The sequence below is a fragment of the Heteronotia binoei genome, chromosome 17, assembly GCF_032191835.1.
Source record: "Heteronotia binoei isolate CCM8104 ecotype False Entrance Well chromosome 17, APGP_CSIRO_Hbin_v1, whole genome shotgun sequence".
In the NCBI taxonomy this organism is placed as follows: Eukaryota; Metazoa; Chordata; class Lepidosauria; order Squamata; family Gekkonidae; genus Heteronotia; species Heteronotia binoei.
Window position 1 is genome coordinate 31,781,311 of NC_083239.1, and position 143,430 is coordinate 31,924,740.

A 143,430-nucleotide genomic window follows, 5' to 3' on the forward strand; every position below is an offset into this window, starting at 1 on the left:
AGTAGAGCAGCTCCTTTTTACAGGCTCTATGGAAGGGTAGCAAATTCCACAGGGCCCTGCTTTCTGGTGAGAAGAGGAGGAGGGGAGATTGGATTTAAACCCTGCCCTTCACTTGGAGTCTCAGAGTGTCTTACAATCTCCTTTCCTTCCTCTCCCCACAACAGACAGACACCCTGTGAGGTAGGTAAGGCTGAGAGAGCTCTGACAGAAACTGCTCTTCAGAGGAACAGCTCTGAGAAAACTGTGACTGACTCAAAGTCACTCAGCAGGTGCCTGTGGAGGAGTGGGGAATCAACCCCACCCCCAGTGGGGCTTACTCCCACTGGGGCAGTGGGGCTTACTCCCACTGGGGCAGTGGGGCTCACTCTTACGTAAGTGTTTTTAAAGGTTACACCAAAGCTGTTGCCTAGCAGAATTTGAGCCACATTCGCACACAAATTAGCAGAGCATTGTCTGCTTACTGCCTGGAACTTTGTGGCTAGCATAAAATGCTACATGATCAGAACGAACTGGTTCCCTTCTCATAGTCCCTCTTGCAGGTTACTACTTTTAGCATTCATCTGGAAGGGCAGAACCAAAATAAAATAAAATCCTACTCTGTTTCCACTTTGACAGTGAGTACCACCCTAGCAGTTAGGTCCTTAATGCCAGAATACATTCTCTCTGACGGCTCAGGGTTCTTCTCTTCTCCCTGAGGGGGGAAAACATGGCAAAATGAGCAGATTGCTACCCCATTGGCAAAATGCCGTCTTAGTACCTCATTAACACCCGTTGGATTGATACTCCCTAATGTTTTGTGGCAGGGCTGCTGCTGCTGCTGAAGCTCAGTACCAGCAGAAAGTTATCTGCAAATGTGTCACTGTATGTAGTGGAAGGTGGAGAGAAGCAAACCATTTTGGGCTCTCTCTACCAGCCAAAACTGTTACCAGGAGACTTGCCTTCTTGGTGGTGAAGCCACAGTAACCCTGGCAATAGCTTGGTGAGATCTGGGAACTGACAAGAATCTGCGGCTATCTGCATTAGAGCAAAGACTGATCTGCTTTTTTGTCAGTCTGTCTATGGGGTTACCTACATTAGAGCAAGGACTGATCTATCTACTTATCTCTGTCTGTCTGTCTGTCCATCCATGGGACTTATGTACATTAGAACAAAGACCTCTCTCTCTCTGTCTATGGGGCTATCTACATTAAAGCAAAGACTATAATCTATTTATCTATCCAGGCCTTGAATTCAGCAGGAGCTCACAGGAACACAGCTTCTGAACCTTTCTGAGCGTTCCCCCTCCTCCTCCTCCTCATCTACCCACCTTGTCCATTGAATAGTAGGTGGAGCTCCATAACAATCCCTAACCCCTCCCAAACCCCGCCCTCTCCTGGATCCACCCCCAAAGTCCCCAGGTATTTTCCAACACAGACCTGGCAACCCTAGCTCAAACCCAGCCATCCCCTGACCCTTCAAGCCAGTTGGGTGTAGTGGTTAAGTGCGTGGACTCTTATCTGGGAGAACCGGGTTTGATTCCCCACTCCTCCACTTGCACCTGCTGGAATGGCCTTGGGTCAGCCATAGCTCTGGCAGAGGTTGTCCTTGAAAGGGCAGCTGCTGTAAGAGCCCTCTCAACCCCACCCACCTCGCAGGGTGTCTGTTGTAGGGGGGGAGAAGATAAAGGAGATTGTGAGCCGCTCTGAGTCTCTGATTTAGAGAGAAGGGCGGGGTATAAATCTGCAATTCTTCTTCATCTGCAATTCTTAGGAGAGCAAGCAGCCAGTCAGCCACCAGGAGCTTTGCCACACCCCCAGCAGACCTCATTAACCCCTGGAGAAGCCCATGCCATCCTTTCTTCACTTCTTATGTGATTTTGGGTGGTGGGTGGCTTACTGGCCTTTTGACTGGGGGGCTGGGGTGGCCAAGGATAGCCCCAGGTGAGCAAGGTCTGCTTGGACTGGGCTGGATCTCTAGCCAGCCCAAGCAGGCCTCACTCACCCAGGGCTCTTTTTTCTTGCTTCGGGTTGCTTTTGGCTGGTAGGGGGTGGCATATACTAATGAGTTATGCTAATGAGCTCTGCCTCCCTGCCTGCCTGTCTATCTATCCCAGTATTGGTTGCAGGTAGCCTTGCTAGTCAGCCAGAAAAATCACAATCCCAAAGTCAAGAAATTACCCCCCCCCCCCCTTTTTTGGTAGGATTGAGCAAAACAAGTTATTTTGAGAGATTGTTGTTTTATGTTCACCGGGCTGTCCCTACGGAAAGGCATGGCATGGCTTTGGTTTTTAAGACAATATTGTTCATCATTCCAAGGCAGTTTGGTCTTGGAACGTGCCCGTTTGCAAGTTGCTTGCAATCCGTCATCTTCTCGTGATGGAATTTTCATCTGCTCGATGGCAAGACACGGTCTCCTTAGAGAATCAGAAACCGAATACCCATTCCTTTTACTCCATGGACCTGAGTGGGCGCAGCAGTATGTTTCTTCTCTTTAAAAAAAATACAAGCTCAGGCAAAACACTTATAAATTCTAGCTTGTTGGAGTAAATACCAGCCTCATTACAAACCATTAGTACTTCGAGGAGCTGAATGGGTTTTTATTACATGTGCTGAAAGTAACACAAGGTTTGAGAGAAGGAAAGTATCTTTTTAAAGCAAGTGCAGATATTTATAATTCATAATTTTAAAGGACTTCCCATCTGATCTCTCTCTCTCATATCTCTCTTTGTCTCTCATATCTATCTATCTTTCTATCATCTATCTAGCTAGCTATCATCTGTCCATCATCTGTCCATCATCTGTCCATCATCTGTCCATCTATCTATCTATCTATCTATCTATCTATCTATCTATCTATCTATCTATCTATCTATCTATCTATCTATCTATCTATCTATCTATCTATCTATCTATCTATCTATCTATCTATCTATCTATCCATCTATCTATCTATCTAATCATCACCATCATTTTCTTCTTCATCATCATCTTTCTATCATCTATCTATCTAGCTATCATCTGTCCATCATCTGTCTGTCTGTCCGTCCGTCCGTCCATCCATCCATCCGATCTTTGGCTCCCCCTGCCTCCCGGACCCCCCCCCCCCGCCCCCCCAGCCCGGTCCCTCCAAGTCTGGCAGTTGGTTTAATCTATAACCAAGTGTGGGGCCCTCCCCGCCGCTTTTGTGCCTCTCCGCTGAGGCGGGAGGGCGCTCTTTTCACCGCGCCGCTCCCCCCCTCCCCGCCCCCCCCACCGGGGTCGGGGACCCGCATTGTCCCCGGGTGTTTTGCTTCATTAAATCTTTATCGGAGTTCATTAAAAGTGTGGTTCGGACATTCCTGCATAGTCTATTAATCCTGCCTGACACCGTCCCCTCCCCCGCGCTCCCAGCAGCCCCTCCATTATCCCCCACCAAGGTCACAAAAGCACCATCTGTTTCTGCCGTGTTTACTCCCGCCTGACATGTTGGTTGGCGGGCGCGGGGCTGAGGGAGGGGGAAGGGCGATCCCAGCCACTGCCGCCCTCTCCCCCCTCCCTTTCTCCCCCCCCCCGCCCCCGTCCCTTGGTGGGAATGCGCCAACCTGAGGCGGGACGCGCCTACCTGCCCCACCTTGGCCCGTCATTTGTCTAATGGCTTGGGATGGATTTAGTGGCTCTGCCAGGATTCAGCAAAGCGGGGTTGGGTGTGTGTGTGTGTGGGGGAAGTTAGGCCCTGCTTGGCATGGGTGGAAGTGCTTCTGGCAAAGGCAGGGGGCAGCTTTGGGGGTTACAGAGAAGCCGGGTAGAATGATGGGGAGTGTGGTGCAACTTGGAAGACCGCAGGGTGACAGAAGGTGGCCCAGTTATGGAGGGTTGCCAGGTGTAGAGTACGGAATAGGGCTGCCAAGTCCTGCCAGATATTGATGAAGGATGGGGGGCGATATTCCTGTCCTCAGATCCAGGATGGGAAACTGCTGGAGATTTGGGGATGGAGTCTGGGGAGGACAGGGCCTTCAGTGGAGTACAATGCCATAGAGTCCACCCTCCGAAGCATCCCTTTTCTCCAGAGGCACTGAGCTCTGTAGTCTGGACATGAGCTGTAACTCTGGGGGATCCCCAGGTCCCACCAGGAAGGTGGCATCCCTATTTTGTTGTTGGACCTGGGAGGAGAGAGAGATTTGGGGTGGAGGGCAACCTCAGCAGGTTATAATGCCTCAGAGGCCGCCATCCAGACCAGCCATTTTTCTCCAGGGAAACTGAACTTGCTCGTCTAGAGACCAATTGTTGTAGTGGGAAATCTCCAGGGGCCACCTGGGTGTTGGCAGCCCTAGACCTCCAGGCAGTATTACAACCCCCAGTATTACAGTATTACCACTCACAGCATTACAAGTGACCTCCCAACTGCAGAGATCTGTTTGCTTGAAGGAAATGGCAGCTTTGGAGGGAGGGCTCCATGGCATCCTATCTCCGCTGAATTCTCTCTTTAGAGTCCGCTGTACCCAAGTCCTGCCCCCCTCCCCAATGGTCAGGAATTTCCAAAGCTGGAATTGGGGAAGCCCTATGTGTTGTTTTAGGAAGGGCCTTTTTTTGTAGCAGGAACTTCTTTGCATATGAGGCCACACCCCCCTAATGTAGCCAATCCTCCTGGAGCTTATAGTATTTTATTTTTTATTTATTTTATTTTATTCGATTTATATCCCGCCCTCCCCACCGAGGCGGGCTCAGGCCCTGTACAGTAGGCCCTGTACAAAGAGCCCTGTAAGCTCTTGGAGGATTGGCTACATAAGAGGGGTGTGGCCCATTGTGCAAAGGTGTTCCTGCTATAAAAAGAGTCCTGGTTTTAGTATTACTGCAGGTATCCCCTTTTACAAAGACGGATTCTGTTGCTCTGAATATTAACAGGATTCCAACAGGCATGCAAAGGGTATAAGAGAAATTCAGTGGTTTTTGTGGCCTGGTGTTAAAATGCTTGTTGGTTATTGATAAATCTATAAAATACTGTATGTGATAGTTCCTGCCTGGCTCATTGGCCCCTCTAGGACTAAGCTTGGGGACTGGGAACAATGGGAAGAAGAAGAAGAAGAAAAAGATGATATTGGATTTATATCCCGCCCTCCACTCCAAAGAGTCTCAGAGCGGCTCACAATCTCCTTTACCTTCCTCCCGCACAACAGACACCCTGTGAGGTGGGTGGGGCTGGAGAGGGCTCTCACAGCAACTGCCCTTTCAAGGACAACCTCTGCCAGAGCTATGGTGGACCCAAGGCCATACTAGCAGGTGCAAGTGGAGGAGTGGGGAATCAAACCCGGTTCTCCCAGATAAGAGTCCGCACACTTAACCACTACACCAAACTGGCTCTCCAGTGACGCAGACTGGCTCTCCAGTGAAGCAATGGGAAGCAGGATCTGAATCTCTGCTTCCCGGACCAGTCACCACCCCCTGCTGATTTAAACAACCCAACGGTGTCTCAGCAAGAGAACGTTGCTGTGTATATATGGGGCCTCGTTGGCCCAGTTCAATAGTCTTTAGTTAGCCATTACCATGCTGTTATATTAATAAAAGAGCTTTGATCACTGCAACCTCGCCTCTCCATGCATTGAACCTATTATTTAACATTTCCTTTCTTGCATCATGGTGCTCATGGCAGTATACATGGGGAGTCTGCCGTCTACGAACTGATCTGACCCATATCTGCTTCCTTCAACAGGGCTGACGCATCATGTGCCTTCATACTACACTGGGGGTGCCACTGCCGATCTTTTTGAGCCTGTGGGTGCTATTGAAATTCTGACAAAGGGCAGTAGGCATAGACACAAAATGGCTGCCCTGGGAGGCAGAGCCAACCACGGTTTGTCAGGGATTGAGCTTATATACAACTCTAATAGGAATTCTTCAACATTCCAGGCAGAAGCTCTGTTTAACACAGGGGTGGCCAAAATTGTTTAATGTTAAGAGCCACATAGAATAAACGTCGGATGTCTGAGAGCCGCAAGACATGAACAACAGATGTTTGAGAGCTGTAAGGCAAGAAGGGAGGCAGGCAGGCAAATAGATGGGTGGAGGCGGGAAGGCGGGAGAGGTGGGAAGAAAGGAACTAACTTGAAATGCATTCTCCAAGATGCCATTGGCTTGGCTTGGAGAAATGATTTAAAGAGAGAAATGCCTTCTCCAAGCTGGCCGATATGGCAGTGGGTGCTTCAATCAAGAGCCACACACTATGTGTGAAAGAGTCCCATGTGACTCCTGAGCCACAGTTTGGCCACCCCTGGTTTAATAGGATGCCTTTTAATCTGCATAACCAATCAGAAACTTGGGCTGGGAAAAAGCCCCACCTTGCCACACCTACTTTCTAAAAGCACTTGGTGGGTGCTCAGAAAGGCGCCGGGGTCACCATGGCGCCCGGAGGCGCCGTGTTGGGGACCCCTGCCCTACCCCCTGAGAGTCCAAAGGAAATCTTGGCAAGGTCCAGCACAGAGCCAGTCAAATGCTGCTGGACTGCAAATAACATTAGATATAACGTTATCTACAAATGTGTGAAAACAGAACTGTCTTTTCAAATTCCAGTGTGTTTGTGTGTGGTAGCCACTGAGGGTGGGGAAGGGGGGTGGTGGGATACATCAAACAATCCGATTGCAAAACAGGCCCAGCAGAAGATCAAACCTACAAATAGATTTAAGAACATTTGTTGTGATTCTCTTCTCCTGCTTAAATATTTCACAATCGCTACGACACCCTTACAACAGAATAGAGGAGAGAGCAGTCTTGTGGTCCTCTTTTAGATTTATTACGCTGTAAGCTTTCATAGATTTATTAATTTATGATGATGCCGTTATAAATCTGTTCGTCTTTCAGGTGCCACGAGAGTCCCCCCCCCCTTCCTTGCCGTAGCGGACTGTCATAGCTTCTTCCTTTGGAATTTACGACGGTGTTATCCGGGCGAGATGAAGAGTTACTCTGGTATGAAGCAAAGGGATTGGAGCCTGCAGAGGCAGAACTCGGCACAAAGGCCGGCTGAGCGGCTTTCGGCCATAATCACACTGCATGGAGCACGACCAATAAGATGGCCTGAAATTAGAGCAAACGAGAGAGACAGCTGAGGTGGCTTCACGGTTAGAATGCAGCTCTAGGACCGGGGGTGACCCAGGTTCAAGCTTGGGTTGCCAGGTCCCCCCTGGCCATGGGCAGGAAGGGGATGGTGTCTGGGTACGGTTGCCAGCTCCAGGGTAGGAAACTCGTGGAGATTTGGGGATGGAGCTTGGGGAGGACAGGGATCTCAGTGGGGCACGATACCATAGAGTCCGCCCTCCAAAGCATCCGTGTTCTCCAGGGGAACTAATCCCTGTGGTCTGGAGAGGAGCTGTAACTGTAGGGGGTCTCCAGGTTCCACCTGGAGGCTGGCATCCCTAGTTCAAACCCTTGCTTGGCTCATGAAATTCACTTGGGTGACCTTGGGACAGGCACTCTCCCTGTCTCTGCCTGGCCTACCTCACAGAGTTGTTGTGACTATGGAGGAGAGGAGAACTATGTGTTGTGACTGTGGAGGAGAGGAGAGCTATTCCTTGAAATGGAACAGATATACCTCCTTGGGGATTAATGGATATGGTCTGAAACATTGGGGAGAGCTCAACAATGCCCCCCCTCGTGAATTTGAGAAGGAAGGCCTACCTATGTAAGATCTAGAGGAACACCCACAGCATAGCTTAGTTGAGCTTATCCATGCTCTTCTTATTACTGAGAGCCAGTTTGATGAAGTGGTTAAATGTGCGGACTCTTATCTGGGAGAACCGGGTTTGATTCCCCACTCCTCCACTTGCACCTGCTGGAATGGCCTTGGGTCAGCCATAGCTCTGGCAGAGGTTGTCCTTGAAAGGGCAGCTGCTGTGAGAGCCCTCTCCAGCCCCACCCACCTCACAGGGTGTCTGTTGTGGGGGAGGAAGGTAAAGGAGATTGTGAGCTGCTCTGAGACTCTTTGGAGAGGAGGGCGGGATATAAATCCAATATCTTCTTCATCTTCATCTACTGTCACTAGTAAAAAGTGCATTAAGAAAAATCACACTGAGAGATATGGATAGTTTTCAGAGCTCTTTCACATAATACAAGGGGTTGGACTAAATAGGCTCTAAGGTCCCTTCCAACTCTTGGCACTTTATGTGATTTTATAACACACTTCAAGTTCAGCCTTGTTTCAGACTCCCCAGCTCAGGTAATGGAAGATTATTAAAAGAATTTGATTTTTTTTCATTTTGCAGGAAATGAACAGAGCAAGAGTTTCTGGTGTTGGAGAAATATTTGACCAACGGCTGTTGATACCAGCAAACCACCCTCTTAGCTAAGCATCATACAGACATTCTACGGGGTGACAGAGAAGTTGTAATACCATGGCCTATAATAACCGTGGTTTCCAACTTTTTCGATATGGCAACCCACGTCCAAATTGACATGTCACGGTGACCCATCCACGGCTGGCCTCAGGGAGTTTGGGGCCCGAGGCAAACTATGACCTTGGCATCCATCTTGTTCAGCATTCAATTTTCTACAGTGGCTAACCAGATGTTTTTGAGAAACCATTAAACATTTGCAAAGGGTGCGCTATGAACCCCAAGCAAGTGGCATTTTGAAGTACACAGCCTCTGCATACGGAGGTTACCTTCTAGCCTTTGATCAGCCTCCATTACACCCTCTAATCCCCCCTAAATTCTAAAAAAAAAATCACTCTAGGAAGAAGAGGAGGAGGAGGAAGAGATTGGATTTATGCCCCACCCTTCACTACCTGAAGGAGAATCAGATTAGTTTACAATCTCCTTTCCCTTCCCCTCCCCACAACAGACACCCTGAGGCAGGTGAGGCTGAGAGAGCTCTGACGGAAATTGCTCTTAAGAGGAACAAACTCTGTGAGAACGTGTGACTGACTCAAGGTCACAGCAGGTGCATGTGAAGGAGTGAGGAATCAAACCTGGTTCTCCCAGATAACATTCCGCGCACTTAACCACTACACCAAACTGACTAACCATCAGGACACAGTTTACTTGATCAACATGTATATAGAGCGAAGAAAACAATACCAACTAATGGATGACAGGGAAGATACTGTTTCCAGGGTCAGATCTTGGTTTCCAAAATACAAAAGAAAGCAATGGGAAAGGCAGGGCTGGCCTGCGATCCACATTTTCAGAGGGTTTGTGACCCACTTTTGGGTCCTGTGACCCTTACAGGTTGAGAAACACTGGCCTCAAAGATGTATCTTCCCCCTCTTTTGTTTGTAACATCTAGCCCGCTGAAGAGTTCTGGAGAGCTCAAAAGCTTGCACCCAACTTTGTGTCTGGTCAGTCGGTCTTAAATCATAATTATTATGTGACTTCTGTTTTTGGGTAATGCACACCAGCAGCTACAAATAAATGCTTGGATCCTAAATTGCCAGTCTGTTGGCGTAGCAGCGGTTCTGCTGATGCAAGAGCATTTCCTTTTGCGGAGAAGAGGAAAGCGATTTTTTGCCAATTCCCCCTCCTTTTGCTGAACCCCAAGTAGCCCCCTACGCTGTTCATCGTGGTCCATTGACCCACACGGTTGCAGGCTTGAAGTTTCCAAGTCCCCAGGGAATAAAGCTGGAATAAAACATCATTAGTCTTTAAAGTGACACAAAACTCCTGCTAGCTTTTTGCAGCGAGGGCTACCCCCTCCCCACTTTCAAACATGGAATGCTCCTTCTGGCTGCAGCTGGAGCAAATCTGGAAGAAGGATTAACACATTCGAAAGGGGGGGGGGGACATACGAACTAGGGTTGCCAGCTCCGGGTTGGGAAATACCTGGAGATTTTAGGGGTGGAGCCTGAAAAGGGTGTAGTTTGGGGAGGGACCCAGCATAGTATAATGCTGTGCAACCCACCCTCCAAAGCAGCCATGTTCTCCAGGGGAGCTGATCTTGGCTGTTTGGAAATCATTGGTAATAGTGGGGAATTGCTAGATGGTGCCTGGTGGGTGGCAACCGTAACACGGACACACATCAAGCTGCCTGTACTGAATCAGACCATTGCCCTGTCAAGGTGAGTCAGTACTGACTGTGCTGATATGCAGCAACTCTCCAGGGTCTCAGGCAGAGGTCTTTCACATCACCCAGTATCCAATCCCTTTAAACCAGGGGTGGTCAAACTGCAGCTTGGGAGCCACATATAGCTCTTTCATACATATGGTGTAACTCTCAACACCCCCAATGCCTGCTTGGTGAAGGTATTTCTCTCTATAAATCATTCCCAAGCCAAGCCAGGTGGTGGCTTGGATAATGCATTTAATGTTGCTTTCTTTCCACTGCTCCCTCCTTCCTTCCTTCCTTCCTTCCTTCCTTCCTTCCTTCCTTCCTTCCTTCCTTCCTTCCTTCCTTCCTTCCTTCCTTGTAGTTCTCAAACATCTGATGTTTATTCTATGTGGCTCTTACATTAAGCAAGTTTGGCCGCCCCTGTTTTAAACTGAGATGCTGGGGATTTGAACCTGGGACCTTCCGCATGCAAGGTAGACACCCTAGCACTGAGAGCCGTGGCTCTTCCCTTAACAAGAGCACGTGAAGCTGCCTTATACTGAATCAGATCCTTGGTCTTCTTGGACTGACAGCGGCTCTCCAGGGTCTCAGCTAAAGGTCTTTCACATCACCCGATGTCAGGGATTGAACCTGGGACCTTCCGCATGTCGAGCAGATGCTCTGCCACTAAGCCACGCAGCCTTCCCCTTCCCCAGGGAGGAAGTACTTCCTAGGCTATCAGTGCTGCGAAGGAAATTGATCTTCCCTTCCCCCAGAATGACCAGGATGGCTGCTGTGCAGGGAGACAGCAGGGGTGCCCAGGACCTCTTGCAGAGCCACACTTAGAAGCCCGTGTACCACCACAGGGCCGGCACTGTGGACAGGAGACAGCAGGGAAGTGCTTTAGATTTCTGCCACCATTCGCTGAGTGTCTGTGCCCTGGATTCAGGAAGTGTTTAATGCAGATGTTCAGGGAACGCTAATCCCCTGGAGTTGACGGAGGATAAAGGCAACTCACTTTATTGTCCATTAGACAAACCGGGCCTCTCTTTCGCTGGAGATGGAGTTGCAGTCCAGCGAGGGCCTCCTTGGGATGGTGAGGGAGGAGGCATTGCTTTGCAGGCTGCCGGCGGTATTTTGTGAGGATTCTCCCCTGGAGAGAGTGTGGGAGGAGCAGTTGGATTCCTGTTGCAATTTTGAGCTCACCTCTGGGACGTATTTTATCTAGAAGCTCAAGGCACAGGGAGGCATGCTGTGTTTCGCCCTCCCTTTTAGCCTGCCATAAGAATGTTTTTGAAGCATTATCATCGGCACTATTTTAGCTGAGATGAGAAAATGGGACAGCGGCTGCCTCTGCCTGGAGATGATTCTCCTTGTCACTTGCATTGCTGTTGCTTCACAGGCGTTAGCAGTGGCCACGGAGTATACATAATTGCAGCTCTGCTTGTGCTCGCATTGCCTCCCTATCTCCAGGGCTTTTCTTGGGGTTTGCGTTGTGTGTGTGTGTGGGGGGGGGAGTAATTGACAAATCTCTGTAAGTCAATAATGTTATAACATTCTACCACAACAATACAGTATCCCTCAGATTACATTTTTTATTTTTTAAAAAAGAGAGAATTGCTTGCTCTTTTCCTTGTGGAGTTATAAGGGAAAACATGCAGGCTGCACATTCCCTTATGATTTTGCAATGGAAGTTGCAGGGGAAAGGGGGATGGAGGAAAGTATGCATGGTACGCCTGTGTGGATGTTCTATCGCCAGTGCAAATGCCTCTGTTCCTGTTTTATTGTATTCCTATGCCATTAAAGGTATGTTTGACTGATTGATTGACATTCCTCTGCATTCATGGTGATGCAGAGAAATAGATAATTCTGGCTGTCTCTAGATACAGCCTGGGATACATTGTGTGGTGAGGAAAGGGAGATATTCTACCAGCAGTTTCTTCCAGTGGCTGCAACACCGAAATGGTAGCTGGAGAAAAGGTACCTCCAGGAAAGAGATACCAGGCAGTGCATGTGTTTATGTGTGGCGGAATTGTATTGTGCCACAAGTGCAGACCTTGGACTGTGTCACCCTCGGAGATCTTGCCAGCTTATTTCAGCCACCAGTGGTCAACGCGTGGAGGCAGAGGACCTGTGCCAAGTACATTGACATGCAAAACACTCCGTCTGTAAGCAGCAGAAATGGAAAAATCCCAGCCCTTGAGTCCGCTTGAAAGTAATACCCTGTCAAGTCTCCTGTCTTCTATCATCGGTGTTGTGTGCCAGGTCTCCTGAAGGAAAAGCAAGGCACCAGAGGATATCTGTCTGTGCAGACAGCTTTGAAGGGAGTCTGCAATTTAAACAGGGTTGCCAACCTCCAGGTGGGACAGGGGGATCAACGGCAGGAAGCTTCCGTGAAAGCCAGCCTCTCAAACGAAAACAAAATGGACAACAACAATAAGTACAGTATATTCTCAAAAAGACAACTCCGTCAGTCCTTAATACAAAGCAAGGGATGTGTTCACCGGAAACCAGTCCTATTTTCTTTCAGCAAAATAATGCCAAACAACATCAAGGAAATCCAGGTGAAGCAAAAGATGACGTCAAACTGTCCAATATTTCTTGATCTGTGCAGCCAGCAGTCCACGGAAGCTTCCTGCCGTTGATTCCCCTGTTCCTCTTTTGCTGCGATTCTCTGTTTTTGTTGCACAACCTCCAGGTGGGGGCTGGAGATTCCCAGGAATTTACGACTGAGCTCCAGATGACCCCGATCAGTCCCCCCCACCCGAGAAAGCGGCTGTTTTGGAGGGTGGACTCTATGGCATTATGCCCTGCTGATATCCCTCGCCTGCCTTTCTCCAGGCTCCTCCCTGAATCTCCAGGGATTCCTCAACCTGGAGTTGGCAGCACCACCTGCAAGTTTCTGTTTCCCCCCAGGCAGGCCTTTTTTTGTAGCAGGAATTCCTTTGCATATTAGGCCACACCTCCCTGATGCAGCCAATCCTCCAAGAGCTTATAGGGCTCTTCGTACAGGGCCCATTGTAAGCTCCAGGAGGACTGGCTACATAAGGAGTGTGTGGCTTAATATGCAAAGGAATTCCTGCTACAAAAAAGGCTCTGCCCCCAGGCCTACAAAAGAGCGGCATAATTTTTGCCTTGAGTTTGGTGGCATGGTTGTGGTTTCAAGACGTGTTGGAATTCTTAAGCAGTGCTGTCTCTTTGCTGGAAAAAGAAAGGAATAAGCCACCAGACTCTCCTGGGTGTTGGGTTATACAGCAGCACCGAGGAATGAAAACCAGGGAAAACTGCACACTCTGGACATGCTGAAATGCATTGCTGTTATCAGCTTGTGTGAATAGATCTAGGCTACAGGCGTGGCCTAAAGTGACACACCTGGGAGGGAAACAAAGGCTGTGGCAAAAGGAACAGTAATGTTTCTGAACAACCATCAATACCTCCTCTGAATTATATCAGTTCGGGTCTTGCACTGAGATCTGGGAGACCCAGGTTCGAAACCCTGCTCTGCCATGAACCTTGGGCTAGTCACACCCTCTCAGCCTAACCTACCTCACAGGGCTGTTGTGAAGATAGAAATGAAGATCGGAAGGCCATTTTGGGGAGAAAAGTAGGATCAAAATAGCTAAAATGATAAAGAAGAATTGCAGATTTATACTCCGCCCTTCTCTCTGAATCAGAGACTCAGAGCGGCTCACAATCTCCTTTACCTTCCTCCCTCACAACAGACACCCTGTGAGGTGGGTGGAGCTGAGAGGACTCTCACAGCAGCTGCCCTTTCAAGGACAACCTCTGCCAGAGCTATGGCTGACCCAAGGCCATTCCAGCAGGTGCAAGTGGAGGAGTGGGGAATCAAACCCGGTTCTCCCAGATAAGAGTCCATGCACTGAACCACTGCACTAAACTGGCTTGAAGGGTCAGGGGACGGTTGGGTTTGAGCTAGGGTTGCCAGGTCTGTGTTGGAAAATACCTGGGGACTTTGGGAGTGGATCCAGGAGAGGGCGGGGTTTGGGAGGGGAGGGGCCTCAGCATGGCACAATGCCATAGAGTCCACCCTTCAAAGTAGCCATTTTCTCCAGGGGAGCTGATCTGTGCCAGCTGGAGATCTGTTGGAAAAGCGAGAAGTCTCCAGGCCCCACCTGGAGGATGGCAACCCTAGTTGAGCAGTTGTCAAGCGTCCAAAGGGATGCAGCAAGAAGACAGATGTTTTCCTGTGATGTGAAGAATGATCAGTTTTTGATTTGGGAGAAGATGCAGAGAAAGGCAGGCGGGCAAGGCTGCGAATTGGTGGGAGCAGATTGAGGAGCCGAATCTCTGTCTCTCTGATCACGGGGGGGTGGATCAGCTGCCCTGTAGTTGACTTTTCTTTCTTTCCGTTTGTGTATTTCCAAGTAAAGCAAACCCTGATCTGAATGGCTCAGGCTGGCCTGACCTGTTTAGGTCTCCGAAGCTAAGCAGGGTCTGCCTTGGTTAGTGTTTGGATGGGAGACCCCCAAGGAAGACCAGGGTGGTGACGCAGAGGCGGGCAAGGGTCAAATGGCAAACCGCTTCAGAACGCCTCTTGCCTTGAAAGCCCTACAGAGCCACTATAGATTAACTGTGACTTGACAGCAAATAAAATAGTAAAACAAATGTTTCAAAAATACCAGAAATCTCCAGCGCTGTCTCCTTCAAATGAAGCTGGACCTCGCTGTGCTGTCCCTGAAAACACCTCACAGCTGAGAGCAAGTGGAAGACATGCATCGTTATTGCAGTCTCCTCTCTCAGGCTTGAACCCAGGCCTCAGATGCCAGCTCCAGGGTTAAATCTTCTCACTAAGGTTGCATCTCGGTTGACCCTCCTCCAGGGCTCCTTTGCATATTAGGCCACTCCCCCCGATGTAGCCAATCCTGGTGGAGCTTACAGTGGGCCCTGTACTAAGAGCCCTGTAAGTTCTTGGGGGATTGGCTACATCAAGGGCATGTGTCCTAATATGCAAAGGAGTTCCTGCTCCAAAAAACGGCCTGCGCCACGTCTTCCCTATCAGCCTCTAACTGAAGAGAAAGATGCTCTCTCCCTCCCACATCCTGCTGCTGTGGGATAAGGGGAACTGTCCACAGGGTGTCGTAACATTTGCTCAGCTAATCTCCTTTCTCCACCCCCCAGTTTGGCCATGATCCCACCAAAGTTTGGGGCTGGAGCCAGCTTTTTCAGGGACTCCTCCCTGCCCCCCTCGTCTTCTGTCTAATTTTGGCAGGTGTTTGCTGTTAGTTCAGTCTTTGCCAAGGGGGTGGGTGGACGGTGTTCCCCCAGCTAATCCTGTTATCTCATTAACAGGAGCTCTTTAATTGCCAAATAGCCCGACAGTTAATTAGAAAAAGAGAACGGCGGGGAAAGGGGGATGGGCAGGAGGGGGGGCATGGGATGTTGCATCAACACAGGATTGTTAGCCATGGGGGGAAAGACGGAGGGGCGGAAGAGCCAAAGTAATGGTGGGCAAGAATCAGGGCTTTTTATGTAGCAGGAACTCCTTTGCATATTAGGCCACACCCCCTGATGCAGCCAATCCTCCTGGAGCTTACAATAGGCCCTGTACTAAGAGCCCTGTAAGCTCTTGGAGGACTGGCTACATCAGGGGTGTGTGGCCTTAATATGCAAAGGAGTTCCTGCTACGAAAAAAGCCCTGGCAAGAATCAATTGGGGAGCAGAGTTCAGAGCTTGCATACCAGGGAGGGAGTAAGGTTGCCAACTCCAGGTTGGTGAATTCTTGAAGACGGGGGGGGGGGTGCAAGGTTTGGGCAGCAGAGAGCCCTCAGGAGGGTATAATGCTACAGAGTCTCCCATCCAAAGTAGCCGTTTTCTTCAGGAGAGCTCATCTCTGTGATCTGGAGTTCAGTTGTAATTCTGAGAGATCTCCAGGCCCTACCTGGAGTTTGGAAATCCTAGGCGAGATAAGTTTTTGATGTCTTCTTGCACGTGCGTGCATGCAGATGTGACAAATATACAAAAAAAAAAAGATTCACTCCCCCTGGAAGAAGGGACTAGGCAGAGGCTTTCCTTCACTCCAGAGATCTCGGAAATGGCATCTGTTTCTCTTCCCAGGCCGTGAGATGTTTTGCAGATGTGCTGGGGAAGCATCTGTGAAATCAGCCTTTCCCCGCTTTGGCCCTTGTCGCAAAACAGAGTGGGTCCCTGTGTCAGGTGGTGGCAGCCCCCGTAGCAGAGGGTGCGTGTGCTCCCACCGCCACCCCACTGGTGAGGGGTGTTGTTGCCTCCCGTGATCCCCCCCCACCCGTTTCCCATCTGTGACTGAAGTGGGATTTTCACACGGTCTGGAGGTTTAAACCAGCAAGGCTTTAAAACCTCTGCTGGCGGATTAGACCCTCCGCTGTTTGCAAGGGCATATGTCGCCCCATTATGTTCATCCGCGCATGCACGCTTGCACATGGCAATACAGGGGGGGCGCCACCACGGCCTGTTGCTACCCTCTGCCGGGTGGTGCTTGGCAGAGCGCAGCGTTTCTGTAGCAGCTTTCCAAAGGCTCCGTTGCGCTCCAGAGGAGGGTCCGTCCCTATGGCAGGTGACGTCGGGAGAACAGAACGTGGCCTGCCGGAAAGCCCTTCTCCTGAGTTGTTTGGAAAACGCACACCAGCTCATCAAATCTGTACGCGGTCCGTCAAAATGTAGGATGAATAAACAGTGAGAGGAAAGCAAAGAGACCAAAAGGCCTCTGAACTGAAGAGATTTCTGTCAACTGGGCCCTGCCAGTGACAATCCTGTCTAGAATGTTCGAAAGGATTTGCTTTGTGGCCTTTGCAAGCAGCACGGGGGCATCTGACAAGCCATCTCTCCTCCTGGTATGTCCCTGGAGGCTGACTGTAGTTCTTTGGTTGTTGGGTCACCAGTTCTGGGTTGGGAAATTCCTGGAGAATTTGGGGGCAGAGCCTGGGGAGGGCAGCATGTAGGGAAGGGAAGGGAAGAAGAAGACTAGATTTATACCCCGCCCTTCTCTCTGAAGCAGAGTCTCAGAGCAGCTTACAATCTCCTTTATCTTCTTCCCCTACAACAGACACCCTGTGACGTGGGTGGGTCTAAGAGAGGTCTCACAGAAGTTCTCCTTTCAAGGACAACTCTTGTGAGAGCTATGGCTGACCCAAGGCCATTCCAGCAGTTGCAAGTGGAGGAGTGGGGAATCAAACCTGGTTCTCCCAGATAAGAGTCCGCACATTTAATCACTACACCAAACTGGAAGAGGAGGAAGGGAGGGAGGGAGGGAGGGAGGGAGGAAGGAAGGAAGGAAGGAAGGAAGGAAGGAAGGAAGGAAGGAAGGAAGGAAGGAAGGAAGGAAGGAAGGAAGGAAGGAAGGAAGGAAGGAAGGAAGGAAGGAAGGAAGGAAGGAGAGTTGTATTTATTCTCGCCCTACACTCAGAGTCTCAGAGCCCCTTATAATTGCCTTCCCTTCCTCTCCCCACAACAGACATCCTGTGAGGTGGGTGGAGCTGAGAGAGCACTGAGAGAACTATGGCTGGCTCAAGGTCGTCTAGCAGGCTGCATGTGAAGAAGTGAGGAATCAAACCTGGTTCTTCAGATTAGAGTCCGCCACTCCAATCCACCAAACTCGGAGGGCTATAATGCTGCAGTCCACCTTCCAAAGCAGCCATTTTCTCCAAGGGAACCAGTCCCTGGAATCAGGAGCTAAGTTATAATTTCGGGAGATCTCCAGGCCCCACATGGAAGTTGGTGGGCCTATCTGGTTGCCCCCCCAGTCTAGTTGTCTCCCTGCTTACAGTGGCCAGTTTGGGACCTCCTGGAGCCCGTTCCTTCTCTACATTTGTTTCTGCTTTGTGGAACCCTGAGGAGATGAGGAGGGATGCTGTCCTTTGAAATTTATAAGAGATACTGTAAGGCTGATCTGTTTCCAAAGGCGTTTTATTGAGAGTTCAGCTGTTGTTTTAGGAAGGGGTTCTTCTGTATTTTGTACGCTTTTTGTTTTCCATATTGTAAGCAGCCTTGAGCCATAAGGAAAAGGTTTGATAGAAACAGTTTAATAAAACCAACCGACCAAGAAATAAATCAAGGCTTCCTGAGAATGTGTCTACTTGGCCAGTGAGGGGAAATGCACGGTTTTACACCAGAGCTGTTCGACCCCGATCTCGTGCTTGCCTTATACATACTCGCACCTCTTTGTGTGGTCTCAAGGAAACTGCGCCGTTTTTCAGCCTCGAGGGTTGTCCCGAGAACCGTTGAAATATGAGAGCTTTGCGCACCACAAAGTGGCGCAGAAATTAATAACAATCAATTAATCCCATAAAGAAACACCTGCTGTGGTATTAGTTCTGTTTCATTGCTTCAATCTGAGAGGGGGAAAATAAAACAGGATTTTTCCCAGAGGAAGCTTCTTTCCCAGTGACAACTGAGCTTTTCAAGAGGTTGCGCTCCCTAAAATAAAACATTCTGATTCAAAAGGCTTGCCCGATGATTGGTAACAGATTTAGAAGGGGCAAAAAAAGAGAGAAAAGTTCACACCATGCATCATGCCTGCATAATTATCTCTGCCATATAGGCGGCCAGGCAACCGGTGCTTGCATTGCTGAAAGATGCACGCCAGGATTTTATGTGCTGGTGAGATTATTCTCTAAGGTACCGTACAGATGGGCCTGTGGTCAGGCTTTTGAAAGTGGATCCCAAGAGGTAGCCGGAGAGTCAAAAGCAGTGTCTTTTACTAAGTGGCTTTTGCCAGCGCAATACTCTCAAGAGGAACCGTGCGATGCAAGACGACTGACTGGGTGCTGTGGTTGCCGCTTCCACAATCGGCTCTGATTGCAAATGCAATTGCAGCCGGGTGTGTTAGATCTGCAATGCAGATTGCATACATTGGTGGTGAATGGGGACACGTTGGGGGTTACAGCTGTAGTCGTGGGGAGCAGATTGGGGGGCTCTTGGTAGGTGTCCTCTGCATCAAACCCAGCCCAAGGACATGAGGGCAAACACGGCCAAAGGTCTTGTCAAGGAAAATGGGGAGGGATACTCCCCCTGTCTGTTGCTTTCGGCCATTTATTGGCTTGAAAGACGTATGCGGAACAAGCTTGCCCTTCTCTGGGACCTTGTACAGAGACCTTGAGTGTTTGACCTTCGGAAAAGAGCTCTTATCTGTTCTACTTTTTTGAACTTGGGTGGCCGCTAAAGACTTCAATACTGCTGACAAGTCGCCTGGTCGTTGAGCCTGTGTGATGCTGCTGCCCTCTGCTGGTAGGAGCTTGCCTGCCTTTGGGAGGGGCTTTATCAAAGGAGTATTAACAGACCAGGGAGAAAAAAAGGGGGTTTGTCTGCAACAAATGTGTGGGTCAGTCATGTGCCCCAAGACTCCTTTTTGTCATTGTGGCTGTTGTCGCATCTTCGCTATGAGGAAAGGTTGAAGAGTGTGAGGCTTTTCAATTTAGAAATACAATGACTAAAAGGGGGCAATGATAGATAAAACTACGCTCAGGGCGGAGAGTTGGCAAAGAGAATGTTTTCTCCCTTCCCCCAAATGATAGAACTCGAGGGCATCCAATGAAGCTGAGGAGCAGTACGTTCGGGACAGACAAAAGGAAATACTTCTTCATGCAGAGCGTGATTCAAATGTGGAATTTGCTGCCAAAGGATGTTGCGATGGCACAGGGATCGACAGCTTTAAAAGGCGATTAGATAGGTTCACGGAGGAGAGGCCTGTTGCTGGCTACTAGCCATGGGGACTGAGGGGAGCCTCCACTTTGAGAGGAGGTCGCTTTCTGGATCCCAGTGCCAGGAGGCAACATCCGGGGAAGGCCCCGGCCTCTACGTGTGGGGTGCCTCAAGACTCCTTTTCCAATTTAGAAAAGAGGCAACGTAGCGATGATCACCTTGGGAGTGCAGAGTAACGTACAGCTCAAAAGTCGCTTTGGGCCTGTAACTGATTGTGTAGCCAGTGTGTGTTCCCAGAAATTACCACCTCTGGCAGGGCCGGCCCTGCCACTAGGCAAATTAGGCAATTGCCTAGGGCGCCGGCCTTCTGGGGGTGCCGAATCGGGCACCCCATGTGACTTGGTGACATTATCAGTGCAGGGTGATGGTGGTGCTAGAAGTTAGCCTTGCCTAGGATGCCAGACAGTCTAGAGCTGGCCTCGCCTTCTGATGTGCTTCTGTATATGCTGTAGATGCTCATATGGGGGGGAGGGGAGTATAAAATTAGATTGGAGACTAAGAAAATATATATGTTTTATTCAGAGAACTGAAGGTGATTTGGAAGACAGCCTATGACATGTGCAGTCACCCTGTTTTTGCCTTCAGTAACCAGGTCTTGCCGGTTGCCGTGCTGTTTTGAAAACCTGCGCTACTTGTTTGACCAGAGGCGATAGGAGGATGCAAAAAGGTTGTGCAAGAAAGGAAACTCATTTTGCATCCGAACCATTTTTTGCCTCCCTTCAATGCCCCACGTTCCTGGGATTCTGCCTTCCCTAAATGAACGGGTCACAATTTCACACTGAATTCAACATGCTCAGCTGTGCGGTGTAGCAGCCCTAATCGCCCAGACTAGCCCAATCTCATCAAACCTTGGAAGCGAAGCAGGCTCAGTGCCTGGATGGAAGCCCAGCAGAAGGCAATGGCAAGTCACTGGTTATCTCTTCGAGAATCTCTTCCTTTGAGGTGGAAATTCATGGGATCCCCATGAGTGGGCTACAACACAGCAACACTCTTTAGCAGTGCAAGCCTAAGAACGCTTTCCCGGAGTAAGCTCTATCGGATACACTGAAGTAGGATCCCAACTAGAACTACTTAGGATTGCACCAGTTGTTGTTGTCATTCAGTCACACGGTCGAGTCCGACTCGCCGCAACCCCATGGACCACATCACACCAGGCCCTTCTGTCTTCCACCATCCTCCTACATTCGCTCAAATTCATGTTCATTGCATTGATAACACTGTCTAACAAGCTCATCCTTTGCCATCTCCTTCTTCTTTTACCTTCAATCTCCCCCAGCATCAAGGTCTTCTCCGGTGAGTGGTCCTTTCTCATTTGGTAGCCAAAGTATGTGAACTTCATTTTCAGGATCTGACCTTCCAGGGAACAGTCAGGGTTGATTTCCTTTAAGATTGACTGATTTGATCTCCTTGCCTTCCAAGGGACTCTCAAGAACAGGCCTCAGATTCAGCAGGAGCTCACAGGAGCACAGCTCTTGAACCTTTCTAAAGGCTTCCCCCTCTTCCTCCCCACTTACCTTGTCCATTGAATAGTAGGTGCAGCTGCATAACAATCCCTGGATTAGGAGAGCAGGCAGCCAGCCAGCCACCAGGGGCTTTGCCACGCCCCCAGCAGCCCTCATTAACCCCTGGAGAAACCCACACCACCCTTTCTCCACTTCATATGTGATTTTGGGTGGCGGGTGGCTTGCTGGCAAGCGAGGCCTGCTTGGGCTGGCAGGATCTCTAGCCAGCCCAATCAGGCCTCACTCACCAGGGGCTCTCCTTTCTTGTCTCGGGTTGCTTTTGGCTGGGGTGGGGGGCGCAGCATATGCTAAGGAGTCATGCTAATAAGGTCCACCACCTATTTTTCTACAAAATGACCCCTGCTCAAGAGTCTTCTCCATTGGAGAAGGAAGTGATTACGCACTTCAGTATCCTTGCCTTATGGACAGTAACAAAAGGACTGCACCATAAGTATGTTGAAATTCACACATTTGGGTGCATTTAACTCTGCTGGATTGAGACTAGGGAGTAACAGATAATGGATTGCGGTTCTGGTGGAATACCTCTCACGGGGATACCTCTACAAGAATACCTCTTGTGGGAACAATCTCTCTAAATGAATCCAAATAGACCTGGGTAACAGCGATCCTTGTGTCCTGAAGGAGGAGAGGGGAGGTGGGGAGGTATAAATCAAAACCTAGCAGAAAACCAGCATCTGGGAAATGGATTTGGGGGAGGGTAGCTTTACCGGCTTGGAACTCTCCTCTCCCGCAGTGGGTGGTGTGGGTCAACGGTGCTGTTTATTCGTGGGATGAGCAGGGATGAGAAGCGTGAGATTCTGCCGGAAGGACATGCGGAGGAGGGACAAGAGCTGGAATCTCAGCCATCTCACTGACTCGGCAGTCCCGCTTTGGGAGAGGCAGCCTGAAGAGTCCATCCAAACATCCCCGGCTGGGAACAAGGTAAGATTCTGGGAAGAGCAAAGGGTGCTTTCTGTAGGGGCATCGGTTGGTTTGTTAGCATCAACACAGGCCATGTATGGCAGCCGGTGTGGTGCAGTGATGAGAGAGCTGGACAAGTATCAGAGAAACCCAGGTTCAGATCCCCACTCTGCCAAGGAAGCTCACTGGATGACCTTGGGCCTATCACATGCTTTCAGCTTAACCTGCTTCCGAAGGTTGTTGCTAACGTTGCCAGGTTCTCCTTGGTAATATTCCCTCTAAGCTGCGGAGTCTTGTGAGCAAGAATTCTACTTTGTGAGCTACTGGCATCAAAGCTGTGAGCGGCTGCATAAATGAGTTTGCTCTGGGGCTATTTTTCCTGAGCTAAGACAAAAATGTGTGAGCCGGAGGCTAACTAGAGGGAACACTGCTCCCTGTGGCCAGTGGTGGGGGATTGGGGGCAGGGCTTTTTTTTTTTTTGCAACAGGAGCTCCTTTGCATATTAGGTCACACCCCTCTGATGTAGCCAATCCTTCAAGAGCTTACAGGGCTCTTCTTACAGGGCCTACTGTAAACTCTTGGAGGATTGGCTACACCAGGGGGTGTGGCCTAATATGCAAATGAATTCCTGCTGCAAAAAAAAGCCCTGATTGGGGGTATAGGGTTGCCAGATCCAGGTTGGGAAACTCCTGGAGATTTGGGGATGGAGCTTGGGGAGGACAGCCAGGGATCTCAGTAGGGTACAATGAAGCTGCCCTATACTGAATCAGAGTCTTGGTCCATCAGAGTCAGCATTGTCTACACAGACTGGCAAGTCCACCCTCCAAAGCAACCATTTCCTCTAGGGGAACTGATCTCTGTAGTCTGGAATTCCAGGGGATCCCCAGGTCCCACCTGGAGGCTGGCGAGGATAGAATGGAGGAAGGGGAGAATGATGTCAGGCGCTTTGTGTCCCCTCCTGGGGAGAAAGGTGGAGTATAAATGAAGGAAATGAGAGATACAGTTCTTTGTTGTTTTAGTGTTCTGAGTAAAGGAGGCAGCCTCAGCCTTTTGGGATCTGGCTTCTGAGCTAACTTCAACTTCCAGGCCCTCCCCTTGCAAAACAACTGCCTGATGACTGCGTCCCCGACATAAAATGCAAGGACAGAACATCAGTGAACACAGCCACGTTTCATCCTTTTCACGGTCACTGTTTGTGAATCTATAGCATCCTTTGAGCGACAAGCTATGTTTCACGGCCATTTCACACATTATGCAAAGGCAAACCCAAATTTTTCATCAAGCCTCCTCTCATAGCTCACTGTGTTCAGGGCTGGCTCGCCCACTAGGCAAACTAGGCAGTTGCCTAGGGCGCCGGCAGGGTGGGGGTGCCGAATTCGGACTTCCCCCCTAGACAACCGCCTAGTTTGCCCCCCGCACGCCTCCTCCTCCCTCCCTTCCCCACCCCAGGTTGATTTCAGTGTCCAGAGGGGCGATCAAGAGCTGCTCCCGGCTGTGTAAAGGCACCCCCCGCCAATCAGCTGATCAGCGGATAAAACTGTGCTGCTTGCTCACTTAGTGCCCCGGGCAGGCCAGCTCGAACAAACCACATCCAGAAAGGGCGCCACAGCTGCTCCCTCCTCTGCACTTCCATCCCATCAGAGAGAAGGATGGGGCATAAATCTACGGTGGTCTTCTTCTTCTTCTTCTTCTTCTTCTTCTTCTTCTTCTTCTTCTTCTTCTTCTTCTTCTTCTTCTTTCAGTGGTCCCTTTCTGAATCTTGACTTTCATGAGCCTGGTTTTTCAAGAAAAAAAACCAACTCATCGGAAACTCTGTTCGTGGGACTCCCACTTTTGGGTCTTAAGCAGGGTTGAAAAATCCCTGGAGATTTGGAGGCAGAGACTAGGGAGGGTAAAGTAGGAGAAGGGAGGGGCCTTAGTGGGGATATAATGTCACTCTAGGACTTCCGTTTCTCCTAGACTCTATGGTATACCATAGAATCTGCCCCTCTGAAGCTGCCATTTTCTTCAAGAGAACTGACCTCTGTTGAATCTGGAGATCAGTTTTGAGACCTCCAGATCCCAACTGGATGTCAGTAACCCTAGTCTTACGTAGAAACATTATCCACTGGATCACAGAGGAAAGAGCATGGCTGAGGCTATTTCTAGGGTTGCTAGTCTCCAGGTGGGGCCTGGAGATCTCCCACTTTTACAACTGATCTCCAGCTGGCAGGGATCAGCTCCCCTGGAGAAAATGGCTCCTTTGAAGGGTGGACTCTATGGCATTGGACCATGCTGAGGCCGCTCCCTTCCCCTCCCCCAACCCTGCCCTCTCCTGGCTCCACCCCCAAAGTCTCCAGGTATTTTCCAACACAGATCTGGCAACTTTATTTCCCACAGTCCTCTGATTACTTCTAGGTTTCCAGCATACCAAGAGTCTGATTCTTACCTCCGAAGCATCAGGGGAGTGAGGATGGTGCCCCGGGGCCTTGGAGCAATGCTCATCTGCCTTTTCCTGGGCCTGACAGAAGAAGGTGAGAACGTTCAGCCGAAGGGCAGCTCCTCAGAGAAAGCATTCGACTGGAACCGACGGGAGTGCGGTTTGATCTCCTTCTGCTTCAACGGTTCATAACTTCCCCAAATGAATCCCTTTAGGGATGTGAGCTCTGAAAGGGAGTATTTTGTACTGTGTAATGGCAATTTGGCCGTGCCAAAGGTCACCACAGCTTCTGCCCCCAAACAGTTTTCACACCCTAGTGGGATTTTTTTTGAGGATTCCTCTGATTTGCTGATAGGACTGTCAAATGTAACACTTCTTCTTCTTACCTCCTTAGACAGCCAGTGTGGTCTAGCAGTTAGAATATCAGATGTGGATTGGGAAGACCAAGGTTCAAATCTCCACTCTGTCAAAGAACCTCATTGGGTTCCAGTCTCAGAGCCAGTTTGGTTAAGTGTGCAGACTCTGATCTGGGAGAACCGAGTTTGATTCCCCACTCCTCCTTGAGTTAGTCACAAGTTCTCTCAGAGTCGTTCTCTCAAGAGCAGTTCTCTCAGAGGTCTCTCAGCCCCACCTACCTCACAGGTTGTCTGTTGTGGGGAGAGGAAGTGGATTGTAAACTGCTTTGAGACTCTGAGTGAAGGGCGAGGTATAAACCCAATCTCCTCCTCCTCCTCCTCTTCCCTTGGGCCCATCATTGTCTTTCTTCCTGGTGTGCCTCAGAGAGTGGTTGTTTGTATGAGAATAAAATGGAGGAGGGTAGAACAAAGTTGTAAGCTGCTTTGGGTTTCCACTGGGAGAAGAGTGGGATGTATACAGATAAGGCAGGGGGCTCTCAGATCTTTCAGGACACCCCCCCCCCCACACTCATAGTTTTGAATCACCGGTAGGAAACACGGCAGGTCTGGCCAAGCCATTTGAGGTCCAGAAAACAGCTTGAGAAAAAGGAAGAGTTAACCCTTCACAGCCCTGACTTGAGTCAGGTCAGAGGTCAGAATGGGCCAGTGTGGGGTAGAGGGTGAACTAGATTTTGAGAGGAGATGGTTTCAATTGCCCCCTCTGACAAAAGAGTTCACCAGATGACCTCCCACTGGTCACAAACCTGCCTCACAGGATTGTTGTGAGGCTCAAAGAGAGGACAATGACTTTTCCTGCTTCCAGTTTCCCCTTCGGTTTTGATCCAAATACAGAAAATCCAGTTTGATCGTTTGGTGTAGTGGTTAAGTGGCCAGTTTGGTGTAGTGGTTAAGTGTGCAGACTCTTATCTGGGAGAACCGGGTTTGATTCCCCACTCCTCCACTTGCACCTGCCGGCATGGCCTTGGGTCAGCCATAGCTCTGGCAGAGGTTGTCCTTGAAAGGGCAGCTGCTGTGAGAGCCCTCTCCAGCCCCGCCCACCTCACAGGGTGTCTGTTGTGGGGGAGGAAGGTGAAGGAGATTGTGAGCTGCTCTGAGACTCTTCGGAGTGGAGGGCGGGATATAAATCCAATATCATCTTCTTCTTCTTCTTATGTCCTTGGGGGCTTGGTGTTTTCCTCCTGATGGGGGCCTGGTTTCCCTTCCTGGTAACACAGAACTAGGAATTCTTAGGTATCATCAGCATGTAGGAAGGAGCCAATGGTTGAGCAAGAACAGCTGCCGGGTGTCACACGTGTTTCTTGTTTCCCTGGCTGCCAAGCAGAGAATCCTCAACAGGCTGTCCTCGCCCAGCCGGAGAACCTCGTTGTCTCTGAAGGGGAAACGTCTCTGCTCAAGTGTGAGGTGGAGAACGCGCCTGGCATTGTGCAGTGGGCAAAAGATGGGCTCCTGTTTGGTCCCAACCGCGACATCCCCAGGTTCCCCCGCTACACCATGGTGGGAGACCCTAGCAAAGGTGAGTGATCCCCTTCAGGGCTGTTGACATAAGTCTGTGAGGTCACTGGGCGGGGCGTGGGTCTAGCTCTGTTTTGCCACACTCTGGGGCAGACGGGAGTGTGAAAACGGCCCTGGAGTAAGTCAAGCTGAGTCAGCCCTGCTGTGCTGTAAATTGGTACTCAGATCAGTGAGGCAGCAGCTCACCCCCAAAACTGGAAGCGGTACAGTGCAGCTGGTGAGCTGCAGGGCTTTTTTTACAGCAGAAACTCCTTTGCATATTAGGCCACACACGCATGATGTAGCCAATCTTCCATGAGCTTACAGGGCTCTTTGTACAGGGCCTGCTATAAACTCCAGGAGGATTGGCTACATAAGAGGGGTGTGGCCTAATATGCAAAGGAGTTCCTGCTACAAAAAAAGCCTTGCTGATCCCAGGAACCACTGAGGTTTGGACAGAATTGCTGGGGTTTGGCTCTGCTTCCCCTGGCTGCCAGTGGCCCACCAGGAAATTTCCCTGAAAGTTAAATGGCCAGACTGCCCTTGGGCGCACCATGAATTTCATGGCAAACACACCTGAAAGTTCAGCTAACTGTGCTTCTCCGGTGGGGATTGCATAGGAGTCGTTTGCCAGGCTTGGTTGGCTCAGCTCTGAAGGACTCGAACGCTTGCCAGCTGCGGTGTAGTGGTTAAGAGTGGTAGACTCTAATCTGGATGAACCGGGTTTGATTTCTCCACTTCTCCACATGCAGCCAGCTGGGTGACCTTGGGTCAGTCACAGGTCTCTCAGAGCTTTCTCTCCCCACCTACTACCTCACAGGGTGCCTGTTGTGGGGGGAGGAAGGGAAGGTGATTTCAAGCTGCCCCGAGACTCCTTCAGGTAATGAAGAGCAGCGTATAAAGCCCACTCTTCTTCTTCTTGAATGGGTTTGCACAGTGATTTTGCAAAATGGTGCACGTCCAAAAACGCTGCCAATCCAGAGAGATTGGCAGCCATTAATGCCACTGGGGATTACTTAGACGAGGGAGGATTGTGTTCAATCCTAACATTTATTTTTGGCTAATTGATATGGCTTGTGACTGCTTGAACTGTTTAAAGAATTGCCTTCCGAGGAAAAGTAGGTATGCAGCAAGGATAGAGGGCAACCTCATCAGACTGTGTGAGAACATGCATGGTGCAGCCATTCATGCAGTACTGCCAGGAAAGAATAAATTGAAGCAGATTTTTTTGTTTTTAGCAGGAATGCAGTTCTGGCTGGCTTGGTATCAGGGGGTGAGTTCCTGCTGGCCCTTTTCTTTAAAAAAGCCCTGTGGGAAACAATGGTGGTGTCAGGGGGTGTGGCCTAATAGGCAAATGATTCCTGCTGGGCTTTTTCTACAAAAAAAAGCCCGACTCACAAGCTGAGTAAGCGACAGTTAAGGCCCTCAGATTATGAAGAACATCTGAATGCAAAACAAATTTATTACATTTTAGTGTTAGAATTTTTTGGGAGTAACGCTATGGAGCCTCATGGGAGGGAAGGCGGCATGGTATAGCCTGATCTCATCAGATCTCAGGAATGTTGGAAATATGTATCTGTTTTGTGTGTCCTTTGCAATGTTCTAAAGTTCCAGTCGTTATACAGTTAACACTGTGCCTGATTCCCTATTGCAGGGGTCCTCAAACTTTTTAAATAGGGGGCCAGTTCACTGTCCCTCAGACTGTTGGAGGGCCGGACTGCCGTTACTGTACAAGGCCGCGGGCCTTCAGTTCTCCGTCTTCTGCATCTCTCTCCCTTCCTCACACCACACACCCTGGCCTGGGAACTCACCTCACCTCGGTATCACCTCACACTCTGTCTCTGCCGGAAGTGTGCGTTGCTAACGCGAGTTTAGGTCGAACGTCACTTCCGGTCTGATTTTTGCCATAACCCGGCGGGCCGCGTAAACGTCCTCAGCGGGCCGCATCTGGCCCGCGGGCCGTAGTTTGAGGACCCCTGCCCTATTGTCTGCATGACCTGAGAAGAAGATGCTGACTGCTGTCAATCAAGATCTAGAAGTGGGAAAACCTGTTTGTTTGGTTGGTCAGTTAGTCAGGTGACTTCCTTTGTTCAGGCAGAGAGGTCAAGAAGAAGGAGGAAGTAGCCTCCATTAAGCACATGATCTTCTAGTGTCAGCATGTAGTTCTATAGTGTTTGTTATTTTCACCTCCCAGTACCCTTTCCCTGTGGAAATAAATATGCTTTTGCTTTTTCATGTTAAATGCCTCTCAATGATTATTTGATCCAGTGATCCATCGCGCTGTTTGAGATAAAGAAATAGATTTTCAAACAGAATTCCCTAACAAGGAGCTGGGGGGGGGGGTGTAGATGGGAGATCCCCAAGGAGGGCTCAGCAGAGGACAGCAATGGCAGACCCCATTGCTCACTTGCCTTGAAAGTCCCTCGCTGTGGTTACCATAAGTTGGTTGCAACTTGATGGCCGTTGGGAATGATGCCTCTTAAACTTGACAAAGTTTATGGCCTCAGCAGATCTTAATCTGGCCATGCTTGCAGATAACAACTTGATCTGCAGCTGTTAGCAGGGGATCTGTGCAGATCTCGCTGCTGTTCAAAGCACAAGAGCAAGCCATCGGCAACTGGGATGCAGAAGTGCAGAAAAGCATAAGCATTGGCATGTATTTGCATGGCTTATTTTTCTTTCAGGAATCTAGTTTTCAAATCAATTGGCAGAGAGGAGTGGAGAAGACAGAGCAGGATGATTCCACACATTGCTCAATGACGCTGAGGGCTAGAAACCTTTTTTTTTGTCTTCTAAGTTGAAAAAAAAGATGAGGTTCTTGTGTTGCACTAGAAACCAGGTTCTGCACCCAAACAGTAACCCCAGGGTCATGGAGAGTGCCCAGAGCTTAGCAGGCAGGCTGGGAAACAGGTTAGCAGGGCTCTGTTCATAGCTGGATGGGAGAAGCAACTTCTAGCATGATCTGTCATGCAACAAATCTAAAGCAAGATTTGAATACAGCCCGGTTTTTTTAAAATATGTGTGAAACAAATAGCAAGGACACATTGCTTAGGTTTGATCTTATCTTTGGGTGCTTCAGGTGAATATAATCTTCAAATAACAAGGAGCCGGCTGGAAGACGATGCCTTGTATGAGTGTCAGGTGGGACCCTCAGAGTCAAGCAGTGCCATCATCTCACACAGTGTGTTGCTCAGCGTGCTTGGTAAGGACCTGAGATAATCTTTTCCATTCCATTCCAGCCTAGCCTAGTTTGTTCTGTAGCCAAGGAGTGATCTCTGTGCAGACCAAAGAATCTACTATATAGGTCCATCCAGCCCTGGCTACAGTTTCCACTTCTGTACACCTGGGGAAAACTCCGGGTTTGCACAAGATGGTAGCAACCTCAAATGGCATCCAGTGGCAGCTGCAGCAGGAGAAAGAGGAGGATAATTGTTTGTGGAGGGAAGTTGAGCTGGTCTGGGGGGAATGCAGCCAGTGTGAGGGGCATAAGTGGGTACCAAATACTCATGGGTACCATATTCTAGTCATCTAGTCTATCAAGTCTAGTGTAGTCTGTGTACTAGCCCAGTTTAAGTAGCCATGTACCTCCAACCTTGCAGGCTTTTCTAAAGTTGTTCCACTATATTAAAAGAAAGTCCTCCTTGGGAAGTAGGCCCTGGGTTGCAACCTTTGTGGGTTCTTTGTATGAGTTTGGTGAATCAGTTTAATGGAATTGGCCTAAATTTGTTTATAGTGAAAGAATTTTTTTGGGGAAGAAATGCAAATACATGATGCGGGTGTGTGTCTTATCACTCACCACTTTCAGAGCACTTTTTTTTGGTGGAGAGGGATAAAAAAAAGAGGCATTCTTTCCAAGGTGAGTTGAAGTGAGGGAGGAATGCTTTTTTTGATGGTGTCTGCTCTCACCACCTCTATCACAGCTGATTTGAAGATCTATTGGCCAGTTAATTAGGGGCATCTTTTTAGTCAATCAACAGATTTTTTTCCCCATCAATCCATTTAGCCAATTAATTGACTGTTGTTTGCATTGACTTAGACCTGACTTGTAGAAACACTTGTGTTGGAATTGGAAAAGCAATTTGAACTTTCCATTGTCTACTTTGCTTCCTTGCTCACAGTGCCCCCTAAGATGCCGCTTCTTACAGAGTACCAGGCAAATAGCACAGTGACTTGGGTGACTGGTGTGGAGTACACAGTGAACTGCCAGGTGAAGGATGTTCGACCTGCTGCAGAGATTGTTTTCAGCAAGGGTGAGAGAGTTCCCATAATCCTGTTAAGAACATAAGAGAAGCCATGCTGGATCAGACCAGTGGCCCATCTGGTCCAGCACTCTGTGTCACACAGTTGCCAGGTGCCATCAGGAAGTCCACGAGCAGGGCCAGAGCTCCAGAATCCCTTCCACTGTTGCCCCCCAAGCACCAAGAATACAGAACCCAGACATAGTATTCCATCTATTCCTTGTGGCTAATAGCACGGATGGAACTCTGCTCCATATGTTTATCTAATTCCATCTTGAAGCTGTCTATGCTTGTAGTTGCCACCACTTCTTGTGGCAGTGAATTCCATGGGTCAATTACTCTTTGGGTGAAGAAGTGCTTCCTTTTATCTGTTCTAAGCTTGCTGCTCATTCATTTCATTGAGTCACCACAAGTTTTTGTATTGTGACAAAGGCAGAAAAGTACTTCTTTCTCTGTCTTCTCTATCCCATGAATAATTTTGTAAACTCTATCATGTCACCCTTCAATTGTTGTTTTTCCAAGCTAAAGAGCCCTAACCTCTTTAGCCTTGTCCAAGTGGGATTTTGGATAGAGATGCCCCTTCCCTGAGTTTGAGAGGGTCTAGAGACAAGGCTCCCAGGTTTTTATTTCCTTGGGATGAGAGAGTACTGGGGACAGAAGGTGTCTGTCTCAGTTTTATTTTATAGTGTATAACCCAAGCACTCCCTTCAGAAGACACCCTCGAATTATGCATTCAGGAAACAGCCACAGCCATAAAGCGCATTAACATTCTTTTGTCAAAGGCCCTGTCAAGTCCAGTCAAGAATCACTTCAGGCTTAACCATTTTATAGGCCCATTCACAGTAAACAGGCAACATCTTTGTAGATTTTTATAGAAACAACAGAGAGGGAGAGAGTGTTGCTTCATTTTATGCAGACTGGCTTGGATCTTGTGGTAACTTTCTGCTAAAGGATGTGGGGAATGATTTTCACCAGTTCCCTTCTCCAGTTTCCCCCTCATGCACTGCCTGTCCCTCAGGAGTCATTTTTTCAGGAGACATTTTGGGCTGCTGCTGGAGGGGGCAGGGGGGAACAGTTCTGTGTGCAATCCTTTGGCAAGTTTTTTGCCCTGTCTCATTGAAACAAACAGGAGCTGTATGGTATTGGACTGTGTCTGGTCACTTTCTTTCAGCTTCATTTACCTCAGAGGCTTATTGCGTGAGAAAAAACTGGGATGACTGTTTTGAGTGAGCTGTGGAAGACCACAGTAGATTGTAGAACAAAATAGGAGTCAGTTGCACCTTTAAGACCAACGTAGTTTTATTCAGAACGTAAGCTTTCGTGTGCATGCACACTTCTTCAGATGAGGAAGAAGTCGTCTGAAGAAGTGTGCGTGCACACGAAAGCTTATGTCCTGAATAAAACTACGTTGGTCTTAAAGGTGCAATTGACTCCTATTTTGTTCTACTTCAGACCAACACGGCTGCCTATTTGGATCTATCTACAGTAGATTGTACACCATGTTCTTCAGGTGAAGGAGGCACCATTTGGATTTCTGCCTCAGAAACAAAAAATGCCCTGAAACCACTGAGCACTGAGCCCAGCTGAATTTCTTTGTTTCAGCTCAATCCCCTGGTGGGGCATATTTTGAGGGCCACTGTGCAGTGATGGACCTAAGTTTTTGGGGCCCTGAAGCTTGAACTGCTGAGGGGACCCCTTCTCAACCCACAACAGGGCAACATCCAGCTGCTCTTGCAAGGACCTCAAGGCCCATATGGCAGAGAATGGGGTGGTGGGTGGAGTGCTTGAAAATGGACCATACAGTGAGCCCCTTCCCACCTGCAACAAGGTCTGGGTAACTGTTGTTAACTTCTTCAATGGGACTGTTCCATGGCAGATAACAATTTTGTTTAAAAAAAAATTAACCACTACATCTCAGATTTTGATTAAAATTGGTGGACTGAGTTATCTCACATGCCAAAGTCACTTGTGTGAATAAAAATTCCCTTATAGTTTTTGAATTATGGGAGATGAAAATTAGGGAAACATATACATGCATGATGCATCATAGAATGATGAAATAAAACAGAGCAAAGACCACAACTGGGGGTTCTGGTACTGCAAGCCCCTGAGAAAATTTTGAAATCTGACCAGTTACAGGGTCATTTTGAGGCCATGTGAAATGGGTATTAGAGCATATTCTAAGGTAAATATTAAGCTTGTGCTTCTGGCACTAAAATAGCCTTATTTTAATAACAAACACTTTTCAATTTTGTTGAAAATTTTCACTCATTAAAAAAAAAGTTGCTTCAGGATCCCTCCAGGATCAAGGGCCCCAAAGCTTAAGCTTCATTAGTTTAATAGTAGATCTGCCCCTGCCACTGTGGGGGGAGTTTGGAAGAGGTTTGTATTCTCCTCATACATTTTCTTATTTCTCTTTAGGTGATGACAGTATACTAGATGCTGAATCAAGCACTCAGCCGGGGTCTGAAGACAAACTCTTCAGCACAGAGGCTGTGCTGAGGTAAAAAAGAAGAAGCCCTGACAGTATCCTATACAGTTACTCTCCTCTTTGCAGTCTTCCTTACTTACTGCCATAACTGTCTAGTGGGTTTGAAGTAGAATAGTTTGGAGGGAAACATATCAGTTGCCTGGAAACCACTTGGTATTAGGGGGTCATGGGGGACACTGGAGTTGTGTGAGCTGTAATGCAACTTGCAGAGGGGGACCAGAAGTGACATCATGTCACTCTAGGAATCTCTGGGAACTCTGTGGAAACTATACAGTTCCTGACAACTCTTTGATTGACATAACGTCAGTGATTTTTAAAAAAATTCTCCCGCCATGATTTGGAGCAGTGGTGGTCAGCAATGTAGGTTCCATATGAATTCTTTGAGGAGCATTTCCCAACTGAGAAACGGAAGCAGTCATGGCTGGCCTTTGCAACACTGTTGTGAGGAGAAAGTATTTGAAAAAAATATTTTAAAAAATTAAGTATCACAAACTACGCATGTGCATCTGTTACCATTTTCTGGGTTCTCCATTCACAGTTTTGTTCATATCCCAGTCTTATTTATTTATTTAAAAAGCTTAAATGCCACATCTTCAGAGACCTACTGAAGGCAGCCTGTAGCTAAAACGAAATATAATACAAACCATTAAAAACAAACTGGGGCATAAAAACAGCATAAAACAAATTGATAGAGCTAAAACTATAGCCATAAAATGGTCCTTAAACTAGAAACAGACCATGAAACAGATGAAACCCCTCAATTAAAAGCCTGAGTAAAATAGAAATGTTTTGGCCTCAAAGACAGTAAGGGAGGTGCCAGGCAAATCTCAAGGGGGAGGGCATTCCAAAGGCAAGATGCCATCACTGAAAAGCCCCATCTCTGGGTCACCACTTGCCTTACTTCCACAGGAATGGTTACAGAAAGGACAGGACTTGGAAAAAGATCTTTTTTGTCTGGCAGGCTGGACAGTATGGGAGGAAGCAGCCCATCACAGAGTCCACCCCCAAGCCGTTTTAAGGCCATAAAATTAAGAACTGCTGCTTATTTGGGAATCAAGATGCATCTTCCATTAGCTATCCTGTCAAATGAATCTGAGAGATCTGAGTACAATCCACAGTCAGTCATGAAATTCATTGGCTGACAGATGCCTTTTGGGGTTGGAGACACCAGAAACTGGTGTCCTGTGATGCTTGGGGAATGACCCAAATCTTTATGGTTTTTAGCACCGAGACTTTGGACATTCCTAGAGCATTAAGCAGTTCTGTGACATCACTTCCAGTTATGTACCAAGAAGAGCAGGGCTTTTTTTTGTAGAAAAAGCCCAGCAGGAACTCTTTTGCATATTAGGCCACACTCCCTGGTGCCAAGCCAGCCAGAATTGTGTTCCTGCAAAAAAAAAAAAAAAAAAAAAGCCCTGAGGAAGTGAAGTTGTAGCATCACATGATGCCAGTCCCCTCCCCCTCCTATTTTTGCTCCACTGAGCAGCAGCAGGCACTGGGACTGGAAAGCTGTCCACTGTAGTGGGAAAGTTGATCACTGGGTATCCTTGGCCTACTCGCTAACCCTCAGCCTCACCTACCTCACAGGGCTGTTGTAGGGGCAAATGAGGGAAGAGAGAACCTTGTGTGTCACCTCCTTCACAGAACAACAGGATAAATATGTATTTTTATAGATAGTTGCCAACATCTGACACCAGCTTTGGATTGCACAGTAAGGGACCCAACCAGAATATCCCATCATTGAGGACGGGCCCTGCAATACCAGCCTGCTCCAGATTTCTCTCTTCTTTGCTTTTCTTCCCAGGATCACCCCCCAGAGCTCAGACAATAAGAAATGGCTGATGTGCCGAGCTTCTAATGCAGCCTCTTTAATCCCAGCGGTTGCTGGTTTCGCCATGAACGTCCTGTGTGAGTAATTCTGAATGCCTTGCCAGACCTTGACAAGGAAACCTAATAATACCGGTTACCGAGTGCAGTCAGGAAACTTTTATTACGACCTAATAAAAAAAAAGCAAACACAAAAGGAAGTGGGATGAGGAGAAGAAAAGGAGGCCGAGAGGTGGTGGAGGAGGACGAGGGACATTATCCAGGGCAGCTGTAATTAAAGGGAGAGAAAAAAGAAAGAAACAGAGACTCCCGGAACAAGAGAGGGAGAGAGAGAACACTAACAAAGATGATCTGGGGAACGCACAAGCAAATGAATAGGTTTGCAGGCTTCTTCTTTTTTTAAAAGAGAGGAGGTAGGTGTCATTTGAATCTCTGCTTGTTACCAAAGGTAGGGAAAAGAGGCAGATGATGTGCAGGGGGAGGGGGGGCGAAGTGGGGGACGTAGCAGCTATTTCTTGTACAGTTTTGGATATTAAAAGTCTGGTACAGATCTCCGGGTTGCAATCTGGCAACCCTCCAAAGCAAGTCCCCCTGCAGCCTCTACCCATCAGCCCAGGTATTTTCACCTGGCATATATCATGCAGGTCACCCATTCTGGGAGGAAAAAATAAAAACAAAACTCCACCTAGATACAATTGAATGAAAATGTTCAGAAGCACAAAAGTAACCATAAGACAGAAACAACGTGGGTGGTTTTGGACTTCAGAGTAACACCGTGTGAAACCCTGCTTCTTCTGTGTTAGGATTTGAAAGGAGAAAAGAGGTGTCCTTTAAAAAGATGTATTGTCTACCTTTTAAGAAGACACTGATAATGAAGCGGGAAGACCACTTTTGACTTATTTATTCCGGGAGATTTCTAGGTGGGCTCGTTGCAATAGCAGGAGCCTCCTTGCACCACAAAGGGAACGTAGAAGAACAGCCTTTCTCTTTTACTCTTGTAAAATGAAATCTTGACTTCTGAAGAGAAAGTGCAGGTAGGCTGCTGTTGCCCTGACCTGGATGGCCCAGGGTTGTCTTGATAGATCTCACAAGCTAAGCAGGGTCAGCCCTGGTTTGTACTTGGATGGGAGGTATAATATAGTGGGTTCGATGCGTAGAGGAGATGCGGTTGCAGTGATCACAGCTCTTTATCGAGTTATAGCATGGTAACAAGTAGCTAAAGAAGACCACCTAACTGGGCCAATGGGGCCAACTATATATAGTCCTGGCAAGATGTTGAAATAAAGTGAGTTCAGCCAGCTCTGAATCAACCAAGAACACTTTATTGTAAGAAGAAACAGTCACAGAGAAACAGTGGCACATGGCAAACTGGCCATGGTTAACCACGCCCCCCCAGCAGGCAACCGTTTACTCCAGAACCTTTATTTGCATCTCCTTATTACATGTTACATCTCCTTGTTACATGTTGCTATATGCCTAGCATCCTGACTGGCCAGTTCATCGTGGTTTCAGGATCCTGGTTTGCAATGAGTGCCTGCCTCAAGCTCAGGCACCAAGACCCCAGTATAACACAATACATAACAGATGTCTTGGCCTGTATTTGTCTGGGGTAGGCCTTCTAGGGTTACTAACCTCCAAGTGACACTGAGAGATCTGCCACTATGACAATTGATGTCCAAGATGGTGAAGATCAGTTCCCCTGGAGAAAATGGCTGCTTTGAGGGGTGGACTTTATGACATTATGTCCCACTGAGGTTCTTCCAAGAACTCTGCCATCCCCAGGCTCCACCTCCAAAATCTCCAGGTATTCCCCAACCCAGAGCTGGCAACCCTAGTTATGCTTTGTGATTGATAATAAATAATTTTAGATCCATCTTTTCCCACGAGACTCACAGCGGAATTAGGGTTGCCAAGTCCAATTCAAGAAATATCTTGGGACTTTGGGGGTGGAGCCAGGAGACTTTGGGAGTGGAGCCAGGAGACATTAGGGGTGGAGCCAAGATGAAGGCTGTGACAAGCATAATTGAACTCCAAAGGTCAAATCCTGCGCGACCCTGCACTCGTGACGGGAGTGGGGGGTGGGGGGTGGGGGGTGGGATGCGGCTTGGCCTCCGCTGGCACCTTCCTGCAAACGGGGCAGGGGCCTCCACTTGCCTCTCTGAGACGGCTCTGCTGGATGTGAATGCCGGCCGACAGCAGCACTGCTCTTGGGACTCCCTCCTCCATCTCCCGCCCGGGGCCGCTCGGCCTTGGCGCTGCCGAGCACACGCTCCTGCGAGAGTCTCGGCGCGGCGCAAGGAGGGCGCGGAGAGGCGGCGCTGCGCTTCTCGCTTAGCCTTCCCCCGGAGGCAGTGCGGGTGCTGCAGCGCCGAAGTCTGGAGAAGCAGCAGCGGCAACGAGTGCGGACCCCCAGGCATGCCTCGTCCGACGCGGCAAAGCCTCTCCTGGTGCCAGGCTCCAACCCCGGCGGGGACTTGAACACCCTGCTCCAGGTCTCCCTCTTGAATGAGCGCCACCGCTACGACGACGTGGAGTACGAGGAAGAGGCGCCCGGCGCCACCGGGGCCTGTAAGCCGCTGGACGAAGGGCTGGTGCGGAAGTGCACCGAGTGGCTGCGAGGCGTCGAGAGCGCTGCGGCCCGCGACCAAGGCAACAAGCTGGACACCCTGCCCCACTTGAGTACCCTGTGAAGGTCCCGCCGGTTCTTCCCCAGGCAGCAGTGCGGACCCCCAGGCACGCCTCGCCCGACGCGGCAAAGCCTCTCCTGGCGCCAGGCTCCAACACCGGCTCGGGAGCCTCGCGGTGCAGCCATTTCCCCCTCCTCCCCCCGCTTCCATTTTTTGGGGGAGCGGGGGAAGAGGCTGGAAAACCTGGGGTCCCCCGCCAGGGCGGGAGGGTTGGGAAGCCTAAGCGGAATTCATAAGAGCTTCCAAGCTGTGGCTTATCAAGGCAGTGACTGATTGGACCATCAAGCTTGTTTAACTTCAACCAGCTTGCCACATCAAACCTAAAACCACACCTAAAGACTTGTAAAAAAATGGTGGTGGTGGAAAATGTGAGGAGAAAATGGAGGAGAGGGGAATGATGGAAGCCACTTTAGGTCTCCACTGGGGAGAAAGGTAACTGAAATAGGCTGAGGCAAACTGATTTCCCCTTCCCTTGTGTTCCTTTGCCAGTCCCACCTGATCCACCCATCATCTCAGGCTATGAGGGCCCTGTTGTCAAAGCCAAGGACAAGTTAAAGCTGACTTGCATTTCTCTGGGTGGGAATCCTCTGGCTACTCTGCAGTGGCTGAAGGTAAGAGGAAGAACTTGAGGATACTAGATGGGAATTGACCAAAATGGTTGGTTGTTGGTCCATTAACAAAATTTTAAAAACACAACAGGAATGCCCCCTCTGCTTTTAAATAAAGAACTATTCAAAACATCTATGCAGTGAACACAAGTTTCTAAGTCCCCTGGAACTCTTTCTCATCAGGTGGGATGTTCTAAAAGCAAGGGAGGGGAGAGGGAGAGTAAAAAAGGTGTTTCAGGGCATGATGGAAGACCCTGAAGTCTGCCATCTATAGCTTTCTTAAAATGTGGACTTAATCCGATTCGTTGAGTGCTGGGTGCAAAATAGATTTCATGCTGCCGTCGAAGCAGCTAGTGACAGAGAAGCAGAGCAGTGGTTCATCAGAATGGATCATCATGTGAGTGGAGACCCGAGAACGGGATGCTAAAGTTGGGATTCTGAAGTCAAGTAGTAAGTTCCTCCACAAAATGGCTGCCATGGAGCCAATCACATAAGAGGTTCTGAACCAAGTACTGTCCTGTGGTGGAGGCAGCTGTTTCTGAATGGGTGTCTCTCTGAAGAAATTAATTCCTCCTGGGCTTTTCTGAAACTCGTCCTTCTCCAATGAAGCAAAGGAAAGCCAGGACTGGTTCTTTGCTTAGTGGAAGAAATGTTTTAGGGAAGTGGGTACCAGAAAGCACATCGATAGGTAACATGGTATACATGGAAACCATCTTGAAAATCACTGCTGTGTTCTGTGCAGTGGACACAAGGGCTTCTTGCTAAGCACTATTTGGCTCTCGTGATCTTCTTAGCAATCATCCGGAAATGAACAACCAGAGTTTTGCCAGGCTGTTTCAGATCAGCCTATGAAATTCCCACAGGTCATGTGGTTTCTTTGCCCAGTTGGGCGTCCCCTTTCACCCCTGCTTGTTCCACCCACAATGCACACAGCTATTCTGATGGAACTTGTGTGGAGCTTTAGCCCCGCTGCCTTTTCTCCTGACTCCTTCTTCTGTCCCACAATCTATCCTGCTCTTCTTGTCTGTCACTCAACCCTTTCCCTCCTATGGTCAGCTTGTCCTCGAATCTCCGCTTGCCGTCTCTGACTTTCAGTCATCCAGCATTATTTCCTTGAGTTCTTATGGCTCCTGGGTCATCGTCATCTCTGTTAGGTCTCCAATCTTCCACCTGTCTCTGCCAATAGGACACAGCCTTGCCCCCCCACTGTTTCCCTTCCATTTCACTTTCTTCCACACATCACATGATTGCCACTTTCCCTTCAGCAGCTAGAATGTTCATGAGTGATTTCAGAGAAGTGAAAGGCTGCCCTTACATCATAATAATAATAATAAAAAAATTTATTTTTATATCCCGCCCTCCCCCGCCAAAGGCAGGCTCAGGGCGGCTAACACGACATGGTATGCACCATGATTACGGTAAAATACAATCATTACTACAAAACAATTAAACAATTAAAATGGATAAAATTACATTCATAAATTAAGTTAAAATTAGATAAACAGTTAAACCATTATAAGTTATAGATTTCGGTGCTACAGTTCAAACTATGTATAGGATGGCTAGATGTCGTTTCTCGGGTTTCATCTTAATGTGAGCTGAAAGAGGGCAGTTTTGCAAGCCCTGCGAAACTGATTTAGGGGTAGATAGATTCCACTGTGTAAAAGTAGTTTTGAAGCAGTCTTTGTGGATAGCAGGAATTCCTTGTGTCATCTGGTATTTACACGGAGGCTCTGTGCAGAGTCACTTTGCAGATGATAGCGCAGGTGAGCTGCTGTTAATAAACTGCTGCTGACACCATGTACTGGGGTGGCCCAACTGTGGCTCGGGAGCCACATGTGGCCCTTTCACACATATTGTGTGGTTCTCGAAGCCCCCAACACTCCACTGATCAGCTTGGAGAAGGCATTTAAAGTTAAAAGTTGCTTTCTTTCCATATCCCCCTCCCCCCTCTATTTGCCTTCCTTCCTGCCTTCCTGTCTTGCAGCTCTCAAACATCTAACATTAATGTCTTGAGGCTCTCAAACATCTGATGTTTATTATATGTGGCTCTTACATTATGCAAGTTTGGCCACCCCAGCCGTGTTCTGTTTTTCTGATTTTCAGAGAGGCCAGTATCAACCCCCTCCCCCAAAAGTGCCACTTAGTGGCTATTATTCCTCAAGCAGCAACTATCAGCCTTGTGTCTTGCAGAACGGGGAAGTAATTTCCACCAACTGGGAGACAGAAAGTACGAACCAATTGTCCCGGAGTTTCCTGACTCTCAGCCTAACAGCAGAAGACAACAATGCAACAGTAACCTGCCAGGCCCTGAACCAAGTATTATCCCTCCCCCTGCTGGCTAGCTTCACCCTGCATGTAGTCTGTGAGTATTGAACATTTCCTGGCAAACATATGTCTTTGTGAGTCTTCCTTCTTGCTCTGGTTCTCACCATCCACATGTCCAGAGCTGGATTAACAATTAGGTCAAGTAGGCACTGGCCTAAGGGCCCCCACGCCTTTAGGGGCCCTGGGCTGGCTCCCCTCCCCCCCCCCGGTTTCCCCCCTGCTTGCAGCCCTCCCAGATTGCATGCACAGGCAGGAACTGAGTTGCTCTTTGCCCAACTTGCCTGGTGCAGTTGCTGCTGGCGTTGTTGCCAAGTTTGCCTCTCTCTGCCTCTCCCCTGCAGTTTAGTCAAAGGGGCTTTTAAGAAGGTGCCTGCAGGCTGCGGTGGGGGTGGTGGGGTGGGCGCTCTGACCCTGAGATAATTTGCGAAGCCCCCCCCCCCCAAGATTTTGACTGCCTAGGGGTCTCCACAGGCCCTGCACATGTCCAAGGCTCCTCTCTTGGATTCACTGCCATTCACCCATTCTCATTTACAGTCAGACTGTTAAGTGGCCTGGCTAGCCAGCACTTTTGCCAGAACCGAAAGACGTAAGAGCAAGGAGAAGGACAAAGTATATTGGGTTGGATCTGAACAGCTTTTCAGCTGGTGAAAAAGAAAGGAGGGAACCCCTTTGACCACCCAAAAAGGCCATGCTGGAGATCATGGGACCTGCACGGGCAAAGGTCATCTGGAATGGGAGCTTGGAATTCCCAGTGACTTTTGAAACTTCATTGTCAGGCGCATGGAGGCCTGATTTGGATCAGGACCATGGTCCATGTAGAGAGGAAGCTTAAGTCTTCTTTCCCGGTCTCCCCACTGTAACACAAGGGCAGGCCCATAGCTACAGGAGGCTATGGGAGCACCTCCCCGACTTCCAGACTGGACCCCCACTTCCAGGGGGCCGCCTGTTTCTCTCTCTTTTGCCATGGCTGAGCTGGTGAAGCATCATCAATGGCCACTAGGACCGGGAGAGCTGAGCAGGGCACAAAAACAGCAGGTGGAGAGGAGGGGGGGGGTGGAGAAAGCCCTGTGGAATGGACCAAGGGGGGGGAGGGATGGATGGAGCTGTTGGCTGCAAAGTGCCAGGGTGGGAGAGAGGGAGGCGGAAGGAAACCCCCCTGCTTGCATGCATAGTGCAGTCCCTTCTTGAATCCAAAGTTTTAGGGTTGGCTGCCTCAACTTGGCCACTTTCAGGGCCTCGAGCTTTTGCCCCGACCCCAGAAAGTTTCTGAGCCCCTCAGTGGATGGGAAAGGGTGCCCTGTGACTTTTGTTTTGCTTTTTTTAAACCCGACATAAAATCCTGGCTACACCCCTGCACAAGGGGTTCTGTTCTGGTGTGCCTGTCCCAATTAGACACAGCGGGAGAGGTTTCTTATTAGTAACAGGAGAAAAAAAAATTGTTCAAAGAAACGGAAAAGCCAGCACAAACAACTGAGCAATTCCCAGACTGTGGGAAGATGCTGCCCTTATATCATGCTGCATCAGTCGATCATTTCTGAGCAGCCTCAGTACACAGTTTCCTTATATGGCAAGCATTTGAGCGGGAAACCAGTTACTATGGCGAACATGTAAATGAGAAGCCTTTTCCTACCAATCCTACACCATGAAGTTTTACTGACCTGAAATGGCCTTGAAGAACTGCTATTTGACCCATTGGAGAAACTTATGCGTAGCTCCTCAGTACATGTCAACAGCGCAAATAGCAGCTCCCTGGGATTGGCCAAGCTTGGAAATGGCAGTGATAGGGATTTACAAGCCCCCCTTCCTACATGCTGCAGCCTTTTTCTGAACGAGACTCCCCCATTTCTCAAATTCTCGATTAAATTTCATCAGGAATCCATACATTAGGTCTGTTGTGGCAGGGCCCATCAACAGGAGAACATGTAGTTAGGTCCGGATAAGTCTTTTGTGCATGTTTGTTTGTGGTAAGCGCTGCAGAGACATTAAATGGAGAGATGGGGATGTGGCACTAACAGCCCGCTAGGTTTTATGTTTCACCCACTGTTAATTTCCTTTCTTCTCGTGTGGGAGGAGCCCGTCCGTTTCTCCGAAGCTCTGGCGATTGTGACTACAGACATTCAGATAGATCATGTGGGAGGTGTGAAATGTGCCTGCTAGCACTGCTATTCAGCAACATCCCTTGACTGCACCACAGGAGAATTGGTGTTGAGAGTGGTGGGAATTGAAGAACCCTAGAAAGGCACCCTGAAAACAAACATTGCATGCATAGCTGTGTTAGGGAGATGAACATAAAGCACGAGGTGATAGTTCCTCTATCTCTCTCTTTTCTGTCTGTCAGTTTTCCCCGAAGAGGTGAAAATCATTGGCTCGAGCAGCACCCCAGAAAGCAAGGAGATCTCCGTGAGCTGCTCCACCTCTTCCAGCAACCCCCCTGTGCAGCTGCGCTGGTGGCTGGGCTGGAGGGAGCTCAATGCCACAGAAGTCACCATCTCAGAGGTAGGCGGGGACAGAAGTTAGCTGTACCACGAAGCAAGGAGAGATACCATTTCAGGAGGCAGAAGTGGGATACCACACCACTAAGAGCATCTGACCTATAGGACACGATCCACCAGGAAGTTCTAGTTCTCCTGCACAAGCTCTTGTTCATTTCAGTGACGCTTACTCGGGAGACTTTCCAGGGAGTATTGTACTTCATGCTTCTTGGTGTGTGTTTCAAGTATGGTGTCATGCAGGGTTGCTACCCTATAGGTCAGGGGTGGCCAAACTGTTGCTCAGGAGCCACATGTGGCTCTTTCACACATATTGTGCGGCTCTCGAAGCCCCCACCACCCCCATCAGCCAGCTTGGAGAAGGCATTTGTCTCTTTAAATGACTTCCCTGAGCTGGCAGCTTGGAGAATGCATTAAGAGCTGAGTTGCTTTCTTCCTGTTTCTCCCTCCCTCCTCACTCCCCCCATCTATTTTCCTTCCTTCCTTCCTTCCTTCCTTCCTTCCTTCCTTCCTTCCTTCCTTCCTTCCTTCCTTCCTTCCTTCCTTCCTTCCTTCCTTCCTTCCTTCCTTCCTTCCTTCCTCCCTCCCTCCCTCCCTCCCTCCCTCCCTCCCTCCCTCCCTCCCTCCCTCCCTCCCTCTGTCAAACATCTGTCGTTCATGGCTTGTGGCTCTCAAACATCTGATGTTTATTCTACGTGGCTCTTATGTTAAGCAAGTTTGGCCATCCCTGCTATAGGTGGTTGCTGGAGATCTCCTGGGATTACAACTGATCTCCAGGCAACAAAGATTTGTTCCCCCTGGAGAAAATGGCCTCTGTGGAAGCTGGACTCTATGGCATTATACCCCATTGAAGTCCCACTGCTCCTCTCCACTCTCCAAACCCCAACCTCTTCTGGCTCCAGCCCCCAAATCTCCAGGCATTCCCCAACCCAGAGCTGGCACCCCTATACAAGAACGCAATGAGGGCTGGGCCTAGTTAAAATTTTGGAGTTGAAGCCTGAGAGAAAGTAGGCTCCAAAAATCACCAGATGGGTATTGTTTACTGCCTGCAGGGAAACCACGGTGGGAAGATCACGGTCTCTAACCTGACGTACAGGGCGCTCCGAGAAGACAATGACCTGCAGCTGACCTGTGAAGCCTTCAACGAAGCCGTCCTGTATGCCAAGAAGGCTAGCGTGACCCTCAAAGTACTATGTAAGCATGTGGCTCAGGGGTGCCGAGTCGGCTTTGCTTGCTGAAGGTCCCAAGTTCAATCCCCAACATCTCCCGTTAAAAAGAGATCAAGATATTTGAAAGACCTCTGCCCAAGAGCCTGCAGAGCTTCTGCCAGTCAAAGCAGGCGATACAGACCTTGATAGACAAATGGCCTGACTAAAAAAAAAAAAGGCAGATTCATATCTTCTTGTCAAGGGAAGGAGCTGTGGCTCAGTGGCCGAGCATTCACTTTGCATGCAGAAGGTCCAAGGTTTAATCCCCAGCATCGAACAGCTAAGGTGATGTGACAGATCTCTGCATGAGAGCCTGGAAAGCTGCTGCCAGTCATAATAGACAAGAAGAACCTTGATAGGTCAAGGGGTCACGCTTGGTTCCCCCTCAAAGGAATCATTAGGTTAGCAGCAATGTTCCCTCTAATTCCAACCCCCTGCTGAGCGGAACAGTCCACATCCTGAGCAGAAAATAACCGCGGTAGTCTTAAAATGGGCCAAAGGTAGTGCAAGACCCCGCACGGCTCCAGGCTGTGCACAGTTTAGAGGGAACGCTGGTTAGTGGAGTGCGTTATGCAGCAGAATCTGTCTGGTTACATGTGCCGCTGAGAAGCAAAGATACACAAGGAACCTTTTTATCTTTGCAAAACTAATCTGAGTCGTTTATTGTAAGGAACTCCATTCTAGATAAGATAGAGATAGGACTCTAATCCAGTCTAATTCTCTAGGATGGATGGAGATGCAGAGAGCATGTCCTACCCTAATAATGCTATGTTGGAGAAGAGTGGGGAGAGAAGGGTGTCAACTGGAAAGAAGGAGGATCCCCAGAGACAAACAATCAGAGCAGTAGAAAGAAAGGATGTTCAGGGGCTGACATACCTATCTTTCTGACTCCCTATAGTCCCAGTCTGAAGTATGAGGTTAAGAGACAGTGCCAAGTCCTTCACTTACAGCACTCCTGCCCTATGTTGAGTCATCCTCATGGGGTGAGAATGAGAGAGTACAAACCAGGCCTTGAATTCAGCAGGACCTCACAGGAGCACAGCTCCTGAACCTTTCTGAGGGTTCCCCCTCCTCCTCCCCACTTTCCTTGGCTTTGCCACCCCCCACCAGCCGCCCTCATTAACCCCTGGAGAAGCCTGTGCCACCCTTTCCCCATTTCTTATGTGATTTTGGGCAGCAGGTGGCTTGCTGGCCTTTTGACTGGGGGGTGAGGCTGCCCAGGAGACCCCAAAGTGAGTGAGGCCTGCTTGGGCTGGCTGGATCTCTAGCCAGCCCAAGCAGGCCTCGCTCACCCCGGGCTCTCCTTTCTTGTGTCAGGTTGCTTTTGGCTAGTGGGAGGGCAGCATATGCTAATGAGTTATGCTAATGAGCTCTACCACCTATTCTACAAAACGACCCCTGGTACAAACCCAACAGGGGAACCCACACATAATGTTATGTTCTTTGATTTACACTCCCCCCGCCACAACTAATATATTTTCTTCTTCTTCCTTTCCTTACTGCTCATTTTCTTTCATTCAGATCCTCCTCAGAAGATCTGGATTGATGTGCCTCCCCCAGAAACACGCTTCCGAGCTGGCACCCAACTCAAGCTAACCTGTTTTGCCAGCGGTGGGAATCCTTTGCCCCGTCTCGACTGGTTCAAGGTACCTGAGCATCTCTCCTTCTTTTGGAAACCCTTTCCAAGTGTGCTTAGAAACGGGACTTTTTTTTTAGAAAAAGTCCAGTGGGAACTCATTTGCATAGTAGACCACACCCCTGACATCACCAGAAGTGCTGTCACTCATTCAGTAGGTTATGTTCCACATTCTGACACAGAACAGGACAGTGGCATCAGCTGCATTTCATGGATGTGTGTTCTCACACAGCCCAGGGAGAGACTTTGTTTCGCCCCTCCCCCCAACATGGCCAGAGAGAGAGAGAGCCACGTGTGGCAGAGCAGGCAGCTGCAGGCCCAGCTTCTGGAAGGGAGTGCTTGTGGGCAATTCCGTGGCCGATTTCCCACTCACCCTACGCTGCTCTGGCATTCCTCTTTTCAGGTTAGTATTGTCTATTCAGACTGGCAGCAAGTAGAGGTCTTTCCCATCTCTTCTTACCTGATTCTTAATTGGAGATGCTGGGGATTGAACCCAGGACCTTCTGCATGCTGAACAGATGATCTATTAGTGAGCCACACACAGACCCTCCCCTAAGATATAGCTGAAGCAACCTGCTCACAGCCATGAATGAGTTGATAGATGCGTGAACAGTTTGTTAAAGAACTAGCTCCTTGTTTGTGACTGGACTGAACTGGCAAGCATTTGAGTATCCATATTTGTAGTTATAGATAAAGGAGAAAAGCTTTTCATCTCTCCAACTCCACCCCTTTGTAATAAGATAATTTGTTCTCGCATCGAAATAGTGAATTTGGACTAATTAGCTTTCTAAGAATTGTTCTTTATTTCGCCCCAGACATCTCAGATTTAAAGTTGTTTGCAACCTTTAATTTTTTTGATCATACAAATTAATTAATTGTGAGTTCTGTTCTTTGAACTATTACCAGCAAACCAGGTGGAAAACCTTCAGAGAATTGCTATCTTTTATTGAAAGAAGAAATAATTCTCTTTATTAGACAAGGTGTTAGGAAATACAAGCATGTGAAAATTAACTCTATTGCTATAGCAAAAACAAGTGCCAAAAATACCAGATCTCCTGACATTGCTCAACCATATTTGAATACTAAGCAAACCAAATTTCAGATTGTAGTCTTAAACTCTGTTAGGATCTTTTCCTATAAACCCAAGTCACACACACAAACAGAAACCTCGTCTAATCTCTTCTGAGAGTTCCGGCCAGAAAAATCTGATTTGCTTATCGCATCACATCAAGGCATTTATAAAAAAAAAAAATAGCAATCTGATCTTAATGCTAAATCTTTTCTAACTTAAACATGTGATCATAATCTAGATAAATGATTGGTTCTTAACCGCTGATGAGATCATCAAACAGGTGCATCTAAAAATACATCTGACATCTGTTCATTATCCTTTTCAAGCAAGATTAGAAAGCCAAACTTAACTCTTAATCTCTATTAAAAGGCGATAAATACAGTATTACTGTAACTGTTTTAATTAGCTGTCAAAGATACGAGGAAAAGGCCTTACACAGTCAGTAGATGAACCTGATATGAGCTCACTTCAACATGAAAACGTACATGATCAGCAAAGAGCATTTGAGATATAATCAAAATCCTGCTTCACCTCTACCCATTTCCTAGTTCCAAGCCTATTTACAACAGGTTGAAACCTCACTGCCTTATGGGTTACTTTTCCTAGGATAACAAGGTGGTGAGGGATGGGATACTGGTGCCAACGGGGCCGTTGGGAAATATCGTTTCCAAGGAGCTGCTCCTGACCGCTGCTCCCAGCGACAACATGGCCACCTATCGTTGCAACGCCTCCAGTCCTTCCAGAACCCAGCCTCCGCTCACCGCCTTCACTCGCCTGCACATCCAATGTAAGCCTCAGTGCACAAATATGTGCACAGCCACGCTCCCTTCACTTTGTGCAGGTGCATATGGCGCTGCTGTACATGGTGGCAGGGGATTGGCCCATTCAGCTCAGTGTTGTCTTCTCTAAGTGGCAGCTGCTAGGGTTGTTATTCTCCAGTTGGGAGTGGGAAATCCTTCGATTTTTTGGGCTTCTGCTTGCTGCAGAAGGAAATCCCGCCCCTGGAAAGAAAAGTGATGTGTTGACATCACCATGTCAGGGATATTGCATGGCGACACTCTTGTTTTTGGGTAAAACTCTATGATTTGTGGCTGATTGTACTATAGAGTTTTGCTTAAAAACCATAGCATTGCTATGCGACATCCCCAATGTGCAGCTGGTCTCCAGGGTCCCAGGTCTTTTCTCCTGCTGCCTGAGAAAATAAGAGGTTGACATCAGAGGTGAGATCATGTGTATGAGCACTTCACGATGTCAGAGCAGACATGGAAAGCCAGCATGGGGAGAGGAAAGACAGGGAAGAACCTTTCTGGTCACATCACCTTTGCACTTCCATGGGATTTGTGATGCTGAAGGAAGGGGGAACGTTTTATCATGTGCTTTCGAGCTTCTGCATTCTGAAGTTGGATAGTTCTCTGAGCCTTGACCTGGGTAGTTCAGGCTAGCCCGATCTTGCGTGATCTTGGGAGCTAAGTGGAGTTGACTCTGCTTAGTACCAGTACGGCCTCTTAGAAGAAGACATTGGATTTATATCCCGCCCTCCACTAAAGAGTCTCAGAGCGGCTCACAATCACCTTTATCTCCCTCCCCCACAACAGACACCCTGTGAGGTGGGTGGGGCTGAGAGGACTCTCATAGCAGCTGCCCTTTCAAGGACAACCTCTACTAGAGCTATGGCTGACCCAAGTGCAAGTGGAGGAGTGGGGAATCAAACCCGGTTCTTCCAGATAAGAGTCCGCACACTTAACCACTACACCAAACTGGCTCTCTTAAGCTGCAGAGTCTTGTGAGCAAGAAATTCTGGCATTAAAGTTGTGAGCTACTGCTTAAATTAGGTTGCTCTGGGGCCATTTTTCCTGAGCGAAGACAAAAATGCGTGAACCGGAGGCTAAAAATCTGTGAGCTAGCTCACACTAACTCAGCTGAGAGGGAACACTGGTTAGTACTTGGATGGGAGACCATCGAGGAAGTCTGCTGTGTACAGGTAGGCTGGGGCAAACTGCCTTTGTCCGTCTCTTGGCTTGAAAACCTCACAAGGGTTGCCATAAATCGGCTGCAACGTGATGGTACACCACTTTCCACCACTACCAGGGCTGGCCTGCCCACTAGGCAAACTAGGCATTTGCCTAGGGTGCTGGCAGGGCAGGGGCGCTGAATTCGGCACTTGACCCTGCCCCCTATTTACCTCTCCCTTCCTCACAGTTTTAATGCCCAAGAACCGAGGCGGGCACCAAGGCTGTCTAGTGTGCCATGTACCCAAGGGTCAGCCTTGACCACTACCATAGATCCCCAAAGGACTGTGCCACATTTATTTTTCTGAACAGATAGCTCTGCCCTGAGAGTACTGGTAGCACATCCGAGACAAGGATCTGAGTTGGCTTTCTTACTGCCCTTTCCTTCCACAGTTCCACCCCTGCAGGTAACAGTTACTACGACAACCAAGGAAGTCAGACGGAACCAGACGCTGAAGCTTACCTGCCGGTCTGGCAGCAGCAACCCTCCTGCCGCACTCTCTTGGTTCAAAGATGGAAAGAAGTAAGATGTGCAAACTTTCCACCTGCACCGCATCCCAAACTCCATCTTCTCCAGCTTCAATTGTGGCTCTCAGTCCTCCTTCAGATATTCTTGCCTACCTTTGTCAGGAAAGGGCCAAGGACATGGTTGCCAGAGAGGGACAGCATATGATAGTAGCAGCCTTCTTTGCATTATTCCAATGGTGTGGGAGTGAGCTAGAGGTCCATTTCTAGGTTGAGCTTTCTAGTTGAGAACTCCTAGTGTAGCGCAGGCCCGTAGCTACGGAGGGCTGGGAGGGGCCAGATCCCACTAATCTTCCCCCTGCTTGACCTTTCTGGCCCCTCCACTGCTTGCCTGCTGCCTTCCTTGCTCACCCATAGCCTTTCTCACCCACCACCACTTTCCTCACCTGCCCACTGCCTTCCTTGCCTGCCTTTCTCTCCTGCCCGCTGCCTTCCTTGGCCATCCGCCACTTTCCTTGCCCACCCACCACCTTTCTCACCTGTCTTTCTCTCCTGCCCACCACCTTCCTTTCCTGCCTTTCTCACCAGCCCACCACCACCTGCCCTGTGGCCTTCCCATTTAAATTTTTTATCTCCTGGGCCCCCACCCCCAACTAAAATTTTCTGGCTATGGGCCTGTAGCGGCTATGGGACTGAGTGGCAAGCCAGCAAGTTTAACACTTTTATCTTTGCTGTGAACTTCCTGAGTGACCCAAGTGGAGATAAGAAAATGCTTCATTCACAACCCCCATAATCAGGGCTTTTTTTGTAGCAGGAACTTCTTTGCATACACTCCCCCCCCCCCCCGATGTAGCCAATCCTCCTGGAGCTTACAGTAGGCCCTGTAATAAAAGTCCTGTAAGCTCCTGGAGGATTGGCTACATCAGGGGTGTGTGGCCTAACATGCAAAGGAGTTCCTGCTACAAAAAAGCCCTGCCCATAATTAACTTATGGAACTCACTGCTGCTGGATGTAGTGATGGACATTAGTGCAGATGGTTTCAAAGTGGGATTAGATAAACTGATGGAGGAGAAGCAAGTGGCTCTGTCTTTCTCAGCCTCACTCCTTCACCTGTGATACAAAGATGATAGCACTGATTTGCCTTATAGGGTCAATGTATGCATAGCAACACACATATGAATGATGAAGTGCTTGAACAAATGCTGTGGAAATACTAATAATGCTAATGCTAATAATAATATCATAGGGAATAATGAAACAAAGGTTCTTTGGGACTTCTGATTGCAAATAGATAAACAGCTCTGGGACTGTTTTCAATTAAAGTAGGTCTCCAGGTTGTCAGAAGGTTAGCTTTATTGATAGACAGAAATAGTAGCAATACACCTCTGCGTCAGAACTGGCTCACCTGTGTGGTGGCCAGTACTTTATATCCTCCCTAGGGCCATTATGCAGCCTGCAAAATGTTAACAGTGCAAAAGCCTGTGCGAAGCAATACAAATTAGTTCACATCAACATCTCACCCCTCCTAAACAATAAGCAGTTTGAGCTGGCTCTGGGATGAGATAGGACGGCATGGAGAAGGCAGCTCCAATCTTCTCCACCAGGTAGAAACAAATACTTGTGATCAGGGCTTTGTTTGTTGAAAAAGCCCAGCAGGAACTAATTTGCATATTAGGCCACACCCCCTTTTGTCAGCACTGTTTCACACAGGACTTTTTTTTTTTGTAGAAAAAGCCCAGCAGGGACTCATTTGCATAGTAGGCCATGCCCCCTGACACCAAGCCAGCCGGAACGGCGTTCCTGTGTGTTCCTGCTCAAAAAAATCTCTGCTTATGATTGTTACACAGACAGAGCAAAGCAGGCACAGTTCACCCTCCCCCATATTCCCAAGACAACAGAGTAAGTCAGTACATAGTAACACCAAAATGGCAAGGCCCCTTGACACCTGGAGCATAACACCTTTGATAGAAAAAATGAGGTTTGAATAATTAATATTGCAATCCCAGGAGACAGCAGAATAGAAAAGAAAGAACAGGAGAAGACCACAAAATACCAAGACCTACAAACAGAGCACCTCTGGGGTAAAAAAGTGACCATTGTGCCAGTTGTCATTGGAGCCCTTGGAGCAGTGCCTAGAAGTCTGAAGAAGCACCTGGACATTCTGGGCACTGAGCAGATAACAGCAGCTCAGCTCCAGAAGACAGTGTTGTTTGGAACAGCAAGAATCCAGCAAAGATGTGTCTGCAATTCCCAAGGACAGCCAGAACTTGAACTGCAGAACACCGTCTATCAGTGAAATATCTGACTGTGACGATGATGACAACGACAACAACAACAACAATAATCAGGGCTTTTTTGAGCAGGAACGCACAGGAATGCAGTTCTGGCTGGCTTGGTGTCAGGGGGTGTGGCTTAATATGCAGATAAATTTCTACAGGGCTTTTTAAAAAACACACCCTGTGCAAAACAGTGGCAACATCAGGGGGTGTGGCCTAATATGCAAATGAGTTCCTGCTGGCCTTTTCTACAAAAAAACATCAACAACAACAATAACAATCTGTCTCTCAGGTTGAATGCAATTGACCTTGGGCAGAAGAAGGCAGAGTATGGAGGCTTTTCCACGTCAAGCCAAGTGACGCTGGTGGCTTCCTCTGCAGATCACGGGCAGAGGGTGGAATGCCATGCATACAGTTCGGTCCTCTCTGAAGGTGTGAACGCCTTTTACCAGCTCAATATCCTATGTAAGTCGTGAAGTTGTCCATCAAGGGAAGGGGTTGCAGTCTGAGTCTTTGGTGTCCGGCACTTGAATGATCTTTGCTGCCAGCAAGCCAGTTGGTTAATTGGATTGATGCTTTGGTTAATTATTGCCCTGGAACTTTAGTCAAGTCTGTTCTCTGGGAAAGAAGGAGAGTTAATGGAGAGGTGCTGTCTAATTGCAGCCGCAGCTCTTTGAAATACTCTTGGGCATCCTAGACTAGAAAGAAAGACAGGACTTTGTTCATGCTATGCATACGTAAACTGATAGAACTCGCTATCACTGGATGTCGTTATGGGCACTACTGTAGAGGGCTTAAAAGGGGACTGGACAAATTCACAGGGGAGAAGTCCACTGATGACTACAGGGAAAACCTCTAAGTTTTAGAAGGTAAACCTCTGAATGCAGAGTGTAGGAAGAAGGGCAGGTTTAGGCCTTTGTGCTCTCTGCCTGTGGGCCTTCTAGGATTGCCAGCTTCCAGGTGGGGCCTGGAGATCTCCTGGAATTATAACTGATCCCCAGACAACAGAGATCAGCTCCCCCGCAGAAAATGCTTATAGTCAACCCTCCAAAGCCTTATAATGCTCTGAGGCCCTTCCCCTCTCCAAACCCCACCCTCCGCAGTCTTCACACACCCCAATCTCCAGGAGTTTCCCAACTTGGAGCTGGCAACCTTAATTAGCCTTCTGGTTGCCCAGTATGGGAAACAGCACAGTAGACAAGATCAACTCTTCTCCCGTGGTGCTTTTCTAAAGTAAGGAGCTTTCTGTCCTCTGGTTGTCACAGTTCCTCCAGAGTTCTCTGCTGAGCAGCCCCATGCTGTGCAAGTTGCAGAGTATGAAGTTATCCGGTTGCCTCTGCTGGTCTCTGCCAGCCCTCCTGAGATCACCTACCGCTGGAGCTTCCTTGGAGAGGTAATTCTGACAGGTGGGTTCTACGTAGGGTTACCAAGTCCAATTCAAGAAATATCTGGGGACTTTGGGGGCGGAGCCAGGAGACTTTGGGGCAGAGCCAGAAACAAGGGTGTGACAAGCATAATTGAACTCCAAGGGAGTTCTGGCCATCACATTTCAAGGGACTGAACGCTTTTTAAATGCCTTCCTTCCATAGGAAATAATGAAGGATAGGGGCACCTTCTTTTGGGGCACACAGAATTGGACCCCTTGTCCAATCTTTTTGAAACTTGGAGGGTATTTTGAGGAGAGGCACCTGATGCTACGCTGAAAATTTGGGGCCTCTACCTCAAAAAACAGCCCCCCACCGAGCCCCAGATACCCACGGATCCATTCTCCATTATTTCCTATGGGAATACATCTCCATAGGGAATAATAAAGTTCCCAGCAGATATTTCCCTCCCCTTCCCCCGCTTTCTGATGACCCTGAAGCAGGGGGAGGGTCTCCAAACCGGGGGATCCCCTGCCCCCACCTGGGGATTGGCAACCCTAGTTCTACGAGGTTGCTAGGACAAAGTGCCTAAATGGAGAAAGATCCTTAGAACTGGGCCCAGCTTAGGCTTGCAACAGGGCCCATGGGCTGGATAGAATGTGTATGAGAGTTCCCAATTCTTAGGATGATAATGCTGGCACTGTCCTTGGCCACTGACTGAGTGACCAGAGGTCCCTGCTCCAATGATCTTCCAGTCTAAAATTTGGTACAGGGAGAGTCCTGGAGCTGAGGGTTATCAGGAAGAAAGTTTTGCTTTAGTAAAGCCTGAGGACTACAGGGGTAAGCCAAAATCTTCAGAGAAGTTGTGGATTTATGTATTATTTAGAATAGTCATGTACCCATCTTTCTCCCTGGCATATCAGGATCCAGACAGGTAAAAACAACATAAACACAATTTCATAAACAAGCATTAAGACCAAGAGGTTTTTAATTATTTGTCACACCTGGCCTTGAAATATTATTGCATTTCTGCTCTTTAATTTTTACTCTTTTCTTGACATTTGAGGCTGGACTGCTGCGCTTTTAATGATCATTGTTGCTTTTGTTGATGTTGATGCTGCTGGGTTTTTTTTATTAGTTTTATTGTTTTAACACATATCATGAGCTGCCTTGGAAATGTTTTTTCAAGCAAGTGATCTATAAATACCTGAAACAAACAAATAAAATGGGTTTGGTTCCAACTTGCAGAATAGCCTATTGCCAAAGGCACCCCTTGGCACCAAGGGAGCCTTAATTATAGAGAGGTGTGTGCCATATGACTTTTGCACACTGATGCACAAAGCAGCCAACACAAAGGCTCTGGGATAGATATGCCAAGTGGTGATACACCATTTCCCTTATCTATTGGTCACCAGTTCTGAGAACTCGTTGCCTGCAATGGCTGTTAACACCCCAGTCACGAACCCCACGTTCCATTATGTTTTCTGTGTCTGCTCTAGAGGGTTCCCCGCGGTACCACTTGCGAGATGGTGGATCTCTGGAGATCTCGAAGGTGATACGTGGAGATGCTGGCCGGTACTCAGTCCACTGTGAGAACTCAGAAGGGTACAGTGAGATGACCATTTTGCTGGATGTCCAATGTAAGCCCAACTTTTTTTGTTTCTGTGGGCCAGAGTGTCAGGTCTACGACTATCTTCAATAATAAAGACTCTCCATTTCTTTAGGATTAGTGTTTATTATAAGATAGGATAGTACCACTGGCGAAGCCAGTCATGAAACTGAGGTGGGAGACAAGTGAAGGCATATATATGTGAAAGCAGTTAGCTGTTACATCTCACACCTAGCTTTCTGGCACAAGATAAGTTCAATACTCTTAAGTTGTTGCAAAGCAGACTTTCTCACATTATGAAATTCATTAGCACAATATTCTAATAGATAGTGATAACCTTGAGAGACAGAGACTGTTAGAAGGCCCAAATACTTTCATTTCCCAGCAGCTTGGCAGGTGTTTCAAAACAGCAACAGGATAGAATATAGCACTAACATGGCAAGGGAACTTGACACAGAGAAATAAGATGCTTGGTCTGTCATTCTCAGCCCTAGCCAACTGTTGCATGCTGTAACCTGTTTAAGGTTTTCCTTAAAAATTACAATCCCCAATCTCACCAGGCTGGGTTATATTAAAAAGTTTCCATGCTGTTGGGGCTGTCGCTGAATCAGGACCCAGACAGGTAACAACATAAAAACAATTTCACAAACAAACATTAATGCCAAGAGGTTTTTATTTATTTGTTTCACTTGGCCTTGAAATATTATTGAATTTCTGTTCTTTTGTTTTTAGTCTTTTCTTGAAATTGAGCTGTTGCTGCTTTTAATAAGCATCATTGTTGCTTATGTTGATGCTGCTTTTTAATGAGTTTTATTGTTTTAATGCATACCTTGAGCTGTCTTGGAATTGTTTTTTTCAAGCAAGTGAGATATAAACACCTCAAATAAATAAACTGGAACTGGGGTGGTGCCAACTTGCAGAATAGCCTATTGCCTTCCCCTGAATTTCTTCCCCTTCCCCTGGATTTCCCTAACATTGTTCTCTTGTGAAACAAACCTTCTCTCCCTAATAGATGCACCATCCATCCGCAGCATAGGAGACCCAACCACTGTGGACCTAGGAGGCTCGGCTGAGATTACGTGCCAAGCTGAGGCCAACCCTGCACCTGCGGGCATGTTCAAATGGAGATGGCTGGTAAGACTCTGAGCTAAATGTAAAGAAGGCTGTATCTGTATATATTTATATATGTGCAGGCCTTGAATTCAGCAGGAGCTCACAGGAGCACAGCTCCTGAACCTTTCTGAAGGCTCCTCCTCCTCCTCCCCACCTAGGAGCACAGAGAGCCAGTTTGGTGTAGTGGTTAAGTGTGCAGACTCTTATCTGGGAGAATCGGGTTTGATTCCCCACTCTTCAACTTGCACCTGCTGGAATGGCCTTGGGTCAGCCATAGCTCTGGCAGAGGTTGTCCTTGAAAGGGCAGCTGCTGTGAGAGCCCTCTCAACCCCACCCACCTCACAGGGTGTCTGTTGTGGGGGAGGAAGATAAAGGAGATTGTGAGCCACTCTGAGACTCTGAGATTCGGAGTGGAGGGCAGGATATAAATCCAATATCTTCTTCTTCTTCTTCTACCTACCTTATCCATTGAATAGTAGGTGGAGCTGCATAACAAGCCCTTGATTAGGAGAGCGAGCAGCCAGCCAGCCACCAGGGGCTTTGCCACACCCCCAGCAGCCCTCATTAAACCCTGGAGAAGCTCACGCCACCCTTTCTCCACTTCTTGTGGGATTTTGGATGGTGGGTGACTGTGGAGGGGGGGGTGGCCAAGGAGAGCCCCAGGTGAGCGAGGCCTGCTTGGACTGGCTGGATCTCTAGCCAGCCCAAGCAGGCCTCACTCGCCTGGGGCTCTCCTTTCTTACATTGGGTTGCTTTTGACTGTTGGTGGGGCAGCATATGCTAAGGAGTTATGCTAATGAGCTCCACCACCTATTTTTCTACAAAACAACCCCTGTATATGTATATGTGTATGTATATATATGTGTGTGTGTGTGTGTGTTTGTACACTGGAAGCTCTGCAGCAGGAAAAAAAATCAAGTTATCTGTACCGGCAGCCCCCTTCCTGTGCCTTTCCCTTTATATAAAAAAACTGCAACCTTTTCCCAGTTCAGCTGATAAGATAGAGCCTTGCAAAGGGAAGAGATGACCTTTCCTTGAAGCTTTTGTTTACTAAGTGCTAGAGAGATCCCTTTGAAGGGCACCTAGCTGGACTATACTAGGTGATTACCAGGTACTGGACATTATCTGCTTCGGCTTGGCTGGAGAGAAAGCGTTTGAGGGACAGCCAGTGAATAACTGAAAAGGCAGAGTTGTAAATTAACGTGTGAAACAAGAAAAGCTTCAAGACTCCAGGAATTTTTTTCAAAAGGAAGCAGCCCTTGTTGTGTGCTTTCTTAAAATAGTCTGTCTCTCAACAGTCAATTCATGGGCTTTTTTCTGTGGTAGGTCCAGCCCTTTGGAATGGCTCACCAGCGTGGGCACAAAGGATGCCTTTGCTTTCTGCAGCAGGGAAGGAATGCAAAATACGTTTATTTCAGAGGTTGTTTGGTGGCAGGGAAACTGGATAGCTCAGGGGCGGCCAGTGGTAGCTCTCCAGATGTTTTTTGCCTACAGCCCCCAGCCATTGGCCATGCTGGCTGGGGCTGATGGGAGTTGTAGGCAAAAAACATCTGGAGAGCTACCGTTGGCCACCCGTGGGATAGCTGATGTGGCTATGTTTTTAGCGGGTGTGTTGTTTCTGCCTTGTTGACGGGCTGCCATATTCTTTTGTGCGTTTGCAGCTTGAATATGTGAATGCATAACGCTGCTTTATACTGAACCAGACCTTTGGCCCTTCGAGGTTGGTATGTCTCAGATGGGCAGCAGCTCCAAGATCTCAGGCCTTTCACATCACTTCCACATCACATCACATCTGGGGCTCTGGAGGGACTGTTCTTTGAGGTAGAGGCACCAAATTTTCAGCATAGCATCCAGTGCCTCTCCCCAAACTACCCTCCAAGTTTCAAAAGGATTGGACCAGGGGGTCCAATTCTATGAGCCCCTAAAGAAGGTGCACCTATCCTTCATTATTTCCAGTGGAGGGAAGGCATTTAAAAGCTGTGTGGTCCCTTTAAATGTGATGGCCAGGACTTCCTTTGGAGTTCAGTTATGCTTGTCACAACCTTGCTCCTGGTTCCACTCCCAATGCCTCCTGGTTTCACCCCTAAAGTCCCCAGATATTTCTTGAATTGGAACCTAATCCTTTTAGCTAAAAGATGCTGAGGATTGAACCTGGCACTTTCTGCATGTAAAGCAGAGGCTCTTCCCACTGAGGCACAGCTTCTCCTTGCTGTTGCTTTGTTAAACACTTTGAGCCCAAGGAGATAAGGCAGAATATAACTATTTGAAATTAAATTAAACATCTTCCCCCCCCTGATACGTTCTTTGGCTCAGGGAAATAGGATATCTGAAATATACTGGTCATTCATCTTTACATCTGGGGAGAGGAAGCACTTTTTGGTTAAGCACTTTGTGACCATAAGATCCCTGGTTTAGTCCTTAGTACTATCTGGGTCCTTTTTTAGGGTTGCCAATCCCCAGGTGGGGACAGGGGATCCCCCGGTTTGGAGGCCCTTCCCCCCGCTTCAGGGTCATCAGAAAGTGGGAGGGGAGGAGGGAAATGCCTGCTGTACACTCCATTATTCCCTATGGAGACCAATTCCCATAGGTTATAATGGAGAATTGATCTGTGGGTATCTGGGGCTGTTTTTAAGGCAGAGGCACCAAATTTTCAGCATAGCATACGGTGCCTTTCCTCAAAACACCCTCCAGGTTTCAAACATATTGGACCAGGGGGTCCAATTCTATGAACATGCCCCAAAAGAACATGCCCCTATCCATCATTATTTCCAATGGAGGGAAGGCATTTAAAAGGTGTGCGGCCCCTTTAAATGTGATAGCCAGAACTCCCTTAGGATTTCAACTATACTAGTTGCAACCTTGCTCCTGGCTGCACCCCTATTTACTCCTGGCTCCACCCCCAACCCCAGATATTTCTTGAATTGGACCTGGCAACCCTGGTCCTTTTTTTTCAATTAACGATTTTTATTGAACTTTCTACACTTTTGGAATGGGACTGTGAGTACAGAACAGACCCCCTCCCCCCAAGCAACAGGAACACACAAGCAAGGAAAAGGAGAATGTGGAAAATCTCATTGACTGGCCCAAGGTCACCCAGGAACTTCCTGGCTGAGCTGGGTTCTGACCTTGGGCCTCCCAAACCATAGCATGACATGAACCATTGATTGCATCACCCTGGCTCTAATCTCTTCCAACCTCTCACAGGGTGATTTGGAACGTAACCTGGAAGAGATGGGCATTGAACTGCTGTCAGAGGGGCTGGTGGGACGGCTGCATGTCCCGGAGGCAAAGCGAGCCCACGCTGGACTCTATGAATGCCAGGTAGACAACGGCATTTCCCCAGCAGCGCGGAGCAGTGCCCGCTTGGTTGTGCAATGTAAGTGACTTGCTAAGGTACCCCTTGTTGTATCCTCAACCAACAGATGCATTCTAAAGTCCTTTTTTCCACCTCCATCATCACCCACCATCCGACAGTGGTATTTCCTTATGTCTTCAAATGGGGCTCCCATTACATTTTGCTGAAAATCCTCTCCACCTTCATCTATGCAAAAGGCCATAGCATCAGTTCTGCAATTGCAAAGCTCTTTTAATAGAATCATAAGAGTTGGAAGGGACCCCCAGGGTCATCTAGTCCAACACCCCCACACAATGCAGGAAATTCACAAACACCTCCCGCTAAATTAACAGGATCAGCACTGCTGTCAGATGGCCATCTAGCCTCTGTTTAAAAACCTGCAAGAGGTGGGGGCAGCCACACAATGGCTTCCGCAGCTTACCTTCAGTCACACAGTGAAGATCCTTGTGTTGTGGTGGCAGCTGCTGCCAAAGCAACATTTAAAGAAAAATCTGCCCAGTCAGTCAAAGCTCCAATGGCAAATCAGAAGCCTTGCTGGTGAAAAGGGGGTGGAATTCTAGCAGCAGCTCCTTTGCATATTAGGCCACACCCACCTGGTGTAGCCAATCCTCCAAGAGCTTACAAAAAAGAGCCTTGTAAACTCTTGGAGGATTGGCTACATCAGGGATGTGTGGCCTAATATACAAAGGAGCTCCTGCTAGAATTCCACTGCTGCCTGGCCCTGCCAATTGTCTAAAAACAACTGGCAGTCAACAGAAGAAGGTGTTTGTTGGCACCTTAATACCCACAAACACCATGTTGGGGACCCCTGCTGGAGTGTGGAGCTGAAATTCTGGCAGCTCTCCTGAAATTTGACATGCTCGCTGACTAGTCTGCCTATTAGTCATGCTTGCATGAAAGCTGTAGAAGTTCTAATGATGTTGACTTTTTGGATCCATTTTCACCTTCCTGTTTCCAGTTCCCCCAGAGATCATGAAGACCCCTGGACAGAGAAAAGTGGGAGCTTCAGGGGATGGGATAAGCACAGCCACCCTCCTGTGCCATGCTCAAGGCGTCCCCCCGGTGGAATTCAGTTGGGCCAAGAAAGGAGCTGCTCTCGATCTCCAGGACCCCAGGTGAAAGTCCACAGCTCATCAGATATGTGGAATATATAGTCCAGATATAGCCTTAGCCTCTGGGATCCTGTATCCATATGCCCCAGCTCTCTCCCAGCTGACAACTGCAGGAGACATGCATCTATTCAGGGCTTTTTTTTGTAGCAGGAACTCTTTTGCATATTAGGCCACACACCCCTGATGCAGCCAATCCTCCAAGAGCTTACAGGGCCTGCTGTTTTAGACTTTCAGTTTATATAAAATGTGCCCAACTGTACCGCTATTTATAACATATATGACTTATCAAATTGTCTTGTTCTATTGATTTGGTTTTAAATGTCATTTTATGCTGTTTTTAGAATATTGTGATCCACCCTGAGCCCGTTTTGGGAAAGAGCGGAATAGAAATTGCCCAAATAAATAAATAAAATGAATACTGTAAGCTCCAGGAGGATTGGCTACATCAGGGGTGTGTGGCCTATTATGCAAAGGAGTTCCTGCTACCAAAAAAGCTCTGCATCTATTTAATATGCTATATGGTTTGGGTTTTATTTTAGAGAACCCACAGCAAATCATTTGATGGGTGCCGCTATTCTGGTTTTCAGATTTGGTTTGGGTTCAGCAGTGACTCAAAGTTGTTTGCTTACGGTTCAAGCCAATCACGTCTTGGTACCTGGTTCGGCATATATCTAAACACAGGTCAACTGCAGATGAGATGGGGAGAATTAGATATATAATTCAGATCACAGCTTTGCAAGGCAGAATGGGGGGTGCAGGATAAGAATTAGGTTTAGATGCCTCTAATGAACGCGCCTCATTTATTATAACTAAATGTCAGCCGTCACCTATTAAATTGGATGAAGGATGTATTCGCCAGAAAGGGAGCTCGAACACTAAATGGCACATTCATAACGTGTTTTTAATTTGTAATGTTTAATTACAGCAGGTGGCACTTTTAACCCTTAAAGTACCCTTTCTCCTGCTTGCTGGTTCTTGGGCTTTTTATGGCCGGAGAACAAATTCTGAGGACGGGGTTGCGATCTTGTGTGTTCCTGCTAATGCTTTGTTAGTATTCACAGGGACAACGATTGGGCGGGTTTGTTTATTCCTTCTCTGCCTGCCATGCAAATATCCCACTCCTGCAACTCAAATGCCTACTTAGCCTTGAAGTTCAAGGGGTGACTTCGTGCCAGCTGCTCTCTCTCAGCCTGTAGGGTCCCCGTGACGATAAAATAGGAGGCAGGAACACTGCGTCCCTCTGACCTTAGAAGCACCACGGCATAAAAACGTGATGGGCAGGATAACATGGCCCAGCGCTTGACACCTTTTTTTTACTATCTCAGCAGCTGTTTAAAATCTTTCCATGTCTCCTGATGGTTTAAGGAACTCTGTGCTGATCTGACTTGGCTTTGCCCCAGATTGGCCTGGCTCTGCCTCTTGCAACAAAGACCTAATTAATGCCGGTTCAGAGGGCAGCTCGTGTTGCTCTGCAGCAGAACAGCTCGATTCCAGCCCAGCAGCACCTCAGAGACCAGCCAGAGTTTCAGGGCAGAAGCTTTTGACAGCCAAAACTCTCTTCGTCAGACACGAACAAAGTAGGAAGGATCAGAGAAGTCCATTTCTACTCTATTAGTGTCTGACGAAGGGAGCTCTGAGTCTCAAAAGCTTCTGCTCTGAAACTCTGGTTGATCTCTTAAGGTGCTGCCAGACTTAAATCCAGGGCTTTCTTTGTAGCAGGAACTCCTTTGCATATTAGGCCACACTCCCTGATGTAGCCAATCAAGAGCTTACAGGGTCTACTGTAAGCTCCAGGAGGATTGGCTACACCAGGGGGTGTGGCCTAATATGCAAATGAGTTCATGCTACATGAAAAGCCCTGCTTAAATCTAATTTAATGCAGGGAGTGTCATTTAGTCGTGGAGCGGACTCAGGTGACTGTTCCCCAGGAATTCGCAGAATCAGGGCTTTTTTTTTGTAGTAAGAACTCATTTGCATATTAGGCCACACCTGATGCAGCCAATCCTCCTGGCGCTTACAGTAAGCCCTATACTAAGAGCCCTGCAAGCTCTTAGTACAGGAGGATTGGCTACATCAGGGGCGTGTGACCTAATCTGCAAAGGAGCTCCTGCTACAAAAAAAGCCCTGCCTAGAATTGTAGCAATTATGAAGGTTAAAAAAACAACAACACTGCAAAATGCTTTTGAAATGCACCTGGTATGTATGCAGTGAAATCTTGACCAATTCCGAGCAGGACTGCCAAGTGAGTGGGGCAAAGGGAAACAAAATCCCAGGGGCCCACAGAGCTGGGCAAGCCTTTGAAATATCATTTTCATAGGACATTTGGTTTGGATCCTCCCAGTGTGGTGGTAGGGTTGCCAGGTCTCCCACTACCAATCCAGTTCAGTTCTCTAGGATTGGCAAAAACTCTATGGTTTTTATCATGGAACAATTTGGGCAAAATTGTTGAGCATCCCGCGATACCACTTCCAGTTTTCACCAGAAGTGATGTCAGCAAGCCTGCAGCCCTGCACCTGGGATGCTCCTGGGGGGTGCTGGCTGTGGCCTGGCAGGCCCATGCGAGGGGCCTCAAGGGGCCATCTTTGCTTGCAGGACCGAGGTGGTGCTCTATCACCCATCTCCAAAAGTAGACTTTAATCTTACTGTGTATCCATCTTCTACCTCCACCCCTTTTTGGTGAGAAGGCAGGACATACACACAGGCACGCAGAAACACGTACTCTCTTGAAGGACCTTGAAATGTAATTCTTGGGGGAAAACCCTTCAGGCTTCTGCCTTTCCAGCAGAATCTCTTTCTGACTTGTCCTTTTGTGACTCTCATTCAGGTACACAGTGCTCACGGAACACAAAGCATCTTTGCAGACCAGCATTTTAACCATTGCCAATGTGAGCTCGGCTTATGACTACGGCCTCTTCACCTGCACGGCCAGCAATGCGATGGGCACTGATGCTCTCGACATCCACCTGCTTAGTATCAGTAAGTCACCAGCGGGCTGTGGGCCAAGGGTTACGCTGATGCAGAACTGGAGGGGTGAAGAGTTGCCATTCCTTTAATGATACCCCTAACATTTGATTCTTCCTTTCCTCAACAGACCGCCCTGACCCCCCAACACAGCTAAAGGTTGTCGCTGTTGCCCACAACTGGCTGGCTTTGGAGTGGACCCCTGGTTTTGATGGAGGGCTTAAGCAAAGCTTTCACATGAGGTAGGAGTCATTAGACAGAAGGCACGTTCAGGGTACAAATGTCAACCAGTCTGAGATTAGTTTAGCTGACATGACCACAGAGCTCTGCTAGAGATCTCATTGCTCCGAGACAGGAAGACAAAAAGATAACATACTCATCGTTAGAAAACTGATTAGGATCTGTGACAGAGAAAAAATATTTCAGGTGGTTAGGAAAACCATTTTAGGCTTGCCAGTCCCCCGGTCAGGACAGGGGATCCTCCGTCCCCAGGTTCTGTTGCTTCTGCTGCTCCCAAACCCAGCAGTGTTACATGCACTATTATGTCACTTCTAGGGAAAACATAGAAGTGACAGAGGGTAGCTCTAGGAAACTCTATGGTTTACAGCCGGGCAACCCTAAATCAGTGGCTAAAGATTCTTAAAATCTGTTCAGCGCTATAACACAGGGGTGGCCAATGGTAGCTGTCCAGATGTTTTTTGCCTACACTCCCATCAGCCCCAGCCATTGGCCATGCTGGCTGGGGCTGATGGGAGTTGTAGGCAAAAAACATCTGGGGAGCTACCATGGCCACGCCCTGCTATAACATGCTGAAAGTGCTCTGCATTAGATCGCATCTAATGATAATTATATAACTTAGGGTTCCCAATCCCCAGGTCTAGATGCGGGATCCTCTGCTTTCTGATCCTCCTTTCCACTGCCGGCCACCTGGCCTACCCCCAAACAGCCACGGCATGCAGGACATTCCTGACACAGTGAAGTCATATGGAAATGACATCATCACATTGGGGATGTCACGCAGTGACATTCTGGCTTTTGGGCAGAACTATGGTTTGAGGGCAGTTTTACCATAGAGTTTTATTCTCAAACGAAGGCATTGCTGGGTGATGCCCCAGCATTATGATGTCACTTTCACATGATGTCATCACATCAGGGATGTCACATGACGTCCCAGCCCCCTCCAAGAACACGACCCAAATACCCCCACCGGTGAGAAGGTAGGACCTGGCAACCCTACATAAACCTTGTCAGGTAGGTCAATATAATTATTCTCATCGCGCAGGTGGAGAACTGAAACCAGGACAGAAACGGGGACAGGCTTGCCAAAAGATCACAGGCTGCTTAGTGGGTTTATGACAAAGGAGACATTTCAGTCAGAGACTTTATTGATTTTTAGAATAAACCTTTCCCCCTGGGATCTTGACCGTAGCTAATGAGATGCATCCAAATGAGGGATCAGACCTTGAATGTTTCTTCCTAATTCCAACTTCCCACTTCCTTCCACCAGATATCATCGGCTGGGAGCTCCTAGCTTTCTGGAGGTGGCTGTTTTCCCACCGCAGTCATCCACTTTCACCTTGACGGGACTGCACCCGAACACGCCCTACAATGTCTCTGTCAATGCCCACAATGCTCTTGGCGAAAGTGACTTTGCCGATGGTGGCATGGGGCTCATTGTCACCACGACAGGTAAGGAGCATCTCACTGTGGAGCAAGGACTGACCCTGGTCTAGAGCACTAGGACAATCTGGATTTTTAAGGTTAGGAATCCATATAGATGATCAAGTACGCGAAGCATGGTATTACTTCCTTAACAGGTATGTTAAGCATGGTTTTAATTTAAAGATTTATACCTTGCCTTTCATTTGAAAGTGATTTTGTGATCCTCAAATGACTAGTAAACCACTTTGAGCCATGAGGATAGGTGGGGTATAAATATTTAAATAAAGAAAAATAAGGGAGGGGGTCCCGTCACACCACAGTTTTAAATAGAATATTAATCCCTTCCAACTACTCAGAAATCCTTGGATTTCTGACCAATGGCAGATGCCAGAAAGTTTTTATGCACATATCTGTGATCCCTGGGCAACTGTGATTTGAGCAGAGTGTTCCCAGGGTTTCTGATAACTATTGGGAGACAGCTTATTCTGAGACTGCCTTCCCCATCCCTGACAGAAGAATACATTAAAGATGTTTGATTAGAACAGAAATGCTGCTACTACCCCTGTGACACCTTTCCTCAGCCCTTTAGAATAGCTCAGGGCCACAGAATTTCGCACTCTAGTGCCCCCTCCCCATGTGACCATTGTTTTTGGCCAGGAGTGGGGATAGTTTCACGTGGGGAGGCATCATAGCCTGTTGTAGAAGAGCAGGTTTCAAGTCCAGTAGCACCTTAAAGACCAACAAGATTTCCAGCTTTTGAGAGTTGAACAGGGCTTCTTTTTTTGTATCAGGAACTCCTTTGCCTATTAGGCCACACACCCCTGAGGTAGCCAATCCTCCATGAGCTTGCAGGGATCTTAGTACAGGACCTACTATAAGCTCTTGGAAGATTGGCTACATCAGGGGTGTGTGGCCTAATATGCAAAGGATTTCCTGCTCCAAAGAAAAGCCTTTGTCATTGGTCAGAGCGTGGAAGTTCTCTGAGGCTGCTCCTTCTCTGGACTACGGCTGAACGCTTTCAAAGAGGGAGAGAAGGAGAGGTGCGCAGCCTTCCTTGTCTCTTCAACTTCTGGCCGGTTACAGAGTCCGGAGCATCCTTCACTGGAATGCTTTGGACCAGAGGTGGCCAAACTTGCTTAACGTAAGAGCCACATAGAATAAAAGTCAAATGTTTGAAAGCCACAAGAGATGAACATCAGATGTTTGAGGGAAGGAAGGAAGGAAAACAGATCAGGGGAGGGAGAGGTGGAAATAAAGCAACTTTAGCTTTAAATGCATTCTCCAAGCCACTGGCTAGCTTGGCTTGGAGAAGTGCTTTAAAGAGACAAATGCCTTCTCCAAGCTGATGGGGTGGTGGGGACTTTGAGAGCCACACAATATGTGTGAAAGAGCCACATGTGGCTCCTGAGCCACAGTCTGGCGACCCCTGCTTTAGATTTTCTCTGCAGATGAACTGGGTCAGTAAAAGACTCTAGACAATTGAAGTGACAGAAGCTGGCAGAGATCTCTAAGTTTCCTGCTGCCTTTTCTGGCAGTGGCAATAGACTGTTTCCACATATAATGTGGCTTTGGTAAGCAAAACCACCTTCTACCTTGTCCTTCTTCTGATGCTGCTAGAACAGGGGTGGCCAAACTTGCTTCATGTAAGAGCCACATAGAATAAACGTCAGATGTTTGAGAGCTGCAAGACAGTAAGGCAGGCAGGAAGGAAAGGTGGAAAGAAAGCAAATAGATGGAATGAGGGTGGAGGTGGAAAGAAAGCAACTTTAAATGCAATCTCCAAGCTGCGGGCTGGCTTGGCTCAATTTAATGAGAGAAATGCCTTCCCAAAGCTGGCTCACAGGGTGGTGGGGGCTTCGAGAGCCACAGAATGGCTGTGATCGCACATACTAAATAATAAACTTTCAATCCACTTTCCAACTGGATTTTGCCAGTTCTCATAGAAAAATCCAGTAGGAAAGTGCACTGAAAGTGCTTTATTTAGTGTGTGGGATCGCAGCCAATTTGTGTGAAAGAGCCACATGTGGCTCCCAAGCCACCCCGGTGCTAGAATATCATTAACATCCTGTCCTTGTTCAATAACTTTCTTTCCAGAGATAGAGAAGAAGCCAATGGACATAACGCCCCAAACGCCACCCATGCATGAACCAGGTACCATAGCTACTGCACTGTCCTTGACTGTTTCTTCTTATGGAAGGTGGCAGAGAACCCAAACTCCCCGAGACTCCTTCATTTCTGGCCAATGGCTGTGGCTAGACTGGTCTTCTGGTGCAATGGTGGCCTTCCAAGAGGGAAAAGGGTGTTCAACTTGGATGTGATGTTCCTGGTAGTCGGGGCTATGCTGCCCTTGCTTTGCTGTGGAGGACATGCAAAGCTTCGGGTTGGAGAGGCGATGGGGTTTCACCAACTTGTTTCTCCACTTTTCCAAATTAGGGTTGCCAAGTCCAATTCAAGAAATACCTGGGGACTTTGGGGGTGGAGCTAGGAGATATTGGGGGTGGAGCCAGGAGCAAGGCTGTGACAAGCATAATTGAACTCCAAAGGGAGTTCTGGCCATCACATTTAGAGGGACTGCAAACCTTTTAAATACCTTCCCTCCACTGGAAATAATGAATGATAGGGGCATCTTCTTTTGGAGCTCATAGAATTGGATCCCCTGGTCCAATATTTTTGAAACTTGGGAGGTGTTTTGGAGAGAGGAACTGGATGCTATGCTGAAAATTTGGTGCCTCTACCTCAAAAAACAGCTGCCCCAGATACACGCAGATCAATTCTCCATTATACTCTATTGGAATCGATCTTCATAGGGAATAATGGAATGCCCAGCAGACATTTCCCTCTCCCCCCTGCTTTCTGATGACCCTGAAGCGGGGGAAGGGCCTCCAAACTGGAGAATTGCCTGCCCCCACCTGGGGATTGGCAACCCTATTCCCTATCCTCTGCTCTTCCACACTCTCTAAACAGGAATACTTCAGCCTCCTTGGCCTGCTGCAGACCCTCCTTAAATAGGCTGCCATTCTAATCCCCCCTCCCCCCCTGGCTTGCTCCTCCCCTCTACCCCTTCGCCCAATCAGAAGTGTCCCAGAACTGCTTCTCAGCTGCAGCTTTTTTCTGGGCTGCTCCCTTTCCCTTGATGATGTGACTGGCACCACCTAGCACTTGTTTCTGAGCCCAGAGTCTGCAGCTCCAGCTGGCCTGGTTTGGCTGCTTCATGGCTGGGCTGCTGCAGCTGCCAGTTGTGTTGGGGTTGTCTCAGTCAAGGTAAGTTGACCCTGAAAGTCTGGGTTGGGTTCCTTTCGCTGGATGTTGGTCCCTGGATTCTGGTCAATTGCTGTGGCTGGCGAGTTCTACTCCTGTATACTTTAGACCAGGGGTGGCCAAACTTACTTTAACATAAGAGCCACATAGAACAAATGTCAGATGTTTGAGAGTCACAAGACATGAATGTCAGATGTTTGAGAGCTGCAAGGAAGGAAAACACATAGATGGGGAGAGAGAGGTAGAAAGAAAGCAACTTTAAATGCATTTCCAGGCTGCCTGGAGAAGTGATTTAAAGAGAGAAATGGCCAACGGAGTACTGGGGGCTTTGAGAGCCACACAATATGTGTGAAAGACAAAGAGCCACATGTGGCTTCCGAGCCGCAGTTTGGCCACCCCTGCTTTAGACCTTCCATGTTGGGAGATAAATTGGGGTCACTGCATGGTTTCAAGGAATATGTTGTAAAAGACTCTAGACAGTTGAAATGACAGAAATCAGAAGATCTCATCTGTGTCTTTCCTGGGATGTTTAGCATTTTGATCCAGTATAAAAGATGGTTGGATAAGCAAGACAGTCTCCTTTCCTGTCCTTCACGTGACGCTGTCAAAATTTGGTTCCCACCCAGTCTTTACTCAATGACTTCTCTTGCAGGGATAAACGGGGAGCCGATTGAGAGAGAGCCGAGAACTCCACCTGTGACTGAACCAGGTATGATGATATTTATCATCTTAACTGTCAGTGCCTTCTTCTGTCCCCGTGTTATCCCTTCACTGTAAATGGCTGTGGACGTCTTTGGTGGCTTCTGATCATTCTCGCCAAAATGCTGATGCCTGATGCAGAATTCAGCATTCGGAGATTCACCCTCTCCATCCCCCCCCCCCCATTAAAAAACCACACACGTTTCTGGTCCATATGAGTATTAAGAGAAGCCTGATGCAAACAGACAGTATTTGTAGGAAAAAAATGAGCGAGACTTCAGAGGGCAGGAGTTGGAGGGAACTGTTACATACATTTAGCAGGAGGAGGCTGACAGAAGATAAGTATTCGTAAAGGCACTTAATGCACATATTTTCTTCAGGTCTGCTTTCCCCCTCCCTCAGTTTGCACACCGTTTGATGCAGCATTTGGATTCATTTATTTGTTTCTTTTGGTGCAGAGTACAAACAGCCTTGACTGGGGCTTGTAATTAAATGCCTCTCGGCACAATTAGTTTATTACAGGATAAATGTGCATCGTTTCCCATTTGATGTGCACAATCTATATGTCTGCCCTCAAGGTTGTGTTTCCGTTGCAGAGATATTACAGCTTCGGTGAGCCGAAATGCTTTTTCTTCGCAGGAAAATAGCCCTTTTTCTCCCAGATACCAGGATCAATGGCTATACTGCAGTGGTCTTTAGCTCCATGTAGGTCCAGATCCCCTGGTGGGTTGTGCAGCCCTGCCTGCTGCCAAGGGGGACAGTCCTCTTGATTTCCCTGCTCGCCTGCAGGACTATGAGGCAGGATCACTCGGTAGTGGAAAGGATTCCTTTGTAGCGCAGGCTGATTCGGAGTCCCCACGCCCTACAAAAACCCACCTTTGCCTTCTCCTCCCCAGTGCTAAGCATGCTGCTTAGCTGCCCCAAGCTCCCATTGGCTGACAGTGCTCCGCTGGTTGGTGCTCCCATTAGTGCAAAGATATTACCAGAGAGCTCTTGGAGATTCCTAGAGAGGCAGGATGTCCCTTCTAGGATTTCCCTGAAGGAACATAACATTGTTCCTCCCCAGACTCCTGCCAGTTGCCAGCCCCACTCCCCACCCTATCATATGGGCTCTGATGTCACATGACTTTCTGTCATGTTTGCAGCTGTGTTGAGGGTTGCCAGCTCCAGGTTGAGAGATTTGAGGGTGGAGCCTGGGGCACTGGGGAAGGAAGGGACCTCAGTTGAGCATAATGCTTTTTTTTTGTAGCAGGAACTCCTTTGCATATTAGGCCACACACCCCTGATGTAGCCAATCCTCCTGGAGCTTACAGGGCTCTTAGTAGGCTTCCCAAACCTCCCGCCCTGGCGGGGGACCCCAGGATTTCCAGCCTCTTCCCCTGCTCCCTAAAAAAACGGAAGTGGGGGGAGGGGGGGAAATGGCGGCAAGGAGCGCGGCGAGCCGCCCCATCTCGGAGCGGGCGACGCCGCTGCGCGGCTGCCGCCTCTTCTCCGCTCACCGTAGCTGCTCCTCCGAGATGGGCTCAGGCTGAGCCCATCTCGGAGGAGCAGCTAAGATGAAGCCGAGAAGAGGCGGCAGCAGGGCAGCGCCATCGCCCGCTCTGCCTCTGAGGTAAAATCCGAGAAGGGGAGGGTGGAGGCAGGCCAGGAGCGTGGTGAGCCGCGAATCTGGGCCCTTCTAGGACCCGGACTCGCGGCTTGCCACGCTCCTGGCCTGCCTCCACCCTCCCCTTCTCGGATTTTACCTCAGAGGCAGAGCGGGTGATGGCGCTGCGCTGCTGCCGCCTCTTCTCGGCTTCATTTTAGCTGCTCCTCCGAGATGGGCTCAGCCTGAGCCCATCTCGGAGGAGCAGCTACGGTGAGCGGAGAAGAGGCAGCAGCAGCGCAGCGGCCGCCCGCTCCGAGATGGAGCGGCTCGCCACGCTCTTGGTGCCGTTTCCCCCCCTCCCCCTAGCTCCACCCCAGTGTCTTCTGGCTCCACCCCCAAAGCCTCCTGGCTCCACCCCCAAAGTCCCCAGATATTTCTGAAATTGGACTTGGCAACCCTAGCTCTTAGTACAGGGTCTACTATAAGCTCCTGGGGAATTGGCTACATCAGGGGGCATGGCCTAATATGCAAAGGAGTTCCTGCTACAAAAAAAGCCCTGCATAACACTATACAGTTTACCGCTCCAAAGCAGCTACTGCCTTCCAAGGAACTGATCTCTATAGTCTGGAGATCAGTTGTAGTTCTGGGAGATCCCCAGGCCCCACCTGGAAATTAGCAGCCTGATGGGTTCCAGTTCATTAAAAAACCCCCAAAGCAAACAGGACAAATGGCAGCTAGGCTATTCCCTTCCCTTTCTTCCCGCACAAATTGAATTGTTGCACAACACCCATGAAGGAATCCTGCCTTTTATGCTGTGGGGAAGGGGGAGTTCTCAATGGGACTCCCGGGTTCGTCTTCCGCATGCGTGGAAGTGCTGGTCCCAGGCACCATCTTTTTAATTTTGCCTTTCCAGGCAGCCCTGCATTACCCCTTTTCCTCATTGAGCTCCTTGGTGCTGTGGGAGGGATCCTGATCGTTTCTAGCCTCTCCCTCCTGGGCTACCTGTTCTGTAAGCGGCGGGCCCAAGCCTTGGAAGGTAAGCACGTGCATAAACCCAGTGGCGTCACTGGGGTGGGTTGCACCCTGGGGCCAAGTGCGTGGGTTGCACCCTGGGGCCAAGTCGGTTGCACCCTGGGGCCAAGTGTGCCGGACTCGGAGGGAAGAGCAGCAGTCCTCGTGCGCTGCCCAGAGGTGCTAAATCCCTCGCGTTCGAACAAAGGAAGCCTCCGCCTGGAGAAGCCGAAAGATTTGGGGACGGTAACCGTCCCGAAACTTGAGGAGAGGCGCTGCTCGTCCTGCAAACTACTTCTTCCATCAGTCCGTCCCTCCCAAGGCGCTGGCGGCGGCGCGGGCTTGTGCAAGACCAGTTGCTAGCCGAGAGCGGCGGCTGGGGGAGCTCAGCGCACCTGGCGAGAACCAGCGAGAAAGAAGCCCGCTTCGGGTCCTCGTCGCCTGCCCCCTCCTCCCCCGCCGCCAGCAGCAGCGCCTGCGGTGCGGAGTCTTCAGCACTGGCGCTCATGCGCACTGCCGGCAATGCTCCTGCGCTACCCCTCACCCGCTCCTCCTCTTGCTGCTGCGAGCGCGGCCGATGCCGCCTGTTTTCCTCCTGCGTGAGGGACTCCCTCGCTCTCTGCCTGCCTGCCCCCTTCCCTTCCCTCCTGCGCCCCGCGCGTCTAAAGCCTCCTTTCCCTCGCTGGTTGGCTCGCAACGTCCTCCCTTCCCTGGTTTGCCTGCTCGCCCTCTGATGCCTGCCTGCGGAGAGCTGCGCTTTCCTCTTCCCTCCCGGCCTTCTCTCGCTTCGCCACTGCCTTGAAAGAGCCTCCCCGCGTCTCCCGCCAATAAAGACTGTGATTGCTTGCCGCCTGCTGCCTTCAAAGAGCCCTAGGGGGCCAATGAGAATGCTCTAGGGGGGGCCAATGGCCCCCTTGGCCCTGCCCTAGTGACGCCTCTGCATAAACCCCTGAGACTCAGGGCTGGATTAACAGTTAGGCCAAGTAGGCATTGGCCTATAGGCCCCCACACCTTTAGGGGCTCCACTCTGACTCCCTCCCAATTTCCCTCCTGTTTGCAGCCTTCTCAGGCTGCATGTGCCGCTAGCAACTGAGCTGCTCTTTGCCTGACTTGCTTGGTGCAGCTGCTGCTGGTGTTGTCTGCAAGTTTGCCTCTCTTTGCCTCTCCCCTGCAGCTTTGTCAAAGAGGCTTTAGAGAAGGTGCCTGCAGGCTGAGGCTGCAGAGAGGGCCACTGGTGGTGGTGATAATTTGCGAGGCCCCCCCCCCCTGAGATTTTGACTCCCTAGGGGCCTCCACAGGGTTTTTAATCCGGCACTGCCCTGAGTGACTTTGGTGGAGTTCAGGCAGTCGGTTCTGTCTTTTTCCTCTCAGTGGCGAACTGTCTAAAGAAGAGGTGGACCCTGTTAGGGTTGCCAGCTCTGGGTTGGGAAATTCCTGGAGATTTTTGGGGCAGAGCCTGGGGAGGGAGTGATTTGTGGAAAGGAGGAACCTCAGAGGGGTAAGATGCCATAACATTCATCCTCCAAAGCATCCATCTTCTCCAGAGGAACTAGGCTTGCCAACTCTGTGTTGGGAAATACCTGGCGATTTTGGAGGCGGAGCCTGGAGAGGGTGAGGTATGGGGACGGGAGGAATCTCAGTAGGCTTCCCAATCCCCAGGTCCCAGTGGGGGATCCCCTGGTTTTACAGGCTTTCCCCCTCCCCCAGCCAGCTGGCCGGCGGGGGAAGCTCCACCCCCATAGCCATTATGCACCTCCAGGAATGATTCCCATAGGGAATGATGGGGAATTGATCTGCGGGTGTCAGGGGCTCTGGGGGGGCTGTTTTTTGAGGCAGAGGCGCCAAATTTTCAGTATAGCATCTAGTGCCTCTCTCCAAAATACCTTTCAAGTTTCAAAAAGATTGGACCAGGGAGTCCAATTCTATGAGCCCCAAAAGAAGGTGCCCCTATCCTTCATTATTTTCTATAGAAGGAAGGCATTCTAAAATGTGTGCTGTCCCTTTAAATGTGATGGCCAGAACTCCCTTGGAGTTCAATTATGCTTGTCACACCCTTGCTCCTGGCTCCGCCCCCAGTGTCTCCTGGCTCCACCCCCAAAGTCTCCTGGCTCCACCCCCAAAGCCCCCAGATATTTCTTGAATTCGACTTGGCAACCCTAAATCTCAGCAAGTATATTGCCAGGCAGGCCACTCTCCAAAGCGGCCATTTTGTCAAAGGGACCTGAGCTCTGTACCTTGGAGACCAGTTGTAATTCCCGGAGATCTCCAGTCACCACTTAGTTTGCTGTTAATATAAGACCCCAGCTGGTTTTTGCCATCTGATTGCATAAGGCCTTCCTTTGTATTCTTGTTCTCTTTTGCAGGAGATGGGTCCAAAGTTGGAGCTGGGTGAGTATTAACTAGGCATGAGGGAGGGACCCTGCTCCCTGTCTTGGAGATTTTGAGGGATGGTGGGATTTCAGGTGGGAAGGGACCACAATGGGGTATAATGTCATTAGGTTGTCAGGTTCCCTCGTTGCTCCGGCTAGGGGATCTGGGGAGCATTCTGGGGGATGGTGGGGTGTTGCACAAGATGCTGATGTCACCTGGACGTGATGTCATTGCATTGGCATTGCCAGAGACAACACTCTGGTTTTTGGGCAAAATTCTATGGAAAGAGAATACGGTGGCTGTTTTCAGGTCAAAGGTGCGAAGCGAGAACAACTACTCTGACAACAAATGGCTGAAATTTGGTGCAACACCAGCAAAGTTGGAGGAGCACAGCTCTGAGGCCAGCACATCTCCCAGGGTAAGCGGAATTGTGGGTAGGTGAGGCACAGGGCAACATTAGGCACAGGGCAGGGCTGGAATTCTAGCAGGAGCTCCTTTGCATATTAGGCCACATACCCCTGATTGTAGCCAATCCTCCAAGAGCTTACAAGGTTCTTTTTTGTAAGCTCTTGGAAGATTGGCTACATAAGGGGTGTGTGGCCTAATATGCAAAGGAGCTCCTGCTAGAATTCCACCCCTGCCTTAGGAGGTGTCGCTAAAAGGCTGCCTTGCAAAAATGGGGATAGACCGGCTTTTGTTCTGTGCATTTCACAGTTACTTGATGAGCAGAAACCAGTGAAGCTTTTATTTTTTTTAATGTGGAGGAGAAACATGCTCCCTTGCTAATGTCTGCGGTGCAGCTATCGAAGGTACAGGAGTAGGGGCTGATGTGAAAGCTGGCAACCCTAACACCAAGAAGGATCAAAGAGACAGTTACTCCTCCCCCCCCACTAGCTATATTGGAAAGGACCAACTGCTCAGTTCCTTTCTGAGATTTCCTCCCCCCTCAATAGTTTACAATTAAACAGAGGCAGCTGTTCTTCCTCATCTGTAACCCACACTCAACATAAAGTTTATATCCCATGAAAAAAAAAAAGAGTAAATCTTGAGTGAATCCCGGAAACAGCCCATTTGCAAGGACTGCAGAATTCAGCGTAAAAATCCAGCATTCTGCAAAAGAGATAAATTATGCCAACAAGGAAAATTAGCATATTGTGCCTCACATAAATGCAGCTTTAAAATATACTTTCCTCTTTCCCTCCAGGGACTTGTATAGTAGAAAGGAAGATGGGTCCCTGGGGAAATGGTTTGTTGAGCCATTGGGGAGCTATGGCGCTGAGCACTGATCGAGAAGCCTTACCCAGATGGCTTCCACTTTTTTTTCCAGCAGCAAAGAATCCCATGTTTCTCGTTCCGGCTCATTTGCCAGGCTCATGAGTGCTGGAGACTTGCTTTTCCTTTAAAATTACAGTGGACCTTTTGGGAACACTTGCAGCTGCTGGAAGAGGCTGTAGCTGGAAATAGCCCCCCCCCCAAAGAAAGTTACTCATCCAAAGCGTGAGGCTTATTGTAAGGCTTATTGTAAGGAGACAGATAGATGGATGGATGTAGTCCCCTGTGCAAGCACCAAGTCGTTACTTACTCATGGGGTGATGTCACATCATGACATTTTCTTCGCAGACTTTTTAATGGGGTGGTTTGCCATTGCCTTCCCCAGTCATTGACACTTTCCCCCCAGCAAGCTGGGTGCTCATTTTACTGACCTTGGAAGGATGGAAGGCTGAGTCAACCTTGAGCTGGCTACCTGAACAAGCTTCTGCTGGGATCGAACTCAGGTCGTGAGCAGAGCTTGGACTGCAGTACTGCAGCTTACCACTCTGCGATACGGGGCTCCTGATAGATAGGCAGGTAGATAGAAAGCTAGATGATAGATAGAGGGGTAATTTAGTAGAAAAAGAGGTGCTGAAGCTTATTAGTATAACTCATTTGCATCTGCCACACACCCCTGACATCACTGGAAGGTGTACTAAATTATATCTGCTCAGCATCTACTTTAAAATGCTTCTTGAATTATCATTGTCATAATACTCCTCTCATACTTTTAAAATTACTTTCTCCTATGCAGTCACAGTGGCATGATGAAGATTTCCATATGTTTTGGTTATTTTCCCTTCTTTTTCTTGGGATGGGGAAAATATTAGAAAGTTAGTCAAAACTTAAGAGTTCAGCCAAATTCTCACAGGGGGTTTGAACAATGGAGCCCAGAAGCAAGTATTTGGAGGGGGGGAGGGGAGAAAGAAAGAAAGAAAAAAAATTTAGAGCTTCTGGAGCTCTGCTCCTGCCCAAAATAGGAGAGGGAGAGAGAGAGAATTTGTGGCGCAGTGTTAAAGCTGCAGTACTGCAGCCCTAAGCTTTGCTCATGACTTGAGTTCGATCCCCGACGGAAGCTGGGTTTTCAGGTAGCCGGCTCAAGGTTGACTCAGCCTTCCATCCTTCTGAGGTCAGTAAAATGAGTTCCCAGCTTGCTGGGGGGAAAGCGTAGATGAACGGGGAAGGCAATGGCAAACCACCACCACTTTGCATTCCAACCCCACCAGCTATATGTGGCTCTGCTTACTGTACCTCATTCCTCGTCTGAAGAAGTGTGCATGCACACGACTTACGTTCTGAATAAAACTAAGTTGGTCTTAAAGGTGCAATCGACTCCTATTTGTTCCACCCTGTAAAAAGTCTGTTGTGAAAGCAGCGTCACCCCAGAGTCGGAAACGGCTGGTGCTGCACAGGGGACCTTTCCTTTCCCTTTCCACAGCTGTAGGGTTTTCAAGGCAAGAGATGTTTAGAGGTGGTTTGCCATTGCCTGCCTCTGCATAGCGACCTTGGACTTCCTTGGAGGTCTCCTCTCTAAATACTAACCAAGGCTGATCTTGCTAAGTATCTGAGATCTAACAAGATCGGTCTAGCCTGGACTATCCAGGTAAGGGCATGTGCGTGTGCATGCATGTGTGTGAAAGTTTAATTTCACTCTGTGGTGTACCAGTTACAGTGTGGCCTAGGATCTTGGAGATAACCCAGGTTCGAATGTGCACACTATTACGGAAGCTTGCTGGGTGACATTTGGGCCAATCACTCACTCTCACCCAAGAGTTGTTAGGATAATATAGGGAAGAATGATGTTGTAAGCGGCTTTGGGTTTCCCCTGGGGAGACAGACAGTCTCTAAGAGAGACACAAAGTAAAGTTCATAAATAAATAAATACAGGGCTATGGACCAGGTTCTTCCCCACCTGTTTTATCATCACAACAACTTTGTGATGTAGGCTAGGCTAATCGGGCCAAGGGCATCCAGTGAACTGCATTGGTGAGTGACGTGTTGAATCTGAGTCTACTCAGTCCTTATACAACAGGGGTGACCAAACTGTGACTCGGGAGCCACATGTGGCTCTTTCACACATATTGTGTGGCTTTTGAAGCCCCCCCCACCCTGTCAGCTGACTTGGAAAAGGCATTTCTCTTTTACTGTATTTAAAGTTGCTTTCTTTCCTTTCCCCCTCTATTTGCCTTCCTTCCGTCCTTGTGGCTCTCAAACATCTGATGTTTATTCTATGCGGCTCTTACGTTAAGCAAATTTGGCCACCCCTGCTCTAGCCACTGTCCCACACTACCATTATTTTTATGTATAAACATTGCAGTTTTCCTTGTTGCTTCAGACATGGTTGTGTCTGAAGCAACCTACCTCACAGAGTGTCTGTTGCGAGGAGAGGAAGGGAAGGTGATTGTAAGCTGCTTGGAGATTCCTTCGGGTAGTGAAGAGCGGGGTATACAAACCAACTCTTCTTCTTCTGCAGGGTAGTTCTGTTGAGACAACGACCGACTCTATGGCCTCTCCACGGCCCTGGTCCCGGCTGGGCCGCCATGCTGAGAGTGAGACGGATGCCAGCATTACAGGTGGGTGAGGCCTAGCTACTTCCGTCCCCACAGTTGGTATAGTGGTTAAGTGTGCGGACTCTTATCTGGGAGAACCGGGTTAGCCATAGCTATCGCAGGAGTTGTCCTTGAAAGGGCAGCTGCTGTGAGTCCTCTCAGCCCCACCCACCTCACAGGGTGTCTGTTGTGGGGGGAGCAGATATAGGAGGTTGTAAGCTGCGCTGTCTCTGATTCAGAGAGAAGGGCAGGGTATAAATCTGCAGTCTTCTTCTCTGCCCCTAAGCTACAGCCCCATAACTTAGGCTCACGTTACTTGATCCCAAATTCCAGTGCTTCAAGCTACACATTCTAAAGGAGGGTTCCTTTGTCTTGGCAGAGCCTCCTACATCACCCCCATGGCTAAGCTCTCCAGAGCCCCATGAGTACGAAGAAGTGATGATACCCTCAAAATACAAGGGAAAGAGACCTCTTTATAGTACCTGGTATCCTGAGGAAGCACCATGGATCCCCGAGTATGAGGTGAGAATTTCCTATCTGAGCTGTATAGGAAGATGGCCTTCTTCCTACTATGGTGGGCTACCATTTCTCCTTTTCCCGGCTCCTTAAAGGGACTCCACAACAAAAATCAGATACTGCAGACTTTTGCCCTGGTTGGAGCGCAGCTGCTGTGTTGCCCAAAGAGAAAGTAGAAAGCGCCTTACTGGTTTAGATTGAAGCCTAAATGGATCAGTGGTCTCCTTTTTGGGTAATGGCCAGTCAGCTAACTCCAGAGCATGAAGGATGTTTGACCTCAACAAGTTGTATTACTCACGGAAATGTGTGGAGGTTTTATTTCCTGTCATGACAGCCAGCCATGGGTGGACTGGTGCTTCCTAAACAGCCCTCTGTAGCTGCTACCTTCTGGGACTTGCAGGTTATCTCAGTGGTGCTGAGGGGGGGTGCGGGGTGAGAGCCATAGCTCAGTGGTAGAGCTTCCGCTTGGCTTGCAGAAAGAAGGTCCCAGGTTCTATCCCTGGCATCTCCAGTTAAAAATTCTCATAGTAGTTCATGTGAAAGACCTTTACTTGAGGCCTTGGAGAGCAGCTGCCAATCCAAGTCAACAATCCTGATTTTGATGAAGTGTCTGATTCAGTATAATATATACTGTACTACAAGGCACCTTTATTTGAGCCAGTTTGGTGTAGTTAAGTGTGCAAACTCTTATCTGGGAGAACCAGGTTTGATCCCCCACTCCTCCACTTACACCTGCTGGAATGGCCTTGGGTCAGCCATAGCTATCTCAGGAGTTGTCCTTGAAAGGGCAGCTGCTGTGAGAACCCTCTCAGCCCCACCCACCTCACAGGATGTCTGTTGTGGGGGGAGAAGATACAGATTGTAAGCCACTCTGAGTCTCTGATTCAGAGAGAAGGGTGAGGTATAAATCTGCAGTCATCTTCTTCGTATGTTCACGTTGGCCCTTTTCCCTTGTGCCTAGGGACCCTATCAGCAGAGCAGAAGACCACTGGCTGGCTACGAGGAGATAATGCCAGTTTACGACCTTGTGGCTGATACGCCACCATTCAGCAGGGACAGGACACTGCCATTTGAGCATCTTGGGGAATTGGTCTGAGGGCCAAAAGACACGTTACGTTGGACACGTGTCAGGATACGGGTGCTTGACCCCTCCTTGTAGTCAAGTGTTATAATGGAGAATAACCTTTTAAAATGTCTTTTTTTGTCCCAAGGGGTGCCAAATACTGAGAGGGGGAAAGGAGAATTGGAAGTGGGAGCACTGGTTCCACATGTCATACGGCAAAAGGCCCGTTCAGCCCAGGTGGGAGGTTTGGTACATTTTTGAATAAACAGCTCCTTATTACATATCGCGGTCCCTTCCTGCTCTTTTCTCTGGTTTTGTCAAGGAGGTTGGGCTAAGCGGTCAGGAGGCAGTGTGGGAGAGGGGTGACGGACTGCGGCTGGCACACAAGATGCGTGGGGAGAACAGCAGTGACAGAGCCAGCTGGAAGACAACACAACAATCTTTCTTTATTGCCACAAATTAGCTCATCTCTGTTACAACATGTGGGTTCATCACCAGCTTGTCCATCTCCTCTCCTCACTTCAACAGGAGTCTCGAGCACAGGCCCAGAGAGCAGGCGCATGGGAAAGTGGGCCAGTTTTGAACAGAGACAATCGTTTTGTCTCCTCTTTATCTGGGCGTGGAGAACTGCAGCTGCTTCTGTAACATACATGGACAGGAGAAGCAGTGCCTGCCAAGATTCCTTCGCTTCTTCACAGTTATTTCCACCATGGAGGAACTGTTCTGCCTTGGCTCTCAAACTTCAGTGTTTTAGTTGTGTGTGTTTTTTTGAGCATCCGCATGATATCTTCCTTTTGTGGTGTCCCTTGGCTGAGATATTTCTGGAACCTGCTGTCAGCAGATGTTTCCAGAAATAGCGGAGTAAAAACTGGTTAGTCGACAATGCGGACAGGAAGGTTAATTTCCGAGCCTCCCTGCCAATAGCTGGTGCAGTTTTCCTTCCCATCCCCTCCTCCCTGCCATTTCCCCCCACTGCGCTTTTTGACAGCTTAAAAATAAAAAAGGAAGTAGGTATAACACTATAGCGATATGCCCAGTATTATTTTTTTAAAAGCCTGGTGGTAAGTATAACACTATAGTGATATACCTATTACTATTTCCCCCCCCCAAAAGCCAGCACACAAGCCCTCTGGCAGGGGTGAGGGGAAGCCCGGTTTGACTCAGGAAGTATCGGGGGACTTTGGGGGTGGAGCCAGGAACAAGGTTGTGACCAGCACGACTGAACTCCAAAGGGAGTTCTGGCCATCACATTTAAAGAAGAGATTGGATTAATACCCTGCCCTTCAGTACCTGAAGGAGTCTCAGTGTGGCTTACAATCTCCTCCCCCTTCCCACAAGAGACACCCTGTGAGATGGGACTGAGCTCTCTCTCTCTCTCGAGAGGAACAGTTCTGAGAGAGCTATGACTAGCCCAAGGTCACTCCAGCAGCTGCATGTGGAGGAGTGAGGAATCCAACCCGGTTCTTTCAAATAACTACACCAAACTGGCTCTCCTTTTAAGGGAGACCACACTCCTTTTAAATGCCTTCCCTCCATTGGAAATAATGGCGGATGGGGGCACCTTCTTTTGGGGTTCATATAATTGGACCCCCTCATCCAATCTTTTTTTTTTTTTAGGAGAGGCACCAGATGCTATGCTGAAAATATGGTGCCTCTACCTGAAAAAACAGCCCCCCCCCTCGGAGCCCCATGGATCAGTTCTTCATTATACCCTATGGGGACCAGTCTCCACAGGATATGATGGAGTGTCCAGCAGACATTCAACCCCCCCCTCACTTTCTGATAACCCCGAAGCGAGGGGAGGGCCTCCAAACTAGGGGATCCCCTGTCCCGAACTGCGGAGTGGCAACCCTAGCCAGAGAACAGCCCTGTGTGGACATTCCATAGCTGCTGTGACGTCACTGCAGCGAGTCCACAATGTGGAATCAGCCCTGTACAGAAACCGCCTCTGTGAAACATAGAGGTGGGTTTCAAATCTGGCCACCTCAGGTGGGATGCAAGGAGAGCCACACGTGCCAGTTTTTTTATGAAAGTTTTATTAGGACAGCAAGAATATTCAGAAGGGGTGAGGGGGGGACACCTGTTCTATAAAAGGTGAGAGCAACGGGTTGCTTTGTAGAAAAATAGGTGGTGGAGCTCATCCAGGGATTTGTTATGCGTCTGCACCTACTATTCAATGGACAAAGTGGGGAGGAGGAGGGGGGACCCTCAGAAAGGTTCAGGAGCTGTGCTCCTGTGAGCTCCTGCTGAATCCGAGGCCTGGACAGCAGCATTCTTTAGCAGGGGAGAAGGAAACAAGAAGGGGGACCCCACTTTGTGGGGATACAGCCACCTTGAAGGTAGTGCGGTCGTGAAAACAAACTGCTTCCTTGGCATTAAGCCATAGAGAGCCTTTTAGGGCTCTGAATAAAATCAGGGAACTGACTACAGGTTGCAGGGCACAGATGCTGTGAGAGGGCGTAATGCAGGCCGGAGCCGGAATTCCAAAAAAACACGCAGTGTTTATCCCTGCAGCTTAGACTGCCGAAGACCCTGCTTTGGCCAGGGACTCTGGACCAGTTCTAAGCACCAGAGGGTAACGCTGAACTTTCATATTTGCCTCAGGCTTTTCGGGGTGTAACAAAATAGTAGCGTCAGCAGGTTTGTGTACCCCAAGAGGGTGTTTGTACCTTCTATGCTACAAACCTACCATGTTTTATACCATTTTGATGGTCACAGTGTATACCCTCTTCCCAAAGAATCCTGGGAGCTTTGACAAAGTTTTTGAGAACTTCCTCAGAGGCCCAAGCTACTGCTTACACAAAACTACAATTCCCAGAATTCCCTGGGCAGAGGGAATGACTCTGAAATAGCTTTTGAAACTGTGGTATGCCTTAAGACAGCGAAGAATTTTACCAGCTGTTACTTCTGTGGTTCCTGTACTACAGGTCAGGGAAGCTACAGCTGCTAGAACTTTTCTGTGTCATTCTTTTACAAGTTTTGAACTAGCCATTGAAATGGGGACAGCCAAATCCCATTGGCTAGGCTAGGGCAAATTTATGAGGCAGCTCGGCTATATGAGCCATGCTAGAAGATCCAATTTTCAATAAACCAATATGGTTCAGATAAAACTCATTTCATAGAAATGATAAAGTGCCGTGGATCGGGGGAAAGGGAGAGAACTCATTTCATAGAAATGATAAAGTGCCGTGGATGGGGAACTTTCTTTGCCCCAGGGCAACTGGTGTGGGGGTAACAGCTGGAATACTGGAGGAAATTTGTATTCTTGTACCAAGAAATTCCTTTGCGGGTCACAGACGATCGTATTTGTTCCCCAGTTATATGGCAGCGGCAATCTGAAAACTGCTGTTCTGGGAGAAAGCCCCATGGAATATAGTGGGACTTACACTTGAGTAGACACACTCAGGATTGCTGCCACCAGCAAGGAGGGGCTAAAAGGCAAGGGACCAAACAGATATTTATGCTTCAACCCAATCTGATGCAACAAGATGTCCCCAAAGGGAATTGTGCACCAACAAGGGTGAGAGTACTGATGGGGCAATTTGTGTCAGTCTCGCTCAAAGAAAGTGGGCATAACCCCCCAACCCAATAAATTAGTTAAATAGAAACACATAAGATGCTGCGGCTGTGAAACACACGACAAAATCCACATTCTTCCAATCCCTCTATGAGCAGTTGGCGGTCCTTGCAGTCACAGGTGTGTAGTTCATTACGGACCGGATGGGAGAGCAGCCAGTCCAGCACCGCCTGCACGGCGGCTCCTGAGCAGCTGGCGTAACTTGGGAAGAGACAAGATTGAGTCAGGCTCTGTTGCTGTCTTCTGACCCACCTTACACCACCCGCCAGGCAATTCTGCTCACCTCCTCGGTAGCCGGCTCCGCAGCCAGCAGGTGAACCGGCTGCTCGTTCTCCAGGTTCCGGGCTGTGGGATCAGCCCAGGAGTGCAGCAGCAGGCGCACGATCTGTGTCTGCAAAGGGTGTCTGTGCAGCCCAGCAGCCATGTGCAGCGCAGTGTTCCCGTGAGCCTGGTGGGGACAGAGAACAGGGCTGGCGTCAGCATACGTTGAGGTGGGGCAGCTTCCGAGGCCCATGGCTTCTGGTGGGGCCCAATGCCTTTGACCCCTACCCATGCACCTCCCCTACCACCTGTCCTATGCCCTTCCTATAATAACTCCGTGCTGGAAGGATTGAAAGTTTTATTGGGAACAAAAGCAGGGCCTTGCCTTTCCTCTGCTTGAACAAAAACTTACAGTCCGGGTTTTTTTTTTTTTTTTTGTAGCAGAAACTCCTTTGCATATTAGGCCACACCCTCCTGATGTAGCCAATCCTCCAAGAACTTACAAGCTTTTTGTACAGGGCCTACTGTAAACTCCAGGAGGATTGGCTACAACAGAGGTTGTGGCCTAATATGCAAAAGAAGATCCCCATACAAAAAAAAGCCTTGCAGCCAGCAACCAGCAGAGGAAAGCCAAACCGAATCACAGCACATGCTTTTCAGCCCTAAGGGACCAGGGGAAAATAACTAGGTAGTTCAATAAGGGAACGTCACCCAATTCACAACTGGCCATGATATATCACTTCCTGTTTGTTCTCATTTTCCCACCACTTCTGCTCCCAGCTGCTCCACATCATTTGGGAAGGGCGTGTGGGAGGCACACAAGGGGCAGCAGCACTACAGACAAATGACCATGGGCTACAGGAGGGCTTGTAAACAGGAGACAGAGGTACAGGCAGGTGTGGGTGGAAAAGGAGGCATTAAGGGACCTCCAAAACTTGGGAATCTGGTCAGGTGGCCCCCTATTCACAGTCACATGCAATATAAGGCAACTAACATCCTCATGTATTCTGGGGTCTGACTTGACTCAGGAGCACAGTACAAAGGGACAAGTGACTTCAGCCTTTCCTCCCATATCACCCTCCTAAGCCACATCAGCAGGGCTGACAAGCAGTGCCAGGCAACTGCGGGGAGGGCTGTGGAGGGGGAAGAGTCCCAGGAGAAAAAAGAAAAACAAGGCCTTGTCTACTTATCAGAAGTTCTGACCATAGAATTCTATGGTAATACCCAGGGCTCTTTTTGTAGAAAAAGCCCAGCAGGAACTCATTTGCATATTAAACCACACCCCCTGACATCATCATTGCTCCACACAGGGCGTTTTTTGTAGAAAAAGCCCAGCAGGAACTCCTTTGTGTATTAGGCCACACACCCCGACGCCAAACCAGTGGAAACTGCGTTCCTGCTAAAAAAAAAAGCCCTGGCAATACTATAGAATTTCTGGTGATTGCTAGAGCTGCTCATCGCTTCTGGGTAGCTCTAAGAATCACCAGGAACTCTATGGTTAAAACTTCCAGTAAGGAGATGAGGCCTTATTTTTATTTTTCTTCCCAGGACAATCATGGACCGCCCCCCCAGCCTTTGGTGCCAGTTTCAACCCACCAATCAGCTGAGCTCCAGCAGGTCAAGGGCTGTGATTGCCTGAAGGTCTCCTGCCATAAGTGGGCAAATAGAAACCCTTAGAATTGGGCCCAGCAGCATGTGGAAACTTGAGTACCCCAATGGCTTGACTTGTATGTTTATAAGTCAAAGTCAGAGGATGCTCAGCATGACTTATATCACGTATATCGCCTTGCTGAGCCCTGAACTAGTCCCCTTCTTGGAAGGAGAAGATATGTGTGCCAGACAGGGGGTGCTACCCAGTCAGAGCTGTAAAAACAGAGTGGATAAACCAGGAGTGCAGTACTACCAGTTCTCAGCATAATACTGGTATTGCTAATTCTTAGTTTCATTCCTCCCTCTTGCTGTGGCCACTAAAGCTCTTGTCGAACATCTGTAAAAAATTTTTAGAGACTGATGGATATCTACTAGATAGTGCCTGAGTCATCACCGCTAACAGAGATTGACAAGCACCTATTGGTTAGTGCCTGTGCCATCAATGCTAGTGACCAAAAGAGGAACAAGAGCATCAACATTTTTCCTATGTAGTAAGCCTCTCCCACACTGTGTGGCTTCCCTGTTGTGCTAGGGTAAGCACAACAGGGAAGCCACACAGACCCAAAAATGCTCTGCACCAAGAAAGAAGTGCTTCAGCTGCCTTCTGGGTTAACAGCCTCAACGTGGGACCTTCAGAAATTACAACTGACCTCTAGACAGGAGGAAGGGGTGGGTTTCTCCAGCATCACATCCCTGCTGAGCTCTTCCCCCCCCCCTCCCCAAGCACCAGTCCCAAATCGCTAGGAATTTCCCAAGCTGGAGTTGGCAACCCTAAATGTACCCCGCTTTGGCTCCCCTGCCCACAAACACCCTCTTTCTGGAGCAGGAAGTCTGAGCAGCTGACCTTCATGTTCACAAGGTTCTGGGGATCAGGCAGCTGGAGAAGGAACTGGATCAGAGGAAGGTTCGCCGCTTGGACAGCCAAATGCAGGACAGTTTTGCTGCTCTTCAGGTCCTACGAAGAAGCAGAGGAGGTCAAGCAACTGGACTGGCAGTCCAACACTCCTCGGTCCTCTGCCTTGATAGGAGGAAGAGGCAGGGCTTTTATTTGTACCAGGCACTCCTTTACATAATAGGCCACACCTCCCTTATGTAGCCAATCCTCCAAGAGCTTACAGGGATCTTAGTATAGGGGCTACTGTAAGCTCCTATAAGCTTCTGGAGCACGGTTTCCCAACTTTTCTTTCCCGTGCCCCGGTTATTTTTACACTTCTCCTTCGTGACCCACTAAAATTTGGGGGTGGAGCTGGGAGACAGAAATTATGTCATTTCCTGTGGTGTCAAGGGCCAAGTGATGTCACTTCTGGGGCACATTGAACCCAAACTCCACCTTTTCCTGTGATGTCACTTCCAGAATGTCCACCAGTGGGGCCAGGGCACTAGAAGCCCTCCCACTGTTGCTACCCCCGCTCCCAGCATCAAGTATACAGACAGAGTATCACTTGCAGGAAAAGAAAGGAAGAAGGGGGGGGGGCATAGAAAAAAAAGCCTTTCTCACCATCAAATGACCCCAGCCAGCAACAATTTTGCCCAGGGGTCGTTTGGTAAAAAAAAAAATAGCTACAGGAATGCCCACTCCCCACCCCTCACAGCTGAAAAAAACACACACACCCTTCTTTGCCACCCAGGGCTCCCGGGGAAATCTCCCCAAAAGAACATACTGCAAGGCACAGGAAAGCTCATACCTTGAAGAACACTTCATCGGTCTAAAGTGCTAGTGGATGCCAGCTTTTCTCTCAAATACTGGGAGGGGGGGGGGAGAAGGAAGGAGAGGCAGCCCAGTTCCTCTCTGCACAACACAGAGACGGGGGAAGGAAGGAAGCCAAACAGAGCTCAGGCTTTGCAGCCTGTGTCAGTCTTCAAGGCTAGCTTTTCTCTGCACAACAGAGAGACAGGGGAAGGAAGGAAGCAGAGCAGAGGTTATGCTTTGCTGGGGGCGGGGCTAGCTTTGGCTTTTCTTGTGACCTGGTAGTGAGGCTTCCGTGGCCCGGTACTGGATCACTACCCTGCAACTGGGAAACACTGTTCTGGAGTATTGGCTACATCAGGGGGTGGAGCCTAATATGCAAAGGAGTTCCTGCTACAAAAAAAAAAGCTCTGGGAAGGAGACCCTCATGCCCAACCTACTGCCTCCCTACCTGGCTCTTGTAATCAGCCCCAAGCTGCAAGAGGAGTTGGATGCAGAGCAGCAGGTCCTGCAGGCGATCCTGAGACGACGGCTCCACACCTTGCGCCTGGAAGGCCGTGTTGTGAGAGAGGACGGCACAGTGCAAAGGGGTCAGGCCTGTTGGGACAGCGTGGTAAGTCAGAGCCGCGCACCGTGGCAGGACTTCCTTTCCTCCCCACGCTCTACTTGCAAGTTTCTGAGAATTCGCAACGGCTCAGTTACCTTACCTTCAAAATTTCTGGCCTCCACATTGACAGACACACCAGCCATCATAACGGCCTGGAAAAGAAATTGGCAATGAGGACTGAATAGAGGTGTACATTTGACAAAGAGATAGGCTGTGCAGTCCTAAGCAGAACAGCAGCCTTCTAAGTCCACTAAAGGTAACGGGATAACACTATAAGTCCTAGGGTAGCAGGTGCATGCCTAGAACACCCAGAAGACTTCTTAGAGGGCATGGTATGGGGAGAATACTGAGGATGTATCAGTGTCACTTTTGATTGGAACCCAGAAACAACGCCACTGATGCCCTAGGATTTTGTCCACCTCTATGGTTTTTCCCCATAAAGATTGGGCAAAATCCTAGAGTGTCAGTGATGTCACTTCCAGGTTCCAACCAAAAGTGATACTGATACATCCCTAGTATATATCTGATACATCCCGCCAATAAAACCATAGAGATATGAAAGATTCCTAGACCAGTGCTAATGCCATTTCTGGGTTCCAGACAAAAGTGACTTCAATGAACTGATGACATTTACCTCCCATTTTCATCCTGCTGCTCAACTGAGCACTGGTGGGGATGGTGAAGCGTCGGTGGGCAGGCTAATGGCAACCCAAATTTAAACCAGCTTGTAGGATTCAAAGCGCACAGATCAGCCTTACCAGATGTCCTTTTTTTAAAGGACATGTCCTCTATTTTGGTGTCTGTCCTCTCTTGGGCTTTTTTAAAAAAGCTGATGAAAATGTCCTCTCTTGGTGTTGGAAGGTTAGGAATATGCCTAGTTAGTAACAAATTAGCTATCATCACAGCTTAAATAGCAGGGTTATTTGAAATGAGATTTGTCATAGTGATCCCTTGTTCGAAGTAGTCAGTGAGAAAAGCAGTTAGTAGCCCCCTTTTTTGTTTCCGTAGCATAGATCCTTTCCCCTAAGCGACCTGCCCCCCCCCCCCAAAAAAAATACCCATATCATTTATTTCCCACCCTGTCTTATGGACTCAGGGTGAACTGCAATATCATCTTGAAGTCCCACACTATGCTTGCATCCTTGCATGTTTTTTTCTAGACTTATTCCTGGCTTGAGTAGGAGAGGCATCTATTTTGCCTAAAATCCTCTGCAGTCCAATACAGGGAAGAAGTTGGCATGTAGCTGCAAAGTGTTTTGAGTGTTCTGGATGCAGCCTGTCACCTAGCTAGGACAGGAGAGTCCATTTCGTGATTGAAAGCCAAGTTGCCTGTTCAGCCATGAGTGGCTGCAGTAAAGTGTACCATCAGCTCCATCATTCAGGGCTTTAGAACAAAGTCTGAGTCCAGTGGCACCGTTAAGACCGACAGTTTTCTTCAAGGTATCAGCTTTTGTGTGCATGCACACTTCTTCGGATTACATATAGAAAAAGATGGGGGGTGGTGTTTAGTTCAGGAAGAAGAATTGCAGATTTATACCCCGCCCTTCTCTCTGAATCAGAGTCTCAGAGCAGCTTACAATCTCCTTTATCTTCTCCCCCCGCAACAGACACCCTGTGAGGTGGGTGGGGCTGAGAGGGCTCTCACAGCAGCTGCCCTTTCAAGGACAACCTCTGTGATAGCTCTGGCTGACCCAAGGCCATTCCAGCAGGTGCAAGTGAAGTAGTGGGGAATCAAACTCGGTTTTCCCAGATAAGAGTCCACGCACTTAACCACTACATCAACTGGCTTTTTAGGAAGGGCCAACTAGGGTCAGGACAGAGACAGAAGCAAAAATGGAAATTACCAGTCTGTACATAAAGGTGGAGGGTGAGCAGTATATTATCATGCTACATGATGAAGATGTTTAACAGATTTAGGGGTCAAACAGGAATAATAAACTTATTTTATATGGTCTGGGTTCAATTTTGGAGGAAAACCGAGAAGGAAATAAATATGTGAAAATTGGAGATTGATGTATCCTTAATTGTGGAAAGTTGAGAGTAACTGATTGACACCCTGCCATTCATCTCTTCTTAAGCATGGAGGTGATTTTCCGTTTAGCTGTATCTGAAGACGCATGCTTGCACACGAAAACTTGTACCTTGAATCAAACTTTGTTGAGTTTCAAGGTGCCACTGGACTCAAAATTTTGTTCTACTCCTTCAGACCAACATGGATCTATATTCAGGGCCTTAGCAAGGGAAGTCTTTTCCCCAGAGTAGAGATAATGAGATGGGAAAAGCTGAATTGATTTCTATATGTCAGCTGTTAAAGGTGGAGCACGCAGTTAGGATAGCTTCGGACTTCCAGCTTGGGAAATTCCTGAAGATTTGGGGGTGGTCCCAAGGGAGGGAAGAGTTTGAGGAGGGGGCTTAGTGGGATGTGATGCCATGAAGCCTGGCCTCTGAATCTGCCATTTTCCCCACCTACACTTACAGCAATGACACCAGGTAGCCCATAGGTGGCGCCGAAGTGCAACACGGTCTGGCCCTTCTGGTCCACGGCGTTGATGTCAGCACCCAGCATGATCAGGTCTTTCACAATCTCTGGCTGATTCGCTGCAGCGGCCACCAGCAATGGAGTCTGGACATGGGAGAGACAGAAAAGAGTAGAGACCAGTTGCAGGAAAGAAGTGTGTGTGTGTGTGTGGGGGGCAATCCAGAGCTAGTCTTACAATGAGATGGTGCTGGGGTAATGGACTTGTCCCACTGCCAGTTCCAAAATTCAGGCATTCTCTTCACATTTAGAATTCACAGATACAAGAATCTGCCTTTTAACTGGTTCAGACCATTGTCTACTGAAAGTGGCAGCACCTCTCCAGGGTCTCAGGCAGAGATCTTGTACCCGATTGTTTTAACTGGAGATGCTGGGGATTAACTCTGGGATCATCCGCCTGCAAAGCAGATGCTCCACCACTGACCCATGGCAAACTGAAACCTAGAGATGTGAGCCAGGGGGAAAAGCAATCCAGGAGTGGCTTTTTATGGGGAGCAAAATCCAGAAGACGAAAGGGGGTTGAAGTCCCCCCCCTCCCCCGCCACCCATGCTATCCTCCGCCTTGACAAAGCAATCCCAGCAGCAAAATCTGTAAGAAACTATAATGTGTAACTGAGCCCATTTTGGTCTCTGACCAAGCAAATTTCAACTTTTGCAGGACATCAAAAAGCTTGCTCAGCTAGGGAGGGTAGCAGAGTGGGAAGGCGGTGGAAGGAAGGTTGCCAGCTCAGGCTGGGAATGGAATGCCACAAAGTCCACTTTCCAAAGCAGCCATTTTCTGAAAGTGAACTGATTTGTCGCTTGGGGGTCAGTTGTAATAATCCCAGGAGATCTCCAGCCACCACCTAGAGGTTGGCAACCTGAGGCAGAAGAGACACACCTTGAGGAATGATGTTTGTTTAAAGAGAGCCAGTTTGGTGTACTGGTTAAGTGTGTGGACTCTTATCTGGGAGAACCAGGTTTGATTCCCCACTCCTCCCCTTGCAGCTGCTGGAATGGCCTTGGGTTAGCTATAGCTCTCAGAGTTGTCCTTGAAAGGGCAGCTTCTGGGAGAGCTCTCTCAGCCCCACCCACCTCACAGGGTGTCTGTTGTGGGAGAAGACGTTAAAGGAGATTGTAAGCCACTCTGAGTCTCTAATTCAGAGAGAGGGGTGGGGTATAAATCTGCAATTTTTCTTCTTAAAATATCGCTGACAGTTCCATTTGTTAATGACTGTCAAGCATGTGGAGGACACCAAGGAAACTCTGGCTTTGATGGAGGCCCAGTGGGCAGAACTGCATTTTTCTAGGGACCCCTGGAGATGCTCTGCTTTGAAGACAGCTCTCCCATTGTGCTCCAAGGGCACAGAGACGAAAGCACAGGCCTCTCCCTTACCTTCCCCCGGTGCTCCTTGGCATCTAGCTGTCCACAGTCCCGGAGCATCTCAGCTGTGGCATAAGCCAGTGGGCGGAGTCCTTGGGCCACAAACAGATGGAGGAGCCTGTGGAGGTCAAAGAAAAGTCAGAAACTTGCTAAGGTCCTAGGGTTGCCAGCCTCCAGGTGAGGTCTGGAGATCTGGAATTACAATTAATCTCCAGACTACAGAGGTCAGTTTGGAGAAAATGGCAGCTTTGGAAAGTAGATTCCATGGAATCATTTCCCACTGAGCTCCCTCCCCGAACTCTGCACTTCCCAGGCAGCCCTTCAAAATCTCCAGGAATCTCTCAAGCTGGAGTTGGCAACTGCACTTCCAGCCTGACGGGTGGCTGCTAGAGAAAGGACCTTCTCAGTGGTGGTTCATCATCTCTGGAATGTCCCTCCCCCCTGAGACTCATCTGGCATCTACACTTACAAGGCTTTCATTGAAGGGCTATCCCATCCAATGTTATGGTAAACCTGTAACCAAAAGTTTGAGGACTGTACAGTTTTATGCCCTCTGCAGAACTGTTTCACTGTGGTCTTAGGCTGTTGGATACTGTTTGTCTGCATCACTATTTTTAGGCCCCTTTGGCAGGTTCTCTCACAACGGATGCTAGTTTTCTGCCTCCAAGCATTTTCCCTCTGCTCTAACCAAGCCAATTACAATATGCCTGGTACCTTTGCTTCCTATGCAAGTGAGTCCAGTGGCACCTTTGAGACCAACAGCATTTTATTCAAAGTCTAAGCTTTCGTGTGCAAGCATGCTTCATCACCTACAGTGAAACAGGATATGTAAGAGTTGAGGAAATCCTGCTTCACTGTATCTGAAGAAGTGTGCTCACACATGGAAGCTTATACGAATCAAACTTTGTTGGTTGTAAAGGTGTCTCTGGATTCAAGCTTTGTTATGCTGCTTCAGACCAACACGGCTACTCTGCCTGAAGCATTCTTTGCAACATCCTCCCCACCTCTGACTGGGATAAAAGGACTCAGAAATCTCCATTCCTACTCATGTCTGATGAAGGGAGCTTCTACCCATGAGATTCTTTTTTAGTCTCTAAAACGCTACTGGACCCAAATCTAACTATTTTACTGCAGATCCTCACCTGACGGCCATTTTCCTCCAGCGAAAGTATGTGGGGAGGAAGGGAGGGACTGCCAAAGCCCGTCCTGCTGTTGTGCCATGCTCAGGAGCCAATTTGGCCCCTCAACATTATTTTTGAAGTGATTCAAAATTCAGATGCAGGGCTCCTAGGGTGCAGCTAGCAACCCTCAGGGAGAATTGGCGGGGGGAGCAGGGCCTGGTGCCCGATTATGCTGACATCACTTCTGGAAAAAAACAGAAGTGGCGCCTTTAGACACTTACAGAATTTACAGTTTTCTGTACAGTGCTGGACTGTCCACCATGTTGCTTCTGGGTTTTCCTGGGAGTGGCATCAGCATGTCAGCATTATCTGTGGCACGTGCTCCTCCTCCCATTTCTTCCCACCAGCACCTAAGCTAAGAAACTTCCTGCTACAGCATCCTTATCCAGGTCACATGTTAAATGTGAACACGGTTGAGGTTTCTCCCAATCCAACTTGTGCTTAATGATCGTCTAATCAGACCCTAATGTATAAATATCATAGGATATGTATATATCCTGGACCCTGCGGCTTTGCTGAGGGAGGTGATTCCACATACATAAAAAATACAAAGGAAAGTTTGTATTAATATGTTCCCAAGTACCTCCCCCTCCAATTTATGCCTGCAGGAACTACATTAAGAAGGCATGTACAGAAATTTTAAAAGACTTCGCCAAATGTGTGGACCTTGCTGAGATTTCAACCAGCCGCCACAAGACCCAAGAATAAGCCCCCAAACCCAGGGCTTTTTTTGGAACAGGAACACACAGGAACGCAGTTCTGGCTGGCTTGGCATCAGGGAGTGCCTATGTAAATGAGTTTGTGCTGGGCTTTTTCTACCAAAATGCCCTGTATGAAACAATGGTGACATCGGGAGGGTGGGGGGTGGTGGCCTACTATGCAAATGAGTTCCTGCTGGGCCTTTTCTACACAAAAAGCCCTGCCCAAACCTACGACGAGGCAACCCCCAACCCAAACAGGAAGAATTGGTACCATCGCTTTAAAACGCTCATATTTAGTTTGATGTATTCAATGAAATACTTCACACCATTCTGCTTTCAGAGTGGTTATGATTCATTTACTTAATATATGCCCTGCCTTTCTCTCCAACGGGTCCCCAAAGAGTCTTAACATCATTCTTCCTTCCTTCCTCCATTATTATCGTTCACAGAAGCCTCATCCTTTGCTGTTCCTTTACTGCGCTTCTGCCCAGTGGGGACACAACCTGGCTCACAATGTAGTCCTCCCCTCCTCTATATTATCCTCACCGCAACTACCCTGTGAGGCAGGCGTGAGCAGCCCAAGGTCCACCAATGAGCTTCCACAGCAGAGTGGGGATTCAAACCCGGCTCTCCCAGTTCCTCAGCCAACGCTTTACTGCACATAATGCTGGTTTGCAGCCTCCAAGCTCCAATCCCTGCCTTGTCCATACACTTCCTGCCTTCATCCTAATTTTTGCTGTGCCCCTTCCCAAAAGGCAAGGACAAAGAGGGTCTAGGACAGGGGTGGCAAAACTTGCTTAACCAAGAACAACGGAGAATAAACATCAGATGTTTGAAAGCTGCAAGATGGATGAACAGAAGGAAGGAAGGAAAATAGATGGGAGAGAGGTGGAAAGAAAGCAACTTTAACTTTAAACGCTGGCTGGCTTGGTGAAGCGATTTAAAGAGAGAAGTCCCTTCTCCAAGCTGGGCAACAGGGCAGTGGGGCTCCAAGAGCCACACAATATGTGTGAAAGAGCCACATGTGGCTTCCTAGCTGCAGTCTGGCCACCCCTTGTCTAGGATTTCAGGCAGTCCTTTGGGCCATCAGCACTCTGCTCCCACACTCACATGTCTCTGTCTTCGTCCTGATGCAGCAGCTGATCTAACTCCATATTCCGGATCTTCACCCGCGCCTGGGCCAGCTCCCCTGGATCTATCTCCACCGATGTGGCTGGGTAATTCCCAGAGGGAAGGGAACAAGAGGTATTGTGTCCCTGCTCCATCCAGGTGCCCTCAGGAAGTGGGTAGAGATTCAAGGCATGGGGTTCAGTGACTGTTTTCTGGGAAATAGAAAGCACACAGTTGCCAAGCTGCAGGCGGCGGCTAGGGATCTCCAGGGAACAGAGATCCTGGAGAAAATGGCCTCTTTGGAAGGGGGGCTCTATGCCATTTTACCCCATTGAAATCTCTCCCCTCTCCAAACCCTGCCCTCCTCAAGCTCCAGGCATTTCCTAGCCTGGTGGTGGCCACCCTAGCATCGAGGCATTGCAACACTGCCCCTCTCTCCCCGTGGTACAGTTCTCTCCTTCAAGAGGCCATTCCCCTTCTCTCCCTAGAGTTGCCAAGCTCCAGACTCAGTCTGGAGATCTCCCAGAATTATAGCTGATTGTCAAACTACAGGGATCAGTTCCTGTAAAGAAAATAGCTCTTTGGAGGGTAGACTCTATTGCAGGGGTGGCCAAACTGCGGCCCGGGAGCTGCATGTGGCTCTTTCGCATGTATTGTGTGGCTCTCTGAGCCCCCACTGCCTCATTGGCCAGCTTGGAGAAGGCATTTCTCTCTTCAAATCACTTCGCCAAGCCAGCCAGTTGCTTGGAGAATGCATTTTAAAAAAAATTAAAGTTGCTTTCTTTCCACCTCTCCCTCCTTCCTTCCTCTTCCCATCTATTTTCCTTCCTTAGACATCTGATGTTCATGTCCTGCAGCTCTCCAACATCTGACATTTATTCTATGTGGCTCTTACATTAAGCAGGTTTGGCCACCCCTGCTCTACGGCATTATATTAAGGTTGCCATTCCCCAGGTATGCACACAGCCTCCGCGAAGACCAGCCTCAACAATACAGAACTAAATAAATTTATGAAAATTATATATATCTCACTGATAGGACATAACATGAACATTCCGAAGTTCATACAGGGTACAGAACGTAACCACTGCCCAGACCCAAAGTCTTTCCAGGTGTAGTCAATGCAAGCTTATGGAATTTTCATAAATTTATGTCATTTTGTATTTGTGAGGCTGGTCTTCGCGGAGGCTGTGTGCAGCCTTTATCCCCTGCTCCAATTCCCGCGATTCTCTATTTGGGTTGCTTATTCCCCAGGTCTGGGCAGGGAATCCCCAGCTTTTAGGGCTTCTCCCCACCATTGGCCAGCTGGCAGAAATGACATCATTGCATTGGGGATGTCACACAATGACGCTCTGGTTTTGAGGCAAAACTCAATGGTTTAATGCCAAATTCACCATAGAGTTTCCAATTTCACCATAGAGTTTTGCCCAAACACCAGAACATTGCCCCCAATGCCACCGATGCAATAATGTCCTTTCTGGATGATGTTGTTGCAAGACATCTCACCCATTCCCAAATCCCACCAGCAATGCAACAGGGGGGGTAGGGGTGGTGGTGGGTGGCAACCCTACATTATATGCCGCTGATGCCCCTTCCTTTCCTTAAGCTCCACTTTCAAATCTCCATTAGTTTCCCAACCTGGAGTTGGCAATTTTACGTCTGCTTCCAGAGCATTCACTGTTCACTGCAGAAGGCTCTCTGATATTCAACCCAAGTTCTTCTCATCTACCAGTCTCACCTCATAATCCAGCACCTGTGTCATCTTAGAACCATATGCTTGTTCGGCAGCACTGGGCCCTGAACTCCCATAAACACCGGTTTCCATGGAGGAGAAGGGGTTCCTCATATCGTACAGTGCCCCCGCAGGCTGGAGGTGGTAATTCTTGGTGTCCAGGCAGTGGTAGTGACATTCTGGGAAGGCTATTTGGCCTGAAGCATCTGGTTGCCAGGTGGGAAAGGCAGCAATGGGGAACTCCTGGGCTGCAGTCTGTCTGGGAGTGGGTCCCCTCCCTTCTGTTGCTCCAGGAGACTCCAGGAACGAGGGCTCAGCTGGGCAAAGAGAAGAGAGTGCATAGAACTGGTGGCACAAAGAGGCACGGAACTACAAGGGTGGGCACGGTTAGGACTTTGTTCCCAATTTGGATGTACTCTCATTATCAATTTGAAATTGTGTGCCAAGGGAATCCAAAACTGAGAACACATCGAAAAGTTGCTTACTACAAGTCGTCATTTCTGCCAATTAACGCCAATCTATTTCTTTATGCACTTTGATGTCCTGGCTTACTTTTATTGGCTGCTTTTTTATCGATGTGTTTTATCAACTTTGGTCTCCATTATTTATCTTATTGACTGTGCTTGTTTTATTAATTTGTGTTAATAGGCAGGACCTGGTTCTGTGGAATTGGCCTGATCTCCTTGGTGTTTGTTTTCTTGGTTCAGTTGTGAGGTGCCTCAAGCAAAACCAGAGAGGCGGCTTACAAAGTAAGCCAATGGGATTGACATCTCCTCTACCAGCCTAAATGCACCTATGAATGTTTTGCATAACGTATTTGTATGACTTTCCATAACTTCTGCATTGCATTCCAGTGACCAACCACAGGAGATCTTGCAACGCAGCCAGGGGTAGAATTCTAGCAGGAGCTCCTTGCATATTAGGCCACAACCCCCTGATGTAGCCAATTCTCCAAGAGCTTACAAGGCTCTTTTTTTGTAAGCTCTTAGAGGATTGGCTACATCAGGGGTGTGTGGCCTAATATGCAAAGGAGCTCCTGCTAGAATTCCACCCCTGAATGCAACCATAATGAAGTCACATCCTTCTAAGTCCACTGAAGTCTCCCCCATGGAGTTCCCCTGACTCAGATGGGACAGGCTAGCCTGATCTCATCAGGTCTTGGAAGCTAAGCAGGGTCAGCTCCGGTTAGTACTTGAATGGGAAACCACCTAGGGAGTCCAGGGTTACTGTGCAAAGGCAGGCAATGGTAAACCACCTATGTCCGTCTCTTGCCCTGAAAATCCTGCGGAGTTGCCACAGTGGCTGTGACCTGACAACACTTCCCACCAAGTAGAGTTGCACCTTTCCAAGTCCACTGAAGTCAGTAGGCTTAAAAACTATATCTTTCCTCAGGCCTCTTTTGGTAGCAGGAACTCCTTTACATATTAGGCCACACCCCCCTGATATAGCCAATCCTCTAAGAGCTTACAGTAGCCTCTGTAAGAAGAGCCCTGTAAGATCTCGGAGGACTGGCTACATCAGGGGTGTGTGGCCTAATATGCAAAGGAGTTCCTGCTACAAAAAAAAGCCCTGACTTTCCTGATGTTTATTAAGCCAATTCTCTCTGGCTTCTGAAAGCTCAGCAGTCACTGCTCACATACTTTCAAATGTATGTTAGCAAGCAAAAGGACTAGAAACTTGGTTTTAAAGAGAAGAAACATAGATGGGAAGAGAATTGTAGCAGGATGCTCAGTTAGACGTGTGCATGCCTGGGCTTCATGAGCATTGCAAGACGCAACAGAGGAGGCCAGGTGTGACCTTCAAATCACACGAGAAGGCCAGGTGTGGCTTTCAAATCACACAAGTTGACTCCAGCGTTATTAGCCATTTTGCCAGCAGTGCAGAGTAGATCTGTCAGGCTACCCCAGTGGAACCTGGCGACTCATGAAAACGGAAATATCTGTGTCCTTTCCTCTGCCCCAACACGGCCTTAGTGGGTGTAGCATCTGCACTGTAGATACCAAGAAATCAGGACCATAGCAGTTAAATCGGTAGCACTAAAAGTAAGCCAATGGGATTGACATCTCCTCTACCAGCCTAAATGCATCTTCATTAGGCCATGGATCAGTGTGCTGGAAGTCAATGACAGTGATAAACCACTTTTTTTTTTTTTTGCAGAAGTCCATTTCTTTTCCTAAACGCATTGCTATGTAGACAGCCCAAACAGAAGGTACATCTGCGGAGATTTTGATGGGGTTTCCCCACCCCGAATGAAGGTGTTTGAAGGATCATGGGATAAAAGAGAGAATGAATGTGTGGCGTCCCAGGCGCCAGTGGGAATGAACCAGAACACTTACTCACCTGGTTGGCAAGCTTCTGAAGCCACTGGCGAGACCTGGAAAGGAAGAGAAAGATTTGGTAATAAGCCTCGTAAAGACAAGATGTCTGGTTGGACCCAGCTAATGTCACTGACAGGATCCTTCCCCGATCCTAAGTGACTGATCTTATGATAATGCAGTACATACAAAAAAGGCCCTGTTCATATCTATCTAGCAGCAGCTCCTTTGCATATTAGGCCACCCCCCACCATGTAGCCAATTCTCCGAGAGCTTACAGGTCTCTTAGTACAGGGCCTACTGTAAGCTCCAGGAGAATTGGCTACATCAAGGGGGCGTGGCCTAATATGCAAAGGAGTTCCTGCTACAAAAAACCCACCCCTGGGTATGAAGCTACTTTATGCAGAGTCAAGCAATCTACATTTTATACACCCCTTCCAATATATTTTTATTATTTTGCTTATTTATTGATTGCCTTTCTCGCTGAAACTCAAGGTGGAGTATGTAGTGTAGATCAAGTACAAGCAACAGGTGAGCAATACAATGGGGTTTGGACTACAGAGATCAGAAAACAAACATCAACCTCAAACAGAGCTGAAACAAAGCACAAGCTTCTAAATGCAATATATTAAGTGGCGTAAAAACTAGTCTGAAGCACACTTATGGTCTTAGGCAGGGGTAGAATTCTAGCAGGAGATCTTTTGCGAATTAGGCCACACACTCCTGATGTAGCCAATCCTCCAAGAGCTTACAAGGCTCTTTTTTGTAAGTTCTTGGAGGATTGGCTACAACAGAGGGTGTGGCCTAATATGCAAAGGAGCTCCTGCTAGAATTCCACCCTTGCTCTTAGGTAGCGATACAGTGATGTAGAGTTTACGGCAGTAGGGACGGTTCTCCTGTCCACAGTTTAACTTCACAACAACCCAGTGAGGTAGGCTGGGCTTACATTGACCGGCCAAAGATCGTCCAAATCAGTTTCACGAGCAAGTAAGGATTTTATTTATTTATTTACTTTTGATTTCTATCCCGCCTTCTCCACAAACGGACTCAGGGCGGCTAACAATCAGAAATCACAGTATTAAATTATGGCATTAAAAAACAACAGACATTTAACAATATTAAAATCAGTTAAACCAACACTGTGGCGCTACTCAGAAAAATTTAAGTAGGCGGGATCACAACCTTCTTCAGCAGGCAATTTAGTTCACATTGACTTCACAATTCTTTTATCCAACAGTGGTCTACAGGATGGTCCCAGTCCCTCATAAATGATGTCGCTTGGCCTATATGAAAGTGGCAGTCCTCTCCCACTTAGCTATTGCAGGGCAGTTGGAATAGTTGTTTTGCAAGCCCTGTGGAACTGAGAATGATCCCGCAGGGCCCTTGATCTCCCCAATGGTAGCACTCTAACCACACGTCTCCTCCAGTGTTGCTGTCTCGGACTGGCAGCAGCTTGGGGCTGGGGGGAGCTGCCAGAAATCCTTTTCTGGAGAAACCAGGGATTGGGTTGGTGGGACCTTCTGCGTGCAAAACAGTGCTGGATTAAACCCTGCGGAGGCCCCTAGGCAGTCAAAATCTTGGGGGGCGGGGACCTTTGGAACTTATCTCAAGAGTGAGTGCCCACCCCACCACCCATGGCTCCTTCTGCAGCTGGCAGGCACCTTCTTAAAAGCCCCCTTTTACTAAGCTGTGGAGGAGAGGCAGACAGGCAAGCTTGGTGACGACGCCAGCAGCACCTGCACCAGGCAAGTCGGGCAAAGAGCAGCTCAGTTGCTGGATGTGTGTGCAGGCTGGGAGGGCTGCAAGCAGGGGGAAAACTGGGGGGGGGGGGGGAGGGAAGCTGGCCTGGGGCCCCTAAAGGCGTGGGGGCCTACTTGGCCTAATTGTTAATCTGGCTCTGGTGCAAAACTATGAGTCCTTTCTATAGATCAGAGCATCTCTGGGGAGGGGAATCGCTGGACAACACAGCTGGGTGAGTACCTTTTTCCTAGTCTGCAGGCAGCCTCAGAGAAGGCGAGAGTTTAAAACTACAGCCCAGGAGCTGCAGAGGTTGTTATCTCTGACCTATTATCCTGGGAGAACACCCGAATCACAGCAAATCCCATCTGACTTACGATAAAGGAATTCAGAGCGATTTGGAGGATCAAGAGCCCTGAGAGAGAGCTGAAACCTTGCCAAAGCTAAGCAGGTCTCTTGGGAAAGCTGCATTTGCCTCCTTGGACTCTGTGATGTAAGAAGGGCGGGAGGAGAAAAGAAGAGGGATGGGAACAAATTCTCTTCTGGTAGAATGGAATATTTCTCTCTCTTCTCTTCGCAGCATGATGTACAAAGGCTCCAGGCAGAAGTTCCATTTCGGAGGTTTCAAAGAAACGTGGAGCACAGGAAGCGTGAATCACTCGCGTTTCCTCTTTCGTTTACATTTTGAGAGGTTTGAAACCACACTCGGCCCCACCTCCTTGGGAGCAGGTGGCAGCCACAAAGGTTCTCGATAGGTCTAAAAAGCTCCTCTCCTCTTCAAACGCTTCCTAGCTTCTATCCATCACATTAAGTTCTTATGCCAAGAGGTGAAAGAGAGAAGTCATGAGCCTCCGAACTTACTAAGAGCAGAACCGATCCAAGCTGTTTCGATGACTGAAACAGAAGATTCAAACTGCCTTCCCTTACGCATGGGGTGAGAGGCCAATGGGTCACCTCTCCCGAGCAAGCCCCAAGGAAATGAGTGGGAGCCATGTGAACATAATAGCATGAGAACACAATAGCATCTGCTCCAACTGTACCTGCCCAAAAGCTCACTTTCAGAATAGGAAAGCATACTCCCCCGCCTCTTCCTCCTGTGTTTCTTCATGAGTTGCTAGCGTCTCCTGAATGGAAGGAGGGAAGTCCAGAGCAGCAACTCATGCAGAGGCATGACATGGCTGTGCAGGGGGCTGGGGCAAGGAAAATGCAGGGACGCCGGCTGTGTGGAAAACCCAGCTGAGTCGGCAGCCATAACAGCGGCTAAGAGAAAACCCCGGAACATCTTCGCTATGTGGAAATCACCTGCCCTGGTGTGGGAATTGCCGATCTAACTAACTGGACAATGAAACAGAATCTGAGTCTAGTGGCATATTTAAGACCAACAAAGTTTTATTCAGTGTATGGTCAATGCTTTTGCCATTCTAAGATTTTCTGCTCCCGATGCCTAAAAAACAGAACTGTAGTATGTTATAAAGGACGTTTCTGCAGGAGTTGCTAGCATCTCCTTAAGGGAAGGAGAGAATCCAGAGCAGCAACTCATACAGAGGTATGACATGGCTGCCTGAAGCATAAATCAGGTCGTGCTGCAGAGTGAACCAGCCACTGCACCTAGACCACAAAGACAGCGGAATCCCCTCCCCTATACGTCAGTGATTCATGCAGAGTCACAACAGGTGCCCTCTGTGCACATATATTTTGGGCTCATACCATGAACCAGTTTTAATTAACTGGTTCTATTGATTTTATATGTATTTCTTCTGTTGTACATCATCTAGAGCCTGACATTGGCTGGGATGAGGAAATTCATAAATAACAACAACAGGACTGCGACCCTCTCAGAAAAGGGTTTGAGTGAGGACAGCCATGATCTTTGTCAGGAGTATGCTCACCAGGGGGGCAGTGCCATGGCCCAGTGTGGTTTGCTGCTGCCGCTTCTTTTCCAGAAGTTTCCTCACAGTCTGAGGGGCCAGATTGCTACGCTGTACTTTGCAACCTGTTGGGAGAAAGAGATTCATGAAAGGGGTATTCTGAATAGCAGTGGGAGGCAGGGGAGAAGAGATGGAAGAAGAGGAACGTGGTCCTTTGGAAAACCCTTGTTTAAATCCCATAAAAACTTGCCTGGTGACCTTGGGCAAGTCACATGTTCTCAGCCTAACCTACCTCACAGGATTGTTGTGAACACATAAGAAAAGCCATGTTAGATCAGGCCAATGGCCCATCCAGTCCAACACTCTGTGTCACACAGTGGCAAAAAAAAAATTATACACACACACACACACTGTGGCTAATAGCCACTGATGGACCTCTGCTCCATATTTTTATTTAAACCCCTCTTGAAGGTGGCTATGCTTGTGGCCGCCACCACCTCCTGTGGCAGTGAATTCCACATGTTATTATTATTATTATTATTATTAATTTTATTTATATCCCGCCCTCCCCGCCTAGGCAGGCTCAGGGCGGCTAACAACATTCAGTAAAACATGGTATAAATACAGTAGTTAAATTACATTAAATACATTAAACATATAAACGTATTAAAATTATAAAACAGCATAAAATCACCCTTTGGGTGTTAATCACCCTTTGGGTGAAGAAGTACTTCCTTTTATCCGTTTTAACCTGTCTGCTCAGCAATTTCATCGAATGCCCACGAGTTCTTGTATTGTGAGAAAGGGAGAAAAGTACTTCTTTCTCTACTTTCTCCATCCCATGCATTATCTTGTAAACCTCTATCATGTCACCCCGCAGTCGACGTTTCTCCAAGCTAAAGAGTCCCAAGCGTTTCAACCTTTCTTCATAGGGAAAGTGTTCCAGCCCTTTAATCATTCTAGTTGCCCTTTTCTGGACTTTCTCCAATGCTATAATATCCTTTTTGAGATGCGGCGACCAGAACTGCACACAGAACTCCAAATGAGACCGCACCATTGATTTATACAGGGGCATTATGATACTGGCTGATTTGTTTTCAGTTCCCTTCCTAATAATTCCCAGCATGGCGTTGGCCTTTTTTATTGCAAACGTACACTGTCTTGATATTTTCAGTGAGTTATCTACCACGACCCCAAGATCTCTCTCTTGGTCAGTCTCTGCCAGTTCACACCCCATCAACTTGTATTTGTAGCTGGGATTCTTGGCCCCAATGTGCATTACTTTGCACTTGGCCACATTGAACCGCATCTGCCACGTTGACGCCCACTCACACAGCCTCAACAGATCCCTTTGGAGTTCCTCACAATCCTCTCTGGTTCTCACCACCCTGAACAATTTAGTGTCATCCGCAAACTTGGCCACTTCACTGCTCACTCCCAACTCTAAATCATTTATGAACAAGTTAAAGAGCATGGGACCCAGTACCGAGCCCTGCGGCACCCCACTGCTTACTGTCCTCCACTGTGAAGACTGCCCATTTATACTCACTCTCTGCTTCCTATTAGTCAGCCAATTTTTGATCCACAAGAGGACCTGTCCTTTTACTCCATGACTCACAAACCAGAGGAGGTGAGAGTGATGCTTTGGGTCCCCACTGAGGAGAAAAGCTGGCTATAAATAACGTAAATACTAAATAAAGAGTAAAAGAAAGAAGAACTGACGTAGGCACCATAGGCCAATGTACCCCCAATGGAACAGAAGTTTGCCTGCCTGGAAGGAACCCCAACACGGTTTCTCTGCACATTAAAATATAACAACTTGAGGAAAATGTGGGGGTAGAGCCTGCAGAGGACAGGGTTTGGACAGAGAAGGGACCTTTAGCAGGGTATAAAGCCACAGAATCCACCCTCAGAACTGCCATTTTCTCCAGGGGAACTGATCTCTGTAGTTTAAAGATTAGTTGTAATTCCAGGAGATCTCCAGCTCCAACCTTGAGGTTGGCAACTCCAGGGAAAGGGAAGACAGATGTCTTTTCATCTACAGAAATGCTTTTGTTTTGTTTTGGAGAAGCCTAGCTGGAAGGTGTACAAGTTCTTTTCAAGACCAGAAGCCACCAAATGCCTGTTTTCCTTAGGACCTGTTGAAATGAGACAACATAGGGTGCCATCTTTAAGGTTCTCCAACACTCTTCATCAGAGTGAGCATCGAGCCTGATGAAGAATTCTGGAGAACCTGAAAGCTAATACCTTGTTAAGTGTCATTTTGGTAGTTCTTAATAAAACAGCTGCTTTGACCTATATGGACCAGGCTAGCCTAAGCTCATCAGCTCTTGAAAGCTAAACAACGTCGTAGAATCATAAAGTTGGAAGGGATCTCCAGGGTTGTTTAGTCTAACCCCCTGCACAATGCAGGAAATTTGCAAATACTTCCTTGCCCTCACACTTAAACCCCCAGTAGGGCTGCCAATCCCCAGGTGGGGGCAGCGGATCCCCTGGTTTGGAGGCCCTCCCCCTGCTTCAGGGTCATCAGAAAGCAGGGGGCGGGGGACAGAATGTCTGCTGGGCATTATTCCCTATGGAGACCGATTCTCACAGGGTACAATGGAAAATTTGATCTGTGGGTATGGGGGGCTCTAAGAGGACTGTCTTTTGAGGTAGAGTTACCAAATTTTCAGCATAGCATCTGGTTGACTTTCCTTAAATAATCCCCCCCCCCAAAGTTTCAAAAGGATTGAATGGGGGGGTCCAAATCTATGAGCCCCAAAAGAAGGTGCCGCTATCCATTATTCCAAATGGAGGGAAGACATTTGAAAGGAGTGTGGTCCCTTTCAATGTGATGGCCAGAACTCCCGTTGGAGTTCAGTTGTGCTTGCCACACCCTTGCTCCTGGCTCCACCCCCAAAGTCTCCAGATATTTCTTGAGTATGACTTGGCAACCCTAACCCCCTGCGACCCCTGCTCCATGCCCAGAAGATGGCAAAAAACCTCCAGGATCCCTGGCCAAAATGGCTTGGAGAAAAATGGCTGCCTGACCCCAAAGTGGCAAGCAGCATTTCCCTGGATACATAACAAAGGGCCATGATAACTAAGCGCTGATAACTAAGCCCTTCATGCCCTCCTTCCCATGACCTGCATAAGTTCACAGAATCAGCATTGCTGTCAGATGGCCATCTAGCCTCCTTTTAGAGACTTCCAAAGAAGGGTCAGCCCTGTCGAGTCCTTGGATGGGAGACCAGGCCACTGAGGAACTCCAGGGTCGCTACACAGAGGCAGGCAATGGTGAACCACCTCTGTTCCTCTCTTGCCTTGAAAACCCCATGAGGGACTCACCATAATCCGCTGTAACTCAATGGCCCTTTCCAGCACCAACAAAACAGGCATTAGGCGATTGTGACTGGTGTGGCCACCAGCGGCCTCTTTCAGTTTCTGTTCAGAGTGCTGCTCATATATTCTCATTTTAAACAATACTAAGTTGCATCATGAAGCACAAATTTTTGAATACAAGAGATGGTTTCCGCGGTCAACCTATATGATAAAAGAGGAGCAACACATGCGTATCCCATCCTACTCTAAGTCCCTGGAAGGGACCTGTTAATAGCTGCCAGTGCCAACCAACAGGTGTGGTCTGGATATCTCCTGGTATTACAAAGAGATCTGTTCACCTGGAGAAAATGGCTGCTTTGGAGGGTGGATTCTACCCCACTGAGCTCCCTCCCCTCTCCAAACTCTGCCCTCCCCAGGCTCCACCCCCCCAAACCGGAATTGGAAACTCTGGATGCATTACAGTGCAGCGCTATAAAGCAAGTTCAGACCCACTGGGGGTGCTGAAGTTTCACCCACTACGGCTCACCCCCTTCAAGCCCATCTTTGTAGCCTTGAGGGCTAGATGCTTGGGAATCACTTCCAACGAAATCCAAAGCTCTCAGTCTGCCAAATTCTGTTTCCGGTACCAATTCCCAGGGCTTTTTTTGAGCAGGAATGCACAGGAACACAGTTCCGGCTGACTTGGTGTTAGGGGGTGTGGTCTGATATGCAAATGAGTTCCTGCTGGGCTTTTTCTACAAAAAGAGCCTTGCCAATTCCTCCACTTTGTGAAGACAGATCAAGATGGAAAGCCATGTTAGTCTGTCTGTAGCAGCAGAAAAGAGCAAGAGCCCAATTGCACCTTAAGACTAACAAAATTTGTGGTAGGGCAGGAACTTTTGCTAAGAAGGGAGCAGTGACTCACAAAAGCTCATACCCTGCCACAATTTTTTTACTCTGTGGAAATAGTACACACATTCTCCAAGCTATTCTATCTGTGAAGTGGGAGGAACAATGGCTAAAAAACAGCGTGAGCAGCAGAGGGAAGATTGTAATGTCTCCAGTAACAGAGAGACGGATGCATCAAATCCATTCTGAGGCCAAGCCCAGGCAGCAAAGCCCGTTCTTGAGCCCTTAGTCCTCTGCTAAGGTTTCTGCAGCCCAATTGGGAGCCTTCTATCTTAGAAGAAATCAGCAGCTCGGTTCCCCTCCCCGCCTCCCCTGCCCCCCACTGAATCACTCTTTGCCCTCTCTCTGGCTTTCTGCCTCCGTCAGTTGTGGCTTTCCTTTCCAGCCCACAGGAGACACTTTTGCAAAGCAGGCAGCGCCCCAGCCCAGAGGCTGTGGGCTGGTCTTCGCCGTTCTGTCCATCCCAGTGCAAGACACGGGGGCCGGAGGGAAGGAAAGCAACCTGCCAGCTCAGTGTACAGGAGAGCTCTGGCTTGGGCTGCCACAACCCAGGTGCTGAGTGGCTTCCACAGTGGAAGGCATGACAGGCTGTCAGGAGGAAGTGATGCAGAGGCAAAAGGTGGAAACTTTGATGAGTCTACAATGCACTGGCCAGACTAGCGTTGGGGCTGGCTACAACAGATTGCAGCACCTGTTGGAAAAGGCAAAGTCTGGCGTACAAAGAGGAAGAGAAGAAGATCCTGCAACGGCAGCAAGAAGGCAATTCGACAGGCTAGTGAGGTTATCACCTCCTGTTAAATGTAATTTCTTGTCTGTCTCCAGACTGCTATGCTTAGGGCGATTTCCCCCTTCTGCTTGGATGTGCCTACGTCCTGGGGATCCCCAGTTTTTGGGGATCCGGCCCTCCCCGCTGGCCACATGGCTGGCAGGGGAAACCCTGCCCACAACACAGTGACATTGCGCGGAGACGCTCAGGTTTTTTGAGCAAAGCTCTATGGTTGCTAAATCCAATTCAAGAAATATCTGGGGCCTTTGGGGGTGGAGCCAGGAGCAAGGTTGGGACAACTATAATTGAACTCCAAAGGGAGTTCTGACCATCATGTTTAAAGGGACCACACACCTTTTAAATGCCTTCCCTCCACTGGAAATAATGAAAGATAGGGGCACCTTCTTTTGGGGTTCATACAATTGGACCCCCTGGTCCAATCTTTTTGAAACTTAGTGTTTTGAGTAGAGGCACTAGGTGCTATGCTGAAAATTTGGTGCCTCTACCTAAACAAACAGCTTCCCCAGAGCTCCAGATACACACAGATCAATTCTCCATTATACCCAATGAGAATCAGCCTCCATAGGGAATAATGGAGTGCCCAGCAGACATTTTCTCCCCCCCTCCTGCTTTCTGATGACCCTGAAGAGGGGGGAAGGCCTCTAAACTGGGGGATCCCCTGCCCCCACCTGGGGACTGGCAACCCTACTTCTCTCACTTGCAGGCCCTCTAACTGCCCAGGCTCAGTCGCCTGCAGCACTTGCACACTCTTTCCCAACAGCACTGGCTGGGAGTGCAACTGCCACTAGCACCAGAAGTAACACCATGGTGCACCACCCACGTGCCCTTTCTCAATGACTCTGGGCAGTTGAGAGAATGGGCACAGACTGGTGGCAGGGAAAGCATGTGGGTGGAGGTGAGCAACTATGGGCCCAACAGAAAACGTGGGCCCTGGCAGCTAAGGGGAGGGGAGAGACTTCCATGGGTATAATCAGGGGTTTTTTGTAGCAGGAACTCCTTTGCATATTAGGCCACACCTCCCTGATGTAGCCGATCCTCCAAAAGCTTACAGGGCTCTTAGTCCAGGGCCTACTGTAAGCTCCAGGAGGACTGGCTACATCAGGGAGGTGTGGCCTAATATGCAAAGGAGTTCTTGCTACAAAAAAAGCCCTGGGTATAATATCTTGGAGTCGACCTTCCAAAGTGGCCATTTTCTCCAGGCAAACTGATCTGTCGCCTGCAGATCAGCTGTAATCCCAGGAGATCTTCAGCCCCCACCTGGAGGCTGGCAACACTATGACATCTGGAGATCAGCTGCAATAGCAGGAGATCTCCAGGTGCTCCCTGGGGGTTGGCAACCCTAATTTACACTTGATGCTTTAACAAACAACATACAATATCAGCAATTTTTATGGTGGTGGTGTTTTTTTTTCAGAATGTCATTGTAGGGTCTTTAAACTTGTGAGCTGTCTCAAACAGATCTTTGGAGAGGCATTACATACTTTAGTCCCCCAAACCATGCTGCCCTTCCAGATCCTGAATCCAAGAGGTTCAGGGGCTTCCTCCAATGCTGTGTGTGTGTGTCTAAGCTTCAGGGAGCATCATTTGGGGAATAACAGGCAGCAGGAGCTGACATTAAACTTCCCTATTTGAGATCTCAAAGCTCATATGCAGAAAATGGCTAGAATAAGGCCCTCATGTGTCTCTTCCTGATGTGTGAATGGTAAAAATACTAGGATGAAGAGGGTAAATTATGGGAAAATCCCAGTTGTTTTGCTAGAGGCATTTTTCCTAGCCATGGCAGACCTCAGCACTGACTGGAAAGTCCCTTTTGCCCCTATAGGAAAATCCAAGAGTGAAAATTCTGGTTTCTTTATCTTTACACAATCAAGAGCCAGAATGGAAAAGCAGTGTTTCAAGAATCAAAGAGTGTTTCAAAAGCCATTTTTAAAGACTTATAAACAAAACCCACACAGATAAGACAGTGCGTCTGTCACAAGCATACAAGAAAAGTCCTGTCAGATTGAGACCAAAGTGTCCAGTGTGCACAGCAGTGCAGATTTCCCATTTCAGTTCCCAGCATGCACGCCAACCCATTCATGAAACCACTTATTTATTTTACTAGATTTATATCCCGCTCTCCCACCTCAGGGTGGCTCACAGGCCAATTGGCAATGTAAAAACATCGACAACAACAAAAACACACGATAACATAAAGGGGTGGCCATGCAGCTCGAGAACCACATGTGGCTCTTTCACACATATTGCGTGGCTCTCAAAGCCTCCACTTCCTTGTTGGCTGGCTTGGAGAAGGCATTTGTCCCTTCTCCAAGCCAAGCCAGCTGGTGGCTTGGAGAATGCATTTAAAGTTGGTTTCTTTCCATCCCTCTCTCCTTCCTTTCCCATCTATTTCCTTCCTGTCTTGCAACGTTTATTCTATGTGGCTGTTACGTTGAGCAAGTTGGCCACCCTGATATAAAACAATAAAACATATAAAATACATTTGGTGCTATTTTACAGTTATATGGATGGATAGCTAGGCAGAATCCATGGGTATCTTCATGGTAACAATTTATGTCCAGTAGTCTAGGTGATGTTTCCTGCAGGTAGTTTGTATAATCGCTCCTTGGGAGCCAAACCTAAAAATTAGTCCTGCAGTTTCCCAAATCTAATTATGCCAATGGCCATTCCTAGAATCCACATCCAGTCCCTGTCCTAATTTGAAACAGAGACGGTTCCTCTCCTCTACCTACCCCCACACTCTGCTCTCATGCCTCCCTCCCCACCTGCTGACCCACATGCCTCCCCATTATTTCCTCTTCCCTTTCACAAACTCTCTCACCACCTGCACTCACAGATTCCTACTCAAGCCACATCTCTTTCCCTGACAATGCCACATGGATGGTGGCATGCTGGCAAGCAACCAGGTGGGGAAACTGAGGCTGGGCAGCAGGGGAGGCGCAGGGTCAGTGGGCCCTCAGGAGCCCTGACAGATGCCCCACCTGAGGGGATGCTGACATCGGCCCTGGCTTCAAAGATATTTCTAACTGGTGGTAGTCAATACAGCAGGCACATTGTGGACCCTAATTTAGGGACAGAATGATCTTAATGGGATGCCAGGAGTCCCAGAGAAAAATGTCCAAACCTTTTAACAGAGACTTACTGTTTGGCAGGGCTTTTTTTTTGTAGAAAAAGCCCAGCAGGGACTCATTTGCATTTTAGGCCACACCTTCTGACATCACCATTGTTTCACAAAGGGGTTTTTTTGCAGAAAAGGCCCAGCAGGAATTTATTTGCCTATTAGGCCACACACCCTGACATCACCATTGTTTTGCAAAGGACTTTTTTGTAGAAAAAGTCCAGCTGAAACTTATTTGCATATTAGGCCACACCCACTGATGCCAAGCCAGCTCGAACTGCATTCTTGTGCATTCCTGCTCAAAAAAAGCCCTGCTGTTTGGAAATGGGAAGCTGAAACTTTTCATAGTACTGGAGATAAACAACATGATGCAGTCAATAACATCTCATTATTATTTCTTCTTCTCTTCACTTGGCAACACTATCCTGTCTAGCTCAGAGGTGGCCAAACAGCAGCTCAGGAGCCAGATGTGGCTCTTTCACACATATTGTGTGACTCTTGAAGCCCCCACTGCCCTCTCAGCTGGCTTGGCGAAGGCATTTCTCTCTTTAAATCGCTTCTACAAGCCAAGCCCAGCGGCTTGAAGAATGCATCTAGAGTTAAAGTTGCTTTCTTTCCACCTCTCCTTCACTTTTCCCTCCCCTATTTTCCTTCCTTCCTGCTCTCAAACACCTGACGTTTATGACTTGCAGCTCTCAAACATCTGAACGTTTATTCTATGTGGCTGATGTTAAGCAAATTTGGCCACTTCTGGTCTAGCTTATCATCCTGTGTCCAGCGGTGGTCAGCCAAATTCCTCCGCATATCTCACCGACTGCTTTTCAGAGACACATTGCTTCTGCACCTGCAGTCTAGATAAGTGATCCCAGCTATTTATTTAGTTACCTGATTTGTACCCTGTCCCTGCCCCTCTTACCAATGGAGACTCCAAAGCAGCTTACATCCCTGTCCTCTCCGCCATGTTACCTTTGCAACAACCTTGTGGCAGTCAAAAATAGCAAGAGAGTCCAATAGCACCTGAAAGTCTAGCAGTATTTGTGGCAGGGTATGAGCTTTCGTGAGTCACTGCTTGCTTCATGAGAGATCTCAGAGCTCTGAAACAGACTTATCTTGATGTGATTAATCCAGTTATGACCAATGCAGAGGACTCAGGCATAGGTACAACCCACATGGGCCTGAAATATGACAGTGGGGGTTAACATTGAATTGCTGTTACACGTTTTTGTGCAATTTTTTTTTTTTTAAACCAGGTTGCGATTCACTGGTTAACAGCGGGGGAGGAGGGAAGCATTCACTTTCATTTATTAAAAACCCTTATAACTCCTTCCTTGATTAAATATCCTCAAGCCTTCAATTAAAACACAAACAATTAGAAGTTGCCCAGTTTACAACTGCTTGCGCATCATCCAGGTACTCGCTCCGGGGTGTCAATTACCCTGGAAGTTCTGCAGATCAGGTATTGCCATTTTGTGACACCTGTGTAGCTGATTAGAAGAGGAAGAAGTACAGGCAGTTTTAGCTGCAAAATACGGCGTATTTTCCCTCTCCAGGCTGTTCATGTCCCAAAGTTTTCCAGGATCTGTAAGCAAGGATGAGAATCTGCCTGGAGGGGCCTGGAGATCTCCTGGAATTATAACAGATCTCTAGACCATAGAGATAAGTTTTCTGGAGAAAATGGCTGCCTTGGAAGGTGGACTCTATGGCATTGTACCTTGCTGAGGTTCCTCCTCCTCCTCTAAACCCTGCCCTCCCCATGTACTACCTCCAGGTCTCTGGGAATCCCCCAACCTCGAGCTGGCAACCCTACAGGTGATCCCAGAGAGAGAATCCTTGGTCAGCTAGAAGGCTCTCAAAATCTACTGTTCTTCCTCAATCTTGGCAACTTTCTACTAGGAAAAGCACACTCTAACAAAATAGCCTTCAATGACACTGTAGATCACCTCTCTGGGATCGCCTGTAAGGTTGCCAGTTCCAGGCTGGGAAATTCTTGGAAATTTGGAGGTGGTACATGGACCCTGTAGACAGGGCTGGCACCAGACTTCCTGGCATCCTAGGCCCCGCCCCTGGCAGATCCAGAAAGGCGAGGGCAGGGAGGGGTGGTAGCCTGTGTGCTCCTCGGAGCCTGTGCTGCCGCGCTCTAGGCTATCCCGGGTCCGAATAGGGGGGCTCTGATGAGTGCACAGGCCGCCCCCACGTCACTCCACCACTCTTGGTTTCAAAGCCAAGAGCAGCGGGGTGGGGTGTCTCTCCTCTGAGCTCTCCTTCCCTTGTTTTCTTTAGGACTTCCTAGATTCCCCTTTGGATGTCAGAGATGTAACTGACCAGACTTTTAAATATGTTCTAGAGAGGAAAGTACTATAAATCCAGGGCAGGGAAGACTTCAAAATCTATTCTCTTTCTCTCTTTTTGAACTGAGAGTCCATGAAGTGGCCTTACACTCAATCAGGCCCGTGGTCCAGCAAGGTCAATACTGTCTACTTCAACTGGTGGCTGCTTCCCAGACAGAGGCCTTCACCTCCTGCCTCATCCTTAGAGAGCCAGCATGGTATAATGGTTAAGAGAAGCAGACTGTAATCTGGAGCATCGGATTTGATTCCCCACTCCTCAATGTGAAGCCGGCTGGGTGACCTTTGGTCAGTCACAGTTCTCTTAGAACTCTCTCCACCCCATCTGGATAAACTAACTAAAACTTTGAGACTATGACTTAAGACTTATTCAAAAAGGAGTGGAAGAAATTCAAAGGATATATGGAGAAAGAGTGGAACGTAAAAAGACATTGGACAATTTTTTAGTATTAATCAAAAGTATTATATTTTGATAGATTAGTGGTACCTTTAGAATTAAATGCAAATTTATAACTTCGGGGAAGTCAATATTGGAGGGAGGGGGGCGAAATATCATATGGGTTAGTATAAGAAAAAAAGATAATTAAATATTGTAACCATGTGTTATTAATAAATTGTTAAAACAAGAACAAGAACAAGAACTCTCTCCGCCCCATCTACCTCACAAACTGACTGTTGTGGGGAAAAGGGGATTGTAAGACACTTAAGTATAAAAAAGTAGGGTATAAAAACCAACTCCCCTTCTTCTAAATGGGGCTCTTGGAGATTGAACCAGGGGCCTTTTGCTTGCCAATCAGATGCTCTACCACTGAGCCACAGCTGCTTGCTCAGCCAATGCAGAGAGGAGGTGTTTTTGTTGCTTTTGACAGATCGTAACTGGAGCATTGGCGCCAAGACTGAAAGGCCAAGATAGAGCTTTGGGGAAATCTTTGTCAGGGCAAGTTCACACGTGTGTTCATCACACAAAGAATTATATATGGAGCTAAGAAAGATACAAAACACACACAAATTGAACTTACGTTATCACCCGAAAAAGAATGGTTCTCAGCAGAATCAGCTACAAGCTAAGGTTTGTTCTAACAATGGTGGCTACAAGCACAGACAGCTTCAAGAGGGGATTGCATAAACATATGGAGTAGAGGTCCATCAGTGGCTATTAACAACAAGGTATAGATGGGACATTCCGTCTGGGGCAGTGATGCTCTGTATTTCTTGGTGCTGGAGGGGGCACAGTGGGAGGACTTCTGGCCCCGCTGATAGACCTCCTGATGGTACCTGGCTTTTGGCCACAGTGTCACACGATGCTCTGTGTCACACAGTAACCAATATATGTGTGTGTGTGTGTGTGTGTGTGTGTATATATATATATATACACACACACGTACGCATGCACGCGCGCACACACACACACACATACTGTGGCTAATAGCCACTAATGGACCTCTGCTCCATATTTTTATCCAATCCCCTCTTAAAGCTGGCTATGCTTGTAGCCACCACTACCTCCTGTGGCAGTGAATTCCACATGTTAATCACCCTTTGGGTGAAGAAGTACTTCCTTTTATCCATTTAAACCTGACTGCTCAGCAATTTCATCGAATGCCCACGAGTTCTTGTATTGTGAGAAAGGGAGAAAAATACTTCTTTCTCTACTTTCTCCATCCCATGCATTATCTTGTAAACCTCTATCATGGCACCCTGCAGTCGACGTTTCTCCAGTATTGCCTTTTTGGCATAGTCAAAGAGGATGCTTTATGAGAAATCTGGTTAAATCCAACCCAACACACACATGACTGAAGGACAGGGAACACAGAAGTCCGAACTGAAGCATTATAGAGTGAAGATATTGTGCATGCAATATTTTGCAAAATTTTATTTTCTATATACCTGGGATGGCCAAATTTGATTAACACAGAATAAATGTCAGATATCTGAGAGCGGCAAGACGTGAATGCCAAATGTTTGGGAGCCACAAGGAAGGCAGGAAGGAAGGATTAAATGCATTCTCCAAGCTGTCAGCTGGCTTGGCGATGCGATTTAAAGAGACAAATGCCTTCTCCAAGCTGGCCAATGTGGCAGTGGGGGCTTGGAGAGCCACATAATATGTGTGAAAGAGCCACATGAGGCTCCTGAGCCGCAGTTTGGCCACCCCTGTTATATACTTTGCTTTCCTCCCCAGTGGGGACCCAAAATGGCTTCCATTATTCTCTTCTCCACTATTTTATCCTCACAACAACCCTGCGAGGCAGATCAAGATGGACAGCCATGTTTGTCTGCAGCAGTAGAAAAGAGCAAGAGCCCAGTAGCACCTAAAAGTCTGACAAAATTTGTGGCAGGGGATGAGCTTTCCGGAGTCACTGCTCACTTCTTGGGGTAGGCAGGTGAGCTCAATAGTGGGCAAGGCCCACTGGGCAAGAGCCGGGATTCAAACTTGGATCTTTCAGACCCTCATCTGACAATCTAACCACGACAACACTCCAGATGTTGTCAACTACCTCATTAGTGAGATCTTATTTTAGCAGGGTTCCCCGAGGCACTAGGTTACTACATGCGGGGAAGATGAGGATGAAGAAACATGCAAGCATTACAAGCATAGATGGCTTCAAGAGGGGATTGGATAAACATATGAAGCAGAGGTCCAATCAGTGGCTATTAGCCACAGAGTAGACCTCCTGATGGCACCTGGGTTTTTGGCCACTGTGACAGTGTTGGACTGGATGGGCCACTGGCCTGATCCAACATGGCTTCTCTTATGTTTTTATCCCCCCCTTCTTTAAAATGGTCCACTCCACCAGGCCGCCCCCCCCCCCATCCGCTCAACGTGTTAGCGGCTCCCAGCAGCCCCGACTCTCCTCATTTCCAAAGCAAACTCTCCACCCCTGCAGGCAGACCCCGGAGGCCAGGGTTGCCCCGGGGAGCTCTGGGGGTTTTCTGGGGGAAGCCAGCGGTGGAGGGGGATTCCTGGCGGCTTCCCCCAACGGCAAGGTGGGGCTGGCGGCTTGCCAGACTGTCTGGCCCGGGGGATGCAGCACGGCCCACTTCCATCCGTGAGCTCTGCGCGCAGCCAAGCGCGGCCGGCCCCCGCGCGCGGAATGGAATCCCCAGTGACGCGTCGCTGCTGGGAAACCCCAGCTTTTTCCTCCGTGCGGGCAGAGGCGGTGGCGGGACGCGGAGGCCGCCTGGGGAAACCACTTGGCTGCCCCTTGCCTCTCCTCTCCCCCCCCCCCCCGACCCAAGCAGGAGGAGGACCCAGGCATCCCAACACCACCGTCGAAACCTTCTCTTCCTGGATCGAGACAAACCGCTGAGACTTCTCCCTTCCGCATTGCGCGTCCGAGCCCCGGCGCGGAGTTCGAAATCTGCCATCGGAGCGGGGGGGAGGGCGGGGGGGGGGGGGACAGGGCGAACGAGCCATCCTTGGGCTTCAGTGCCTCTTGTGGCGTCTGTTTTCCCACCACCACGAACCATCTCGCCAATGACCCGCTGTCCTAAGGACAGCTGCGGCTCCCCCTCTGCCTTAACAACCCGGGTAGGTAGGCTAGGCTGGAAGAGGAATTGGCCACGGGAGAACAAAGCAGGGAGTCAAGTTTCACCTTTAAGACCAACAAAGTTTTATTCAGAACGTAAGCTTCCGTGTGCTAAAAGCACACTTCTTCCTACGAGTGAGGATTAGAGCTGGGATTTCCCAGACTGGAGTCCGGCGCTCTAACCGCTCCACTACGCTGCCTGGCCGCACTGCACAGTACCTACTTCTCCAGAAAGCCTATTATTTTCAGTGGGCTCAGAGGACAGTCAAACTCTGCCTGGGATTCATTGCACTATGTTTGGTAGGATTTGAATCCCTGCTCACTCAATCGGCCGCTGCGAGCCCGGGGGGCGTGGCTGTCAAGGAAGGATGAGTGGGAAAGGCAGCAAACCCGGAGCGGAGTCCCTTGGCTGGGATTGCCAGGGGCTGCGGGGGGTCCGTTCCCAGGGTGGAAAGGACCCCGACACGGGTCTGAGAGGAACGTCTGAATCAGGAAAAGCTGCTAAACGCGCTGGCGAGTGTGACTCGCAAGGCAGAAGAGCTCAGCAAGGAAAGATGATGGCAACCCTGTTCAATAGCAGAACACCTGGATTAATGAAGGGTCCAACCAGATTTTTTTTTGGGTGTGTGTGTGTGTGTAGTGGTGCCGGTGACCAAAGGCTATCTCTTTGGAAGCAAATTCAGGGAAAACTCTGGGCCAGGTTAGAGGATGCGCCTCTGCACTACATTCAGACGTTACGGGTTAGCAAGCGTCGCCTCTCCGGGGGCAAAGCACCTCCACTAGCCATCTCCGCTCCACCAGATTTTTCCCGTAGCCTTCAGGGGAAAAAAAGCTAGAGACCACGAACACCGCGTCGAGGCGGCCAACTTTTTCCTCCAGGAAAGGCTTCTGTGCCATCGATGGAGAAACGGCATCGGCGAAAAAGTTCTGCCCAACCCCGGGCTTGCCATTGCTGCACCCATCCCAGACGCAGGAGCCTGACCAGAAAAAGAGAGTTGGCAACCCGTGCCGCCAGACCGGCTCTCCCCAGCCGCTTACCTTTCTGCAGCCCCATCCCCGCGTGCAGCCCCCGGGGGCCACCAGCGCCTTCGCCGCCCTCCGCCACCTTCCTCGGCCGACGCGCGCACGCCTGTCCCGCCACAGACGCTCTCGAGAATTGGCGAGAGGAGGCCGAGCGCTCGCTTATAGGCCCGCCGAAAGCCCCGCCCCCAGGCGCGCGCCCAGAGGGGTGCCACGCTTTCTCGAAGAGCCTGGTCCTGGTGTGCAGAAAGGTAAGGGGTGGGAAGGGTCGTTCATACTCGTGTGATTCACCGCAGGAAGTTTCAAGGCGGCTGCTAGAAGTTTCAAGGATTAGCATATGGAACCAGAGGGCCAGGAGTGCCACAGGAGGTGGTAGCAGCTATAAGCCTAGACGATTTCAAGAGGGGATTGGAAAAACGTGGAGCAGAGGTCCATCAGTGGCTATTAGCCACCAGGTTTAGATAGAACACTCTGTCTGGAGCAGACAGTGATCCTCTGTATTCTTGGTGCTTGGAGGGGGGGCAACAGTGGGAGGGTGTCCTGACCCCACTGGTGGATCTCCTGATGGCATCTGGTTTCTTTGGCCACCGTGTGGACTGGATGGGCCAGTGGCCTGATCCAACATGGCTTGTCTTATGTTCTTATGAGTGGCTATTAGCCACAAGGTATAGATGGAATGCTATGTCTGGGGCAGCGATCACTATATTCTCGGTGTTTGGGGGGCAACAGTGGGAGGGCTTCTGGAGTTCTGGCCTTGATGGCACCTGGGTTTTTGGCTACTGTGTGACACAGAGTGTTGGACTGGATGGGCCATTGGCCTGATCCAACATGGCTTCTCTTCTGTTCTTAAGGGGATGAGTTTTATCTTCCCTCATTCCTGTGAGCCCATTTTTGTTAAGAAACAGACCTCCACCTCCCACCTTGGTTGGAGATTAATAATCTGCATCCTCCCTGCATGTTTAGTTTGACCTGGGTTTGGACCCGAGTTCAGATTACCACCCAATCATAAAGCTGACAGAATGTTCTGGGACCAGTCCTTCCTTTTTTCAGCTCAGCCCGCCTCCTGGGGTTGTTATGAGGATGAGGGAAGAACCACCCTGAGCTCTACAGAGAAATAACAGAGTTTTAAATAATCTGCTAGAAAGTGCAAAAAAGAGCCAGAATCATTTTTATAGTGCTCTTCGAAGTAGAGTTAAACCCTTATAAGTCAATTGAAGTCATTGAACTTTAACAGGATTAACTCTGCATAGGATGGCACTATGGGTATAATGAAGGTGTATAAAACAAGGTATGGTTTTAGAGCCAAGAATGGCTGAGTGAGAACACAACCCATGGTGGCTCTTTATAAAAGAAAATCAAATCTTCAATTTAAGGTTATGTAAATAAGTAGCCAAATAGGTGGGATGCTGGCATAATTAGGATGTGAAAGGAATGAAAGAGCCAAGGATATCAGTGGATCTCACGGAATCCTTGGAAATGCTTTGCAGAAAGAGAAAAGAGAGAGGTGAATGGGTGCCAGGAATTCAAGTGGAAACCTTGTGTGAATTTGTGCCAGTGGGCCAAAACATTTGCTCAGGATGCCTCTGTGTATATTTATCAGTTATTGTGAGCTCTGCTCCCTAATGAAAGACTCACGACAGCCAGCTTTGAGCTGTAGAAACTTTATCGATTATTAATCCATATGCCAATGATCGGTTATGTTAAGCTGGTTTAGTTTCAAGTTTGGCAAATGGGATTTCTTATTATACCGGCTCTTGATCTCTTGCTTGGAGCTCTGATGTAGTTTGGCTCTTTAATATATGGGATTGTCATGGATAATCTCTTCAGGTGCACTGAAGCTGCCCAGGTAATGCCCCACTGTTATTCTTGTCCATATATGACAGAGTGACCCTAGGCCTTGCCTGAAGCCTGTGTGGTGGTAGTTGTGGTGGCGGCGGTAGAAAGGACCATCAAGTCACAATCGATTTATGGTGACCCCTCATAAGGGTGGTATTTCACTGCCTGCCTCTGTGTAGCGACCCTGAACTTCCTTGTGGTTTCCAATCCAAGTACCAGCCAACTTCAGAGATCTGATGAGATTTGGCTAGCCTGGGCCATCCATGCTGGGCCCTTCTTAATTTGGAGGAAACGATACCCACTATGAGTGGTCTAATTTGTTAAAAAAATTGGAAAACTATAGTTTTCTATGAGAGCCAGTTTGGTGTAGTGATTAAGTGCGCTGACTGTAATCTGGGAGAACCAGGTGTGATTCTCCGCTCCTCGACTTGCAGCTGCTGGAATGACCTTGAGTCAGCCATAACTCTCGTAGGAGTTGTCCTTGAAAGGGCAGCTTCTGGGAGAGCTTTCTCAGCCCCACCTACCTCACAGGGTGTCTGTTGTGGCGGAAGAAGATAAAGAGTATTGTAAACCGCTCTGAGACTCTGATTCAGAGAGAAGGGTGAGGTATAAATCTGCAGTCTTCTTCTTTCTTACCTGCAGACAGGTCAAAAGTATGATTATTGAGCTGTTTTTAGCCCCGTTTATCAGGGAAAGCTAGAACATAAATATTTTAAATAAATATGTCAATAGACCTTGCAGTCTGTCACTCAACAGGATGAAGCGCTTCTGCCGAAAAGCTGGAACCTGATGATTTTTTTTTAAATACCTCTTTATATTTAGGCCCCAACTCTAAGCACTTTAGAATTTTTATACAAAATGAGAGCTGGACATTCAGAGAGGAATCAGGAATATTCTGGAGTCTGGAAATCCTTGGTAATCTTGCTGTGGGAGATCCCTTGGAACCAGTGGAACTTCTGAAGAAACCAGCTGTCTGTCTGCCTATAGTCATAGGCAGATTTACTCCAAGGTAAGTCTGCTACTTAGAGCACTTACTACTTGGAGCAAGTCTCTCGATGCTTAAATAAATGAATAAACCAATTAGCTTTTTAATTTCTTTTTTTTTTTTGGTCAGTGTTGATCAATCAGGTGGAAAAACCATGATTGCTCAGATACACTTTTGGTTTTAAAATGGCTCTCCTGCCATTTTTAAAAATGTCATATACAGAAGTGACGCATCCCAGAGAGAGAAGAGAGGCTTTCTCACTATCACTTGTAAAAAAACAAACAAACTGCATTGAAGTTTAATTCTGTCATCCAGTTCTTCGCATCCAGAGAACGTGAATGATAGCTGCTCAGAGGGCTGACTAGCATCACCTTGTGGTCACTTCTGTGAACTGTCTGAACAATGACAACTAGCGACACGGACCGAGAGAATGTGTCATAAAAAGAACAAATGACGAATCCTTTGCTGGGCTGTGGAATTTCTCCTCTGCTCTTTTTGTCTTGGCGATAAGCACGGCCTGTTCCTCTGGCAATAACAACTGGCCGAGTTAGAGGGTCTACTAATGAAGCTCCCCTTTCCTGGAAGTTTTGGGTCTTACGCTCTTCGTCTGGCGCTTCTTTGATCTTTAATTCACTATTTCTCAGCCAGCGCAAAACCCGACGTTATCAGCAAATGCCCTCCCCCATTTCTTTATTAATGAATATATTTATATGCCGTCCTTTCCACTAACCAGAGTGTCTCATGCCAGAGCTGCAGATAACAGGCAATTTAAATTAAAAACAGATTAGGAAAATGCAGCCATGTACAGCTTTCTCTCAAAATAATACCCCTTTTAATGAAATTAACAGCAAGGAGCTCTGCTGCCTGAAACCAATGGAAAGTGGGCAGCACTGGAAACCTCCACACTTGCTGTCCAATGTTCCCTCTAAGGTGAGTTAGTGTGAGCTAGCTCACAGATTTTTTTCCCTCTGGCTCACACATTTTTGTCTTAGCTCAGGAAAAATGGCCCTAGCGCACACTTATTTATGCAGTAGCTCACAACTTTAATGCCAGGAACTCACAAAGTAGAATTTTTGCTCACAAGACTCCACAGCTTAGAGAGAGTATTGCTGCTGTCTTCGCTCTGTGCAATACGCGTATCATGGTGGTGGAAAAGTCGGAGCCTACTTACAGCAACCCTATGGGGCTTTCAAGCCAAGAGATTAACACAGGTGGTTCGCCATTGCCTGCCTCTGCATAGCAACCCAGTCGGAAGTCCGTTCCGACTTCCCTGCCACATTAGATACAGTTAGTGAACCTGAGGCTCCGTGCCTGTCTTCGGACTGTGTCCTGGACGGCTTCGGCGCGCTCAGCCTGGAAGAAGTTGACAGGATCCTCCTATCTGCACGCCCAACAACTTGTAAATTGGACCCATGCCCCTCCTGGCTTATTAAGACCTGCCAGAGGGAGCTAAGATATCCTATACGGGATATCATAAATAGATCCCTACTGGAGGGGCATTTTCCATCAGCGCTCAAAGAGGCGGTGGTCCGTCCCCTCTTGAAGAAAACAACGTTAGATCTGACCGAATTGGCACACTATCGGCCGGTATCGAATTTGCCCTTTTTGGGCAAACTTATAGAGAGGGCAGCGGCGTTGCAGCTACAGAGCTTCCTGGAGGATGCTTCTGTCCTTGACCCCTACCAGTCTGGTTTCCGCCCGGGCCACGGGACGGAGACGGTGCTGGTCGCCCTGGTGGATGACCTTCAGCGACATCTGGATCAGGGCGGCTCGGCGGTGCTGATGTTGTTGGACCTATCGGCAGCGTTCGATATGGTCGACCATCGGCTTCTGGCGTGCCGCCTTGCCGACGCAGGGATTCAGGGGTTGGCCTTGCAATGGCTTTCCTCTTTCCTTGACGGTCGGGGACAAAGGGTGGCGATTGGGGAGGAACTGTCCCGGAGACACACGCTTGATTGCGGGGTGCCTCAAGGGGCGGTGCTTTCCCCGATGTTATTTAACATCTATATGCGCCCCCTTGCCCAGATGGCCCGAAGGTATGGGCTGGGTTGCCATCAATATGCTGATGACACCCAGCTCTATCTGCTTATGGACGGCCGGCCCGCCTGCGCCCCAGAAAATCTGGACCGGGCTTTACAGGCAGTGGCTAGGTGGCTTAGGCTGAGCAGGCTGAAGCTGAACCCGGCGAAGACAGAGGTCCTTTGCTTGGGTCGCTGCGGCCCGGGAAGGGAAATCCCCCTGCCAGTTTTTGACGGCGCTCCGCTAACAGCGTCGGGCAGGGTTAAGAGCCTGGGGGTGCTGTTGGAGCCTTCACTGACGATGGAGGCTCAGATAGCAGCCACTGCCAAGTCCGCTTTTTTTCATCTTAGGCGGGCGAGGCAGTTGGCCCCCTTCCTGGAACGTGACGACCTGGCAACAGTGATTCATGCTACGGTCACCTCGAGGCTGGACTACTGTAATGCCCTCTACATGGGGCTACCCTTGTGCCGGACCCGGAAACTGCAGTTAGTGCAGAACGCTGCTGCCCGGCTGCTATTAGGGCTCCCAAGACGGGAGCACATTCGGCCGGGGCTCCAGGGTCTGCATTGGCTGCCAGTAATATTCCGAGTCCGGTACAAGGTGTTGGTCATTACCTTTAAAGCCCTATATGGCCTAGGACCTGCCTACCTTAGGGACCGTCTCTCCCCACACGTTCCCCAGAGAGTACTACGCTCAGGTTCACAAAACCTGTTGGTAGTCCCCGGGCCAAAGGAGGCCCGTCTAAAATCCACCAGGGATCGGGCCTTCTCAATAACGGCACCTTATTGGTGGAACCAGCTGCTGGAAGAGGTGCGGGCCCTGCGGGATCTAGGGCAATTCCGCAGGGCCTGTAAGACAGCCCTCTTCCGGCAGGCCTATAACATTAACTGACAATGAAAATATCTTGGATGGAACAAAATGCATCTATAGACCGCCGGTTTTATTCTATCTTGTTTTTATTAATTTATGGTTTAATTGTATTTTAATTGTATTTTTAAATGTTTTAAACTGAAGTGTTTGAATTATTGTGCTGTAAGCCACCCTGAGACACTTAGGTGAGAAGGGCGGGGTATAAATCCTAATATAAATAAATAAATAAATAAATAAATAAATAAATATTCTTGGTGGCACTCACCAGGACCAACCCTGCTTAGCTTCTGAGATCTGACAAGTTTTGTGTTTGCCTGGGCTGTGCAGGTCAGGGTATATCTTATCATGCAGCACATCTGTGCAACACACAACTCTTAGGCATATGTTTATGGAGACCTTTCTGCTGGATCTTGGCCATTGGCCAGCTCCTCAGTGGAAAAGTAGGAAATTTTGGCTCTTATGCCCTGGCTTCCAGGAAATTTGGTTGACCATTCAAGGGAATAGGATGCTAAACTAGATGGACCCTTGGACAGATCCACCAGGGCTCTTCTTACATTCTTACTCTTGGGAAGGATGCATGGTGAGCCAAGTCTGTTCCATCCATGATGTAGAAGATGGTGAGTGTTTTTTCTACCCATATGGAAAGAGCTGAGGCTTAATGGTCCAATATGCAGGCAGAAAGCCCTCACTTCAGTTCCTAGAATGCCTAGTAAGAGGGTCTCAGGAGGAACAAGAAAGAACTTTTTTTTCTTGTTCACTGCCAGTTGGAGTACCAGGGGGGTTGAACTGCCAGTTGGAGTACCAGGGGTGTCGAACTCATTTCTTATGAGGGCTGAATTTGACATGAATGAGATCTTGTTGGACCGGGTCATTTGTGCCTTAAAACGTAATGCAGGTAGTGGAGATATAAACTTTATAGAGGACACAGACAAACGCAAAGTTTTTTTAAAAACTAAAATAACACATGTTTAAAGTATTAGCACTCTTGCAATATTGTGGTCAGGATCAAAGCAAGCTCTATCTCTCTCCCCCCCATTCCTTCCCTAGAGAGGAGCCTTAGCCAGTGGAGAAAAGAAAGGCTTTGCTCTGTAGCTCCTGTGTGATTGAGAAATCCTGGCAAAACAAGACACCGAAAGAAGCAAGAGAGAGGGCGAAGGAATCAGACTTGCTCATGGGCCTGATAGGAGCATTCGGGGGCCTGATCAGGTTCATGAGCCACATGTTTGACACCCCTGGAGCAGACCATACCGACAGGCAATTATATTCACCATGCTGACATTTGGTCAAATTCACTTCACCAGCTGAGAAAGTAAATAGCATGCAAGATACAGAAGCGTCACTCACCGTCACTATTCTGAGTGAGTCAGTTTTCTTTCTACCATTGCGTCTTTGGGCTTTGTGTAGAAGTACTAGAGGGCTATTGTTTTGAGTGGATTGAAGTGGATTGAGTGGATTGAAGCTGAATCCGGCAAAGACAGAGGTCCTTTGCTTGGGTCGTGGTGGCCTGGGAGGGGAAATCCCCCTGCCGGTTTTTGACGTGGCGCCACTGACAGCGGCGTACAAGGTCAAGAGTTTGGGGGTACTATTGGAGCCTTCCCTAACAATGGAGGCTCAAATAGCTGCCACTGCCAAGTCCGCATTTTTTCATCTTAGGCGGGCGAGGCAGTTGGCCCCTTTCCTGGAGCACGACGATCTAGCAACGGTGATTCATGCCACGGTCACCTCGAGGTTGGACTACTGTAATGCCCTCTACATGGGGCTGCCCCTGTGCCGAACCCGGAAGTTGCAGTTAGTGCAGAATGCTGCTGCCCGGCTGTTATTAGGGCTCCCAAAACGGGAGCACATTCGGCCGGGGCTTCGGGATCTGCACTGGCTGCCAATAATATACCGAGTTCGGTACAAGGTGCTGGTTATTACCTTTAAAGCCCTATATGGCCTAGGACCTGCCTACCTTAGGGAACGTCTCTCCCCACATGTTCCCCAGAGAGTACTGAGATCGGGTTCTCAAAACCTGCTTGTAATCCCCGGGCCAAAGGAGGCCCGTCTGAAATCCACCAGGGACAGGGCCTTTTCGGTAATGGCGCCTTGCTGGTGGAACCAGCTGCCGGAAGAGGTGAGGGCCCTGCGGGACCTTGGGCAGTTCTGCAGGGCCTGCAAGACAGCCCTCTTCCGGCTGGCCTATAACTAACTGACATTGGAAACTTTATGGAAGGTTGTAGTGTATCATTGTGGCAGATCGCTTGTTCTATATGTTTTATTATTTTACTGTTGTCTAAATTGATGTATTTTTAAAGCCATTGTTGTAAATTGATGTATTTTAAAGCCAAACTTTATGTTAGATTTTATATGTTGTGAGCCGCCCTGAGCCGCTTCGGCGGGATATAAATTGAAATAAACTGAAACTGAAATTGTTTTGTGGTCTTTTCAGCCCTTTTCGCTATTTACAAACTCTCCCCCCCTTCCACACCTATGTGAATAAAACTTTCACACATCTGAAGGAGACTCTAATCCATACAAATGTATGGCCCAGATGTTAGGAAGGAAGGAAGGAAGGAAGGAAGGAAGGAAAATAGATGGGAGAGGGAGAGATGAAAAACAACAACTTTAAATGCATCCTGTCCATGTTATGCAAAAAACAATACCTATAAAAAGGAGGCTTGACTTGGATAAGTCATTTAAAGAGAGAAATGCCTGTTCCAAGCTGGCTGATGGGGTGGTGGGGGCTTCAAGAGCCACACAATATGTATACTTTTATTTATTTACAAAATATATATCACACCTTTTCTGCTCTCACAAAACACTGAAGCACACTGAACCAGGAGGGTGTTGAAATTAGGGTATCAGACTAGGATTGGAGACCCAGGTTCGAATCCCCACTCTGCATGAAAGCTTGCTTGATGACCTTGGGCCTGTCCCATACTCTCAGACACCTACCTCACAGGGTTGTTGTAAAGATAAACTGGAGGAGAGGGAAATGATGTAAGCTGCTTTGGGTCCCCATTGAAGGGTGAAAGGTGAGGGTATAAATGGAATAAACATAAAGAGTAAGAAGTTCCCTGCTCTCTCCCATTACAACCTACCCTGATAGTAAATAGTGACCCTCTTCACCAGTGTGTAATAAGTGCTAGGGTAATAGTGTCTATAATGGGAAGTGATGAGTTCATCAGAAACACCAGTTTAAGTTCTTATGACAAGATATTCACGCTACTTGAGGGTGACTCAGTCACTGAGAGGAACAAAAGTTTTGGTGGGAAAATCTTCCCGGGAGTAGGAAAGAGACAGGGGTCTGTCATATTCCTTGGTGTGAGAACCTGAGAAATAATGAAGAGTGTGCTATTGTGTTTCACTTCCTAGGCAAGGCTGCCACCTCTTGAGTTGGGAACTACGTGGAGATTTTGGAGGTGGAGCCTGAGGAGGGCGGTGTTTGGAGAGGGGAAGGACCTCAGCATGGTACATTGTCATAGAGTCTACCCTCCAAAGCAGCCATTTTCTCCAGTGGAACTGCTCTCTGTAGTCTGGAGACCAGTTGGAAAAGCAGTAGCTCTCCAGGCCTCACCTGAAGGTTGCCAAGCAACCTGACTTCATTGGCCAGACTGTGCCTGAGGCATCTCTGCTGACACTGTATAGTAAGGAATGATTTTTGCCTTGAGCCCCATGCTCTTCCTGATCAACCAAGGGAAAAGGTGTGGGGTCTCTGGCTGGCAGCTCCAATCAGGTCAGGCTGGAGTAGCAAACCCTTTAGAGGCAGGACCAAGAGCTGGTTGCACAGAGATGGCTGGGACTTAGCTCAAGTGGAGAGCCCATGAGCCAGCAAAGTCCAGAGCTCAATGGACGCCTACAGTTGCCAAACTCCATGTAGGAAACAAACAAACAAAACCACTGCAATACCTTATTACAAGTGCAAATTAATTGTCCAGTTTCGACATAACACAATTCACGAAGGATCACACTTTGTTTGAAAAATTTACAAAGTCCGTCAAACTAAGGAGATCAATATCCAATTCCTTTGTGAATTTCACAGCCCCAAATTAATACTTCATAGAAATCATGCAGCTGGGTAGTGCGATAACGGACTCTGATTGCAGGAAACAGTTTCAAATCAGAGATTCTTCCTCAAGGTTGCCTTATAACAAGGAGCCAATGCTCTTATCAGCATTTCAGGTGCAAAAAGCTATTCATCAATTTCCTAGGCTTGTGGCTTAGAGATCTGGAATTGCCACTGATCGCTAGAGGTCAGTTCCTCCGGAGAAACTGGCTGCTTTGGAAGGTGGACTTCAGGGCATTATATTCTGCTGTGCTCCCTTCTCCAATTTCACCCTCCACCCCCAAAATCTCCGGGACAATGTTTTGCAACCTGGAGTTGACAACCTTAGTTTGCTGGGAAACCCGTCTCTTCTTGTAGCAGGAATTGAGTCCTGAATTCTATAAAGATCTCGAGCTGAGGCCCTCAGCTTTTCTGTGCCTGCAGGTGTCAAGCATGAGATTTCAAAGTAACCAGTCCTTGGATTTTGAAACAAAGTTAGGTTTATTGATAATCCATGTGGCTCATTCGAGCTGAAGATTGGAACTGATACTTTGTAGCACTAGAATACATGCTTTAAAATGGCACATCAAAGGTTCTATAAACAATTCTACATTCACGTGTGAAGTTCCTGAACAACCTGGGTTCCTTATCTATATTGTGACTAGCACATCCTGGGTTCAGGCCTGGCTGGGCCTGGGAACAAGTCCCAGGAGGTCTTATCTTCAAAGAGGGCATTCCTGCATCTGTTAGTAAAAGCGAAGGAAGAAAGGTGGGGGCTACTACTTTGATGTGCTCACATTTTTAACTTTGGGTTAGTAACAACTCTACAATCTGAATTCTATAATATAAAAGTAATAATTCTAAGACCTGGCTTCTTTAATATAGAATGGATACACAATGCTTGACATACTGCCCCCCCTAAGCTCTGGCTCGGGGTTTGTCTGGGTGCAGTAGGTAAAATCTTTTGAGGAGGAGTGGGGCTCGGAGGTCAGCTGCTTTCACCCACTCATCGCAACTAGGGGGAAAATACTTCCAGCGCACGAAGAAGTATAACACCCCTCTTTTTTCCAAAGCAGGCACCTTTGGAATTCCGACACAGGGTGGTGAGCACAATGACAAAATGGCCACTGCAGGAGGCGGGGCCAGCCACCAAATGTCCAGGGGTGAAGTTACACATAGCTCTCACAGTAAGTCTTCAACATTTCAGGCAGAAGGTCCATTGAACAGGATGCCTTTTAATCTGAAGAGCCAGTCAGAATTTTCAGTGGCAAATCAGAAGCCCTGCTGGGTAAAAGCTCACCTGGCCTCTCCCACATTCTACAAACACTTGGCAGGCACCAGAAAAGGTGTTGGAGGACACCATTGTGCCCACGGGCATTGTGTTGGGAACCGCTGATTTGCACTGCTGTATGCCTTGAACTGTCAGGCGTGTGCTCCTTCCCCTGATTCTGGTTCACTGCACTGCCTGTTCCTGGAGCTTAGAGTATGTAGAAGATGGATGGGTCAACACAGAGACACCTGTTCCACTTGTTCCTCTGGCACCTGAACAAGAACCAGCTATGTTAGAATAAGGCAAGAGGCCTTTTCCTGGAGACTTGGGTTAAGGAAGCCTTGGATATAGTTTAAATCATGAGGAGGGAGATATTCATAGTCCTTGAGAAGTCTTCTTTCTCCTCCAAAAGAGTCTTCCACCCAGGGCTTTTTTTGAGCTCAGGAATGCAGTTCCGGCTGACCTGGTGTTGAGGGTGTGGCCTAATGTGCAAATGAATCCCTGTTGGGCATTTTCTACAAAAAAGCCCTGTGCAAAACAATGGTGACATCAGGGGTGTGGCCTAATATGCAAATGAGTTCCTGCTGGGCCTTTTCTACAAGCCCTGCTTCCACCCAAGTTGAAGTTGGGCAAGGGTGGGCCCTGACCAATGCTCCCTTTAAACTGTGGAGTCTTATGAGCAAAAATTCTACGTTGTGAGTTACATTAAAGTTGTGAGCGAATGATTTGGCTACTGCATAAATTAGTTTGCTCTGGGGCCATCTTTCCTGAGTTAAGACAAAAATGTGTGAGCCGGTGGCTAAAAAACTGTGAGCTAGCTCACACTAACTCAGCTTGGAGGGAACACTGGCCCTGACATCATTAATCTTTGTATATGTTCATAACAAAATGGGGAATCAAAATATGATTTTGGGATGACATCTTATTTATGCTGTGCCAGTGTTTTCTAACTATTGGGCAAGTCCACAACTAGAGACTGGAAATTCCCATTTCTGTTATTCACTTCCAGTCATACATGTCAATTAATCCATGCTCTTTCTAAAGAACAATGTATCACCTAGATATGACTTAATTATAGCAAGTAATCCTTCCTGGATGATCTTGAACCCTTCTCAGATCTTCAAAACCATGTAGGGGGCAAAGGCATCACACGAACGAGGGGTGCCGGTCCATGCAATGAAGAAAGAGGTCTGAGCGCTGCATATGAATATGGTCACCGATTCTGGGTTAGGAAATACCTGGAAATTTGGGGCTGGAGCTTGGGCGGTGGGTGGGATTTAGGCAGGGAAGGGGCTCCAAAGCATACAGACCACCTTCCAAAACAGCCATTTTCTCCAGGGGATGCAATCTCTGTAGCCTGGAGATCAGTTGTAATTCTGGAAAATCTCTAGGTCCAACCTGGAGATAGGCAAACCCTACACTCAGAACATATTGGTGCATGAACATCATGGTGTAGGGACAATGGGCATAATCCAGCTCTTCCCTCCAGATGAATGTGAGTCATCTAAATGGTCCTTTAGTACTTTTTTATCCCACCATTTGTCTAAGGAGCTAATGGTGACAAACATCAGTTTCCCTCAGGGCTGGCCCTGCCACTAGGCAAACTAGGCAATTGCCTAGGGCACTGGCCTTCTGGGGGTGCTGAATTGGGCACCCCCATGTGACTTGGTGACATTATCAGTGCAGGGCAGGACACCAGAGGTTAGCCTTGCCTAAGGTGCCAGACAGTCTAGGGGTGGCCCTGGTTTCCCTCCCTCCATTTTATCTTCATATCAACTCTGTGAGGTAGGTCAGCCTGAGAGAGAGAAAGAGAGAGAGAGAGCAACTGGCCCAAGGTCATCCAGAAACCTTCATGGCACAGTAGTACCTAATTTGAAATTTGAACGTGGGATGCCTAAATCCTTGTCCTGACATGTTAACCACTACGCCATGCTGCCTTAATCTGTGCCCGACTGGAAAACCCAACTGTCTCCTTCATGTTTTGAACTGTCTTGGACTGACAGTCTCTTCTACAGCAGGCAGATTTTATAGAAGTGACAATTATAGCGTGTGCGACACAAGAGGAAGCGATGTGTCACTGCAGAACCAAACACCCGAAGGAACTGCGGGATCTGTGGCTGCCTTGGGTGGTCTCTCACTTAACAGCTGGGGCGGATGGGGAAAATGGACTGATTCAGTCATACCCAGGGGAAGGGCCTCAGTTCTTATGAAGGGGAGACAGGAGGGTAACACTCCCCAAGGGTGACAGCATTAGAAACAGAGAATTGCTACTCATCTCTCGGCTAGGCAAACTCCTGAAAGTTAGGGCTGTTGTTTTCCCCACTAGACAAAAGGTTCTCAAAGTGATTCAGGGTGGGCTTTCCAAAAGAGGTTTGGGTCATTTTACTCTTTAAAAACAACAATCTCTCCTGTATCCCCCTGATTAATGCAGAGACTTTTTAAGTTTAGGGCAGAAAAAGATGATTAAGAAGGGGGGGCATGATAGAGATTTATAAAATTATACATAGGGTGAAGGAGAATAATAGAGGGAGCTTTCTTCCTCCCTCTCTCAAAATACTAGAACTCAGGGGCACCCAATGACACTGAAGAGCAATAGGCGCAGTATAAAATACTTCAATAATCAGTGAACCGTGAGACTTGAGTCCAGTAGACCAACAAGATTTTGGAGGTATGAGCTTTTGAGAGTCGAAGCTATCTGAGCAAGGGAACATTTGGCTCTGGAAAGTGCATGCCCCCCACATTTTTGAGGCTAGTGGCCCTTTAAGATCAACAAAGTTTAATTCTGGGCATAAGAAGGGGGGCTCTGTGGCATTGTACCCTGTCGAAGTCCCTTCCCTCCCCAAGCTTCTACTCAGAATTGTTGGTCTTAAAGTGCCATTGGACTCAAAGATCTTTGGGGATATGAGCTTATACCCAGAATTAAATTTTGTTGGTCTTCAAGATGCTACCACATTCAAAGATACCCCAAATCTCCAGATATTCCCAACCCAGTTCTATAAAAATACTTGTCTAGTACAAAAGTTAATGTTAAGCAAACATAATATGTTGCTGTTCCCTGATGAATAAAGCAACTGATGCCTATCTGAAAAGCGTCTGGAGTTGTTGGGGCTCCAACCTCTTCCTCATTTTCCTCTTGAGAAGCCCTGAAATGAACTATATGACTAGGGGAATTCTTCTCTGTGCTTACTTAGTACATTTTTAAATCTCTTCCCACCTCCAAGAAGCTAATGTCATTCTTCAGGAAGTGGTGGGGGTGGTGAAGGAAATGCAGGGCCGGAATGGCACCCTGCAATGTCATCATCTCCTTTTTGACCATGCAACCAGAAGTGATGTTGCTGGGATACTGGACAGTTACTATAGAGTTCCCAGTGAACCCTAGAGTGCCCTGTGATGTGGTGACATCACTCTGCTTAGGCAGCCAGAAATGATGTCATGACAGGGAAGTGGATGGCCCAGGGCAGCCCAATCTTGTAAGATCTTGAAAACTAAGTAAGGTCAGCCCTGGTCAATGCTTGGATGGGAGACCACTAATTACCTCCAAAGGTCCCTTACCTTGAAAACCTGATGGGTGTCGCCATAAGTTGGCTGAGACGTGATGGTGTGTTCCATCACCATGGAAATATATCCTATCATGCTGTAATGTATTATTGATTTATAGTCTGCCTTTCTCACTGAGCCTTAAAGTGGATTACAAATCTTGTCTGTCTGTCTGTAAGACCAGATCACAAAATGCAAACTACAAACAGTAATCATGAACAATGCAAAAACTAGATTCCCCAAACTGGAAAGCAATGCAGTAAAAACAAGACAATACAAGAAACAGTACAATTAACTACAACTGCATTCCTGTAATTTTTAAAAAAGGCTCTCCTAGACTGTTCTCACGTATACAGGCCAAGCGGCAGTTAAAAGCACAGGAGCACAGTGTGGTTCCAAAGTTGGCATCTCAGCTCCCAGAACTGCCCTTCCAAGAACTGCAGAATGGGCGGCCTCTGATGCCAGAGTCTTCTGGCTCCGGAGAAGGTGGTTGGATGGAGAGGAGGAAGCAGGCTTGCGTGTGGCTCTTCGGCTCAGGGGGAGGCAGCTGCCTTATGACTCCTGCTGACTTCCCTGCAGCCAGCTCCTCAAGACACTGGAGAATTAGGCAATTTCACAATAGATCCACAGCTCTCTCTGCTCAGCCCAGAGACCAGACTCAGAAGGACCATGTGGGAAGTGGCCTTCTTCTTTCTCTTCTTCTTGACTGGTGAGTGTCTCTAAAGGTTTTCTAATGTTGAGGGCATCATCTTGGGGGTCCCCAATGCCTCCCTTGTAATGCTTCCTCTAAGCTGTAGAGTCTTGTGAGCAAAAATTCGACATTGTGAGCTCCTAGCATTAAAGTTGTCAGCCCCTGAATTAATTAGCTTGCTCTGGGGCCATTTTTCTTGAGCTAAAACAAAAATGCCTGAGCCAGAGGCTAAAAAACTATGAGTTAGCTCACACTAGCTCAGCTTAGAGGGAACACTGCTCCTTTGTGCTCTGGCTGATGTTCTGTTTGATGACTCATAGTAGAGGGGTTCAAGTGTAGGATCTGGGAGTCTCGGATTCAAACCCCTGCTTTGCTGTGTAAGCTTCTTGAGTGTTCTGGGGTCAGCCACTGTGTCCTATCCTAAATGTTCCCTGTATGCTGTGAAATCTTTTGAGCTGAAATTCTACTTAGTGAGCTACTAGCATTAAAGTTGTGAGTTAGCACATACATTAGATTGTTCTGGGATGATTTTTCCTGAGCTGACAAAAATATGTGAGCTGGAGGCTAAAAATCTGTGAGTTAGCTCACACTAACTCAGCTAAGAGGGACTACTAACCTACCTTGAGAGCCAGTTTGGTGTAGTGGTTAAGTGTGCACACGGCTTTTTTGGTAGGAAAGCCCCAGCAGGAACTCATTTGCATATTAGGCCATGCCCCCTGACATCACCATTGTTTCACACAGGACTTTTTTTATAGAAAAAGCCCAGCAGGCACTCATTTGCATTTAAGGCCACACCCCCTGAAACCAAGCCAGCCAGAACTGCGTTCCAGTGCATTCCTGCTCAAAAAAAGCCCTGAGTGTGTGGACTCTTATCTGGGAGAACCGGGTTTGATTCCCTGCTCCTCCACTTGCAGCTGCTGGAATAGCCTTGGGTTAGCCATAGCTCTTGTAGAAGTTGTCCTTGAAAGGGCAGCTGCTGTGAGAGTCCTCTCAGCCCCACCCACCTCAAAGGGTGTCTGTTGTGGGGGAGGAAGATAAAGGAGATTGTGAGCCGCTCTGAGACTCTGAGATTCAGAGCGGAGGGCGGGATATAAATCCAATATCATCATCATCTTCTCACAGGGTTGTTGTTTGAAGTAAAAATGGAGCAGGGGAGAACCATGTTGTATTCCTGATTTGGGAAAAAAGTGGGGTATCAATGTCTAAATAAATCAAAAGATGCTCAGGTATACCATGAGCAACAATCTATTTTCCCCTGGCTGTCCTTGCTCCCACCCTTACTGGTTCTGGCCAACATTTTAAATTATGTTACTATCTGGCTGTGTTGGTGTGTGCCTTTCAATTGCAACCTTCCAATGCCCTGGAAAGGACTTACAAGTAAATCTTACAGATTTCAACAGAAGCTGTTCCCACCCCTCTTCTGCACTCTGCAAAACTCCATCCTGTTCAGAATCCACAAGAAATCCGTCTTTGATGCTAATGGGAAGCTGATTCTACTCAATAGATGGCCAGCTCTGGGTTGGGAAATTCCTGGAGATTTGGTGGGGTGGAACCTGGAAAGGGTGGGGTATGGGGTGAGGAGGGTATAATGCCACAGTCCTCCCTCCAAAGTAACTGTTTTCTCCAGAGGAGCTTATCTCTGTCGTCCGAGGAGGAGCTGTAATTTCAGGAGATCTCCAGGCCCCACCTGGAGGTTGGCAACCACAGGTTGTTCTGAGATTGCTGCCCAGTTACTTGGTCCTTTTAAGTCCATTGAAGTCAGTTTTCTTGGAAGGGTGTAATTTTGTTCAGGATCATATTCTTTAGGGTCTTTGGCCATATCTCATACCCAGTGTTATGACAGGGAAGGCCCGGGAGTGGGGGGAGTGTAACAGTATTTAGGACAGGGGTGTCGAACTTGTTTGTTATGGGGGCCAGATCTGACATAAATGAGACCTCATCGGGCCAAACCATGTGTGTTATAAAATGTAATCCCAGGTAGCAAAGATATAAACTTTATAAAGAACACAGACAAACATAATTAAAGGTTTTGTATTCTCTCCCATGTGATCAAGGGAAGTAGGCAAAGGAAGCTCTCACTTTTCCCCTCCCTCCTTCAGCCAATAGAAGGAAAAAAGGCTTGGTTCAGTAACTCTGCTATGTAATTGAGCCTGGCAAAGCAAGCTCTCCCGGCCTCCCTTCCTCCCCAAGGGAGGAGCGTCAGGCAATGGAAAAAAAGAGGCTTTGCTCTGTAGCTCCTGTGCAATTGAGCAAGCCTGGCAAACCAAGTTGTGGCACAGAAAGAAGCAAGAGAGAGGGAGAAGGAAGCAAACTTGCTCACAAGCCTGATAGGAAACCTCCAGGGGCCTAATTTGGCCCCCAGGCCACACGTTTGACACCCCTTATTTAGGACATCAGTGGGGTGAAAAGCACAGGGCATGATCAAGCTGTTTCAAGGGGGTCTGGCCTGCCAGATCCCTGCCAGCATCCCTACCTGGACCTAGGGTTGCCAGCTCCGGATAGGGAAATTCCTGGAGATGGAGAGTGGGGAGGGGAGGGACTTCAGTGAGGTAGAATGCTGCAGAGTCTACCCTGCAAATCAACCATTTTCTCCAGGAGAAATGCTCAATGTAGCTTGGAGATAAGCTGGAATTCCAGGAGATCTCCAGGAAGTTGGCAACCAGGACCACAAGAGATCACACACACACACATCCTGAGCTGGTGTTTACGTCGAGGCTGAAATTGCAAGCTGGGAAGTCCCAGGTTCAAATCTTGACCCTGCTGTGGCCTGACTACGTGACTCCCTAGGAAGAATCAGTTTGACTGGATTTGGAATATGGAGTTCCCCTGCAGACAGGGGATGCTTTGGAGGGTAAACTGGATGGCATTGTACCCCACGGAGGTCACTGTCCTCCCCAGACTCCATTCCCAAATCTCCAGGATTGAGGACAGACAAAACGAAACACTACTTTGCCCAGAGAGTGATTAAAAGGTGGAATTTGCTGCCAGAGGATGTAGTGATGGCAACATGATCAAGGGGGATTGGGTAGATTCATAGAGGATAAGTCTATCAGTGGCTAGAAACCGTGGTGACTAAAGAGAACCTGCAACATTTAGAGGTTGTTTTACGTCATCACCAAATCCCAGAGCCAGGAGGCACCATCAGGGGAAGGCCGTGGCCTCTGCACCCTCTTGTCCGCCCTCTAGTCTAGAGGAACTGGTTGGCCACTGTGGGAGACAGGATGCTGGACTAGATAGACTATTAGTCTGATCCAGCAGGTCTCTTCTTATCTTCTTACAGAGATCATAAGCTTGGGTAACGTTATGGGGTTATCAGAACTGTCACTGGCATCTCAGGATGCTGGGGGTGGGGTGGGGGGGGGATCAGCACACAGACTCAGCCATGAAGCTAGATCGAGGTGGGCAGCCGTGTTGGTCTGAAGCGGTAGAACAAAGTCTGAGTGCAGTGGCGCCTTTAAGGCCTACAAAGTTTGATTCAAGGTATGAGCATTCGCATGCACGCACGCTTCCTCAGTACTTTGAATAAAACTTTGTTGGTCTTAAAGATGCCGCTGGACTCAAACTCTGTCAGGCTGAGCCGTGATGTTATTGTCCCATGTGATTGGTGCTGCCCCCCCCCCCAATCTGGCACAGTGCTGAGCTGCAGGAAGCGGGCGTATGCCCTGCGGGGGAGGAGGGGTGCCCCTTTCAAAGCTGTTTCCTCCCCAGCCAGGGAGGGTTTGCTTACATCGGGGAGGAACCGAAACCGATGGCAGCTGTCCGCCTGTGTCCGGTTGGAGGCAGGGGGTGTTGTGGGTGTGCAAAAAGGATTTTGCATGAGGAACTAACAGTAGCGAGAAAAGTGAGAAACCCTCATCATTGCCTGACTTCTCAGAATCCAGGATCTCCTCAGAACCTCCCCCCCACACACTTTTTTTGACAGAGCCACTTATTAGAATGCCTGCCCAGAAGAGAGGTTTTCCTCCACTGCATAGGAAAAGAATTAATTCAGTTTCCACCTTTGCATCGCCCCAGGGCTCATATTAGCACACAGGTGGATTGCTTAGGCTACAAGAGGTGACTGGCAATGCAATGATCAAAGAGAGGCTGTGGCTCAGTGGTAGAGCATCTGCCTTGCTTTTGGAAGGTCCCAAGTTCAATCCCCGGCATGTCCAGTTAAAGGATCTGGTAGTATGTGATGGCCCTGAGCTAGGGATGCCAGCCTCCAGGGGGGACCTGGGGATCCCCTGGAATTACAGCTCATTTTCAGACTATAGAGATCAGTTCCCCTGGAGACAGTGGATGCTTTGGAGGGTGAACTGGATGGCATTGTACCCCACGGAGGTCACTGTCCTCCCCAGACTCCATTCCCAAATCTCCAGGAATTTCCAAACTTGGATCTGGCAACACTATTCCCCTCCCCCCAATCTCCTGATGGTGGCTAGGTGGGACACAGCAGCTCTTCCTTGACCTGGGTAGTCCAGGCTAGCCTGATCTTGTCAGTTCTCAGAAGCTAAGCAGGGTCAGCCCTGAGTGGGAGGCCAACTGTTAAGTAGTGGGTTCAAGACGCCCGAGTGATTTCTGCATAGCTCCTTTACTGAGCATTGGCTTACAATACAAGCGGCAAGCCATGCCTATATACACAAACCTCAACTCAAAAGACACCCTGAGAAGACAAACACACCAATAGGAAACACAAACAGAACATAAATACACCAATAAGAAAGCAGGTGCTCGGAGCCTTCATTTGCAGGGGCTTCATTCAACCTGAAGAGCCCCATGGCGCAGAGTGGTAAAGCTGCAGTACTGCAGTCTAAACTCTCTGCTCACGACCTGAGTTCGATCCTGGCAGAAGCTGGGCTCAGGTAGCCATCTGAAGGTTGACTCAGCTTTCCATCTTTCTGAGGTTGGTAAAATGAGTACCCAGCTTGCTTTGGGGAAAATGTAGATAACTGGGGAAGGCAATGGCAAACCACCCCGTAAAAAAAGTCTGCCGTGAAAACGTCATGATGCAACATGACCCCAGAGTCGGAAACGACTGGTGCTACTTTTACCTTTTTTTTTGTTTCAAACAATTTTATTGGTAACATATGGTAATAAATCTATATCTCACATCTTTTTTTTAAAAAGCTTCTTTTATCTACCCCATATATTACTTTCTACCCACCCCTCCCCCCGTTACTTGATGCCTGCCAGTGTTATTTACTTAAAATGCAAATATTTAAAGGTACCCTTAACTATTAAAACAAAAATTTATATTCTTCTTTTTAAAACTTAATCATTATCAAAGATTGTCCATTGTCCTTTTATTTTCCACTCTTTTTCTACATATCTTCTAAACTTTTTCCATTCCGTCTTAAAAACTTCTAAATCATAGTCTCTTAATATTCTTGTTAATTTGTCCATTTCACTCCATGTCATAACTTTTATAATCCAATCCCATTTATCTGGTATTTTTTCTTGCTTCCACAACTGTGCATACAATGTCCTAGTGGCTGAGAGCAAGTACCAGATTAAAGTTCTTTCTTTCGGAAATTTTTCCATTTTTAGTCCCAACAGAAAAGTCTCTGCAACTTTGTTAAACTCATATCCCAAGATCTTAGAAATCTCTTGCTGAATCATCTGCCAAAATTTTTTAGCTCTTTCACAAGTCCACCACATATGGTAGAAAGAACCTTCATGCTTTTTACATTTCCAACATCTGTCTGGCATCTTATCATTCATCTTTGCCAATTTTTTAGGAGTTATATACTATCTATACATCATCTTAAAACAGTTTTCTTTAATACTTTGACATGTTGAAAGTTTCATAGAGTTCTTCCACAAATATTCCCAAGTTTCCATCTGTATTTCTTTATTTACATTAATTGCCCATTTAATCATTTGCGATTTCACTACTTCATCTTCTGTAGACTATTGTAGAAGTAATTTATATACTTTTGAAATTAATTTATCATTGTCTCCAAGCAGAACTTTTTCCAATTCTGTTTGCTCTTTCCTTATTCCTTCAGTTTTAATATCATTCTCCACCAAGCTCTTTATTTGTTGCATTTGAAACCAATCATATTTATGATTCAACTCTTCAGCAGTTTTCAGTTCTATTTTGCCACTTTGTATTTTTAATAATTGATTATATGACAACCACTTTTCTTCGCCTATCTCAGCCGTTATTTTTATTACAGCTGGCACTATCTATCTCTCATCTCCATATTTCTTGTATTTAATCCATGTATATAGCAAATTATTTCTTATATAACCGTGAGAGAAAAAACCGTCCATCTTCTTTTTTCCATAATACAAATACGCATGCCAGCCAAATTTATTTCCGTGACCTTCCAACACTAAAAGTTTTTTGTTTAACAACGTTATCCATTCTTTCATCCACACTAAACAAACTGCTTCCTGATATAATTTTAAATTCGGCAATTGAAACCCACCTCTTTCTTTTGCGTCTGTCAAAATTTTCATTTTAATCCTTGGTTTCTTCCCAGCCCACACAAATTCTGAGATTTTCCTTCACCATTTATCAAATTGTTTGCCATCCTTCACAATAGGAATAGTTTGAAACAAATACACTATTCTTGGTAAGATATTCAATTTGATTGCAGCTGTTCTACCCAACAATGACAAATTAAGCTTATTCCATTTTAACATGTCTTCATCCATTTTATGCCATAACTTCTCATAATTATTTTTAAACAGATCAATATTCTTCATTGTTATCTCCACCCCTAGGTATTTTACCTTAGAGGTGATTTCACAACCCATTAGTTTCTGTAATTCTTGTTGCTTATTCATCCACATATTTCTACACAGATTTTTTTATTTTTCTCTATTAATACGAAGTCCCGCCAACTCCCCATACTCTTGTATTTTAGCTAACAGCAAAGGTGTAACTTGTATGGGGTTTTCATTTATAAACATTATATCAGCAAAAGCTCTATATTTGTAAGTAAATCCTTTTATTCTTAATCCTTCTATTTCTTTTTCTTCTTGGATCTGCATCAATAACATTTCAAAGGTCATTATAAACAACAATGGTGAAAGCGGACAGCCTTGTCTAGTACCTTTGCTAATTTTCATATCTTCTGTAAGATCTGTGTTTATACACAACCTTGCACTTTGTTCAGAATATATTGATTTTATCCTTATAAAGTTTTCACCCAGCTCCATTTTTTCCATTACTGCAAACATAAAGTCCCAATTTAAATTATCAAATGCTTTCTCTGCATCTGCAAAGAATAATGCTACTTCTTTTTTTGGATGTCTTTCATAATATTCTACAATATTTACAACAGTTCTAATATTGTCTCTTATTTGTCTTTTGGGAAGAAACCCTGCTTGATCTTCCTTTATAAAGTGTATCAAATGTTGTTTAAGCCGTTCTGCCAAGATTCTTGTAAATATTTTATAGTCATTATTTAATAGCGAAATTGGTCTATAATTTTTTACGTTCGTGACATCTCTATCTTCCTTAGGTATCAACAAAATAACAGCTTCTTTCCTTGTGTTTGGTACTTTCTCTTTTATTCTTATTGTATTCGTCAACTTCTGCAATTTTGGTATTAACTCATCTTTAAAAGTTTTAAAATATTTAGCTGTATATCCATGAGGCCCAGGTGCTTTTCCATTCTTCATCGCGTTAATTGCTGCTTCAATTTCTATTTTTTCAATTGGATCATTCAAAACTTTTCGCATATTTTCTGTTAAGAGCTCTATTTTTATCTTTTGTAAATACTCATCCATCTTCTCTTTCTTTATTTTAAAACCTTTAAACAGTTTGGCATAGTACTTAAAAAATTCTCTTTTTATTCCCTCTTGAGTAACCACTTCTCTTCCATCTACCACAATTCTGTTAATAATTCTGTTTTCTCTCTTTTTCTTCAATTGCCAAGCCAAATAGTTTCCTGGTTTATTTGCTCCCTCAAAGGATTTCTGCTGAAGTCTTTTCAAACTCCATTCCACTTCTTTATTTAACAAATGTCTCAATTGAGTTTGTAATATTGTAATTTCCCTTAAAATTTTCTTTTTCCCTGGCCTTTTTCTCAACTCCCCTTCCTTTTTCTTTATTTCATTTTGAATGTCCAACAACTGCTTTTCTTTTACTCTCTTATCTTTATTATTCAAAGTAATCAACATTCCTTTCATTACTGCTTTATAGGCATCCCAGACCGTCTGAAAGTCAATATCCTCTTTGTCATTCACTTGGAAAAAAGCTTTAGTTTCATTTTCTAGGTATGTCACTGTTTCTTTATTCTGTAGCAAATCTTCATTCAATCTCCATCTTCTCACCTTCTTGGACAATTTTGTAATCCACATTATTGGGTTATGATCAGCACCAATTTTGGGTAAAATCTCTATTTTCCTTGTTGTAAGACCTACATCTTTAGTTCCCCACAACATGTCAATTCTAGAAAAAGTTTTGTGTCTTGCAGAAAAGAAAGTATAGTCCTGAACTTCAGGGTTAAATTTCCTCCATATATCTTCCAGATTTTCTTGTTTAACCAGTTCAAAAAAAGACTGGCAATTTTCCTTCTTTACTATTGTTTTTTTTCCCTCCCGACCTGTCCAATGAGTTCTTAACTGTTCCATTAAAATCTCCCATTATCAAAACTTGGTCACAGGTCAATTCATAAAGCTGTTGTATAATGTCTTTAAAAAAAATCCTTTGCACCATTAGGCGCATAAAGTCCCAATAACAACTTTCCCCCCCTCTAATATTGTCTCTACTGCTACAAATCTTCCATCTTTATCTTTAAATACGAATTTTGGCTCCAATTCTTGTTTAATATAAAAAAAACACTCCCCTTTTCTTCTGTTCAGCCAATGAAAAAAATTCCACTCCCAATTGTTTATTCCATAAAAATTTATAATCCTTTTTTTTGATATGCACTTCTTGCAAACAAATTATATTACAGTTTTGTTTCTTAATCCAATGAAAAAAAATTATTGCAGAGATTAAAAAAGATATGGAAGATCTCAGAAAGGAAACTGAGGAAACATCTAAGAAAGTGCAGGAGGTAGAAGGCAGAATGAAAGTATATGATTCCACCTTGTTGAAAATGCAAGAAAAAGTGACAATCCATGACTGCAAATTGCTGGAGACTCAGATACGTCTGAGAGGAGGACCTGAGAAGGAGGATGGTGATTTAAAAGAATATATAATAAAAATAATTGCAGAATTTTTAGAGGAAGACCCGGAAGAGTCTAAAAACATGTATGACTATATGTATAGAGTGAACTCACTTTATGCCAAGAAAAATAACTTACCAAGAGATGTTGTCATAAGATATATGACAAAGGAAATGGTGGGAAGGATCATGAGTAAAAACTTTGAAAAGACATTGATGGTGGGAGGCAGTAGAGTGAGAATCATGAAGGAGCTGCTAAGGCAAGTGATAAATGATAGAACATATAAAAAGTTGACAGAAAAATTGAGAGACAATGGAATGAGGTTTAGATGGATAATACCTGAAGGCTTGAGCTTTGAACTCCAGGGGAAAAGAATCACAATTACAAATGCACAGGATATGTGTAGATTTTTTGAAGAAAATAAAGAATTTGCACCATGATGGATTACAAATTATTGTCTTGGAATGTAAATGGACTAAATTCTCCACAAAAAAGAAGGGCAACATTTAATTGGATTAAGAAACAAAACTACATTTACCTTTTACATTCAACCTGATGTTACGTGATCCACAAGGGGGGGGGGCAATCCAAATGTAGTTGCAAAGAGTCTCTAGAACAATACGTGTTTGCTCGAAACTTTCAATACATAGCACCCACCAAGGAAGTCCTGGATTGCTATGCAGAGACAGGCGATGGCAAACCACCTCTTGCCTTGAAAACCCTACAGGATGGCCAGATGTTGGCTGCAACTTGTGAACCCTTTCCACCATGACCAGCAATAGATGGTGGGATAGACCTCGACCTAAAACTCTGGGGAGGAGCTGCCTGCCTGAGCAGCAGATACTGGCCTTGATTATCAATCCTCTGAGTCATGATAAGGCAGCTTTGGGTGTTCATGGGACCATCTCCATCTAGGTTATGGTCTCTTCTGTGCTGATTTTAAACTATATCTCCCTGCTCTGAAACTTTAGCCTCTGGGAGCGCTTTGTCAAGGAGGAAATGGAACAGAAGGGGGGAAAGGGGGATGTTTTAACTCTTCCCTGTCCTGTCATTTTATCTTTGGAAACAGATAGTCTTAGGAGAAAAATTATGGGTGTCCATACATATGGCCCTCCCCCCCACTCAGTAGCTCAAAGGTGGCCTTAGTAGTAGCTAGGGACCCCCTATCATCATCAAAGTGACAGCTGCTCCGCCCACACATGCACGCCCCGCCCACACAAAAAATGAATGTCGTATATTTCCTTATAGGGGAGTGACGCAGCAGTCCCCGAGGGGGCAGCTAGGGATCTGCCCCACCCAAGGAATGCCGGTATCATAATGCCCCCCTGTAAAAATCGATGGTGCGGACTCATTTGGAATACTGTGTACAGTTCTAGTCACCGCACCTCAAAAAGGATATTATAGCATTGGAAAAAAGTGTAGAAAAAGGCAACTAGAATGATTAAAGGTTTGGAACACTTTCCCTATGAAGAAAGGTTAAAACGCTTGGGGGCTCCTTAGCTTGGAGAAACGTCGACTGCGGGGTGATACGATAGAAGTTTACAAGATTATGCATGGGATGGAGAAAACAGTGAAAGAGGTACTTTTCTCCCTTTCTCACAATACAAGATCTCGTGGGCATTCAATGAAATTGATCAGTCAGGTTAAACAAGTAAAAGGAAGTACTTCTTCACCCAAAGGGTGATTAACATGTGGAATTCACTGCCGCAGGAGGTGGTGGCAGCTACAAGCAGAGCCTGCTTTAAGAGGGGATTGGATAAAAATATGGAGCAGAGGTCCATCAGCGACTATTAGCCACAGCATTTGATTGGAACAGTCTGGGGCAGTGATGCTCTGTATTCTTGGTGCTTGGGGGGCAAAGTGGAAGGCCTTCTAGCAGCACTTGTGAACCTTCTGATGGAACATGGGTTTTATTTTTGTTTTGTTTTTTTGCCACTGTGAGATACAGAGTGTTGGCCTGATCCAACACGGCTTCTCTCATGTTCTTATTATGATCTGAAACATGTGTTTCACAACTTGGTCACTATTACTTACTTGATCCCTTTTTAAGATTGGCAATGTGTGGTGATTAACATGTGGAATTCACAGCTGCAGGAGGTGGTGTTTGCAATTAATAATTAACGGGGCAGTGTTATTAGAATGGGTTGCAGAACTAGTCATGAATGTCTTTGCAACAGTTCCCCCCTCCCCCCCCCAAAACACACTGAGAACAAAAGAACATAAGAGAAACCGTGTTGGATCAAAACTATGGCCCATCCAATCCAACATTCTGTGTCACACAGTGGCCAATATACACACACACACACACACATTGTGGATAATAGCCTCTGCTCCATATTTTCATCCAATCCCCTCTTAAAGCACGCTATGCTTGTAGCTGCCACCACCTCCTGTGGCGGTGAATTCCACATGTTAATCACCACACATTGCCAATCTTAAAAAGGGATCAAGTAACAGTGACTTTAAGC

The 143,430-nt window shown here is 47.8% G+C and overlaps 1 protein-coding gene across 1 annotated transcript; it reads left to right on the forward strand.

The window, feature by feature from the left end:
- The first annotated feature begins 24,536 nt into the window (after positions 1-24,536).
- Positions 24,537-79,566, forward strand: NPHS1 (NPHS1 adhesion molecule, nephrin). Its single transcript, XM_060257638.1, has 31 exons — positions 24,537-24,663; positions 26,241-26,432; positions 29,490-29,612; positions 30,529-30,660; positions 33,070-33,151; positions 34,944-35,047; positions 38,143-38,264; positions 40,455-40,626; positions 42,928-43,085; positions 44,131-44,272; positions 45,808-45,932; positions 47,601-47,781; positions 49,397-49,526; positions 52,037-52,209; positions 53,010-53,150; positions 54,608-54,748; positions 55,730-55,851; positions 59,035-59,206; positions 60,144-60,300; positions 63,122-63,273; positions 63,389-63,500; positions 64,766-64,947; positions 67,015-67,071; positions 68,077-68,181; positions 68,831-68,887; positions 71,379-71,501; positions 73,840-73,864; positions 74,156-74,264; positions 77,631-77,730; positions 78,086-78,228; positions 79,184-79,566. Exons 1-31 carry the CDS (start codon positions 24,537-24,539, stop codon positions 79,316-79,318), a joined length of 3,996 nt encoding a protein of 1,331 aa, XP_060113621.1. The 3' UTR covers positions 79,319-79,566.
- The last annotated feature ends 63,864 nt before the right edge of the window (positions 79,567-143,430 follow it).

Excerpts from the sequence above, each read along its gene's own strand:
- NPHS1 (XM_060257638.1), top strand. The coding sequence starts at position 24,537 with ATGGTGCCCCGGGGCCTTGGAGCAATGCTCATCTGCCTTTTCCTGGGC. Across the intron at positions 64,948-67,014 it reads GCTCATTGTCACCACGACAG|AGATAGAGAAGAAGCCAATG; the intron begins GTAAGGAGCATC and ends CTTTCTTTCCAG. Across the intron at positions 77,731-78,085 it reads GACGGATGCCAGCATTACAG|AGCCTCCTACATCACCCCCA; the intron begins GTGGGTGAGGCC and ends TTGTCTTGGCAG.